This window comes from Eurosta solidaginis, chromosome 4 (assembly GCF_040869045.1).
Source record: "Eurosta solidaginis isolate ZX-2024a chromosome 4, ASM4086904v1, whole genome shotgun sequence".
Taxonomy (NCBI): Eukaryota; Metazoa; Arthropoda; class Insecta; order Diptera; family Tephritidae; genus Eurosta; species Eurosta solidaginis.
The window spans coordinates 120,179,155-120,323,333 of NC_090322.1; the positions used below are offsets into that span (position 1 = coordinate 120,179,155).

At 40.5% G+C, this 144,179-nt stretch overlaps 2 protein-coding genes and 2 pseudogenes across 4 annotated transcripts; 2 read left to right on the forward strand and 2 right to left on the reverse strand.

Moving 5' to 3' along the window:
* The first annotated feature begins 32,540 nt into the window (after nt 1-32,540).
* Marf (Mitochondrial assembly regulatory factor) lies at nt 32,541-108,464 on the forward strand. 2 transcript variants are annotated; one of them, XM_067782673.1, is made up of 11 exons: nt 32,541-32,700; nt 40,441-41,039; nt 41,104-41,393; nt 41,458-41,796; nt 41,925-41,936; nt 42,078-42,194; nt 62,815-63,376; nt 100,160-100,404; nt 100,492-100,650; nt 100,726-100,922; nt 107,549-108,464. In XM_067782673.1, the coding sequence occupies exons 2-11, from the start codon at nt 40,796-40,798 to the stop codon at nt 107,748-107,750; spliced, it is 2,367 nt and encodes a 788-aa protein (XP_067638774.1). In that variant the 5' UTR covers nt 32,541-32,700; nt 40,441-40,795; the 3' UTR covers nt 107,751-108,464. The 2 variants fall into 2 exon arrangements, with proteins under 2 accessions (XP_067638774.1, XP_067638775.1); XM_067782674.1 differs by lacking the exon at nt 41,925-41,936.
* Nucleotides 77,471-78,189, reverse strand: LOC137250231 (uncharacterized; annotated as a pseudogene).
* On the forward strand, nt 79,372-81,636 carry LOC137250229 (piggyBac transposable element-derived protein 4-like). 2 transcript variants are annotated; one of them, XM_067782675.1, is made up of 2 exons: nt 79,372-79,729; nt 79,793-81,636. In XM_067782675.1, exon 2 carries the CDS (start codon nt 80,198-80,200, stop codon nt 81,500-81,502), a length of 1,305 nt encoding a protein of 434 aa, XP_067638776.1. In that variant the 5' UTR covers nt 79,372-79,729; nt 79,793-80,197; the 3' UTR covers nt 81,503-81,636. Both variants share the same exon structure in this region, with proteins under 2 accessions (XP_067638776.1, XP_067638777.1).
* LOC137250232 (uncharacterized) lies at nt 83,141-83,804 on the reverse strand (annotated as a pseudogene).
* Nucleotides 108,465-144,179: the final 35,715 nt, after the last annotated feature.

The window sequence follows — 144,179 nt, forward strand, 5'->3', positions numbered from 1 at the left end:
TAACATTAATAAACGAAACAAAGTCATTTCGTTTCGTTTATTAACGTTAAGAACGTCAAATTAACGAAATGATTTTGTTTCGTTTTCTGCCATATCAAAACGAAATCAAATCGTTTATGTTGATTATTAATTTCAAACTATGCTGGCAAAGCTGATTGATGCCGGAGTCATTAAAGGTGAAAGCATTAGCCAAGCTGATTGCAACTTTTCTCATGAGTTTTGACAGTACGAACACTTCTCAGAGTATTTTTGACATTACCACCAACGAATTACACAAACAAATTACATGGAGTTTGTGTGTGTATGTCCGCTCGCTGTTACCACTTTACGGCTTCACCATGGCTATAGCATTGCCAGCACAATTCAAACATAAAGTATCACGTTTTTGTTAACGTTTTTAACGTTAACGAAAGCTTTTCGTTTCGGTTAAAAACGAAATACAATTTATCTTGATAATTTCTTTATCGATAATATTTCGAAGTGTTTCAACAGAAACGGTGGAAATTTTTTGATAAACGATTAGCTTAACGTTAAGGTGCATCCCTGCTTAATCTAATTATACATGACCTGCACGTAATTGTTAAATGTTTTTTTTTAAGGAGAACCTTTTTTCGTCTTCGCCATTTAAATTTACATCTAAAAGAAATTAAAATTTATTATTAAAATAAAAAAATGAGAAAAATCACAACTTGATTGTATCTTTGTCAAGTATTTAATTTATTGAATAAAAAGGTCATAAAGACGCACATACGAGTACATACATTTTTTTTTTTTTTCAAATTACTGTCAGGCTGCCATGAAAGTAAGTATACAAAACGTATTTATGAGTCATTATCCATTTTTTTTTTCTAAGTAAAATTACATGTTTCACAGCATTTTCAATATATATATATCCAAAAAGCATATTATTATTGTCTCAAATTAACATTGCGTTTTCATACTGAAGGAAATCCTCATCCCGAAAATCCACAATTTCGCCTTAAATAGTAACGGTATGGCAACGCTTCTAGCAAAACAACAAACATTATGAAACTTCAAAAGTCTCCAAATACGTCAAAAATTTTTGAGTGGAACTACCTTCTTTTTTGTATCATGGTATTACCTTTGTGTACTAGTGGAGCCAAAGTTACACATACACATTGGAAAGTTAATCCAGTAATTAATCATTACATACCTTGGACAATAACCTGGAACTGGGGCTTTCAAATATAAGAAGGTCCTCATCCATGCAACCAAATCTCGAAAAAAAAAGAAAAATATCTTGTGCTTTTAGCAGGGATGCACCTTAACGTTAAGCTAATGCGTTTATCAAAAAATTTCCACCGTTTCTGTTGAAACACTTCGAAATATTATCGATAAAGAAATTATCAAGATAAATTGTATTTCGTTTTTAACCGAAACGAAAAGCTTTCGTTAACGTTAAAAACGTTAACAAAAACGTGATACTTTATGTTTGAATTGTGCTGGCAATGCTATAGCCATGGTGAAGCCGTAAAGTGGTAACAGCGAGCGGACATACACACACAAACTCCATGTAATTTGTTTGTGTAATTCGTTGGTGGTAATGTCAAAAATACTCTGAGAAATGTTCGTACTGTCAAAACTCATGAGAAAAGTTGCAATCAGCTTGGCTAATGCTTTCACCTTTAATGACTCCGGCATCAATCAGCTTTGCCAGCATAGTTTGAAATTAATAATCAACATAAACGATTTGATTTCGTTTTGATATGGCAGAAAACGAAACAAAATCATTTCGTTAATTTGACGTTCTTAACGTTAATAAACGAAACGAAATGACTTTGTTTCGTTTATTAATGTTAATTATCGTAACGAAATGACATCGGTTCGTTGGTTAAGCATGCCTGGCTTTTAGTTATGACATGTGACGGAAATTAAAAATTTTGTTGCAGAGACCATATTTTTGCGTTGCGGCCTTCCCCCAAAATAATATTAAGGGTAACGTTTTACAAGACGGTGCACCACCTAATTTAAAAATATCAAATAATAATAAAAACGGAGCTCGAGGCGCGTCTTTTGATTCCTCGTTTGATAATTTTTGATAAAAATTAGGTGGTGCATCGTCTTTTAAATCGTTACCATATTAAGTTGTATAGAATCGACGGGATGGCCTACAAGGTTTCATGTCATACTAAATCGCTCCCGATATGGTCGGGCTAGTACCTTAATTGTTCCCGGAACGTACCCGATCTGCATCCGGCAAAGGACCAACAAATTCGGGTAATAGTCTAGTTGAGGGGTCAACTGCTAATACGCTACCAAAAATATCGAGTGAGGTGTCAAAAGACGCGTATTAATCTCGAAAACAATAATCCGAAGGCGGAAAAGAAAAATTTTATCTCTGTCCGGAGATATTTGCAGTTGAAGTTGGCGATTTCCATGTGGTTGTTGTTGTGTTTGTACCCACACAAAAAATTGAGCATCACCGTGGCGGTAGCCACGGTTATACCACACACCCGGACTTGGCATGGCGTAGCCCAGGGTTATTTTTTATAAGCGCGGCCGAAGGCCGCCAACTCAGAAAAGTGTTCTGCGCAAAAATACTATGGATCCGGCCCCCGGTTTCGGAGGTACCCGCGGGTATTTTTTCGTTAATTTTGAACGAGTTAATATTCGGATTATTAATACTGATGACAATACCCGTCGTTTGACACCTCTCTCGATATTTTTGGTAGCGTATTAGCAGTCGACCCCTCAACTAAACTATTACCCAAAGTCGATAACGGGGAGTGTCCTTATAGCTACAATAACAACAACATTATTTACTTTGGTAATAGTGCAGTTTACGGTACCCACCGTATGCCAAAATTTTCGAGTGAGGTATCAAAAGACGGGTATTCACGTCTAGATCAAGAATCCTAAAGCGGAAGTTAACTTTTTTTACCCGTTCAAAAGATATTAATGACAAACCAAAAAAAGACCCGCGGGTCCCTCCGAAACCGGGGGTGGGATCCATAGTATTTTTGCGCAGAACACCTTTCTGCGTTGGCGGCCTTCGGCCGCGCTTATAAAAACTAACCCTGGGCTACGCCATGCCAAGTCCGGGTGTGTAGTATAACCGTGGCTACCGCCACGGTGATGCACAATTTTTTTGGTGGGTACCAACATAACAACAACCACATTAAAATCGCCAAATTCAACTGCAAATATCTCCGGACAGAGATAAAATTTTTCTTTTACGCCTTCGGATTATTGTTCTCGAGATTAATATGCGACTTTTGATACCTCACTCGAAAATCTTGGCCCAACTTTAGGGTGGGTACCGTAAACTGCACTACTACCTTTACTTTCTGATTTTCATTCATACGTATGTGCATTTTTAAATAATAAAAAAAATGTTATATTATTCTAATAGATAGCATCTCCGCCGGGTTGCGATGCAGCTCAGAATATGCCAAAATCAGAGGAAATCTACAATTAAATGCAGATTCACGTGTCATTTGCCAAGGATACAAGGTACTTTACAACCAACATGTTTTGTGATATGTATCTAAACAAATTAACATGTATTTTAATACTTTACAACACTAACAGTAAGAACTGTCAATGACAGCTAAAAAAGCGGACAACCTCTTTTGTTTCTTCTCGATTTGACCGCCGAAAGAAAAAGATACGTATAACACTTTACCCTCCACGTTTTGTATATAAATTATATTTAATAAAGTTATGTTATAGAAATCAACTCGTGTATTTAAAATTGGCAAACATAACATTACTGGCGACGAGGGAAAAAAAAAGAAAAGTTTCCATAAAGTAAAATGGCAAACGAGCAAGCTATTGAGGAAATAATCCAGCAGCAGCAAAGATTTGCAACATCATTGCTCGAACAGCAAAAGCAGTGGATGCAGGCCATGCAGCAATCGTTTTTTAATGCGAATGAGTCAAGTCGCACTGGAGAAGCGACAGTGGTCCCACCATTTCACTCGTTTAATAAAGACCAACAAAATTGGGAGTCGTACTTGGAGCAGCTTTCGCAACATTTCGTGGCATATTCGGTAAGCAGTCCAGATAAGCAAAAATCATTTTTTCTATCGTGGATTGGTACGGAATTGTTTGAGTTATTGAAGAATTTGTTTGGTGTAACAAATCTCCAATCGCTGACCTTCAAGGAATTAACATCCAAATTAACAGAACACTTCCACTCAAAAAGACATGTAGTGGCAGCTCGCTACGAGTTCTTCAAGCGGGAAATGAAAAACACTCAAAAGCACAGAGAGTGGGTTGCCGACCTACCTGGTATCGCAAGAGAATGCAAATTCATTTGTACCGCAACCAATTGTACAGCAAATTTTGTTGATGAACTGATACGTGACCAAATCATAGTTCGTACCCCTTTTGATCAAGTGCGTACCGCCGCTCTACAAAAGCTTCAGCCGTCATTAGAAGATGTGCTTTTAATTGCCGAAACATTTGAGGCAAGAACTAAAACGGTAGCGACACTCAAAGAGAATAATAAATCATCCCTAGCGCAAGTAAACGCTATGCAAACACACAAAGTCGGGAGGAATGAAGCTAATAAGCAAAGTAATAAGAATGAACAACAGGTACATAAGCACTCAACAAAGCAAGTGAAATTTCAATCGTGCTCAGGCTGTGTCCATTCTCACTCAAGAGAACAATGTAAATTTCGAAATGTCATTTGTAACAAGTGCAGCAAAAAGGGACATATTGCAGCAGTCTGCATGTCAAAGCAAACAAAACAAATGAGTAAGAAAAGAAACACCGATAAAGGCAAAAAAGAAAATGAACATCGTATTGACACATTAGATGCAGTGAATGCAGTTACAGGTATAATAAAATCTGAACAAAGTAAGAAAATGATCGAATTGGAAATTAAAAACAAAACAATAAAGTTTCAATTAGATTCAGGGGCTACTGTGTCAATAATAAATAGAAAAACATACGATTTATTGAACCAACCAAAATTGGTAGAGTGCACCAAGAGTTTGTACGCATTTGGGCAGAAGCCAATTCCAATTTTGGGTGAATTAGACACTGAAGCTAGGTGTGGAAACAAGCAGAAAAGTATTGTGATAATAGTAGCAAATGTAGAAAATTCTTACAATCTTTTTGGTTTAGACCTTTTCAGAGAATTTGGTTTTGAGATTACCGAAATAGCCAACGTTTCCGAAATGGAAGCTTATTCACAACAAATAAACGAATTGTGTAAGAAATACCACGATATTTTTGACAATACTACCTCAGGTTCGATACAAAACTTTAAAGCAACGATTCAAATGAAAGCTACGGCTACGCCCAAATTTTTTAAAAGCAGGCCAGTACCATTCGCACAGGTAACAAAGTTTCGTGAAGAAGCTGATAGACTTATCAAAGCAGGTATTTGGAAACCCATCAAATTTAGCAATTGGGCGTCACCAATTGTATTAGCACCAAAGCCTGATGGCTCAGTGAGAATCTGTGGTGATTTTAAAATTGCGGTTAATTCGCAATTAGAAATTGAACAATACCCCTTGCCAAAACGCGAAGAGTTGTTACACACCATTCGTCGGGGCACTCATTTTTCCAAAATAGATCTGAAAGATGCCTATTTACAAATGGAAATAGATGAAGAGTCAAAGCAAATGATGGTAGTGAACACTCCTTTAGGCCTCTTTCAGTACCAACGACTGCCATATGGCATCGCCAGTGCGCCCGCAATTTTTCAGCGCTATCTGGAACAACTCCTCCATGGCATTGAAGGATGTGGTAATTATTTAGACGATATAATTATAACCGCACCGTCAATTGAAGAACACATAGGTCGCCTAGAGCAAGTAATGAAGGTATTAAAAGACAATGGCATAAAATGCAAAAAGCAGAAATGTTTCTTTTTGAAGGAAGAAATAGAGTATTTGGGTAGAAAAATTAGCGCAAAGGGAATACTCCCAGATGACTCAGGGGTACAAGCTATTAAATTGCTGAAACCGCCTAGTAACTTGGCGCAATTAGAAGCTTTTGTAGGTAAAATAAACTACTATTGCAACTTCATACCGAATTTTTCCCAGCTAACAGCACCACTCAACATGCTACGTCGTAAAAATGTGAAATTTGTGTGGGGTACTACACAGCAAGAGTCTTTTACTGCCTTGAAGGCACATATTATCAATGCTACACAGTTAGCACATTTTAATGAGAAGTTACCACTAAGCCTTGCCGCGGATGCATCGTCTTTTGGAATTGGCGTTGTCTTATCGCACATCAACCCGGATGGAAGCGAACGTCCGATTGCTTTCGCGTCGAAAACGTTGGATAAGCACCAACTTAAATACAGTGAAATTGAGAAGGAGGGTCTCGCCATTGTTTATGGTATTCAAAAGTTTCACCAATACTTGTATGGTCGGAAGTTTGTCCTCATTACTGACCATAAGCCACTTGTACATATTTTCAATCCAAGTAAAATTCTGCCACAAATGACGTCGCACCGTTTACAACGTTGGGCTTTAATTTTAATGGCGTACAATTTCAGCATCAAATACCGCAACACACATGCACATGGTAATGCCGACGCACTTTCTCGGTTACCCGTGAGTACCGATGAACAATTCGACTTAAGTGAAGCTTGCCATAATATTTCAGAAATTAAAACACCAATCGATGCAGATGTTATTGGAAAGCATACAATTCAAGATGGCACCCTTACAAAAGTCCGTAACTTTGTCGAAAAGGGCTGGCCTGAAAAGTTATCTCCGAGGGATACGGACATCCAACCATACTTTCAGCGTAGGTTTTCGTTAACCATCTACAAAAATTTGTTGTGCTTAAACAGTGAGGTAAATCGAATTATCATTCCAAAAACTTTAAAATCAAGAATTTTGCAATTGTTACACGAGGGACACTGGGGAATCGTCAGAATGAAACAGCTGGCTCGACATCACGTCTGGTGGCCAAAAATAGACGATGACATTGCAAAGGTAGCACGGGAATGCGACATCTGCAAAATGGCTAATCCGGCGCCTGCACGCGAATATCTCAGCTGGCCAGAAGCAAAAGGTCCTTGGGAAAGAGTCCACATTGATTTCGCCGGCCCAATATTTAATTCAATGTGGCTTATCTGTGTAGATGCTTATTCGCAATTTCCATATGTAACACAATTACCGTCGACTACAACGGATAATACCATACTTGCACTAACAGCTATTTTTGCTATTGAAGGTTTCCCGGTGACTATTGTTAGCGACAATGGACCACAGCTGACGTCCGACAGCTTTGAACAATTTTGCAAAGAACATGGTGTCACTCACATAACGACAGCGCCATTTCACCCTGCGTCAAATGGGCTTGCTGAACGTTTTGTGCAAAGCTTTAAAGCAGCTGTCCGAAAAAATATAAATGCCGGCCTAACAATCAAAACCGCCGTAGTAAAATATCTGGCAACTTATCGTTTTACCCCAAATGCTAAAGGGAAAACGCCTGCAGAACTCCTGCATGGCAGATCGGTTAGAACAATGTTAACTCAATTATTTGAGACATCAGCTCAGAAAAAACGTGCAAGCACCAACGTACACAGATTTGAGCCAAATCAACTAGTATATGCCAGAAATTATGCAAAAGGGGGCAAATGGATCAAAGGCACCATAATTCATCCGATAGGTAGAATGATGTTTATGGTAAACACCAAAACAGGCAAAATCAAGCGTCATATTAACCAACTCAAACCAAGATCGAAAACGGATTCTGATCAGGCACCCGGTTCCAACTTACCTCCGCCGTTGGTAAATACACCTGAATTAGGGTTATCCGACAACCAACACCAAGCTAGCTCAGAAAGGAATTTGGAAGACACCGAAAATAGTTCAGCCAGTAAAGAACAGCCAGTTTCTCAGTCAAGCAATTCGCAGAACTTATCACCGCAAACTATTCCTAGCTCATTAGTCGAGCAGCCAACAACGCCAACCGCAGGTATGCCAATTCGCAAAAGCAGCCGTTCCCGAAAACAGGTGAACCGTTTCACGGCTCCAGATTTTAGATCCACATAAAACTTTTAATATTGTAAATTAAAGGGGGAGGTGTGATATGTATCTAAACAAATTAACATGTATTTTAATACTTTACAACACTAACAGTAAGAACTGTCAATGACAGCTAAAAAAGCGGACAACCTCTTTTGTTTCTTCTCGATTTGACCGCCGAAAGAAAAAGATACGTATAACACTTTACCCTCCACGTTTTGTATATAAATTATATTTAATAAAGTTATGTTATAGAAATCAACTCGTGTATTTAAAATTGGCAAACATAACATTTTGGAATATGTTACGGTCTGCTGCTACGGTCTACGGCTACGACCCACTTGGGAGCGTGTCACGCGAACACACCTAGCGATGTGGCGAAAGTGGCGATAAAAAAATATCGAAAACAAGAAAAAAGACAGACCGGCCATCACTACGAAAAAAATCTTCCTTTTTAGATTGAGTTTCGGGCCGGATAGACACCAAGAAGAAAAAAGACAAAAATTTGTCAAGAAATAAGAAGAAAAAAATTTGCACGAGTTTCCGGTCGTGGCGACACCAAAAAGGAAGAAGGATAAAAAAGGAAAAGGCCACGAGTTGTCCGGCCGGGAAAAAAAACGCAAGAATTTGTCCTGCTTGATGAATACTATTGCTTGCATCCACGGCTATATTTAACTCAACGCAAAGCATCCTCGCCGTGCTGTGCACATATTAGAGAGAGCATTGTTGAAGAACAAAAATTTTTATTCGCTCGTTCCGGCCGCAGACCCACCAAGAAAAACGAAAAATTTTGACAGCAGAGGACTTTTCGCAATAAATATGTCCATTAACTTGTATTTACGCTGATGAATAAAACGAGAAGACGCAGCAACAGCAAGGGAAGCGGTCTTTCAAAGATCCTCCTAGGTTCCTTCAAACGAAAGGGGGTGAGAAGGGAATACGCCCAAATCAACAGTAGCAACAAGAACAGCCACCACCGGTACACCTCGGATCAGAGCGCAACAACCATCAACAGTACCAGCACATCGCGCCCAAGACCGCGCACCACAACCAACATCAGAGTCAACTTCACCGGCAAGGTCAACTCCACCAGCGACAACACGCCGGCAGAGACCCATGGTACGTACTCTGTCGGCCATGTAAGTACCAGCACGGTATAAATTTAGACTTAATTACCCTACAAAAAAATTCTGGTCACGAAACTTACCCACGCCCATGCAAATGTGACTAAGAACATAACCTATGACTGTGTAGTAAATAGTCAAACGGCGTGGAATGACGAGAGCATTTTTGCAGGGTGGTTAAAAGAACTTCCAAGTGGTACTTAGAGGGTTTTATATAGCCCCGGGTAAACCATTCGACAAGGATCGATTTTTTTTTGTCAAAATTACGACATTTTTCAAGAATTATCAACATAAAAGATGCAAGGATAGTTTAATGTATTATAGAAGAAAAGTTACACATAACTGATTGCCACTATTTAAGCTTAGCTGTATTGATTATCTAACCAAAAGAATTACTATATGAACACTTATGTTCTGCAACTTGACAAGATATTAAAGAATGCAACCACAGTTTAATATGCCAAAATTATTTACACGTTTTAAAGGTTTGTTCACAAATAAACAGGCAGTTTTGTCTCAGTCAGGTCAAGCAGCACTTACCTGTTAGAACGCTTAACACTAATTTCAACATACGCCGTTTATTTGAGAATGCATCTTACATATAATATATCAAACAAAACTCTTTAACTATGACTAAAATTGTATTCAGCAATTCACTAGTATGATTCCATTTACCTAATACCTACCTAAGCATTAGCTTTACATAAAAAAGAAAAAGCATATATTTTTTTCGATCATTTTAAGAATATATATTTTGTCACCTTAAGATGTTTAAAGTTAGCTCTATACATTGAAACGTTTTAGCGATTCACTTTGGAAGCTTAACCATAGATTTAACGGATTTTTTTTGCGACAGCAGCCATTCGTCGATTGTCAAGTATACACGAATTGGCAAAAGGATTTTGAATTCAAAATTTTTTTTTCTTTCAAATGCAATATATAGGTATATATATATATGCATATGAATCCCTATTGCGGGCATTATCTTTCGAACAACAAGACGAAAGTGACTTACGTGCTCGTAATACATATTGCTATCGCAGTTTTATCTTTATTGCTTTTGGTAACTACTTTTTTTTGTACATATTAGATATTATTAGCATTATACTATGCGCATTAGCATTATACCGATTCGATATTAGGTTACACTCAAAACTGAGTTCTACGATAACATTGTAATAATTTTTGTAATGAATTTAATAATGTATTTATAATTTAATAATGAATTATAAATAAATTGTAATTTAAAATGGGAATGCTGGCGTCGCCACTTACTTAGAAGGCACTTAGGTAAAACAGGTAAGGGGCCACCGAAATTTTAGGTGCGTCGGTGGCCATGGATTTTGAGGGTGGGATAAGCACCGGGCGTCGCAACACCACCCGCGGCGCCCCCTAGGTATATTCGGCCCTTTTTGTTTATTTTCCCTTTTCAGCTTTTTTTTTTCTTATTTGATTTCAGAGCAGTAACCGGCCATGTCCGGTTCGGTAAATTTTCTTGCGTCAGTCTTTTTTTTGAATTTGAATTTTTAGATGTTGGAATGTTAACGGGTTGTCCGTGGCATCCGGTTCGACCGGATGTCGTTTTGATTTGAATTATAAGCGTTTTGAGTCGGTCTCTGCGCTTCTGTCAGTTTGTTTTGAATTTGACAGCTGCTCGTTTTGATAGGCATGATAGGAATTTTTTTCTGTTTATGGCGCAGGAACAGTAAGGTTGGCAAGGACCCGCCCCAGCCGACAATGACTAGCCACTGTGCATCAACACATCATGCCGACCGCCTTCCTTACTGCTTCCCTTGTAAATGCGTTTCCATAACAAATACGGTACCAAACTGGTTGGATGTATTTCCCTAAAAAAGGGGGGAACTACGCATCTTGGTTTGCCAGTATTTGCTTCGGTAATTTATATTGATTTGTATTGATTAAAAATTGCAATAGTAAATAATGTATTGTGAATTAAAATTGAATAGGTAGCCAGAGCAAAAAAGGCAAGTGATCGGCATGCAACTGTTATTTATGTGGTGCCACCGGGAGCTGCTGCTGCTCTCCTAGAAGCATTAGAAGCAGAAATGTCTGAATGTTTGCATCATCAAAGGTGTGCCATAACATGATATGGTTCGCGTTAAGCACGCTCTCTTAAGGCAGAAAAAATCGCGTCTAGTCAGGCCCGAATGTCCAGGAATCATCGCACCAGTAATGGTAAGTAAATTAAATAATTTGTCATGCTTTTGTTGATAATCAATTGAAGAATGCAAATACGACAGAGTTCGAAGTTCATGTGAAAACCAATTAATTTTTTTAATTAGCGTTTGGGGAGAAAAATACATATGTATGTATGCATAGAACTGCATAGAAGGGGGGGAATTAATTAATTATTATCAGTAGATTTACAAGATTTTTGTCATTTTCCCTGCGTCGCAGTTGTCATTATATTGCGTTAACAGAGGACATCAACAGCTTACTACCCACAGCCAGTTAAAATTTTAGTAAATTTTGCTCTTTTCATCACTGTTTCAAAACGTGGAAAGTTATATATCGAGCATTCCATGGAGAATGGTACATTTTAGCAGACTTTCGCATTGCGGTCATTATTAATATTCAATCCCTAGAAGGTTTAATGTAGTCATGTCAATAGTTCCCGAGATGGTGGGGCTAGTATCACAATGGTGCTTGTTACCGGAACGTGGATAGATAGATAATTTATACAGTGAGTTGCACATCTCCTTCACAGCACCTCATCCTAGCCGACTTCCTTGATGAACCCCAGCAGTGTTCTTGGCTTGAGGGATTAAATGTGGGAATGCTCTGGCCATGATGAGCCCATAAGCCGTACGTCTTGAAATTGCGCCGCAATCTAGAAGGATATGGTCCGCCGTCTACTGATCCATCACAAAATCGGTATGTGTTGTTCGATATTATACCCAGCTTTTGCATGTGACTGTTCAGTCTACAGTGTCTTGTAATAATAGCCGTTAGGATTCTTAGGTTATCTTTTTGAGACGCCTATGAATGCCCTATATCGAGTTGTGCTGTAACCCCCTAACAGTAACTTAGATTGACTCAGCCCTGGCATATTGCGCCAGTGTTCTCTCTTTTACCTCCCTTCTACTATTAGGGGCATTTATTGAGTGAGCCAACTGCCAGGAACGGCTCGGGATCGATGGGTCATGCAGTTGCTGCCTCTCTTTCCGGGTTGTCCGCCTGCTGTTGTTGTTATAGCAGTGCTTCGTCCCATCCAATAGGTGCGACCGATCACAAATTGTCATCACTGTCTTCTAACGGGAGTCCAAGGAAACTTTCTGTTTCAACAGGGGTGGACCATAATGAGAGGAGTGTTAGAGGCGTTGGTTCCACAATACAGTTAAAGAGATGGTTTGTGTCATGTGGGGACACATTACAAGCAGGACAATGTTTTGTATGTCGGGGTTGATTCTGGATAGGTAAGAGTTTAACCTGTTACGGTATCCAGATCGAAGTTGAGAGTGACTACTCGCGTTTCCCTAGGGAGAGTGCGTTCCTCCTCTGCTAGTTTTGTTCTTTGAGTACAGGAATCACCGGCATAGAGGTCCGACGCCTGTTTGTGGAATTCACTGAAGACATGCTTGTGTTTTTTAGCTTCATACGGCTGTATTCTCAGTTGCCGTATTTCCTAATAATGTAATGCGAGTGATTCCGATCAGCAACAGTAAATATCGGCTGAAAATACCGAATTCCAGTGAAATTAGTTTTTGGAACTGTTTGGAGTTACAGGTGGCGACCGATTTTCTTTTCCATAGGGCCGGATGCATTGTATTTTGCTGCTTCCAATATTACCATTCCCTTTTCGCGCTCCAGTATCGAATATATCATGTAAAAAATAAGAGGCGAAAAACTTTATCTTATTGGAAGGATTTTACAATGCTCCAATAAACTTTTTTTAAAAGTATTGAAGTTATTACTACTTTTTATGTAATTAGGAAGTTCATTGAAATATTTCAGGCCCTTATATATATGACCGTCCTAAAAAGATTCTTTTCCGGCAAACGCAGCAAACCCATTTCTCAGTACCGGGGTCAGGAGAAGGACCCGGATTTTGGTCGATACCTTCCCGGAAGAGGAGAGTATGGCGCAGACCCGCTGCAATGATCTGCTGGGAGGTTGGCAATTTGGGGGAGAGACGCAAAAAATTAAACACTGAGTCCGCCTGCTCATTACCCTCCACTCCCCTGTGGCCTAGGACCCAGGGCAACAGTACTACGTTGTGTGCTCCTAATTGATTCAACTTTTCTACGCACTGAAGGACCAGGGCTGACTTTATTTCGAACGCCGCAAATGCCTTTAGTGTGGACTGACTGTCTGACTGAGTATGGCAATTGTTTCATTGGGGTATCAGCGCTGAAGGTTCAGCTTCGCGCACTAACTTATGGCAAATACTTCCGCTTGGAAAATGCTCGGATATGCTTTTAGAGGTACTGATAATTTGGCTCTGGGTCCGAAAACTCTGGCTCCAATCCCCTCTGGCGTCTTCGAGCCATCTATGTACCATACGATCTTGAGCAGACTAGTAATACATTGCACCCGCCTATACTTATACAGCCGTACCAAGAGACGGAGCAGCCCATTACATATTGGCACAACCGGAGCACTGCTGGACATCCATCCTATATGAAAGCTATGCATTCAAAAGTGTTTGTACCAGTGGCTGGTGCACACCGAACTGGACCAATGTATGCTATATTGATGCTGCACAAATACCAAGCTATGTTTATGTGAATAATGTTACTGCTTATGTCCATTTGCACGGTTGAGCACATACAGTACCTACGTTTATACAAGGTGGAACACCACACTATCTACATGGCGATGTAGCCACCAATCACGCTGTTGTAAGGATTAATTAAAATATGTTATTCATAAACACCGATTCTTATATTTTCATTATCATTAAACTGTAGACTCATGACGGGTATTCTTACTGGACACTGCCTTCCGGCGTCGCATGCCTTTAAATTAGGCTTGGTCAGTGATAGCAGATGTAGGAAGTGCGGGTTGGAGGAGGAAACGATCGATTACGTTCTGTGCTCGTGCCCTGCGCTTGCCAGCCTAAGACTCCAGCTGACAGCTGTCAGATCTAGAAGCAAGCAAGTGGCTTAAGTTCTAGGAAGCTTCTGGTATTTGTCAAGAGGACGGAGTTATTTTATAACATGTCCTGGTTGTTGATAGGTTGAACCAATTTGGTATTTTAATCGCCTCTTACGCAGGCATGCCTACCGCGGGTATACTCTAAGCCCCCTAACCCGCTGGAGCCATGAGAAGCGTTAGTGACTGACCTTGGGTGTCCCAAGGAAAGTTCCGTCGTGTCTTGTGTTGTTGGATAAGCGGGTAGGCAGCAGCGTGCAACAAATGCACCGTTCAGGAGGATACCCTTGCTGAGCCCAGAAAATCTGGGAAAGTTGGATGTACTGGTCGGATGCAGCAAACGAGTATATTCTGTAATAGCATATGAGATAACTTGGAGATAACCAAAGGTTTATTTTCCTGTCCAACAGGGAACTGGTTCTAGACCCTGCTGCTAAAGAAGGATAGGCGTAGTCACATCAAATCGTTCCCGGGTTACTCGGGGAAAACAGTTTTAGCAGTACTTTGCACTTTTCATACTGCTCGTCCATACAAGAACTTCGGGTAATGAATTAAACAGTTGTTGTTGTTGTTGTTGTCATTCATCAACATTTGTTTGTTTTTGTAGCACGTCTAATTTCCTTCGTAACATCAATCAATTATCCCTTGTTATAATGTTGTGTTCTCTATGAATGCAGCAGCGAAGTATCTTCGGGTACCCCTGATTCTAGTTATCTGAAATCTCCTTGAGTCCCTTGTGCCTTTGACCTCCGAGAAAAGAGCTAATTGTGGAGCCCTATTTATAGAACACTTTTCGGGTTAAATATATTAAAAACTTTAATCTATCCTTACTGATATTAGTTTCTTTCTCATTCTAGGTAATTTGATTTTGACGATGTACGCATAGCAATATTCCAAATATTTCAGCTGTAGCTCAAATTATAAGAAAACTGCGACAATTATCCCCCCGCCTTTTTAGTACCACAGATAAGGCGCTAACAAGCATACTATGGGAAAGGGTCAAGACCAAAGGATCAATTTCACCTGTAAATCGACTTTGATAGCACGAATTGGGGCTTCCGGTATTATCCCTACAAAACTCATATGGCTCTGCAAACTGATGTTGAACAACACCACCAGCGCAGGAAAAATTGGGCATCATCACTGAGCTTCCAAACTTTCAGAAAGGGCACAGCTATTAATAGACGTTATTGTACTTAATTAGCTTGTACATATCAATATACACATATGTAAAGTTAACTAGAGTAATAAGGGAATAATTTAAATTGTAAAAAAAACATTGTATATATGAATTATTTATAATTAAATATTATCTGATTATAAAGGACGCGTTTCATTCATGAAAAAGCGATTTGACAGAAGGTAACCGATACGGGTAACCGATAGGCCAGTTACCCGTGTTGTTGTTGTTGCATATGTTTTGGTTAGCGATAACGAAAACATAACTGATGAAGTAACTTAAAAATGTAAATAACATCGAGCAAGAAGGAATGTCGAAAACACAATAGGTAAGAGCGAGAAAGCGAATCACACGTACACTATTTTGAGAGAGCGCATGCGTTACCTTTTTCACGACAGCAATGTAAAGATACGCGCACATTACGCTGCGCGACACGTAGCGGCAGCGGCGCCTCACAAAGCGACATATTTTGGCAATTCACATTAAGCGGCAATCGAGCGACACATTGCGGCAAAAGTTTGTGTTTATTTTTGTTTGCAAAATGGACGACACAGTTTTTGAAGCTGTAATTATTTCATTTTTGTGCGAAGAAGAGGAAAGGAAAAGAAAAAGGTCGTGGCTATGGGTCCAAGAGATCTCATCCTCAATATATGAGGAAGGAAAGTTCCACACTCTTTTGCCCAGATTGAAAAAAGATGGTGCAAAATTCTTTGCATGTATTCTTATGAGGCAATTCACACCTAGCGGCAGCAGCACTGCGCGACACTTCCCAACGCGGCTTTTTTGCCTAGATGATCAAATTTGCCGCGTTGTGCCGGGTCGCGCAGTGCTGCTGACGCTAGGTGTAAATTGCCTCATAAGAATACATGCAAAGAATATTTTGTAGTGCAGTGCAGTGCTGCGTAGTGCAGCCTAATGTGGCCTTCCCTTAAAAGTCATTAAGACGATAATTGGTGAACAAGTTATTGGTGACGATTAAGTAATCGATTAGGTAACGGGTACCTGTCTTGTAGGGTTGTTGTAAACAATAGCTATCATTCGGTGGCAAAATCCTGAGCCAGATAAATAATTTTGCATGTAAATGCAACAACAACGATTTGAGCCAAATAAATCCAGATAGAAGTCTGGTGCAATTTGTGAGCCAGATAATTTGTAAATTACTTCTTTTTAGGTTGGCAACGCGGCCTTGAATATACCTACTTTTTCAAAAATAGATGTCGCTGCTTAGCCTTTTGCCGTATGAGTTAAATGAAAAACAGCGGCGACATCTGCCTATCACATTTCACGTGTGCGAAAATTTCACGACATCTGCTTCTCAAGTCTCTCAATGATCCAGAGCATTCCCGTGAGAATTGAGCATGAGCCGGAGCTGTAAAACTCACTGAAAGACGGCAAATAATAATGTTTACACTGACATTTATCATTATGTATTTTAAGATCTTGAAAATCACGCCACTCACGATGATTAAGCAAGAACAAAAAAAGTTGCGGTAAGCTAAGCTTGAGGACACGGTGGTTCGGCCTTTTTTAGTTTGATCTTTCAAAGAGTGAGGATCTCATTTTCTTGTTCGAGCTTCGATTCCTTGCGAAATTTCTGAGTCTAAAGTGTGACTCCCATGGCTTTTTCAAAATCGAAAGCTAAACTTAAAAGTCGCTTCGAAATGTTCGCGATAATCGAAATAAAATAATTCATAAAATACGCGATATTTTGATCAACGAAATTAATTATAATATACTAAAATTTCAAAAACTGAAAGGTTCCCGAAATCCGGCATGCAGTTTCATCATCCTCTGAGAACGAGTTCCTGTGGATATTTTCCCTCATTTCATCTCTTCACTTTCGATGCGGCATATTCCCTAGTGCATAAAACAGTGAAGTTCACCGCCGAGTTTTTACTTAGCTTTGAAAAAAAAAAAACAAATTTTTTCGAATATGAAATATTGTTTTATTTCCAAAACTTTTAATTAAAATTTAAATCTAATGAAAAAAGAAAAGAAAATTCCATAATTCTTAGTTTTTGCTAAAAATGTGGAAAAATTAATATATATATGTAAGGTGTACATACATTTAATCATTACACATATTGGTGTCTATACCTCTTCTCTCATAAAGAAGCAGAAGAAGCAGTAATGATGTATTAATTATTTTGTTGAGGAAAAAATTAATAAAACTAAATTTTGATTTCCTCTTGAAAAAAAGAGGGTTAGAAAATACATATTAAATCATTAGCTTCCAAAATTTGTGCAAAAAATCATTAAAAACTAAAAATACATAAAATAATGTGAAATAAAATATATTTACCTAAATATTCACAAAGTATACAAATATAAGTATGTATACTAGCGCATACCTATATCAGTGAGAGAATTTTTAGTGTGTAACTAGATTTTGGTTAGAGAGAAAATATTTAGAAATTATTTTAATAAATTTTCAAAAAAGTAAATGAAAATGTAATTTAGAGTTAAAGTGTAATAAATATTAGTCAAATAATCATGGATTTGCTTAAATAGTTTGTTTGTGTTCCATACATTAACTTTGCATTATTAAATGCGCGATGAAGTGTGATTCAAAAGAAAATCGCAAGCGAATTTTCGGATGCGATATAATTCTCATAGAATGGGTACAGTTTCACCTCAAAGTGATTTTTAATAAACAATGTAGTTCGAAGACTACACAAGAAAGGGAAATAAATATTTTTTTGTTTAACATATCAAACGAAAACAACAAGTTTAAATGGTAATAATTTTCGATTTCCAGCATACATTTTAATCCAGGTCCTCTGCTGAAAGATCTTTCAACGTTAGAGCCGTAAGTGGTGAGTTAACTTTGTTTTTGTTATTTCTCTCACATATTTTTTGGTTATGCTGAGTTTGTGAGCGCATGATATAAACATTATTCATTTCTCTTTTCGCATAATTTTTCTAACTTAGATAAAGTTGACATTGCCAGATTCGTACAAAAGAGTACCTAAATATGTTATTTTTTTTTTGCTCGCCATTTTAATCATGCAGAGTGATAATAAAACCACCACATTAGACAGAAATTCGCTTAAATACGTAGGTTTGTAAATTATGTTAGTTTTTTTTATTTTTCTTAGAAGATTATATTAAAATTTCAAAAGAAAAAAATATGAAGATGTTTAAATAATATTAGTTTGAAAAAAAGACATTCATAGGTTTATGCAACCGAATTAGCCCGTAAAATATATATATTCTTTTTTTGATCAGAATTCTAACTCTGTGAACAAAAGTCAAAAGGCAATTTTTTTCGATAACTTTAAAATGCTTCCTTTTAAAGAATTTTTGAATATTAGTTGCAACATAAGCTTTTATTTCAAAATAGTGAAGCCTTTCACTTATGATTAATTATGGTTAAATTTAAGTTTTTGGTTTATTTAATAAATATTGTTAATTTCAAAATGATTTACTAAACTTTTATTATCTGATTCCTTGGCCTGATATTAGATAAGTATGGGAAGTGTTAGGGATTTCAAGGTTAGTTTTGTTTTAGTTGGAGACTACGGAAATCATGGTAGGGAATGCGATTGTTGCATCAACACCATGCAACATGCCCCATACTGAAACCAATGCGACATCAAAACTTGTAAGTCAACGTAGGTATCCGTTTTCCTTTAGGTATCTTTTTTTTATTCCTTGGCACGTTAAATAAAATAATTGTACTGTAATGTGAGCTTACAGCGAAAGGTAAGAGCAAGAACTCCACCCCGGTAGCCGACGAGCCATAGCCGGATTTAAAGACGTGCATCCGCTCCTTACTTTTTGCATACATTGTGCTTACTACAAAACGTTGCATGCTACAGATAATAAATTATTTTTGGCGCCCAACGTGGGGCCTAATATTTACAGATCCCACCGTGGTGTGATGGTAGCGTGCTCCGCCTATCACACCGTATGCCCTGGGTTCAACTCCCGGGTAAAGCAATATCAAAATTTTAGAAATAAGATTTTTCAATTAGAACAAAATTTTTCTAAGCGGGGTCGCCCCTCGGCAGTGTCTGGCAAGCGCTCCGATTGTATTTCTGCCATGAAAAGCTCTCAGTGAAAACTCATCTGCCTTGCAGATGCCGTTCGGAGTCGGCATAAAACATGTAGGTCCCGTCCGGCCAATTTGTAGGGAAAAATCAAGAGGAGCACGACGCAAATTGGAAGAGAAGCTCGGCCTTAGATCTCTTCGGAGGTTATCGCGCCTTACATTTATTTTTTTTTATTTATATATATTTTATTTTCATTTCGATTTTATTTTACCTCTTACCGTAGTGAATCTATCATACATTTCGGTTATAAACATTCTTATCATTACATTTTTCGAATTATACCAAGATGACGTTGTGATGTTCGCTGGAATCGCAACAGCTTCGACATTCGCTCAGCTGTTAACCAGAACATTTTGTTGACCATACTCAATGCAGTGCTTTAGGTATTTATTTTTTTGTTTATTTGTGCGTTAATTGGAATTGCCATTTTTGGAAAATTTTCAATATCAGACCATGTTGTCTGCCATGACTTGAAATAATTTAAAGATTAATTTTTAACTTTTATTTGATTTTTCGTATGCTTTTTTTTCTTTTAATTTTTGGAATTAATTTGAAAATGTAGATTATTATATTGACGTAATATCTAACCAATGCATACCAAAAGATTATCTTTCACATGTTCGGAATAGTAGATTTTAGTTTTGGAAAATCTAACCGACGGAATTACCATTGTTAGTTCCCCCATTATTTTTGGGCGAGTTTTGGCAGTTATGAGCTAAAGTAAAGAATTACAGAAATGACGAAACTGTGCCAGAGAACTCAGTTTCAATTCGCTTTGAATTCGAAAAGTGTTTGGTAAAAGTCTAGAACAGAGGTAGAGGTGTCAAAAGACACGCATTGGCCTCGACAACAATAATCCGAAGGCGGAAAAGAAACTTTATCTCTGTCCGCAGATATTTGCTGTTGAAGTGGGCAATTTTGTTGGGTATGTTGTAATGTTGTTGTGCACTGTAAAAAAAAGCGATTTTGCATCATTTAGTTTTTATCTCACCCCATTGGTGGACCAGAGTAATTTTTTATAAGGTGTTCTGCGCAAAAATTCTGTGGATCCCACTCCCGGTTTCGGAGGGACCCGGGGTAATCTCCTGAACCGGTAAATGGAATAATACACCCTTTTATATTATCTCAGTGTCATACCGAAGAAGTACGTTTAGCAATTGGTAGTCTTAACCCAAAGTCGGCCAACGGACCTGACGGAATCTCTGCGGGACTGGTACAGAAATATAAAGACGAACTGTCTGGTCCATTAGCAAAATTTACTAATGAATGTTTTATAAGTGGTCAGTATCCAGGGGAGTTAAAAATTGGATCAGTAGTTCCAATTCACAAAAGTGGAAGCAAGGAAGTCTGTTCAAATTATAGACCTATAACGAAGTTAAGTACAATTGATAAAGTATTTGAAAGTATTTTATTAAACAGATTGAAAGAATTCATTAAAAGTAATGACATAATTAGCGATAATCAGTTTGGATTTACAGAAAACTCAAGTACTTTGTCCGCATGCATCACTGGTAGAGAATTTCTATATGAAAATTTAGATAGAAAAAAAAATACGTTGCTATGCTGGCGATTGATCTTAGCAAAGCGTTTGACTTAGTAAATCTTTACATAATGATACAAAATCTTAGAGAGTTGGGAGTTAATGGCACTGCTATTAAACTCTTCGAAAGTTTTTTAATTGATAGGAAGCAATTTGTCCAAATAAAAGATACAAAAAGTCTAACTAAAACTATTAAAACTGGTGTTCCACAAGGATCTAAATTAGCTGCAACTCTATTTGTAATATACATCAACAATATATTTAAACTCGAGTTAAATGGAAAACCGCAATTTTATGCCGATGACGGGGCATTCTTGTATGCTATTGATACTCTAGACGAACTATTAGTCAATATCCAAACGGATATAAAGAAACTTTCGAAATGGTTTGAACGTAATTAGCTGAAAATGAATATCTCGAAAACATATTTTATAATATTTAACAACTATAAAAATATTCCCGGTATGAACGATCTGAAGGGAATTCATCTAGATGGTAGTTTTATTACGAGGGTCGAGAGTCTAAAATACCTTGGCATTTGGTTTGATGCTAAATTGGTGAGAACACATAAACAAGCTGAAAATGAAATTAATATCACTGAATTTCTCGATATATAGAAATCGGAAACTAATTCCAAAAATACAACTATGGCTTCTATACAACTCTTTGTTCAGGTCATATATTAACTATTTGAATCCAATATGGAATGTTTGCTCAGAGCAACTTATAAATGAATTACAAAGAACACAAAATAAAGTAATTAAAAACATTTTAAATTTACCGCGGAGAACATCAAGTGAGCTGCTATATTGTAATAGGCTAGATATTCGCAAACTTTGCATCTCTAAGACGCTAATAGCGTTCTACAAAATAAAAAATAATGTAATTAAACATAATTTGAACATACAAGAAGAACAAACCCCAGAATATGCCCTTAGAACTCGAACAAATATCAAGCTACGTCTTTTTCGAACAGAAAGATGTGCAAATCAATAAAACATGTTGCAATTATTAAATGATGGTATGTTATCCACAGTGAGAGGAGACTGCAGCACGTACTGGTTCGGATCTAGCTCGTCGGAATGGGATGGAATCCTTGTCACATCACTTGGATTAATATCGCCAACAACAAAAATCTACGTGCTTTTGTAGACATTCTAACTAAAATTCAAAACCACTATTACATCCCTAATGTAGATATCGGACACTATGAATACTCGCGTACGTATGATTTTCCTCCGGACGAGATGGTAAACTCCGGGTATGCCCTCCCTACCTTGTGTTTCCGGCACCAAAAACTATGTATTGAAAACACCCTAATGCTAGGTTCGGTTACTCAAACCCTACTTTACTAGTTTAGCACTTCATAATAATAACCCGTGATTAAGTTCACATTACAATCGAATATAAATTTATTTACTTCAAATTATATATGTATATATACCTAGAATTACAATTAATATTTACCCGAAGATTTGGTAACAATGTGTTGGCATAATGAACATAATGGTTGGTTGGGCTGCGCTTATATGTCGCTTGATTTTTTTTTTTTTCAATGAGAAGTTGTATGTAGATGCTCTATTACTAAATGAGCACGGTATGCAAAACTACGGTAAACTCTTATGATACGTAAGTGTGAGGCGAGTTAAAATTTCTCGTGAGCACTGTACCGTATTTGCTTGTATACATGGGTACAGTGGGGCACTTATCTCACCATAGATATCAAAATTTATGTTCTAACTTCTTTTGGAATTTACGACTTTGCAAGGATATAATCATGTGACATGAAAAGTATGTAATTATGAAAATGATATAATTAAGTATTAACGCTTAATATGTATATTTTCTGAATATTTATGCATTCTAATTGTAATTCAGTTTAAAATGAAAATTCTCAAAATAATTTCTCCTCTTCTTACAGCTAATTCAAACTGATATTTTTATATATAGGTTAAGTTAAATTTGCAAATTCTATCTAGCATATACACACTATAGTACCTAGTTTGGTGTAGAAAACGAAAATATGAAATTTTGCACTTACATGATTTTGACGTGGTATCCCTCGGCTGGCCAGGCGATAAGATGCACGAAGTACGCTGCATGAATTTATGACACGCTATATATGTATGTATATGGCAACAGAACTTAAAAATTTATACCTTTACAAAATATAATTATTTATGTAGGTATATACTTTTCTTCACCTATATATTTAAGTATTTAATAAACTCCTTTTTTGTTTTTTTTTTTTTTTTTTTTTTTTATTTTATGTTACTTTTTTTGTTTTATACATCTTTAATATTCGCCAAATTCTCAGTTTCGTTTACGGAAATTCATAGTATTACGATTTCTTCGTTCAAAAGCAGCCTTTAAATTTAAATATTACGTTTAAATATTTAGCCACTTTCCTTTAAGGACTATATGTATGTATACCAGAAATATGGTTTTTTTTTCTCTAAGTTTCAACAGATTTAAATATTAAGTCACTTCCAATTAATAACTAGGTATACAATGCCTATATACCATCGATATGGTTCCATTATAATTTAATTTCTTATAATTATTAACACGTTTCCAAAATGGTCACCGCTTCACACTTCTAGGAGGGATGGCTCAGATCGGGAACATTTCGGATGTTTCTGATTTCCTTCTGATAGCCGGAAAGAATTTTCGTTGGGAAGACCCAAAACTAGATCCTTTTGAAGGTTTATCCTAATGGTACATATGGACCTTATGTCTTCCACGTGTAACAATTATTTTTATGCACAATGATTTAACCTTTTTCTCATGACGAGAACAACTTTACACCAGTAGCATCCAAATCGGAAAAGAAGGCAGAAAATTTTCTGATGCTTCACCTCAACCATCCAGCTCTCCGTTTTTGTTTTTGTTTTTTTTTTTTTTTTCTCTCTTATGAAAATGTAATTGTCATTGTACATTCATTACTAGTATTAGTATTGGATATCACAACCTTTCACGGTGTCTTGTACGGTGTCTAAGTGAGCAGGTATAAAAAATGGGTGACTCCACGGACGCGGACTTTTAAAGCCAACTAAAATCATAACAAAACAGGGAATTCTGGAAGGGCCTGCCAATTCCAAATTTACTGGAGAATGATATTTCGATTTGTTTTTTTTTTTTTTTTTTGTTTTTTTTTGCTTGGTGGATTTTAACGTGTTCTTAGGATGTCTTTCCCATGAAAAATTCCTTTACTCTTCCCATTGACATCTTCTAACTCAAAATAACAATTTCCTACTTTCCTCACCACTTTAGCCTTTATAAATTTCGGAGCTAACTTTGAGCTGAAATTGGCTCCTTTATTACTTTGCGCGAAATTTCGGCGATATACTTCTTGACCTGGAAGTAGGTGTATAGGTGCGGATCGCAAGTTGTATCTAATCTTGCTGGACTCGTAGGACCTGCGCATATTTTCTTGCACTTCTAATCTAACCATTTGTAACATGTCGTCTCTAGCTATATCTTCACCAACTTCGATGGAGGATAGCTTAGTTAACAGCGCATATGTCTCCGCATGAGTAATCATATGTTGACCAAATAGCACATAATATGGTGAATAACCTATAGTGCTGTGAACCGAACATCTAAGTGCCGCTGCAATTTTTGGTAAATGTAAATCCCAACTTCGTTGATCTTTGCCTATATATGAACGTACAGCGGATATTACGGATCTGTTTACTCTCTCGGAGGCGTTGGATTGAGGAGAATATATGGCAGTATATGAGTAAACGATTCCATATTTAGATAGAAAGTTGTTAAATTGATTTGATTTGAACTGAGAACCGTTGTCGGTTACTGCCACTTCGGGTACTCCAAAAACCATAAATACGTTGTCTTCTAGGAATTTGCATATAGTACCGGTAGAAAATTTCTTCAGGGTCTTTAATAAAGGAAATTTCGATAAGTGATCTAACACAATGAACATCCCTATATTTCCTCCTTTTGACCGAGGATAAGGACCTAAGAAATCAAGGTAAATTCTTTGAAACGGTCTAGCAGATTTTGGTTGATCACCCATCGGGGGTCTCAAGATTGAGTTAGGGGCTTTCGACTGTAAGCAAACATCACATTTAGAAACAATATTTCGTACATCTGCTGCCATTTTTGGCCAATAAAATGTTCTCTTTAACCTCTCCAGAGTTTTTGCAATGCCTCCATGCGCGGCCGTACTAGGGCAATGTGCACGATTTATAACATCTGTTCTCAATTCCTCGGGAATCCACAATTTCCAGCTTAAAGCTTCCACTACAGCATCGCCATTAGCAAAATCGGTACGTTTATAGATAAATTGGTCTATTACTCGTATATCCGGAAGTTTATTCTGATTTTCTAGAATACTGTTTCGGAGTTTTTCATAGCTGCCTGTCAGAAAATAAGGAGAATTCAAGTCAACTAATGGAACGGGATGTGTTTCATCATCTGTAACTTCTCTCGAAATCTCTTCTAATCGCGAAAGTGCATCCGGTACGACATTAAGACTACCCTTTCGATGTTGTATTTCAAAATCAAATCCCTGTAACTTCAATGACCATCGCGCTAATCGCCCATTCAAGTCGGGTTGTCGCATTAACCACTGCAAACTGGCGTGGTCTGTTATAACTTTAAAGGGATGTCCTTCAACGTATTCCCGAAATTTGTAGATACTTAGTACCGCTGCCAAGCACTCTAATTCGGTGATGGAATAATTCCGTTGCGCGCGATTTAACTTGTGAGAGAAATATGCTATGGGCCGTTCGACTCCTTCGACTTCTTGAGCAAGCACTCCTCCGACACCAGTTCCGGAAGCGTCGCACTGTATGATGAAAGGAAGTGAAAAATCAGGAGTTATCAGGAGAGGCGCTGATGACAGCTTTTCCTTAAGGGTTTGGAAGGCGGCTTGGGCCTCGTCTGTCCACTTGAAAGAATGAGATTTGGATGTCAAATCCGTTAAAGGCGCTGTCAGACTAGCGTAGTTGTCGATGAAACGCCTGTACCAGCCGACTAGGCCTAGAAATCGTCGCATCTCTCGAACACTTTTCGGAGGGTTGATATCCTTTATGGCAGACACCTTTTTTGGGTCAGTTTTAATGACACCATCTCCAACTATAAAGCCAAGATATCGTACCTCACTCACACAAAATTTACATTTTTTGATATTCACTGTTAAATTGGCTTTCCTTAACAGTTGCGCTATTTCAGCTAGTAGTAAAAGATGAGAATCAAAGTCTTCTGAGAACAAAAGAAGGTCGTCCAAATAAACGAATGCACAATGTTTTAAATGAGGTGGTATCATCATGTCCATTAAGCGACTCATGGTCATAGGTGCATTACAAAGCCCGAATGGCATTACACAAAATCGGTATAAGGGTCTATTTGGTACGGTGAATGCTGTGTAGTCACGGGAACAAGGGCTTAATTCTATTTGCCAGAAGGCATGCTTGAGATCAAGAGAAGACATATACCTGGCTTTCGGCAAACGGCTGAATATACCATTGATTTTTGGCAAGGGAAAAGCATCTTTGACCGTGACGCTGTTCAACTTGCGTGCATCCAAGCATAGTCTGGTCTTGTTTTCCTTCTGCACAATAGCCACGGGACTACTCCAGGAGCAATTTGGGGGAGCTAACTCGATAACACCCAATTCTAACATTTTGTCAACTTCCGCATGTAGCTTCTTTTCTACAGCAGGTGACACTGAAAAATACCGTTGCTTTATCGGCTTAACATCTTTAATAATCTCAATTGTGTGTTTCAACAAAGGGGTTTTACCCAATCCTTCCTTTTCGAAGGATGGAAAAAGAGAGACAACCTTTGACAACTGACTGCGTTCAGTACTACTCAAGGTATGCATTTCAGGACTTTCCAGAATCTCATTTTCTTCCTTTGAAAATGTCTCCAAGATTTTATTCATTAAATTAAACTCGTGAAAGAAATCTGCTCCTAAATACATGTCTTGCTTTAGGTCGGGTATTATAAAAATTTCTAATTCCTTACTCGCTCCGTTGAAGGTTATTTTAGATAGGACACTACCGATTATCCTATATTTCTTTCCTCCAGCTGTTTCTATGTGTTCATGCAAAACTTTGAATGGATAATTTTTATCTAGAAAATCTTTTGCGGCTTTTCCACTTATACAGGAAATGTTTGCCCCTGAATCCAAAAGTGCGTAAATGTCCATATTAAAGAATGAAATCTTGACATAGGGACGGTTATCGTTTTGACTCAAAGTAATGGAAGACAAAAACTTCCCGTAATTTTTCCGGTTTCTTTTAACTCTAGCCCAAAATAATTTTAATCGCATTGTTGACCGTTTTATTGGTACTCTTGCGGTTTTGTTAGGTGATTTGATAAGAGCTTCAGTAAACAATCGTGCACGTATGGTTTCATAGTTTGAAAGTCTTCTATGATACGGCAAAATGTGATGAAATCGTGGTGTCGTCGTACCAATATTGGTACGTGTAGAATTTAATAACAAATGAAGTGGTTGGTCTTTGGTTTTAGTAACTATATCTTGCGAGGGTTGAACTAATTCTGAGGCGAGCGTAGACGAGAATTCTCCACGCTCCTTTGCACGTTTCCCGAACCCTTACATTTTACACATTTGGGTTTCATGACATTGGCTTCTCCACATCCGTAACAAAATATAGTACGCTCCTCTAAACAGTCTACGTACCGATGGCCATCCTTTCTACAATTCCAACAACGTAGCTGGGTATTCCCTATCTCCGCGATATCTAGTACATCTTTCTCTATTAGATCGTTAGTATTCGATTGGAGTTCATTTACTTGTCGTCTTACAGGTCGACTTGGTACGCTTTCACCATTTTCTAGAAGAGATTCTCTACGAAGGAGTAGGTAACGTAAATGAGCTACTGAAGTTATAGTTTTATAGAAAAGTTCATTTCTTATTTTTGGGCGCAAATTCCTTCTCAACACTTCTAAGAGTTCTTGATCTGGCATGGGATAGCGAAGTCTGTCACACAAATGTAAAATTGAAGAGTAAAATTCATCGAAACTTTCATGTTCTTTTTGCTTGCGTTCTCGCACTAGCTCACGAACATCACTGTCGGTGAGATGATCCCGGAAATGTGAACGAAGCGCGTCACACAATGCTACCCAATCTACGTGAGAAACAGATCGGCGATACCTCCAGTACCAATCCCGTCCCTTTCCTACGAACAGAATATGTGAATGTTCACACAGGATCCTAAAATCTCCGTTTAAACTATCGTTTGTCAGTGACGTAATCATGTAAATGAATTTATCAACCGGCATTTTTTCTGCACTACCATTAAATGTAACATTCCAACTTAGAATAAGCTGGGCGATTCTACCACTATTGTTCACACTATGCGGAACAATAGAAATTCTTTCTCGATTGTTAATAAGGTGGTTTTGTCCATCCATTCGTGATTGGCTATTACTATTCGCTTCCGCGGCAAAAGCGGTATCATTTATCGGTTCATTTTGAGGCGATTCAGGTTGTGGTATAACCCTAACATTTATCTGACTAACCTGTCGGGTCAAGTTCTGAATTGTCTGCGTAAGCATTTCAAACCTATTTTGTAAATCTACTTCAATGTTGGATATACGCTTTTCGAGGATACTACCATGTGGCAATTGTCCTTGCACAGGGTTAACGGCGGTATCGTGCGACATCATCGGAAAAGATAAGTTAAGATTTGGGGAATTCGTATGTGGAACTAACTGAGGGAGTCCTAAATGGGGTTGATCTCTGCTGAGATTGCCTCTTCCTCGTCGGGAAGGAATAATTCTTGGAACAGTTCCCGTTGATGACTGTTGTGATGTCTGGGTCGGTAAGCTTTTCTCTGACATATGCGTTATATCAAGTAAGCTGTTCTTTGTACATGCTTTTCTGCACTGAGGACACGTTTTAGAGTTAGATAACCATTGGACTAGACAATCCCTATGAAAATCGTGCTGGCATCGTGTTCGGACTATTGGTGATTGTCGATCCATCCCTTGAACACATACAGCACAAGTTTCACCTGCCATACTAGCTGTATCTAACAAATTCTCATTGCTATGCACTACAGACATGGTACGACTTTTTTTTATCAAAAATGGTAAAAATAAGAAAACAATAATGAAATCTACTAAACAGATAGATATATGTATAAAGCGGGCTAATCTGAGTATCAATACCGAACCTAAAACTCTAATTAAGAAAATCATAGCATACGTAAGTTGTAACAAGTGGGTTGGATAGATGCTAATATTTCAAATTTTGATACGAAAGGTGTATTGCCGGTGATTGAACTTTTCCCTGGTCGAAAATCAAAACAACTTCCAATCTTCGCAATTCCGAAAGATAAAACTCAATTCCACAACCTTCTGTTAGCAACCATCCAAGAGGACATTAAATAAAACCGGTAAGAAGTTGTAGGCCTTCAATTGCGAATTAAGCTAGCTATCGGTCTATGCAATATGGTTGACCAATTGCAATAGCAATTCCAATATAGTTCACCTAAAAGCAATAAAAGTTCTACGAATTTATCGAGGGCTTAAACAATTCGACTGTTTTTTTTTTCTCTCACAGGCTGCTGAAGTAATGAGTACCTTCTTTACCTTTAACAGCTGCGGTAGTCACACGTTGTTTTGGGGCCCCACACCGTTGGGCGCCATTTATTGTTGCAATTATAAAATGATGGTATGTTATCCACAGTGAGAGGAGACTGCAGCACGTACTGGTTCGGATCTAGCTCGTCGGAATGGGATGGAATCCTTGTCACATCACTTGGATTAATATCGCCAACAACAAAAATCTACGTGCTTTTGTAGACATTCTAACTAAAATTCAAAACCACTATTACATCCCTAATGTAGATATCGGACACTATGAATACTCGCGTACGTATGATTTTCCTCCGGACGAGATGGTAAACTCCGGGTATGCCCTCCCTACCTTGTGTTTCCGGCACCAAAAACTATGTATTGAAAACACCCTAATGCTAGGTTCGGTTACTCAAACCCTACTTTACTAGTTTAGCACTTCATAATAATAACCCGTGATTAAGTTCACATTACAATCGAATATAAATTTATTTACTTCAAATTATATATGTATATATACCTAGAATTACAATTAATATTTACCCGAAGATTTGGTAACAATGTGTTGGCATAATGAACATAATGGTTGGTTGGGCTGCGCTTATATGTCGCTTGATTTTTTTTTTTTTTCAATGAGAAGTTGTATGTAGATGCTCTATTACTAAATGAGCACGGTATGCAAAACTACGGTAAACTCTTATGATACGTAAGTGTGAGGCGAGTTAAAATTTCTCGTGAGCACTGTACCGTATTTGCTTGTATACATGGGTACAGTGGGGCACTTATCTCACCATAGATATCAAAATTTATGTTCTAACTTCTTTTGGAATTTACGACTTTGCAAGGATATAATCATGTGACATGAAAAGTATGTAATTATGAAAATGATATAATTAAGTATTAACGCTTAATATGTATATTTTCTGAATATTTATGCATTCTAATTGTAATTCAGTTTAAAATGAAAATTCTCAAAATAATTTCTCCTCTTCTTACAGCTAATTCAAACTGATATTTTTATATATAGGTTAAGTTAAATTTGCAAATTCTATCTAGCATATACACACTATAGTACCTAGTTTGGTGTAGAAAACGAAAATATGAAATTTTGCACTTACATGATTTTGACGTGGTATCCCTCGGCTGGCCAGGCGATAAGATGCACGAAGTACGCTGCATGAATTTATGACACGCTATATATGTATGTATATGGCAACAGAACTTAAAAATTTATACCTTTACAAAATATAATTATTTATGTAGGTATATACTTTTCTTCACCTATATATTTAAGTATTTAATAAACTCCTTTTTTGTTTTTTTTTTTTTTTTTTTTTTATTTTATGTTACTTTTTTTGTTTTATACATCTTTAATATTCGCCAAATTCTCAGTTTCGTTTACGGAAATTCATAGTATTACGATTTCTTCGTTCAAAAGCAGCCTTTAAATTTAAATATTACGTTTAAATATTTAGCCACTTTCCTTTAAGGACTATATGTATGTATACCAGAAATATGGTTTTTTTTTCTCTAAATTTCAACAGATTTAAATATTAAGTCACTTCCAATTAATAACTAGGTATACAATGCCTATATACCATCGATATGGTTCCATTATAATTTAATTTCTTATAATTATTAACACGTTTCCAAAATGGTCACCGCTTCACACTTCTAGGAGGGTTGGCTCAGATCGGGAACATTTCGGATGTTTCTGATTTCCTTCTGATAGCCGGAAAGAATTTTCGTTGGGAAGACCCAAAACTAGATCCTTTTGAAGGTTTATCCTAATGGTACATATGGACCTTATGTCTTCCACGTGTAACAATTATTTTTATGCACAATGATTTAACCTTTTTCTCATGACGAGAACAACTTTACACCAGTAGCATCCAAATCGGAAAAGAAGGCAGAAAATTTTCTGATGCTTCACCTCAACCATCCAGCTCTCCGTTTTTGTTTTTGTTTTTTTTTTTTTTTTCTCTCTTATGAAAATGTAATTGTCATTGTACATTCATTACTAGTATTAGTATTGGATATCACAACCTTTCACGGTGTCTTGTACGGTGTCTAAGTGAGCAGGTATAAAAAATGGGTGACTCCACGGACGCGGACTTTTAAAGCCAACTAAAATCATAACAAACACTATGGTGTAAAATTATTCAACAAACTTCCAGATGAAGTTAAGAATGCAAGAAATCTGCAAAGTTTTAAAACTGAAATCAAACGCCTACTTCTTGCAAACTATAATTTTAATATTCAGCTGTAAAATGTAATTGTTAATTTTTCTCTTACTTTTACTGATATACGGAAATGGTATTTAAATCATACTTGTAATAAGTTATTTATTTATTTAAATCATACAAATTTAAATCAAACATTACTTATAATACGTTATTTCACAGCTAAACTAATTTCTTTTCTTTTAATTTATTTTTCTTACTGCTGCACTCTCTATGTATCCCCATTAATATTGATGGCAAATAGTATTACATAAGAGATAAGCTATCTTCTCGCACAAAAACATTGTTTTTTTTTTAGAAAATTGTTGTAAAGCAAATCAAATTTTGTTGTCAATAAAGAAAAAAAAAATTTTGTTTGCGTCTTTTGACACCTCTCTCAATATTTTTGGACGCGTATTAGCAGCGGCCCCTGTTCTAGACTATTACCATGTGTTTATACAGTCGTTCTAACCATCTGGGGATATGAATTACCGATTTGAAAACGAAGCCAAGTCGCATCAGTTCATATTTTCAAAGCGATATGTAAAATTGTTTATGCATGTGTATTGACATTTAACGATTTGTATCATTGCGAACAAAAATAAACATAAACTTTTGCAGCAATGTGACGCTCGAATGCCGCTTAGTGTGCTTTACCAAACAGTGTCGTACTGTGAAGCGCCGCTGCCGCTACATCTTCGCGCAGCGTAATAAAAATGTGATCTGGCAACCGTTTGAAGGAGGCTTTTGGTCATTGTGAATGCTTTTGGTTACATCATTTGGATATTGTGAAAATCGTAGTTTTTACAAGTCGTCGAAAATATAATAAAAAATTGAAAAACGGAACTAAACTTAGAGGCGGTCTAGCTAGTATATACAGCAGTGAATGAGTGAAGGACGCGCCTAAAATGACTGAAAACAATCAGGTTAGTTAAGTTCAACATTACCATATACTTTGTTGTGGTATGACAAATGTGACGTTGACTATCTGACGACTTTCTCGATGTACATGCGTTTTTGCTTTTCCAAGGACGTATTATTTGGGGGCATATTTAGAATGAGGTGCAACGATTTTCCAACTTTTCTTTTTTTCGAGGGGGGCGGGGGTCCTAAAAATCACAAAATTATCATCCACAACTCTAGGAAACTCTTAGTTTATGAAATATAAGCCTTTTAATTTCCAAATTTAGTAAAATTTCAACTTAAGTCTTGCACTTAAAATTCGGGTCGCACATGTCGATAGCGGTATCAAAAGACGCGCATTTGCGTCAAGATTCAGAATCCGAAAGCAGAAACTACATTTTTTTTTGTGATTGTTTTTAGTGATTTGTGCGATAACTGCATAACTAGTTAACAGTCGAGATTTTGCTGTTGTTGTTGTAGCAGTGCTTCGCCCCACCCAATAGGTGCGACCGATCACAAATTGTCATCAATATCATCTAATGGGAGTCCAAGGAAACTTGCAGTTTCAACAGGGGTGGACCATAGTGAGGGGGCTGTTAGAGGCGTTGGTTCCATATTACAATTGGTGTCATGTAGGGACACATTGCAAGCAGGACATACATTACGCTTCGCAAGGTAGCCGGTTCTATGTAGCGGAGCGACTCGGAATTTTTCCCGATCTGTCATTTCAGTGTATCAAGTGAAATAACTTTGGATACATTTCAATGGTTCATTACATTATGCACATTTGAAACCACGGGCCATGTGCGAAAACTAGTGAACCACTTTGTCGTTGGCCAGTTGTAAGAAGCTACTAAAGCCCAATACTGAAGGCAGGTTTGCAGTTATTGTCGTTGTAGCGAAAAAGACACTACCCGATGGTGTTGGGGAGTGTTGTCGATGTTGATGGTCCTTTGACAGAAATAGATGTACGTTCAGGTAACAAGCACCATAAAGGCGCAAGGGCGACCCCCAGCGGAGTAGGGGACTTAGAATATACCCGCGGTAGGTATGCCTGTCGTAAGAGGGGACTAAAATACAAAATAGAAATAGCGCAATATATAGCTTATCCAACCAAATTGACAACCTCATCTATCCTTGGCGAATCCTGTTTCATTAACGACCGAGGCTGTGGCGAGCCGAACTCCCAATTGATCTAGGGGGTGGTAGGGCGGTATGGCCTAGAAGGTTGTTGTTGTAGCGATAAGGTTGCTCCCCGAAGGCTTTGGGGAGTGTTATCGATGTGATGGTCCTTTGCCGGATACAGATCCGGTACGCTCCGGTAACACAGCACCATTAAGGTGCTAGCCCGACCATCTTGGGAACGATTTATATGACCACGTTAAACCTTCAGGCAATCCCTCCCTCCACACCCCCAACTTCCATGCGGAGCTTGGGGTCGCCAGAGCCTCGTCTGTTAGTGAAACAGGATTCGCCGCAGATAGGTGAGGCTGACAATGGGGTTTGGAGAAGCTATATATTGCGCTGGCAACCTGAAAGCTTGCACTACACAACCCCTTGAATCTGGTATTTTAGTCGCCTCTTACGACAGGCATACATACCGCGGGTATATTCCGACCCCCTAACTCGCTGGGGAAGGCATAGAAGGTCGCATGTGGTCATACCAAATCGTTCCCGAGATGGTTGTTGTTGTTGTTGTAGAAATGCTTCGCCCCACCTAATAGCTACGACCCATCACAAATTGTTATCAATATCCTCTAACGAGAGTTCAATGAAACTTGCTGTTTCAACAGGGGTGGACCATAATGCAAGGGGTGTTAGAGGCGTTGGTTCCACATTACAATTAAAGAGATGGTTGGTGTCATGTGCGGACACATTGCAAGCGCGGCATACATTTTGTATGTCGGGGTTGATTCTGGATAGGTAAGAGTTTAACCTGTTACAGTATCCAGAACGAAATTCAGCTAGAGTGACTCGCGTTTCCCTGGGGAGCATGCGCTCCTCTTCCGCAAGTTTTGGGTACTGTTCTTTGAGTACTGGATTCACCGGGCAATTCCCGGCATAAAGGTCCGACACCTGTTTGTAGAGTTCACCAAGGACCTGTTTGTGTTTTATTGCTTCATACGGCTGAGTTATCAGGTGCGTATTTCCTCAAAATGCTTACGGAGATGACTCCTTAAGCCCCTAGGCGGTGTTGGCTCGTCAATCAGATGTCTGTTGCGATGCCCAGGTTTCTGGGTATTCAACAGGAACTGTTTGATTAGCATCTCATTTCTCTCCCTGATGGGGAGTATTCTCGCCTCATTATGTAGATGGTGTTCTGGGGACATAAGAAGAAAGCCCGTGGCGGTTCTGAGCGCAGTATTTTGGTAGGCCTGTAGCTTATTCCAGTGGGTATTTTTAGGCTTGGCGACCATGGGGACGCGTAGCATGCAATCGGCTGGCCAATTGCTTTGTAAGTTGTAACGAGAGTTTCTTTGTCTTTTCTCCAAGTACTGACAGCAAGGGATTTGAGGATTTTATCACGGCTCTGGATTTCCGGTACAATTGCGGCTGCGTGCAAACGTCCTACCCAAGATTATAGGGTGTAGCACAGTCGGTAGCGTAGTGCCATCGACGTGGATGTTCAAAATAGTCGACATTTGGAGAGATCAGGGAGGTAGCCGTTTATTCTGTTGCAAAGTTCATCGATCTTGGGTCCACCTTTTAAGACGTGGGGGAAGGGTAGACTCTCCCAGGTCTTGCAGTTACGTGCCATGGTTGACCGTATCAAAAGCTTTTGATAGGTCTAGCGCTACGAGTACTGTTCTATGGTGGGGGTTTTGATTTAAACCGCAATTTATCTGGGTGCTGATGGCATTTAGCGCGGTGGTGGTGCTATGGAGTTTTCTGAAGCCAGGCTGATGGCAGGCTAGCTGCAAATTTGCTTTGAAGTAGTATGACTCCTATGTTAGCTGGTTTCCCAGCCTTAGTAGCGGGACTACCTTGGCCATTTTCCATTTTTCGGGTATGACTAAAGGTGGAAAGAGACAGGTTGAAGACATGTGCTAAATATTTGAAACCCTCTTTCCCTAGGCTTTTAAGCATCGGCATGGCTATGCCGTCTGGGCCCACTGCTTTGGATGGTTTAGCATGACCGATGGCATCCTCAACCTCTTTGGAGGTGATGGTAATTGGTGACGCGATGATTTTATGTTTTTGTTTGCGTCTGTTGGCCCTCCCTCTATCTTTGTCGACCGTGGATTATATATTGTCGACAGAAAGCGCTCGCGCATTTTTTCGCAACCGACAGCACTTTATCGCCAAAGGCTATGGAAACTTTGTCATTGTGCCTAGACGGACTCGATAGGGACTTTACGGTGGACCAAAGTTTACCTACACCGGCAGAGAGGTTACAACCGCTTAGGTGTAGCGATAAGGCTGCTCCCCGAAGGCTTTGGGGAGTGTTATCGATGTAATGGTCCTTTGCCGGATACAGATCCGGTACGCTCCGGTACCACAGCACCATTAAGGTGCTAGCCCGACCATCTCGGGAACGATTTATGTGGCCAAATTAAACCTTCAGGCCATCCCCTCCCTCCCCACCCCAAGTTCCATGAGGAGCTTGGGGTCGCCAGAGCCTCGTCTGTTAGTGAAACAGGATTCGTCGCGGATAGGTGTGGTTGACAATTGGGTTTGGAGAAGCTATATATTGCACTGGCAACCTGAAGGGTTGCGCTACACAGCCCCTTGAATCTGGTATTTTAGTCGCCTCTTACGACAGGCTTACATACCGCGGGATGGGTTCGAGCTGTCTTATAAGGTCACGTCCTCTCGCTAAATTTGTAGTTTCCGCCTGGAAGTGAAGCCGAATTTCGGGAATTCTACCGTCGGGAATAAAACGAGCCGAGGCGGATTCAATGACCTTGCGGAAAGCACGCTCCCCTTGGCGGGCATCAGTTGGGATAGGGAGGGCAGAAAAGCTGTTGTCTGTAAAGGAAAGGGAAGGGCGTGAACAGCAAGGAGCCACAAAAGATTTATAGAAATTACGTGGACGTCTGGTTTTGAGATCTAGCCCAGAACAACCTGTCCGATGCAACCATTCCTTACACGAGACACACTGGCAAGAGTATGACCGTCCTAAAAAGATTCTTTTCCGGCAGATGCAGCAAAACCATTTCTCAGGACCGGGGTCAGGAGACGGACCCGGATTGGGTTCGATACCTTCCCGGAGCAAGAGAATATGGAGCAGTCCCGCTGCAAGGAGCTGCTGGGAGGATGACAATTTGTGGGAGGGACGCAACAAATTAAATGGGGTTACACTGAAATGGCAGTCCTTGGTCGGGAAAAATCCCGAGTCGCTCGGGTACATAGAACCGACGGCCTTGGGAAGCATTCCCGAGATGGTCGGGCTTGATACCGGAACGTACCGGATCTGCATCCCGCAAAGGACCATCAACATTTATAACACTCCCCAAGGCCTTCGGGGAATGTCCTATATAACAACAACACAGCGACCATCGCGGGTAGATGAGGTTGAAAATTTGGTTGGAAATTACATTGACAACCCCTTGAATCGATTTGGTATTTAAGTCGCCTCATACGACAGGCATACTTGCCGCTGGTATATTCTAAGCCCCTAACCCGCTGGGGGGAATAACGAACATTTTCGGGTTTTTCGTAAGTCGACATAATAAACTTTGATATTTGGCGGAGTTTGACTTAAGTTATTTTAATAAATGCCAAAGCTATGTGGCTCTTTGTTGTATGCCTATGTCCAATATCTCAATTATGTTGTTAAAAATTTTATCTCCGTCCGGAGATATTTGCAGTTGAAGTTGGCGATTTCCATGTGGTTGTTGCTGTGTTGTGTACCCACAAAAAAAATTGTGATCATAAGTGTTTTGCGCGGATATCGTTTTGCTCTACAAACCGGTGTTGAGCCCACCCAGGGTAATTTTTATAAGCGCGGCCGAAGGCCGCCAACGTAGAAAGGTGTTCTGGGCAAATAAAGTTGCAATTTGATTCAAATCAATAATTTATTTTATACTATTTCGAGGTTGCTTGATCTTGTGTTTGTCGATGAGAATTTAATATTTGATCTCTCTGAGAGTACTCTTCCTGTGTGTCCATCCGATAGATATCACTTACCGCTTGTCATTCAATTAAATATCTTTGCTGCTATACCTACGCTAACGCCATTGGATAACTCACCTTTTAACTTTCGACTTACTGATTTCAGTGAATTGAACAATGTCTTACTTGCACTTAACTGGGCAAATATATTTCTTTCTAATGACGTCAGCATGTGTTATGATCTTTTCTTATCAAAGTTGTCTGAGATATTTCATAGTACAGTGCCTCGTTTTAGGCCTAGGTTGCATAAATTACCTTGGTATAACATAACTCTTAAGAGGTTGAAAAACAAGCGTAACAAATTCAATAAATTATATAAGGCAATTAAGGAAAACATTTCTCTTAGGGAACAGTACTTTAATAGTGTGCGGCAGTTTAATGTTCTCGACAAATTTCTGTATAATCGCTACATGCGTAGGCTCGAAGATGAGCTTAAAGAAAATCCAATAACCTTTTGGAACTTTATCCGGTCCAAACGTGGTTCAACGAATATTCCGATCTGCATGACCTTTAATGGGGTAAGCTCCCAGTCGCTAACTGAAACAGTTGAGCTTTTTGCGGAATTCTTTAAATCTAACTTTGATGATGCCAATGTAGGTTTGGTTGGCTCTCATTCGCGCTCGGGACTTTGTGATCAGGCTCCCTCATTATCTCCGAGGATGATGTTCGCAATGCTATGCTTTCCCTTAAACCCTCGCTAAGTTGTGACACTGATGGCCTTTGCGCCTTTGTACTGAAGCATTGTAGTTTAACTCTCTGCGCCCCCATCTGCCATATTTTCAATTTATCTCTGTCCTCTGGAACTTTTATCGATAGATGGAAAAGGAGCTCAATTTGTCCTATTTTCAAATCCGGTAATAAAAATGACATCTCTAACTATAGGCATATTGCCAAACTCACAGTATGCTCAAAGCTTTTCGAAAAAATCATAAAGGAGAAGTTGTCTTTTATCATTAAAAGGTTGATTGACCCGCGTCAACATGGGTTTGTTGCTGGTCGCTCTACTGTTACTAATCTAGGGTCGTTTTCTGATTTCTGTATCTCTGCATTTAAGGATGACTGCCAGGTTTATACCATATATACTGACTTCTCAAGGGCTTTTGATAAAGTTTCACATCAAATCTTACTATCTAAACTTGAGTGTATTGGATTTCATTCTGTATTCTTATCTTGGTTAAAATCGTATCTGTCGAACCGGTCTCTATGTGTTGAAATCGAGGGCTGCAAGTCCCTCCCTTTTTATGCAGCGTGTGGAGTTCCTCAGGGTAGAATTCTCGGGCCTTTGTTGTTTGTGCTTTTTATAAATGATATTGGTTCCTGTGTTTTTTCGTCCTCTTTCCTTCTATATGCAGATGATTTAAAGTTATTTCATAGAATTAATGGCGAGTCGGATTCCCTACTCCTACAAAATGACCTAAATAATATTATCGAATGGTGTAAGGCCAATAATCTCTTCCGCAATGTGAATAAATGTTTTCACATGTCCTTTACTAAATCATCTAACTTACATTCTACCCTCTACGATATCTCAGGTGCTCGACTGGTTTCGGTTAATGAATTTATTGACTTAGGTGTTGTTTTTGATTCCTCTTTCTCTTTTGTCAATCATATCTCTTATATGCTTACCAAGGCTTACAGAAACCTTGCCTTTCTTCGTAGATATGCAAAAGACTTTAAGGATCCTTATACAAGGAAGGCTCTTTTTTATACCTCTCGCGTTCGTTCAAAACTAGAATACGCCTCAATTGTTTGGAATCCTATCTATAGCTGCTATGCTGCCAGAATTGAAAGGGTTCAAAGAAAATTTATTCGTTTTTGTCTATTTTCACTCAACTTTGATGACCCAATTCCATCCTATTACTCGCGCTGCTTACTCATAAATCTCCAACCTCTCGAATCCAGAAGGGTAGAACATCTGACAATGTTCGTCTGTGATCTAATAGTTGGCTCTCTTGATTGCCCAGCTCTCTTAGCGAAGGTGTAATTTAATGTACCTAATCGGAGTCTTCGAACATTTTTTCCATTTTACACGCGTGCTTGCAGGGCTAATTATGGTAGTTTTGACCCAATTTTTCGGGCACTAACTGAATTTAATAGACTCTCAGGGAGGTTTTTTATTGATTTGTCTTTGTCGAGAAACATCTTCAAGTCAACTCTGCAAGAGTACCTCTAATCTTAACTTGCGATAGCTTTTTGTTTTTTGTTTTCGCTAGTCATGTTACTTACGTTTTTCGTTGTGGTTTTCAGTTAATTATTTGTTTTAAGTTTTTAATTTACTTTTGTATTCTAGTCTGTAAGAATATTTCTAATCATAGACTGAATAAATTAAACATAAACATAAAAATACTATGGATCCCACCCCCGGTTTCGGAGGTAGCCGCGGGTCTTTTTTCGGTTTTTCCTTAATATCTTTTGAACGAGTTAAAATTTTTATGTTCCCCTTTCGGATTATTAATACTGATGTCGCGTCGTTTGGACACTTCTCTCGATATTTTTTGACGCGTGTTAGCAGTCGACCCCTCAACTAGACTATTACCAAAATTAGTTAGGTGTTTTTTGTATTTGCTTTATTTATTGCACAATTTTGTTTTGTTAATTTAGTTATAATAATTTTGATACCTTTTTTGTATTATTTGTTTGATTTTCAGCATCTTATCGATTGAGTTTTTGCAACATTTTAGATTTGTTATCGCTCAGCATCTACTTTACCTGCAGGATCGAAGATACATATATATATACATATTAAAAAAGACGTACTTTGCATTACGTAGCTTTGAAAAACTGTTCAGCTTTGACAATTTGATAATCATTGATTGTTACTGTTTTATCAGATATCATTTTATTTGGGATATAGATTTTCTTTGCCTAATTTGCTACATAATTTTTTTTGCACCTTGTTATACATGTGTACATACATAAATATATTCACTTGGTGGTTTGAACGTTGATAAAACAGAACCGTATTTGCACTGATTATATAAAGGAAATTTTATTTTCGTAATAATGGCGGCCTATTTGAATCGCACTATTTCGATGGTAACTGGAAATGGCGCCAACGCTAATGCAAATGCGGGCGCAACCACATCCAACTATAACCCAAATGCTCTGATGGTGGAAAATCGCACTATGCAAAACGCAATTGCTGACAAATCACCCTTGCAGGTATTTGTTAGAGCTAAAAAGAAAATCAATGACATCTATGGGGAAATCGAAGAATATGTTGTCGAAACTACACAGTTTATTAATGGTAAGTCTACTCGTAACTTTTATTGTGAAATTTTAATTTATAATTCATATTCATATTTAATTAGTTTTGCATGCGGAAGCGGAAATCGTGGATAAAGCTGAACGAGAGCTTTTTGAAAGTTTTGTTCATAAAGTGGCGGCTATACGTGAGGTTCTCACCAGGGATCACATGAAGGTTGCGTTTTTTGGGCGTACATCCAACGGCAAAAGCTCAGTAATAAATGCTATGTTGCGTGAAAAAATTTTACCGAGTGGTATAGGACATACAACAAACTGTTTTTGTCAGGTAGAGGGCTGTGATGGACAAGAAGCATATTTGATGAAAGAAGCTTCGGATGAGAAACTTAACGTAGTGGTAGGTTTACATTATTTCAAATAATTAGGTATATTCATATCTTAATAACGTTTTTTTTTTTAAGAATATCAAACAATTGGCGAACGCGCTGTGCCAAGAAAAGCTCAGCGAAAGCTCACTGGTACGAATTTTTTGGCCTAGGGAACGTTGCAGTTTATTGCGTGATGATGTTGTTTTCGTAGATTCACCCGGTGTAGATGTGTCAGCCAATTTGGATGATTGGATTGATAATCACTGCATTAATGCCGATGTATTTGTGTTGGTATTGAATGCTGAATCAACTATGACACGAGCGGAAAAACAATTCTTTCATACAGTTTCACAAAAACTATCTAAACCCAACGTTTTTATTCTAAATAATCGTTGGGATGCATCAGCCAATGAGCCTGAATTCCAAGATTCGGTATGTTATATTAATGAAAACTTAAATAACTAAATGTTTACTTGCTAGTTGTTTGCAATTAAGTTTGTAACTATTTACTTTTTATTTCGTTGATTTGTATAATCTTTTAATGAACACTGCGAAAGCAGGAGCTCGAAAAGGTAAACACGATAGCATACCTTTACAAGCTTTTATATTAATATTAGTACATATGCATGCCATAACGCCATAAACTTTTTCATTACTACTTTTTGAATGTATAACTTTGGTTACAAATTTACTGAATTATTTTATATTTTAAGGTAAAATCTCAACATACGGAGCGCTGCATTGATTTTTTGACGAAAGAGCTTAAAGTAAGCAACGAAAAAGAGGCATCTGAACGTGTCTTCTTTGTATCAGCAAGGGAAACGCTCCAGGTAAGCGTGCAGGAAAAGGAGAAGGGAAAATGAAAATGTATTAATTTATATATTTACGAGTAATACTATGTTTTCACCTTAAAAAAAAATAATTACTGCAAATGGAAATGTTCTTTAAATCGAGGTTCAACTGTAGGACGGAGAACTCAATTAAAATACGCTCTTCTAAATGGAAAATTGATTCGGTTTGTAATTTAAACCCATATTCTTACTCGCAGTTTCTGAGAATTGTGATTGCAATAATTGTTTCCAATCGAGACCAAAATTTATATACGATATTGTGCCGAATGTTAGCAATATCGATGCGACACTGTGCTGCTAGTAAATAAATGCACAACAACAGCAAAGTAAGCAACCACACATATGTGCAGGTAAACATCAAGGCAAGCAGCCACACATGCAAACAGCGATGAAATGATTTCACATACACACATGTAGTCTTCACCTAAGAGCAGAATTTATTACTCACACATACACACGCATATAATTAGGAGCCAAATGTAATACGCAAAAGAGAAATAAAGAAGCAGTAGTTCTAGAAGGCTGTTCGTGAAAAGTCTAGACCCTAGGAGAAATATGCGAACGAGGCAACATAGAGTATAAAAGCTGCCCAAGCTGAGGAATAATTAATTAGTTCGATTTAAACGCTATAAGCGAACTACGTGATAATTGTAATTGTGAAGTACTACTCTCAAAGTAGTCTAAATAAAGAACGTTTTGCTAAACTCAATATTTAAGTTATTTATTCGACAATTGAGAGATTCGTTAACAAAAGCTGCAAAATAATCAGAAATTTCACAGAATTCGTTACAATTGGTGTCAGAAGAGGAATTGTTGAATAAATTCCAGAGGACAACAAGGACATGGCCAAGTTGAGTGAATTGAAGATTCAGCAACTAAAAAAGGAGTTCAAAGCCCGTGGATTGAATACTACTGGCAATAAATCCGAGCTACAATCACGACTAACGGAAGCTATGGAATCGGAAGGAATTGACGTTGAAGACCACACTTTTTATCCTGAGGTGCAGTAGTCAGCGACTAAAATGGAGGGGAAGATAGACACTCCGAATCCATTGGCAAATGTTGAGACTGACGCAATACTGGCAATGCTGATGCAATGTCTTGAATGCAAGCACTGTTCGAAAACCCGGCTTATGACCATAACGTCTACGGATGAATGGGACATGGAACAACTATGGAAGTCACAGCTAGAAGATACACATCTGTCACATGTTATGCAAGGGCTGAACATAACGAAAGACCAAATAGAGAGATGTCAGCAGATAATCCTATTGCGAAGTCATACAGGCCACAGTGGAACAGTTTACAATTGATATCTGGTTGTCTGCATCGAATATGAGAGAGTGAGGATGATCAATGTAAGAGAAAACTCATAGTTCCAAGGAAAACGGTTGCTAACGTTCTCAGTGACCTATATAACGGTTCAAGTAGAGGTCATCTTGGGATCACGAAGACTCGAGAAAATTAACTGAGTGGATTGCCCCCTGCGAGGTTTGCAGCAGAGAAAAAGGCCCCAAAACCCTAAGTTATGGCCAGATGAAGCAATAATTTCAGGTGCACCATTCGAAAGGATCACCAGAGGTATACGGCAATGACCTTCGACTGACAGCTAATTTTAAATTTGGCATAAATGCCGATGCGGAAAGATATGCCAAGAAATCCACTGGTCTTAGAGCAATAGATGAGGGATATAACCGATGTTGTAAGACAATGAACCAGGATTATGAGTGACAAGCGAAAACGAGATATGATAAGCAAGTAATTTGGAAGATTTTCTGGAAGGAGATTTAGTGCTGTTATAGAACCCACAACGAAAGAAAGGTTTGTCCCCAAAGTTCAGTGTAACTGGCAAGGCCCATACAAGGTTTTAAAACGGATCAGCGATGTTGTTTACCGCATACAAACCATTAACATACCACGAAACAAAATGAAAGTTGTTCATATGTAAATGCTGGCAACGTTTATATCGGGAAATTTGTCTGTTCGTGACGATCCGACTTAGTTGGAGGGCAGTGTGGCGAATGGTAGCAATTTTGTTGCGACTTGTGCTGCTAGTAAATAAATGCACAAGAACAGCAAAGTAAACAACCACACATATGCGCATGTAAACATCAAAGAAAGCAGCCACACATACATGCAAACAGCGAAGAGATTATTTCACATTATTATTATTATTAATAGATCTGGAAGCACTGCGACCTTTGTGCATATCTATTGTGCAAGGCCTTACAGCCTAATTTTGTATCTGGAGGCTCTTGATGTATCTAAGCACCTCTTCAGGCTTTTTACTCCATATCACATAGGGATCAAGAGTCCCACCACCTAGATGGGATAGTCTCTGCCTAGATAGAGCGACGCATTCGCAGATAATGTGAACCGGCGTTTCATCATCCAGCTCACAGCAACGTCAAATTTGGGTATCAGATAGATTTAATTTACTTAGGTGATATCGTAGACCGCAGTGTCCCGTGTAGTACCCAGTAAGAGTTCTTAGGTCCTCCCTGCTTAGGTTAATGAGTTTGGCTGATACTTTCGTTGCCGGAAGTATAAACAGTTTGGCTTGCCTTTGCCCTGGGCAATCAATCCAGTGACGTCTGAATTGTTTAGTTTCCCAGATACTCATAGTTTCCCTGGTGTGTGCATTTGTAAGTCCACAAAAGGGCTCTGGACCATAGAATGCTGATGTAGCACCCTGCTTTGCTAGGTAATCTGCATGTTCATTACCTTCATGTCCCTGATGTCCGGGAACCCATCCCAACAAAACCTTGTTTTTGGCTCCCAGGGCATTAAGGATTTCAGTGCATTCATCCATTAGCTTAGATGTAACTGTGTAGGATTGCAAGGCACGCAGTGCCGCCTGGCTGTCCGACATAATGTAGATGCTCTTCGATGTTGAGCCTCTCCGCAGACATTCTCTACTACAGACCTCTATTGCATGAATTTCTGCCTGAAATTGATATCGATTTTTTGAAGTGTGGCCCATAGATGCCAGCTCCCGTTCTTCCGTCATCGAATTTCGATCCATCCGTGTACCAGACCTCTGAGTCAGGGTCGTTATAAGGATTCCCTATTTCCTAGTGGGTCATGTCCTGGACACATCAAAGTTCCATGAGATTCTGAGCTTAGGGGACATTACGTCACGCAGTTGTAATGAGGGATTTCCTATGAATTTTCTTATTACTTTCGTATGCCCTATCATATTTCCTTCGTTCAACTCAGAAATATTTGGAAGTCTTAGTGCACCTAGTGTTGCTTCTTTCTATATCAGAATAGGGAAGGGAGATATTCCCACTAAAGCACTAAGTGCGTCAGCAGGGGCGGTTCTCATCGCACCCGTTATGCCAACGCAAACTAATCGATGCAGTTTGCTTAGTTTAGCCGTTGCCTTTCTTTGCGTGGCCTTCTGCCACCAACCTAGAGAAGCATAGGTGACTATTGGCCTTACGGCAGTATTAAATGTTCAATATACCATTTTTGGACAAATCCCCCATGTTTGCCGTAGAGACGAGTACAGGCGAAGAAAGCTCTTGTTGCCTTGTTTAGGATAGCCATCCAAATGAGCATTCCACGTCAGGATTCTATCCAGTGTGACCCCTAGATATTTAGCCTCCATTGAGAATTGTATTTTTGTACCACCCAGGGATGGTTCTGGGATGGATACTTTCCTTCTCCGGGTGAAAGGCACTATAACAGTTTTGTTAGGATTTATAGACAATCCTTTGGTATCGCACCACGTCTCTATGATGCAAAGGGTTTGTTGCATGCGATCTGATATCGTATCTTCGTACATCCCTGTGATGCAAATAACTAGGTCATCTGCATATCCTTGTGTGTCAAATCCCTTGGTTTTCATTAACTGAAGGAGGTCATCAATGACCAGGGTCCACAGGAGAGGGGAGAGCACACCTTGTGGGCAGCCTCTTGTGGCCGCAATTGATTCAGTTGTCCCTCCCAGTTCCAAATGGATATTTCTAGTCTTTAACATAGACAGCACTCATCGTATTATTATAGGGCTTATGTCCTTGTCAATCATAGCTTGTTCGATAGCTTGATGTGTTGTGTTATCGAAAGCCCCTGATATATCAATAAAAGCGCAGAGGGCAATTTTTTTCGACTCTAGAGCTTTTTCTATATTTACCGTGAGACTATGAATAGCCGTCTCCCTGGATTTCCCTGACTGGTAGGCGAATTGATTCCTACAGAGGGAGTTTATTTAGATTGACCTCCCTGATATGCTGATCTAAGATTTTCTCCATACCTTTTAGGAGAAACGAGCTCAGGCTTATTGGTCGATACGACGAGGGCAGTTGCTCGGGTTTCCCTGGCTTTGGTAAGAATACTACCTTAACCTCTGCCCACCTGCTCGGGATATGTCCGAGCAGTAGTGATTCCTTATATAAAGTGGAAAGGACTGGGGCTATATGCTTTATCCCTTGCTGTAACAGACAAGGGTAGACCCCATCCGGTCCTGGTGACTTGAATGGGCTGAAATTATACAGAGCCCATTGCACTCGTTTCACAGTGGTGAGCTTTGTTGCTAGGCTTTTTTCATTACCACTGATGGTTGGCAAATCTGCCATTATAGGTGGTGATTGATAGTTTCGAGTAATAGTTTGCTCGTCTCTTCCGGCCGCGTGGTGTAGCTCCCATCTGTTTTTTTTAACGTGCCAATTACATTTCTGTAATCTCTAGAAAGGGCTTTTTGTAGTCGAACCGCTGCTGGAAGATCATTAATATTTTCACAGTGTTCTCTCCAGGTAGCCTTTTAGATTTCCTAAGTTCTTTATTGTAAGATGTTAGAGCGACTTTGTATGAATCTCAGTCGCCCGTAGCTCTCGCTTTATTGAACAGCTTCCTAGCCTGGCATCTTAGCTGCCCAAGCTTTTTGTTCCACCAAGGCACATCACGTTGTGTACGTATCTTTCCTTGGGGGCAACTCTCATTGAAAGCTGTTTTAATGTCTGAGTGGAGCTGTTCAGCTTCCTTCTCAAGCTCCTGCACGGTGGTTATAGGTCGCTTTAAGCTGTTACCAGCTTCCTCAATAATAAAACGGAAAAGCTCCCAGTTAATTTTCCTGGGATTTCTAAAAGCTGGCATGCGTTCCGGAAAGTGACCAATGTCGAATACAATGTGTTTGTGGTCCGACATTGATTCCTCTCCCGAAACATGCCAGTTAGTGACGGTGCTGGCCCTATTATGGCTGCACAGAGTAAGATCTAAAACTTTCCCTCTAATAGCATTTACAAAGGTGGGTTCATTGCCCCGATTGATAATGCTTATATTATTACTACTGATAAACTCAAGGAGATACTCACCCCTGTTGTTGATGTTCGTACTACCCCATGTTGTATGATGGGAATTTGCGTCACAGCAGAGGATCCATGGTGTGCCACTCTGCTGACAGTATTTGATGAGGGCTATTGTTTCGGTTGTTGGGGCCGTTTATTCCTCCCCCGGAAAGTAGGCAGAGGCCAAGATTGCCTCTTGTTCGCCTCTTTGGGTTGGAATTTTAGCCCAAACTGCTACGAGATCAGCCGTCATAAACTGTAAAAGGGGAAGAAACATTAGTTTGTTGCTTAAAAGCATCGCCGCTCTTGGGCGAGAACTGGTGGCATAAATTATCTTACCATCAGAACTGTTCAGGCCTTTTACGGCACCGTGTTGAATCTAGGGCTCCTGGATGAAGGCTATTCCCAGACCTTCTGCAAATTTTTTAATTAGGACGTCTGAGGCTGCTTTGGTATGATGAAGATACACCTGAAGGCATTTCAGTCGTCTTTGCTTTTGGGCTTTGATAGGGAGGGGAGACACTATTTATGGTCTTTGCGGCCACGTGTAGCCACCTTCCTTGCCCTATTGTTAAGCGACATTACGGCTTCTTCAGCCGTTCGGCCTCATCCTTTTTTGTTCCCTTTCCTGACATTGGGGCTCCCACGAGGTGGTTGCCTTGTTGCCGGGTTTTGGGGGACAGGCTGGCGGACTGTCGCTGCCTCGTTTGGCCTCTTTGGGCCAACACTAGACCCAGAAGGCCTGGGCTCTTGAGAAGGTTTTTGGGGGGTGTCCGATTGACTCGGCAAATCCTGCTGTTCAGTAGGTAAATGCCTACTAGATACCTTCTGGTTCTTCAAACAGCACGGTTTCATAGTCAACCATATGATCCCCCTCACCCTTATTGTCACTGCCGCTGGTATTTATATTTACCAGGGCCAGGGATGGCTTGTTTTTGGGCCTTAACTTGACCCTGTCAAACCCACAGAAAATCAAGTAGTTGCGTTGCTTTAATAGCCCTGCAGACAACGGATCGAAGGCTATAGTAACTTCCGCCACCGTGGACTTTCGAATCCGGTTGAGGATTCTCCAGTTCCTGGTACTCAAGCCGACATTTTGGGCCTCAGATAACCTCAAGATGTCGTCGTTTGAGTGGCATTCCTCTTCCTTAAAGTACCCCACGAGAATGATGCGACGTGGTATATCCGCATCAGATACCACCCTCAGCTTGGCAGCTTGCAAGCTTGCCATGGAGTGAACTTTGGGGCGATAGCCCATAGTCGGGAGGTATAATGCCCAGCCTTACCCCACTCAGGACATCCCGGAAAGTTGCCGACTGCTTGGCTGTTGCATCACGATGGGGAGGCATGGTTGCATCGACATTTGATGCACAACTTTCCACAGGTTTTGACAACATTTTTGTATTGCCAGCTGTGGGCAGCGACATCTTTTTGGGCTCTCTCTCTGGCCTCTCTTGGCTGACCCCTCACCACGGACCGATTCCAAGGGTTCTTTGGCAAGTCCCCTGGCTTCGTTGTAGCTAATCCCCCTGGCCAGTAATCGCTTGAGACGTTTTCGAGCGGCACCACTTAGCCGATCTCGCTCTGCATTCCGGCCAGGCTGATCGCTTTTCGCCGGAGAGGCAAGGAGCCTCTCTTCATCCTCCGGCGAGACTGTGGATTGTGACTCTACCCGATTTGCATCCTGCAGAGTCCCACATCTGCCATCTCCACGTCATGCAGGGGACTATACGGCCCCGGCATGTCTGTGGCGACAGCTGATTCGGCTTGCACCGAAAGGTCGTAATCGACCTGATCTATTGGGAGCTGTTCAGCTCCATTTTGGGTTTTATATTTTTTTGATCATAAATATACCCACGATTATGGGAAGGTAGGTCAGCTGGACATAGCCCCCAATATCCCAGCAATACTAATTACAACCAGAGGGCGTCAGGTATCTGGAGGCCAGCGTCATAAGACACACTAACGTAGTGCCATTCATCCCATGAGCTCGGTTCGGATGACACTCGGAATTACGGGTTTTATCGAGTTGTCCTCTCTAGATCCGCCATATTTGTTAGTAAAGCTTGGGCACCTTATTCAGGGTGTGACTCTTCGCCACGTATGGCCGGTCTTGAACTAAAAAAATAGCACCCGTTTACAGGAAAACTTGGCCCAGGGGAAACGGAGTGCGGATGGGAGATGGGATAAGAAGGGAAATCTGGTTGAAGGGAGGAGAAACGGGTCGCCGCTCGCATTCGCCGCCGAAGCATTACCAGGTGTCACCGCGAGGAGGCTCCACCCCAATGTGGGGGGAGGGTGCAAGCACCTACGACGAGTCGACGTTTTGGGATGACGCCGGTGTGTGCAAGGCGAGACATCCCCATCAAAGACACCCTCACCCATTATTTCACATACACAAAAGTTATTACTTACACATACACACGTATATAATTAGAGGACAAATGTAAATACCAGATACATAAAAGAGAAGAAATAAGCAGTAGTTGTAGAAGGGTGTTCGTGAAAAGTCTAGAACCTTGGAGAGATATGCGAACGAGGCAACAGAGAGTATAAAAGCAGCGCAAGCTGAGGAATTATTAATCAGCTCGATTTAAACACGCTATTAGTGAAGTACGCGATAATTGTAATTGTGAAGTACTACTTCCAAAGTAGTCTAAATAAAGAAAGTTTTTATGATTTAATAATCGGGGATTGCCCGTATTGGTTTTTTTAAATGTATGAAAACATTTATTTGAAGCAATTTTTTAATTTTATAATTTATTTAATAACCGAGAGAAAAGGCTTTGAAGAGATTTACAAGGTATAATCGAAACAGCTGTCGCCTTGTCCGTCCTGATGTCACGTTGTTTAAATTTTTCCCAAATTATTAAATAAATTATAAAATTAAAAAATTGCTTCAAATAAATGTTTTCATACATTTAAAAAAAGAATCCGGGCAATCCCCGATTATTAAATCATACAAACAGACAAAATTGGTTAATTCGTTATAGTTCTATAAATAGAACAAAAACAGCAACAAAACCAAAGTTTCTTTGAAAACCGCCGTACCAAGCATAGCTTTAACACATAACTGCATACGAGGTATGCAATGTGTAAAAGATTAAAATATGCAAAAAGAAGGCAATTGGGAAAAACTTTACAACAACTAAGGCATGACGTAGCTGAATGCGTTTATAACCATTTCAACTATCGTAGGAGTGCGGGTTCGACTCCCACTCCCGGGAGAAAAGGCTTTGAAGAGATTTACAAGGTATAATCGAAACAGCTGTCGCCTTTTCCGTCCTGATGTCACTTTGTTTAAATTTTTCCCAAATTATTAAATAAAGAAAGTTTTGTTAAACTGAATATTTAAGTTATTTATTCGACAGTTCAGAGATTCGAACGTTAACAGAAGCTGTAAAATATTCAGAAATTTCACAGAATTCGTTAAAATATGACCTACTATAGTGCTGCCTTAATAAAGAACGTGGGTATCTGCATTTCGATTTAAATAAGTAATTTACATAGGCGATAGTTTCGCGTTAAAGGATATAAAATTTAAAGTTTTGTTTGCATGAATAGAAGATTACATCCAAATTAATCTAAAATACTTACTTTTAAGAAACAAACAGCATATTGTAACGAATTTACTGCAATTCCGCTTATTTCAAATCTTCTACTAAGGTTCGAATCACTAAACTGTTGAATAAATAACACCACTATTCAGTAATGCAAAATGGTATTTATTAAACTACCTTCAAAATAACACTTATATTGCTCGACAGATAGCGTGCTTAATCAAAAATGATTGTAGCGCCTCTACTGTTGCTGCCTTTTATACTCTCTGATTTCCTCATTGCATCTTATAGGCGCTTCCAGAATTTACTTAATTACTGCTATATAATTATAACTACAGATGTACGTGTATAGCTCTCACATGCGCGTGTATTTGTGAGCGGCACTTCCACAATTATAATTGCATATCTCAGATAAGATATCTGCATGTGTTTGTGCGTTGCTTCTCCGCTGCATGTACGTACATATGTGTACACATAATGATTGAATTATAGATGTGCATACAGTCACTGCTTAGCATCGGCTTAGAGATGACAGTACCCTTAGTGTTGCTAATATTCGTTACACTGCCCTCCACCTAAGTCTGATCGTCCCGATCAGACAAATCTCCATCTAACCGCTGCTAGCCTCTCCAAATGAACCATCCTTCTATTTCGTGGTTTCCCAATTGTTTGTATGTGGTAGATGACATCACTGATCCTTTTCACAACTCTGTACGGGCCTTCCCAACTGCACCGATATTTGGATGGAACACCTTTCCGCCGGTGAGGGTTGTATAGCAGTACCAAATCTCCCTCCAAAAAACCTTCCGAATTAAAGTTCTTGCCATGCCAGTGTTTCACCTTACTACTCATTACCCTGGGCCGTTCCCTCACACTCTGTTGTTTGGTCAATGAACTACTTCGTAGGGCTTGATCTTGACGAATTGGCTTTGCATAATCAGTATCGTGTTGACGTTTCACAGCATTAGTGCGCGCTGACTTGAAACCACCCTTGCATTCTTTCTGGAAGATTCTTTCAGTCGTTTTAGTGCGTCCATTAGGGTTTGTCAATGCCAGTGCTTTTCTCGCAGGTACCTTCGGTTTTTATTTGTTTGGCCCATTCGTTCCAACAACCCTTGTCCGATCTGCTGCCTGTGACTTTTGTGGTTTTTGTCGAATCTCTTTCACCAGCACTCGCTTACTGCTGAACCCTTGCTCAAAACTGAAGTTAAGTGGCACATCCTGATGTCATACTCAACTAAGAAATCCACTCCCAACATGACTTCATCAACGATCTCTGCCACAACGAATTTGTGTAGAACCATGACCTCCCCAATTAAGACTTCACATACCACTTCTCCCTGGACTTGGTTATACTTACCAGTAATCGTACGCAATATTGCTCCAGATGATGGCTTTACTCTCCTGTTGACCAAATCAGATCGGATCAAGGAATGAGATGCGCCCGTATCCTTGGCCGTAGCCAGGATTTTGTTTCGGGGGGTCATAAATTTTTTTTTTACAAAATAGTACTTTTTGTTGCTCTTGTTCAAAAAGAGGGGTATGTCCTCAAACTACATATTGAACAACTTTGCTCAAGTTACTATTGCGCCGGCTGAGTGGAAGGTAACTATATCTGGGTTATCTTTTCAAAAACGTCGGATCTCAGAATTTTTGTTTAAAAACGGTTACCTGAGATTTTTGTTGAAGGCTGCCTATCTCACAATTTCTATTCCTGCAAAAATTGTTACACAATATTAAAATAACACGCTGCTTTGCTTAGTTTTTCGTTAGTATTTATTACAATTAAGGTAACAAAAATTCATAGGTATACATGTAGCCATGCATTTAAAATAAAAATAAAACTTGAAAATAACACCCCAGTAAGAAAGTTTTAAAATAAAATATTTGGCGATATTGAACCAAGTGAATAAATAAAACAATCAAATTGTTTTCCCTAGCTTTTACTTAAATTTAAAAGCTTTTTCCATACAAAAATTATGTCGGATTTCCGATAACTTATGTAAAACCGTTTGCTAATTTTTTTATTCACATGGCCCATTAATTGTATATTCATACTTATCTAGAAAAAATTTAATTTTAATTTAATATTAAATTAAGACGTCTTGACTTTTTAGCGGCGAAGTCATTTATCACCTCGTCTGTTTCAATTTGAAACCGACGATGTGTACTCATTATGGCTAAGCCATTTAGTCTTACCTCTCCAGTGGAATTTCTCAAAAAAGTTTTCAACCTCTTCAGTGTTGAAAAAGATCTTTCCGATGTGCATGTAGTGACGGGAATTGTAGCAAATACTTTCAGCAAAGAATATATTGCTGGAAAAAATTTTTTATTGCACTCGTCTAAAGCTTCAATAGCAGATGATGGACGTGTACAACTTTCTTCTTGACTCCATTTTGCTTTCCATAAAGTGAACTCAGAAGCAATTCCTGCGGTGTCAATTATATCTTTATATATTTCAAGTTCTTTTGCGTCAGACTCGCTGAAGTTAACTTCTTTTAAACAGCAAATCGATGGAACAAAGAAAGAAAATTTCTGAATAATTGATTTATGTTGAACAAATTTGTCATTCAATTGTACAGAAATATCGTCTAAAAAAGGAATAGCAATAGTCACCCTAAAATATGTTTCAGGATCTCTTGTACTACTTCCCGTTCGCTCTAGTTGGATATAGGCGATACGTGGAAGCTTTACCTCCTCATTAATGGACGTTAAAAGCTGGCGTACTTCTCCGAATACTTCGCTAAACCTTTTATCTATATTGCAGCGAAAATCGTTAATGACTTGCAACACGACTTCGATATGCTCAATTGCTTTTGGTAAATCTAATGAAACTGATTGCAAAGTCTTACATAATGGCAGAGTCAACGAGAACATAAATAAGCTCACATCAAATTCGCAGCTTGTTACAGATTTCAAAAACGAACTGGCCTTAGATGAAGCATCAGTATCTGGGTCAAGAAGTAACTCTTCAAGAGCTATAACTGTTGCAGGAAGCATTTCTTTAAACCTGAGTAAGCTATCATGATTTTCCACCCAACGAGTTGCGCAGAACGAAATTAGCTTATTAGATTTAGCTTGCGGAAATATTGTTTTGATTTTTTCAGTTAAATTTAGTGATCTTTTAGCAGACTTTTTGAAAAAGGACGTAATTGTCTTGGCAATACCTAAGCAATGTCGAATGTAATGCACCTCACAAGCACGTCCCAATGCCAGGTTTAAGGAGTGAGAGCAACAATGTACATATAATGCTGCAGGAAAACGTTTTCTTATAATTGCTTGTACTCCATTGAAACTCCCCTTCATTGCTGCTGCGCCGTCATATCCCTGCCCTATCATATATTTTTCGTCTATACCTACTGCCCTTATGGTATTTTGTAAAGCTACAAATTGTAAAAAGTCCTCACGCATAATGCATTTTTCAGAATCGCCAACGTCAATATAACGAACACAGAGACATTTGTTCAATTTGTCCAATATCTGTTGTCTCATCTACTACAATCGAGAAAGATTTTGCCATATTTATCCTTTCCACTATTTTACGCTGAATTATTTGTCCGCAAGTTGCGATTATTTCATTCCGAATGGTTCGCATTTTTAGCAGCATTTTTAAAATGATGTTTCGCAATTTCATCGCCAAAAGTGCACGTAATTACCATCATTGTGCACCTGCTCTTTAGCAAGCATTCCACAGTCATCAGTTCCCCTTAAAGCTAGTTCTTGCCGACCACATAACTTGATCACCTCAATAATTGGAACAAGCTTACTTCTGTTCGATTTTATTTGCTCCACACGTGTTATATCAATATGCGATCGTATATCAGGTACCGCCCTTGTCCAAACTTTTATAAAATTATTAGCATAAATAATGCTAGAAGCGTGATATTGGCACTTTGAGTGCGCTTCAAAGTTTTCAATGGCATCTTTCCATTTTTGGAATGGTTTAGTCACAAATGAGTTCAACTGTTGGTGTTTCCCTTTTCCGGCTTATTCATGGGGGAAAAGAGCACAATATTTGCACAATGCACCTGCTCCTTTGGCTTGCGTATAAACAAGCCATTCATATCTATAGAATTGTCACAACTATATAAACATAAAATAGTATTAATTGCAGATAATACCTTCTCAACCAATGATGTTGAAATTTTAGATTCCTTTTTCCCACTCCCGAAAATGTACAAGATTCTTCAGGTATCCACGGCGAAGTAAGAAGGTCATATTTTTTGCTATCTTCTACTGCTATTCCTAAATAGCCACCAATGTCCATGATGTTCATATCTGAATGCCATACAGTTTCTGAACTACTACTGTCTTGACGACTTCCTGCTGTCCAGGAGTACTTTCGTTTTCAACTTTTTTGCTTTTAAAACCATAATCGAGCAGCGATTTTCGTTTTACACTCATTTTAGACTCAGAATTCAATTCACTTTATTATTTTTTTGTAATGCAATTGTAAACAAAAATCAGCTGACCATCAGGATTCACTCGCTGCTATCATGCATGGTTGTAATGAAAAGTATGTACGTTCAATTAAAGGTATAAACACAATGACTTTCGTTGAGTATTGTCATTGCTCAAACTACGTTCAAATATTTCGCCTAAATCAAACACATTGAGAGCGGAAGCGAAATTTTCGTCGTGCTTTACATTTAGAGTGGCCATTTGAAAGAAAAGAAGCAAAGAGAATAAGAAAATGAAAAAACTACACAGATAGACTAATAAACGACTTTAGTAACTACTTGATTTTAAACCAAGGCTTGGAAAAATATTTGTATATGAATTTTAAAGAACAAAAAACTTTATCGCAATATTTTAACGAAAAATAAAATGCGGACACATTTTGTGTGTTTTGTCCGGCGGCGACGATAGCATTAAATCTACCGTCACGAAATGCCGTGGGACAAAGTTTGCTTCTAAATTTCATGCAATTCAAGTGTTTCTGTTTTTGTTAAGGCTCTCAAGAAATTATCTTATTTTTGCAGTGCAAGCCAAATTTGTCGTTATTTTTCTTTTAAGGTACGTATGTTGCTTTATTTTTATAATTTCCTTCCAGCTGCATCTGGCATGAAAAAGGAAGGTTTTCTATAGCATTTTTTGAAGGTGCCAAAAAGAAGCCTCATACAAACTTTCAAATAAAAGTAGCGTCAAATTTGGCTGGCAGAGCAAAAATAAAACAATTTCTTGAGCGTTTTCTTTTGTTCTGCGTACCCAACATTAACTTTTAATTTTTATTTTAGGTGTGGTCAATGGTAAAACATATTAACACAATATGCATTTGGTTGTCTTTGCTTTGGAAGACATTTAAACTATGGTTTTCAACATGGTAGAAATAAAAATTAGCATACTTGTTTCAACATTTCGGGGGGGGGGGGGGGGGGGGGGGGTGTTCAATTTTAACCCTCTCGGTGTATTCCACGGTTGCGTCTGCATTTGTGAGATGAGCCAATCTTTCAACATCCGACGCAAACTCCTGCAAAGCCTTATTCGCCTTTTGGTAACGATTTTTCAACTCAATTTGATATATCTGTTTCCTATGCTCGCTTCCGTAACGTCTCTCTAGAGCGCTCATCAATGTTTCATAGTTGTTCCGTTCGTACTCTGGAATTGTCTGTAAGATTTCAGCTGCAGACCCTTTCAATGCCACGAACAGTGCAGCAACTTTATCTTCAGCATTCCAGTTGTTCACTGCTGACGTCTTCTCAAACTGAAGCTTGAATACCTCGAAAGGAACAGAGCCGCCAAAGATGGAGTTTTTACCTTCGAATTGCTCGCTGCATAAGACCTTTCAACGCTTCTATCTCGGCATCAATTTTGTCCTCGAGTTGTAAAATTTTTGCATCCTGCTCTACCAGTTTCGCAAAGAGCTGCGATGATAGCTGTTCCGAAATTTTTGTCGACATTCCAGATATACGTGCCATTTCTGAAATGCGTGCCTCCTGTGACTCCAGCTGAGATGCCATTGTCGATGTTTGTGCAGATATTGTGCTCGTCACTGTCTGCAGTGTTTCGTTTTTTTTTTTTTTCATTTTTGTTGATGTTTTGTCGCTATCATAATGAATGACATACTCCTCAGCATTGATTCCTTCAAATACCATAGCTACACTTAGTCGTCTTTGTAGCTGGGATTTATCGCCAAAAGTAGCCAATCCACGGACTTCCAACTCCTTCAGTTGCTGAATCGTCAATTCACTCAACTTTGCCACGTTTAAGTTATATTGGAAGTCTTCGGAATTTATTCAACAATTACTCTTCTGACACCAATTGTAACGAATTTACTGCAATTCCGCTTATTTCAAATCTTCTACTAAGGTTCGAATCACTAAACTGTTGAATAAGTAATACCGCTATTCAGTAATGCAAAATGGTCTTTATTAGACTACTTTCAAAATAACACTTCTATTGCTGTTGTTGTTGTTGTTGTAGCAGTGCTTCGCCCCACCTAACAGCCGCGGCCGATCACAGATTGTCATCAATATCCTCTAACGGGAGTCCAAGGAAACTTGCTGTTTCAACAGGGGTGGACCATAAGGAAAGGGGTGTTAGAGGCGTTGGTTCCACATTACAATTAAAGAGATGGTTGGTGTCATGGGGGGACACATTGCAAGCGGGGCATACATTTTGTATGTCGGGGTAGATTCTGGATAGGTAAGAGTTTAACCTGTTACAGTATCCAGAACGAAGTTGAGCCAGAGTGACTCGCGTTTCCCTGGGGAGTATGCGTTCCTCTTCCGCGAGTTTTGGATACTTTTCTTTGAGTACTGGATTCACCGCGCAATTCCCGCCATAAAGGTCCGACGCCTGTTTGTGGAGTTCACCAAGGACCTGCTTGTGTTTTTTCGCTTCATACGGCTGTGTTCTCAGGTGCCGTATTTCCTCAAAATGCTTACGGAGATTACTCCTTAAGCCCCTAGGCGGTGTTGGCTCATCAATCAGATGTCTGTTGGGATGCCCAGGTTTCTGGGTATTTAACAGGAACTGTTTGGTCAGCATCTCGTCTCTCTCCCTGATGGGTAGTATTCTCGCCTCATTATGCAGATGGTGTTCTGGGGACATAAGAAGACAGCCTGTGGTAATTCTGAGAGCAGTATTTTGGCAGGCCCGTAGCTTCTTCCAGTGGGTAATTTTTAGGCTTGGCGACCATATGGGTGACGCGTAGCACGTAATCGGCTGGCTAATTGCATTGTATGTAGCCATGAGCGTTTCTTTATCTTTTCCCCAGGTACGTTCAGCAAGGGATTTGAGGATTTTGTTACGGCTCTGAATTCTCGGAACAATTGCGGCTGCGTGCTCACCAAAATGTAGATCCTGATCAAACGTCACACCCAAGATTTTGGGGTGTAGGACAGTCGGTAGCGTAGTGCCATCGACGTGGATGTTCAAAATGGTCGACATTTAGGACGTCCATGTTGTAAATAAGATCGCGGAAGATTTAGTCGGTGATAATGCCAGGTTTCGCGAGGCGAAAAAACTGGAGAGATCAGGGAGGTAGCCGTTTATTTTATTGCATAGCTCATCGATATGTGGGCCTGGGCCTGTGGCCATTACTGTGCAGTCATCGGCGTAGGAAACGATTGTGACTCCTTCCGGTGGTGAAGGTAACTTAGATATGTAGAAATTAAACAAAAGCGGGGATAGGACACCACCCTGTGGCACCCCTTGTTTAATTCTCCTTGGTTTTGATGTTTCGTTTCTAAATTGCACCGATGCCTGCCGACCACCCAGATAATTTGCGGTCCACCTTTTAAGACATGGGGGGAAGGGTAGACCCTTCCAGGTCTTGCAGTAACGAGCCATGGTTGACCGTATCAAAAGCTTTTGATAGGTCTAGCGCTACGAGTACTATGGTGGGGGTTTTGATTTAAACCGCAATTTATCTGGGTGCTAATGGCATTTAGCGCGGAGGTAGTGCTATGGAGTTTTCTGATGCCATGCTGATGAGAGGCTAGCTGCAAATTTGCTTGGAAATAAGGGAGCAAAATGGCTTCGAGCGTCTTTGCCACTGGCGATAGGAGAGATATCGGACGATACGACTCTCCTATGTTAGCTGGTTTACCAGGCTTTAGTAGCGGGACCACCTTGGCCATCTTCCATTTCTCGGGTATGACAAAGGTGGAAAGAGACAGGTTGAAGACCTGCGCTAAATATTTGAAACCCTCTTTCCCTAGGCTTTTAAGCATCGGCATGGCTATGCCGTCTGGGCCCACTGCTTTGGATGGTTTAGCGCGACAAATGGCGTCCTCAACCTCTTTAGCGGTGATGGTGATTGGGGACGCGTTGAATTTGTGTTTATGTGCGTGTCTGTTGGCCCTCCGTCTATCTTTGTCGACCGTAGAATGCATTATATATTGTCGGCAGAAAGCGCTCGCGAATTTTTACGCATCCGACAGCACTTTGTCGCCAAAGGCGATGGAAACTTTGTCTTTGTGCTTAGTCGGATTCGATAGGGACTTTACGGTGGACCAAAGTTTACCCACACCGGTAGAGAGGTTGCAACCTCTGAGGTGCTCCTCCCATTTCGCCCGCTTGTGTTCATCCACAAGCAATCTGATGCGTTGGTTTATATCCCTTATTTGGGGGTCGCCTGGATCAAGCTGCCTTATAAGGTCACGTTCTCTCGCTAAGTTTGCGGCCTCCGCCGGGAAGTGGGGCCGGATTTCGGGAATTCTCCCGGCGGGAATGAAACGTGCCGAGGCGGATTCAATGACCTTGCGGAAGGCACGCTCCCCTTGGCGGGCATCAGTCGGGATAGGGAGGGCAGGAAAGAGGTTGTCTGTAAAAGATTTATATTCTACCCACTTTCCTTTTTTAAAGTTTATGAAAGTGCGTTTTTCGGTGACGATGAAGTCGGCGGTACGCTCGAGCGAAATAAGTATAGGCAGGTGGTCGGATGCCAATGTTACCATCGGCTGCCAGTTGACGCAGTTTACGAGTTCTGCGCTCACGATTGAGATATCTGGCGAACTGTAACAGCTTCCTACCATACGTGTGGGGGCGTCTCCGTTTATTGTGCAGAACGTCGTTTCTTCTATTTGATCCGCCAATATCTCACCTCTACTGTCCGCCCGCAAGTTTGAATGCCATAGGTCGTGATGGGCATTGAAATCGCCTAAGATAATGCGATTGTTGCCAGTGAGTAAGGCTCTGATATTAGGGCGGTATCCACTGGGGCAACAGGTGGCAGGAGGTATGTAGATGTTGATGATTTCTAAGTTTGCATCGCCTGACCGGACAGACGTTCTAAGACATTGTCCCTGCGGTCGAATCCAGGATCAAATATATAATATTGCACAGAGTGGTGTATTATAAACGCGAGGCCGCCCCCATTTCCGCTCTCGCGATCTTTTCTGTGGACATTATACCCAGAGCAGGTCTGCAATGCAGATCGTGCTGTGAGTTTAGTCTCTTGAATCGCAGCAATGCGGATGTTGTGCCGCTTCATGAAATCGACTATCTCCGTAATCTTCCCAGTTAGTCCATTACAGTTTAACTGCAGAATTCTGAAGTGCATGGGGGGAGACGTCGCCACTCTGGGGGTAAGCGACGGGTGACTACGCCTGGGTTGAGGAAGGCCAGGACGCAATTGCTGTTGTGGCCCTGGGACTGGGCGTCCTTGCGCAAGCATTGGGGTACCCGGATGATTTGGGTTTGCGACCTGGCAACATGGCGCGATGAAACCCGCCGGGGGTTGCCGTCGCGGAGACCAGAACATCTAGGAAAGTGGCACCACCCAAGGCAGGAGCTGCATTGGGCGGATGTCGCAAACATATATATTCTGTGCTGGCAAACGGTGCAAACGGAGGTAGGGACTAAGAGTCTGTTTCCCTGACCTACACGATTGCTGCCGGAAAAGAGGGGGGGAGAAGACGGGGGCAGGGGCTGTTGCTCAGCATTGCTTCCGAATCTACTACGGAGATTGTAGTTATGAGTGGTAGCAGCTGTTTGAGTTGTTGGCGCCGTGGGGCGCGAGCAGCAGCGGGTACTTGTTGTGGCTTGCTAAGCAGCGGGGCTGCTGGAAGGTAGTGGGGGCGCTTAGGCGTAGACTACGGGACCACCTTGGGCGTGAACAGCAAGGAGCCACAAAAGATTTATAAAAGTTACGTGGACGTCGGGTTTTGGGATCAAGCCCAGAACAACCTGTCCGATGCAACCATCCCTTACACGAGACACACTGAACAGAGTATGACCGTCCTAAAAAGATTCTTTTCCGGCAGATGCAGCAAAACCATTTCTCAGGACCGGGGTCAGGAGACGCACCCGGATTGGATTCGATACCTTCCCTGAGCAAGAGAATATGGAGCAGTCCTGCTGCAAGGAGCTGCTGGGAGGATGGCAATTTGTGGGAGGGACGCAACAAATTAAATGGGGTTACACTGAGATGACAGTCCTTGTTCAAGAAAAATCCCGAGTCGCTCCGGTATATAGAACCGACTGCCTTGGGAAGCGACTTCTATTGCTCGACAGATAGCGTGCTTAATCAAAACTGATTGCAGCGCCTCTACTGTTGCTGCCTTTTATATTCTCTGATTTCCTCATTGCATCTTCTAGGCGCTTCCAGAATTTACTTAGTTACTGCTATATAATTATAACTACAGATGTACGTGTATAGCTCTCATATGCGCGTTTATTTGTGAGCGACCCTTCCACAATTATAATTGCATATCTCAGATAAGATATCTGCATGTGTTTGTGCGTTGCTTCTCCGCTGCGTGTACGTACATATGTGTAGACATAATGATTGAATTATTGATGTGCATACAGTCGTGGTTTAGCATCGGCTTAGAGATGACAGTACCCCTTAGTGTTGCTAATATTCGTAACAATGTGTTGAAAAAATATAAACCAGGGATCCAAACTGTTATTCTTTTAATTTTTTAGTCCGAAAGAAATTATTAAATCCGGACTTTTATTTTATATGTCCGAAAATATGAGTTAAATACGGACTTTTTAACACGCTTATATTAGCTTCATTTGTATTTTTGTAACTCTCTAGGCTAGGCACGCAAAGAGACCCATCTAGGGGCAATTATTGAAGAAGGCAGTGGTTAAATAACTCGCTACAAAACGAGTTGTGCTTAATAGCGGAGACACGAACCTCTGTGCTACGGCGTGTTGTTATAGTTTATTTTAAACTATATTTATACTTTTTAAGGAGAAAATAAAAGTCCGGTGCTATACTTATGGAATGGCTCATCCAAATGAGTCCAATTCTTTTTCATACAGAATCCTTGTTTCAACACAAAGCGGTGTATTGAATTTCAAAGCAATATCTCAAAAGTCCGGATTTAATTAGTTGTTTGTGAATTTTTTTGAAAAAGGATGAAAAATTAAAAAGGATTCACAGTTCGTTATGAAAATGGTATGGATATTCCTGGGACAGTTTTTTGACCCCGACATTTTCACCTCAAAAAGCGAAAATAACTATTAAAATGGGTCCTGTTGTTGCTAAAAATGGGTCCCTGATATAACCACGTTATATTCAATACCTCGGTTTAGTGAGAATGTAGATACCACATTCCTTATTAGAACGGCATTATGCCATTATGAGTTCAGGGTTCTAGATTAAAAAAAAAGTAAACAATTTTAATTTTTGGAGACTTAATTATTAAATCTTGTATGCTTTTGCTCATTTTGCTGCAGCATTTTCAACCCTGAATATTGGTTTAGGTCTTTTGGACCCAGATAATAACCGTTAAACTGTTTTGCAGTGTAGTTTTCGCCAAAAAATATGAATAATTTTTATTTTCATTAAAGGCACGTCTTGAAGAAGCAAAAGGGAATCCTCCACATATGGGCGCAATAGCAGAAGGTTTCCAGGTGCGCTATTTCGAGTTCCAAGATTTTGAACGCAAATTTGAGGAATGCATATCTCAAAGCGCTGTTAAAACTAAATTTGAGCAACATAGTTCACGAGGCAAAAGTTTGGCGGGAGATATGTGCTCAATGTTGGACAATATATTTGAACGTACTACAATATTCCGCAATTTAAAGATTGACCAAAAAACATTACTAACAGAACGTATACAAGGCATAGAAACACAAATGATGCAAGTGACAAGAGACATGAAACTTAAAATACACAATATGGTTGAGGAAGTGGAACAAAAAGTATCAAAAGCGCTTAATGAAGAAATTTGGCGTTTAGGTGTCTTGATCGATGAATTCAATATGCCTTTTCACCCGGAACCTTTAGTGTTGAATATCTACAAAAAGGAATTAAACTCGCACGTAGAATCGGGTTTGGGATCAAATTTGCGTGCTAGACTTTCAATGGCCTTAGCGATGAATGTGGAAGCTGCACAAAGGGAAATGACAGGTAAGACATGACGTGAATGAAATAACCGAACACTTTTATTATCGAATTGTAAATGATCAAGTAAATAGGAGAGTATAGTAGAAAGAGGTTGGAGTCTGTTCAGAGAGTTTTTGTGCGCTTTGCATTGTGGTCGATGAACTTTGTAAACCCTGTACCATCATATCACTCTCGCTGTTTATTGATAAATCTTATGTCACTAGACTCCATGCGAACTCTGTTGTCAATGTGCGTTGTCTTTGATATCGTTTCGGGCTCAATTGACCCTATGTTGTTGTTGTTGTTGTAGCGATAAGGTTGCTCCCCGAAGGCTTTGGGGAGTGTTATCGATGTGATGGTCCTTTGCCGGATACAGATCCGGTACGCTCCGGTACCACAGCACCATTAAGGTGCTAGCCCGACCATCTCGGGAACGATTTATGTGGCCACATTAAACCTTCAGGCCATCCCCTCCCTCGCCACCCACAAGTTCCATGGGGAGCTTGGGGTCGCCAGAGCCTCGTCTGTTAGTGAAACAGGATTTGCCGCGGATAGGTGAGGTTGACAATTAGGTTTGGAGAAGCTATATATTGCGCTGGCAACCTGAAGGGTTGCGCTACACACCCCTTGAATCTGGTATTTTAGTCGCCTCTTCCGACAGGCATACCTACCGCGGGCATATTCTTACCCCCTTACCCGATGGGTAACAATTGACCCTATCGTATCCTTCGTTGTAACGATTTGTTTTATATAGGTGTTGCTAGAACGGTTTATGCAAAGAATGATCCCCTTGGGAGGACAATCAATTTAATGCTTATTCCTATTCCTTGCCGTTTGATTTTAGTTGTAGTAAATTTACATTTAAGAACCTGGTAATCAGATACTTGTCATAAAGTTAACTATACTTTTTATATAAGCTATGTAAACTTGAAGTTTTGTATATTAACAGTCTATAAACACCTTGTTTGTTGATTAAATAAATAAATATAAATATAAATAATGCGGGTTTGATTTCAAGGGTAGAAGTTTTAGAAAAATAAATTGCTTTCTTCTGTTAGTCATAAAAGAAATAGTACCCTCACGTCGTAGAAAATTGGATATTAGGTCCCTGTTTTCAGCACCAGTTTAAACTAATACTAAACAAGCAGCTTATACTGAAAACATTTTTCCAAGGTGAGATGTGATCATTTAATTCCTCTTCACAGTTTGTAGGGGACCTAAACCGGTAAACTAAATTATGGAAGAGATATAAAAAATTAGATAAAGTCAACAGACTTTTTAAACACAGCAATGGTTGGACTACATTTTTCGGGACCCGTCGATCCTTCCAATTTTTAAACAAAAAAGTTTGGGAGCCACCCTGCAATAAGTGCTTTACGTATTGTGAAAAGGAATTAAATTATCATATTTCTCCATTCAAAAATCTTATTTTTTCAGTTACAATTAGACAGTTCACAAGCAGCCCAATTCTAAATATTCCCTCAGAATTTTGTTCCCGCGGATTTTTTTATTTCGGCGGAAAAATTCCTTAACTTCTTTTCTCCTAGGGAGAACAATAATTGGGGAATAGGAATTTCGAATTTGAGAATTCAGCTGTTTTGTCAATTGAAATTTCGTTGCGCACTTCTTATTTTGTTTAAAGAATTGAAAAGTTTAATTATTGTTGTGAATTTGTTTGAAATTAAGAAATAAAGTATAAACAATGCACATTATTGCATTTCTTATGGTATTCACTGAAATGAGTAGTGAATTGGTGGCACAGCAACATCAACAGGGGAGCATAAGAAGAAGAAGACGGCGGGATAACACAAATCCGCAAAGCAATTTTCTGGCGGCTAAGTCGAGTTGAATTCGTCTTTCGTCATATGCCAAAACCTTCTTAAAAAATCCTTGCGTAATTTCTGGATGGCTGCATCAAATATACCAAGAGCCGTTGCTTATGATATAATCTTCGACTTAAAATAAAGAATATTGTGGTAGAATGTACATATTTTAGCACAAATTTGTACAAATAAGTGTTCTTTCTTAAAAGAACCAATTTCCTTTTTAAGCGACAAACCAATAAAACACGATATTATGATCTTTACTCTCTCACGTTTATTCACCAACTGCCTTATATTTAAAAATGGCTTCACCTAGTGTTGCCACAATACCTTGAAATGTGTAATACTATGGATGCCAATCGTTTATTGTTATAAAAGTATTCATAATGCTGCCACAGTTCGACCATCCTGACCTGTAATCGTCCCGATTATGCCTTCATTAGAGAGATTATGGTTCAACCAAGGCTTCACGTTCGCTACTTCCCATATTCCTTCATAAGGGATTTGACTAAGCTGAAAACCCTCGACATATTTAATTAAATACCTATCATTTGGGAGGACTTTGCAAACTCTGTAAGGACCTTTGAACTTAGGTGCAATCTTTTTACACACACCTGGAGTACTTATATAATTTTTAACCATAACGTAATCGTCTTCTTTATACGTTCTTTGAATTCGATTTTTATCTTTTAATAATAATCTAATATAGTATAAATGGGAAAGTTTGGATGATTGGATGTTTAGATGTTTGGATGTTTGGATGGTTGTCCAGACGTTTGTCTTTGTGACTCAATCACGCAAGAACGGCTGGACGGATTTGGATGAAATTTGGCACACATATAGCCAATAGTCTAGAAGCATCTACTAGCTATATATTTTTCAAAAGGGGGGAGGTCCCCGGCCCCTAGGAACAGTTATAATTTAATTATTATATTTTTTCGTCTTTGCGACTGAATCACGCCAGAATGGCTACACGGATTTTGATGAAATTTCAGACTGTAGTCTACTAGCGAAATTTTTTTCGAACATGGAAAGAGAGGTGGGGGTCCCATGACCCCTTCGAGAAATTATTTTTCATAATTTTTACACATTATAACTTTACGTATACTGGCCTTCACCAATATCACAGACTCAAGGGGTCAAATAAGTCGAGGGCTTATAAAGTAAGCAGTGACACCCTCCGCCCGCCCCCCTTTATCACCCCCCCCCCCCCCCTCTGGTGTAAAATCCATAAATTGTTATAACTCAATCTAAATTTTCTCCTAAATCAATAGTTTTTGGTATCTGGTACATACAGAACGAGATCTAGACAATTTTGGAGGAACGATCAGTGGTCCTCTCCTCTACTCCCGCCATCCGCCCTCCATCAATTGTTTTTATTAGCACGCTTTTATTAGCTTTACCTGTATGTTTCTATCTAACTTTTTATTCGCTCCAATGCGCCTGCTGCCTTATTAACATGGTTTTATAATTAGCTTCACCTTATTTGCAATCCCGTAAGGGTCATATCGAGACCCTTCCGGGTTCATTTCTGGATGGTTTTCGGAATCGGTCCGGGATTACGCCGGGGTAATTTCGGGACTTTTTCGGGACTATTTCGGGATCATTTTGGGACCCTTCCGGGATCATTTCTGTATAGTTTACGGGATCCGTCCGGGATCCCGTCGGGGTTATTTGGAACATTTTCGGGACTAATACGGGATCATTTGGGAACCCTTTCGGCATCATTTCTGGATGGTTTTCGGGATCCGTCCGGGATCCCATTAGGGTAATTTCGGGACTATTAGGGGATCATTTGGGAACCTTTCCGGCATCATTTCTGGATAATTTTCGGGATCCGTCCGGGATGCCGACGAGGTCATTTCGGGACTATTTCGGGATCATTTGGGATACCTACCGGCATCATTTCTGGATGGTTTTTGGGATTCGTCCGGGATCCCGTCGTGGTCCTTTCGGGACTTTTTTCGACTAATACGGGATCTTTTGCGGACCCTTTCGGCATCATTTCTGGATAGTTGTCGGGATCCCGTCACAGTCATTTCGGGACTATTAGGGGATCATTTGAGGACCTTTCCGGCATCATTTCTGTATTATTTTCGGAATCCTTTAGGGATCCCGTCAGAGTCATTTTGGGACTTTCGGGGCTAATACGGGATCATTTGGGGATCCTCTAGGGGTCGTTTCGTGACTTTTTCTGTTTTATTTCGGGATCATTTGGGGACCCTTCCGGCATAATTTCTTGATGGTTTGCCGGATCCATCAGGGTCATTTCGGGACCATTTTGGGATCATTTGGGGACCCTTCCGAGATCATTTCTGGATCCGTCCGGGATGCCGTAGGAGCCATTTCGGGATTTTTTGTTACTTTTCCGGGATAGTTTTTGGACCCTTCCGGGATCATTTCTGGATCTGTGCGGGATCCCGTCTGGGTCACTTCCGGACTATTTCGGGATCATTTTGGGATCCTTCCGGAATCATTTCTGTATGGTTTTCGCGATCCGTCGTTGATTCCTTCGGAGCCATTTCGGAACCTTTTCTGGAGTATGTCGGGGTCATTTGGGGACTTTTTCGGGATCATTTGGGGCTCTTCCGGCATCATTTCTGGATGGTTTTCGGGATCCGTGCGGGATCTCGTCGGGGTCATTTGGGGACTTTTTCGGGATCATTTGCGGGCTCTTCCGGCATCATTTCTGGATGGTTTTCGGGATCCGTCCGGGATATCGTCGGGGTCATTTGGGGACTTTTTCGGGATCATTTGGGGGCTCTTCCGGCATCATTTCTGGATGGTTTTCGGGATCCGTCCGGGATCCCATCAGGGTAATTTCGGGACTATTAGGGGATCATTTGTGGACCTTTCCGGCATCATTTCTGGATAATTTTCGGTATCCGTCCGGGATGCCGACGAGGTCATTTCGGGATTATTTCGGGATCATTTGGGATACCTACCGGCATCATTTGTGGATGTTTTTTGGGATTCGTCCGGGATCCCGTCGGGGTCATTTCGGGACTTTCTCTCGACTAATACGGGATCATTTGCGGACCCTTTCGGCATAATTTCTGGATAGTTGTCGGGATCCGTTCGGGATCCCGTCACGGTCATTTCGGAACTATTAGGGGATCATTTGAGGACCTTTCCGGCATCATTTCTGGATAGTTTTTGGAAACCTTTCGGGATCCCGTCAGGGTCATTTCGGGGCTTTTTCGGGATCATTTAAGGATGGCTTTCAGGATTCGTCCGGGAACCCGTCAGGGTAATTTCTGGACTTTTCCGAGACTATTTCGGGATCATTTTGGGACCTTCCCAAGATCATTTCTGGATGGATTTCGGGATTTGTCCGGGATGCCCTCAGGGTCATTTTGGGACCATTAGGTGAGCATTTGAGGACCGTTCCGGCATCACTTCTGGATGGTTTTCGGTATCCGTTCAGATTCCCGTCGGAATAATTGCGGGACTTTTTCGGGATCATTGGGGTCCCTTCCGACATCATTTCTGGATGGTTTTTGGGATTCGTCCGGCATCCCGTCGGGGTCATTTCGGGACTTTTCCTCGACTAATACGGGATCATTTGCGGGCCCTTTCGGTATCATTTCTGGATAGTTGTCGGGATTCGTTCAGGATCCCATCAGGGTCTTTTCGGAACTATTGGGAGATCATTTGAGGACCTTTCCGGCATCATTTCTGGTTAGTTTTCGGGATCCCTTCCGGGTCCCATCAGGGTCATTTCGGGACTTTTTCGGCATCATTTGAGATTGGTTTTCAGGATTCGTCCGGGTTCCGTCAGGGTAATTTCTGGACTTTTCCCAGACTATTTCGGGATAATTTTGGGACCCTCCCAAGATCATTTCTGGATGGATTTCGGGATCTGTCCGGGATGCCGTCAGGGTCATTTTGGGACTATTAGGTGATCATTTGAGGACCTTTTCGGCATCACTTTCATCACTTTTCTCGACTAATACGGGTTCATTTGAGGTACCTTCCGGCATCATTTCTAGATGGATTTCGGGATCCATCAGGGTTCCCGTCGTGGTCATTTCTGGACTTTTTCTCGACTAATACGGGATTATTTGGGGTAGCTTCCGGCATCATTGCTAGATGGTTTTCGGGATCCGTCCGGGATCCAATCAGGGTCATTTCGGGACTATTTCGGGATCATTTGGGGTACCTTCCAGTTCATTTCTAGATGGTTTTCTGGTCCGTCCGGGATCCCGTCGGGGTAATTTCGGGACTTTTTCTCGACTAATACGGGATCATTTGGGGACGCTTTCGGCATCATTTCTGGATGGTTTTCGGGATCCGTCCGGTATCCCGTCGGGGTCATTTCGGTACTATTTCGGGATCATTTGAGGTACCTTCCGGCACCATTTCTAGATGGTTTAGGGATCCGTCCGGGATCCCGTCAGGGTAATTTCGGGACTATTTCGGGATACCTTCCGGCATCATTTCTGGATAGTTTTCGGGATCCATCCGGGATCCCTACGGGGTCAATTCAGGACTTTTTCTCGACTAATACGGGATGATTTGGGGACCCTTTCGGCATTATTTCTGGATGCTTTTCGGGATCCGTCAGGAATTCCGTCGGGGTCATTTCGGGACTTTTTCGGGACTAATACGGGATAATTAGGGGAGCCTTTCGGAATAATTTCTGTATGGTTTTCGCGATCCGTCGTGGATCCCCTAGGGACCCTTCCTGGATATTTTCTGGGTGGTTTTTGAGAACCGTCCGGGAGCCCGTCAGGGTCATTTCGGAACTTTTGCGGGACTATTTCGGGGTCATTTTGGTACCCTTCAGGCATCATTTCTTTGTGGTTCTTTGGATAAGTCCAGAATCGCGTCGTTGTCATTTCGGGATTTTTGGAACTATTCCGGGAACTTTTGGAGACCCTTCTGTGGCATTTCTAGATGGTTTTCAGGATCCGTCCGCGATAGTGTCGGTGTAATTTCGTGGATTTTTCTGGATAATTTTGGGATCATTTGGGGATCCTATCAGGTTATCAACTCATTTAGTTCTTTTTTTACTCAAATTCCAAAAATAAAATGCATTAGACAGAACAAATTTTTTCAACAGATAGCTTGATAAGCAGGCTAACTTGAATAGCACATATATTTTATTTTCTCCTTGCGGACAGGGCCGCGGGTAAAGGCTAGTATATTATAAATGGGAAAGTTTGGATGATTGGATGTTTAGATGTTTGGATGTTTGGATGTTTGTCCAGACGTTTGTCTTTGTGACTCAATCACGCAAGAACGGCTGGACGGATTTGGATGAAATTTGGCACACATATAGCCAATAGTCTAGAAGCATCTACTAGCTATATATTTTTCAAAAGGGGGGAGGTCCCCGGCCCCTAGGAACAGTTATAATTTAATTATTATATTTTTTAGTCTTTGCGACTAAATCACGCCAGAACGGCTACACGGATTTTGATGAAATTTGGGACACAGACAGTAGTGTACTAACTAGTTTTTTGGTATCTGGCACATACAGATCGAGATCTAAACAATTTTGGAAAAACGATCAGTGGTCCTCTCCTTCTCCTCCCGCCATCCGCCCTCCTTCAATTGTTTTTATTAGCACGCTTTTATTAGCTTTACCTGTATGTTTGTATGTAACTCTTCGTTCGCTCCAACGCGCCTGCTGCCTTATCAACATGGTTAGGGTCATATCGAACCCTTCCGGGATCATTTGTGGATGGGTTTCGGGATCCGTCCGGGATCCCGCCGGGGTCATTTCGGGACTTTTTGGGGACTATTTCGGAATCGTTTTGGGACCCTTCCGGGATCATTTCTGTATAGTTTTCGGGATCCGTCCGGGATCCCGTCGGGTTATTTTGGGACATTTTCGGGACTGTTCCGGGATAATTACGGGACCAATTCGCGATCATTTGGGGACCCTTCCGGCATCATTTCTGAATGGGTTTCGGGATCCGTCGGGCATCCCGTTGGGGTATTTTCGGGATCATTTGCGTGCCTTTGAGAGATAAATTCTTGATGGTTTCCAGGATCACTACGGGACCTTTCGGGGTCATTTTGGGTCCCTTCCGGTATCGTTTCTGATTGGTTTTCGGGATTCGTCCGGGATCCCGTCGGGGTCATTTCAGGACTTTTTCGGGATCATTTGAGGTCCCTTCCGCCATCATTTCTAGATGGTTTTCGGGATCCGTCCGGAATCCCGTCGGGGTTATTTCGGGACTTTTTCTCGACAAATACGGTATCATTTGGGGACCCTTTCGGCATCATTTCTGAATGGTTTTCGGGATCCGTCCGGGATCCCCTCAGGGTTATTTCGGGACTATTAGGTGATCATTTGAGGACCTTTCCGGCATCATTTCTGAATGGTTTTCGGGATCCGTCCGATCCGACCCTTTCGGCATCATTTCTGGATGGTTCTCGGGGTCCGTCCGGGATCCCGTCAGGGTCATTTCGGGACTATTAGGGGATCATTTGAGGACCTTTCCGGCATCATTTCTGAATGGTTTTCGGGATCCGTCCGAGATTGCGACGGGGTCATTTCGGGATCATTTGGGGTACCTAGCGGCATCATTTCTGGATGGTTTTCGGTATCCGTCCGGGATCCCGTCGGGGTCATTTCGGGACTTTTTCGTGATCATTTGGGGTCCCTTCGCCATCATTTCTGGATGGTTTTCGTGATCCGTCCGGGATCCTGTCGGGGTCATTTCGGGACTTTTTCGGGATCATGTGGGGTCCCTTTTGACATCCTTTCTGGATGATTTTCGGGATCCGTCCGGGATCCCGTAGGGGTCATTTCGGAACTAATTCGGGATCATTTGGGGTACCTTCCGACATCATTTCTAGATGGTTTTCGGGATCCGTCCGGAATCCCGTCGGGGTTATTTCGGGACTTTTTCTCGACAAATACGGTATCATTTGGGGACCATTTCGGCATCATTTCTGAATGGTTTTCGGGATCCTTCCGGGATCCCGTCAGGGTTATTTCGGGACTATTAGGTGATCATTTGAGGACCTTTCCGGCATCATTTCTGGATGGTTATCGGTATCCGTTCGGGATCCCGTCGGGGTCATTTCGGGACTTTTTCGGGTTCATTTGGGTTCCCTTCCGGCATCGTTTCTGATTGGTTTTCGGGATTCGTCCGGGATCCCGTCGGGGTCATTTCGGCACTATTTGGGGATCTTTTGGGAACCTTTCCGGCATCGTTTCTGGATAGTTTCCGGGATCCCTCGGGGATCCCTTCAGGGCCATTTCGGGACTATTAAGGGATCATTTAAGGACCTTTCCGGCATCATTTCTCGATAGTTTTTGGGATCAGTACGGGATCCCGTCGGAGTCATTTCGGAACTTTTTCGGGATCATTTGGGGTCGCTTCCGCCATCATTTCTGGATGGTTTTCGAGATTCCGTCAGGGACATTTCGGGACTATTTCGGGACCAATTTCTGGATGGGTTTCGGGATCCGTCCGGGTAATTTCGGGACTTTTTCGGGGCTAATACGGGATCATTTGGGGACCCTTCTGGCATCACTTCTGGATGGATTTTGGGATCTGTACGGGAACCCATCAGGGTAATTTGGGACTTTTTCGGGATCATTTGGGGACCCTTTAGGGGTCATTCCATGACTTTTTCTGTATTATCTCTGGATAAGTCTAGAGTCGTGTCGTTGGCATTTCGGTTTTTTTTTGGGACTATTCCGGGAACTTTTGGAGACCCTTCCGGGGCATTTCTGGACGGTTTTCGGTATCCGTCCGCGATAGCGTCTGGGTCACTATGTGGCTTTTTCTGTATCATTTGGGGATCCTATCAGGTTATCAGCTCATTTAGTTCTTTTTTTACTCAATTACAAAAATAAAATGCATTAGACAGAAAAAAATTTTTAACTTGATAAGCAGGCTAACGTGAATAGTCCATATATTTCATTTTCTTCTTGCGGACGGGGCCGCGGGTATAGGCTAGTTTATTATAATTTTTGAGACTTTAATATATTTGCTACTGTTTTTTCTCTTATTTCTGTCACATTGCAATCATTTTCGTGCAACATGTTTTCTTCCAATTTTTCTTTTAGGAAATCTATTACATGACCTCTTTGTGGAACTCCGAAAAGTATTTCACTTGGAGTTGTACCTGAACTACGATGCATCGTATTATTTAATGCAAACTCTATTTCCGGCAAGACCCTATCTTAACTAAAATTAGAACCACCACTAGTTAACTTTGCTATCATTGGTGCGAGACTACGGTTTACGCGCTCTACTTGGCCATTGGCTTGTTGTTATTTTCCAAAAAACTTTCAAAATCTTAAGATGTAAATGCACTGCCTCTATCAGATATCAATACTTTCGGGCGACTAAAGCTACTAAAATAAGATTTTAAACAGCTGAGGACCTCTCTCGCGCCTGCTGAACACACCGCATATAATTTAACAAATTTACTAAACCCATCTATAACCAAAAATACATACTTCTTTTTTGAGTGTTTAAGTGACACTGGACCAAAGTGATCTATATGCAAAGTTTCGAATGGTACTTTTCCCTTTGGTATACTATGTAAGAGCCCCTCATGTTTCCCGCTTTTTGGTCAGAATGCAATACACTTCAAACAGTTTGAAATATATTGTTTAATTTTTTCCTTCATGTTAGGAAACCAATATGCTTTTATTATGGCATTGAAAACTTTATCACACCCCATATGACCCATTTCATCATCATACGTTTTCATTAAATTTCCTTCCATTTCCAATGGCACATAAAATAATATCTTTTGTCCGTATTTCCTGTATATTAAGCCATTACGCATTTCAAAACATTGCTCCCTATTTTCTAACTCCCCGCGAATTTCAGTAATTCTCTTGTCTCTATTTTGGCAAATTGACAGATTTTGTTCAAATGTGTTTTCTTCAAGTACTAAGATATTTGAAATGGGGCTCAGGGCATCTACATGCAACATTTTACTTCCATTACGGTGTTCAAGTGTGTGTTCAAAATTTAGTAATTCAAGTACCCATCTAGCTATTCTAGGATTAACTTCTCTCTTATTCAAGGTTAGCATAAGAGAATTACAGTCAGTGACTATTTTAAATTTTAATCCTTGTAAATATACACGAAATCTCCGAAGAGCATAAATAATAGCTAAAGCTTCCAACTCAAAGCTGTGATACTTGGATTCAGATTCACTCGTACTTTTGGAGAAAAAAAACTGGATGAAATTTTCCGTCACGTTTCTTTTGTAATAATATTGCCCCAAATCCTAAAGAACTTGCATCACAATGCAGCTCTGTATCATCTCTTGGGTCGTAAATTGCTAAGATGGGTGCCTTAATTTGTTTTTCAGACTTTCAAAACAATCTAATTCTTCTTCACCAAATGTAAATTTAACATTCTTTTTAATGAGTTTGTACAAGGGCTGAGCTTCCCGTGAAAAATCTTTAACGAATCTTCTAAAACAAGAACACAAGCCCAAAAAACTGTGCACAGCCTTTGTATTGTTAGGGATTGGAGAATTAACTATAATTAACTATATAAAATTAACTATCTGGTCGTATACCGTTACTCGATATATTATACCCTAAATAACGTATATCTGATTCCATGAAATGGCATTTGTCCAATCTCAATTACAATTTATTTTGTACTAATCTATCAAACACTTCCTGCAAAATGTCTAGATGTTCACCAACGGTACTTGTAGCTATCATGATATCATCTAAATAAATTGCAATTTTCTCTGCTCGAATAAGTTCATCGAAAACATGGTTGTCAAAACGCTGGAATGTTGGAGGCGCATTTTTCAGGCCAAAAGGCATTTTTAAAAATTCATATTGGCCCAAAGGTGTTACAAAAGAAGTGTACTTGACCGATTCTTCTGCCATGTGTACGTGATAAAATGCACTCTTTAAATCTAGTAACGAAAATATACTCTTATTTGATAGCCGATCAAGCAAATCACCAATTAAAGGCAATGGAAAGTTATCTTTTAAAGTAACTTTATTTAAATTACGGAAATCAACACATAATCTGATATCACCCGTCTTCTTTCTTACCAACACAATGGGAGAAGAATACTTTGAATTACTAGGTCGAATTATTTGGTTCTGTAATAAATCATCTAAAATAACTCTAACCTGCTCTTTTTGCTATAAGATAATCTTCTTGGCGGACAATGGAAAGGTTTTTCACCACTCAGTAATAGTTTCATCTCACATCTAATCTTTGGCGTATCGGCGCGTTTACAGTTTACATAACAATCTTGAAATATCTTATTAAATCTTTCGTTTGCACAAATATTTATATCGACATATTTTAAACAGAAATCAAACTTCTTAGCTTCAATTTCCATTACCGCATTACACTCCCTAAAAACCTGTGTAGTATCGGATTCAATTTCCATTAACCTATGACACTCTTTATCGTATGTATCACTTTCAATTTCGCATTTTGGAATTTTATTTTTACATTCTAATTTTAGATTAGATTCAGCTAAAAAATCCCCACCTAAAATTATTGGATAACTGATTGTTACATTTGTTACAACAAAAAATTTTAATTCAATTTTTTCATTTTCAAAAAACACAAAACTGTTTACATTTCCAATAATAGATAAAGGGCTCTTATTTATGCCACTGTATTTCAAAAACACGTTATTATTTTTATTTAATAATACATCTGGTACGAACTTCTGGCGAATAATGCTAATTGGGCTTCCTGTATCGATTACTTACTTACTTACTTAATTGGCGCTTAACCGTCTAAACGGTTATGGCCGTCCAACAAGGCGCGCCAGTCGCTCCTTCGCTCCGCCAACCGGCGCCAATTGGTCACACCAAGGGAGTTTAAATCGTTTTCCACCTGGTCCTTCCAACGGAGTGGGGGCCGCCCTCTACCTCTGCTTCCGTAGGCGGGTTCCGATAGGAACAATTTCTTGGCCGGAGCATCATATTTCATTCGCATAACTTGGCCTAGCCAGCGCAGCCGCTGCGTTTTAATTCGCTGGACTATGTTGATGTCTGCGTATAGCTCGTACAGCTCATCATTAAATCTTCTTCGGTACTCGCCATCGCCAACGCGTAGAGGTCCATAAATCTTTCGAAGAACTTTTCTCTCGAACACTCCCAAAGCCGCTTCATCTGCTGTTGCCATGGTCCATGCTTCTGCCCCATATAGCAGGACGGGTACGATAAGTGACTTGTAGAGTATGATTTTCGTTCGCCGAGAGAGGACTTTACTTTTCAATTGCCTACCTAGTCCAAAGTAGCATTTATTGGCAAGATTGATTCTTCGCTGGATTTCTGTGCTGATGTTGTTGCTAGTGTTGATGCTGGTTCCCAAATAAACGAAGTCTTTTACTATTTCGAAATTATGGCTGCCAACAGTAGCATGGTTGCCAAGGCGCATATGCGCTGACTCTTTGCTCGATGACAGCAGGTACTTCGTTTTGCTCTCATTCGCCATCAAACCCATCTTTACCGCTTCTTTTTCCAGCTTGGAGTAAGCAGAACTAACAGCGCGGGTGTTTAGGCCGATGATATCAATGTCATCAGCATATGCCAGTAATTGCACACTTTTATAGTATATTGTTCCAGTGCGGTTAAGTTCTGCAGCTAGTAAAATTTTCTCCAGCATCAAATTAAAGAAATCGCACGATTGGGGGTCACCCTGTCTGAAACCTCGTTTAGTTTCGAACGGCACGGAGAGGTCCTTCCCAATTCTGACTGAGCTGATGGTGTTGCTCAACGTCATTTTGCACAGCTGTATAAGTTTTGCGGGGAAACCAAATTCAGACATAGCGGCATATAGGCAGCTCCTTTTCGTGCTGTCGAAGGCGGCTTTAAAGTCGACGAAGAGGTGATGTGTGTCGATTCTCTTTTCAGGGGTTTTTTCCAAGATTTGGCGCATTGTGAAAATCTGGTCGATGGTAGATTTACCAGGTCTGAAGCCGCACTGATAAGGTCCAATCAGCCGGTTCACGGTGGGCTTCAATCTTTCGCACAATACACTTGAAAGGACCTTATATGCGATATTAAGAAGGCTGATTCCACGATAGTTGGTGCATTTTGCAGTATCCCCCTTCTTGTGGACTGGGCAAAAAACACTTAGATTCCAACCGTCGGGCATGCTTTCGTCCGCCCATATTTTGCTAAGAAGCTGCTGCATGCGCCTTACCAACTCCTCGCCGCCGAACTTGAATAGCTCCGCAGGCAATCCATCAGCGCCCACGGCCTTGTTGTTTTTCAATCTGGTTATTGCTATTCTAACTTCGTCATAATTGGGCGGGGGGACATATATTCCATCATCATCGATTGCGGGATCGGGTTCTTCATCTCTGCGCGGTGAATTGCTGCCTCCATTTAGGAGAGCAGAGAAGTGTTCCCTCCATAATCTAAGCTAATAGTCTAAAGAAGTTTTATAATAAAGTTTAGAATTTACAAATTAATAATGAATAGATCTTACAAAATCATCATCTTCCATCGAATTAGTGACATACTGAACTGGCGCGATCTTTCTCTGTTGACAATTTGATGCATAATGGCCAACTACTCCACATACATGGCAAGCACCCCACTCACGTTTGGATTTGCGACATTCATTTGCTAAATGTCCAACTGAGTTGCAGTTGTAGCACCTTTTAGCTGTGACTACTTGTTACTCGCCATTTGGTTGCTCATGTTGGATATTTGGTGTAATTTTTCTTAATGGGAACTTTGGTAATTGAATTGCTCTAAATGCGTCTAACAATTCATATTTGTTGCGAAACCTTTGCATTTTGGCTTGTGAACGCAATGCTTCATTTGGTATTGCTTCTACTAAATACTCAACCAACTCATCTTCTTCAATTAGAATTCTGTTTGCTAAAATCAATTTCGCATTTAAATATTCTTCGAACGATTCAGAAATCAACCACCGTCTGGCTTCAAGTTTTCTCTTCAACATCAACTTACTTGCTTTTTCTTCGAATAAAGAGCTCATTTCCAATAAGAATTTATCGAAAGGCATTGTGATTAAATCAGCACGAGAGTGTAACCACTTCAACGCGTTACCTTTTAGTCGATTTGCAATTAGTGCTCTCATGTTGTTGTCATCCACATTATAGACACTCCGAATATTTTGCAGTTGAGTTTGCCACATTTTAAAGCAATCTCAGTTACCAGAAAATTCAGAAATAAGTTCTTTAACGTCAGATAATTTTTGCTTGTTGGAAATATTCTTTCGTTCACAACCATTGTTCAACAGTTCTTTTTCTTTCTTTTGTATTTCGTTTTCTCTCTTTTGTATTTCACACTCGTGTTTTAGTAACTCCAACTCATATTTTAATAGAAGCCATTCATTTGAATCACATTCTTTTTTATCACTCTTTTTCTCTTCAGCTGCAACACTCGTTTGTTCAATTGCTTTTTCGTTACTTTGAGTTTTTGTGCTTGTTTCGTTAACGATTTCCACACTGCTCGTTTCTTCGTCGATTTTGTTGGCTTGTGCGTTGTTGCTGCTGTCTCCGCTGTTGTCTCGCGTAGCGTCGACTGTAAAATCTTCGAAATTTCGACGAATTTCGTCAGGAACGTTTTGCAAACGGATAATTTCCACACTGCTCGTTTCTTCGTCGATTTCGATGGCTTGTGCGTTGTTGCTGCTGTCTCCGCTGTTGTCTCGCGTAGCGTCGACGTCGACTGCAAAATCTTCGAAATTTCGACGAATTTCGTCAGGAACGTTTTGCAAACGGATAATTAATTCTGTTTTATTGCCTGATGTCTTTATTCCGAGTGCACGCAACCATGACTTTAGTTGCTCAACAGTATACGCATTTAGATTTTCACAAGGCATTTTTGGTAAGAAAAGCACTTCTGATATTTTAAGCGACAAACCAATAAAACACGATATTATGATCTTTACTCTCTCACGTTTATTCATCAACTACCTTATATTAAAAATAGGCTTCACCTAGTGTTGCCACAATACCTTGAAATGTGTAATACTATGGATGCCAATCGTTTATTATTATAAAAGTATTCATAATGTTGCCACTCCTTTAACCCTAGGACTTATACCCAACTTTTACTACGACTTCTTATACCCGGGTACAGGTGTGGCCAGTAGCCTGTTTTACCCGTTTTTTCTCATTTTTTCTGAGAAACAAGTTATTTTTTTTTAATGCAATGTTGTAGCTGACTGTCTTACGAACATTTTAAGTAGTTATAAACATATATTTGTAGCCTGCTTCTAAGAATTGCGCGCATTCTAAGTTATTTCTAAGAAGTCAATAATATCTATTGTTGTTAGAATTTTTAGAATACAACCTTTTTCGCGCACTCTTAATTATTTAGAAGAAGACATTATATTGTACCCTTGCTAGAATTTGCTGACAAACAACATTTGATATAATCCAACTACCTGGCAGGTAAGAAATGCTTCCAGAAACTTAAGGGTTGCAGCTATATAAAGGGCAGTTTTGCGAGTTTATATTCATTGTAAAGCGTTCTTTTGAAGTGTGAAGTTGATTTATATTTGTGAAAACAACAAGTCAGAAAAAATTTTAAATATTACAACATGGATAGCAGAAGGAACATGGAATATTTGTCTTCGAATCAATATATGAGGTAAATACAAATAACTCAAATATAATTTCATAAATGGAATAAAAATTAATTATTTTTATATAGATTATCTGACGCTGAAAAAGAGCAGCACATACAAAACCTGTTTGACGAAATCTCAGATGATGAATTATTTTCCGACCCTGAAGGGGATGAAAGCGAACAAGTAGCAGTAGCAGATGACGTGGTTGAATCGGATGTAGAAGACCCTGATTACACAATTGACAATGCCCAGGTAGATGAGGCTGATTACGAAGAATCTGACAATGAATCCGATGCTGCAGATGATTCTGAGGAGATTAATTTGCGTGCAGCTGAATTCGTAGCACGTGATAGTATCATATGGAGATCACAGCCACGACTTGCACGCCAAACTAGGCAACAAAATATTTTGCGACAGCGAAGTGGGCCGCAAGATCAACTACTATGATGTCAATAGTCAATACATATAAATGTTTTATGACTCCGTAAATGGTGGATATTATAGTACTCTACACCAACAAAAAAGCAGAAGCTACATATGCGGAATTAAACGCAAAACATCCAGAGGCGGAACCAAAAACATGGAAAAAGGTTACTTTGAGCGAAATGTATGCGTTCATTGGAGTGCTTATTATGACTGGCGCTAACCGCAGCAATGCCGAATGTGCGCCGGACTTGTGGTCGGTGGAAAATTGTGCATTATATCGTGCGTCAATGGGCATTAACTGCTTTCAGGCCATACTGCGGTTTATAAGGTTTGACGATGGCAACACACGGGCACAACGTTTGGTAACTGACAAAGCTGTACCAATATCCGAGCTGTGGACCATGATGAACTACAACTTTGAGCAGTCATATAAGCCAAGTGAATATCTAACGGTAGACGAGCAGCTCTTTCCATATCGTGGCCGCACCCGTTTCACGCAATACATCCCATCGAAACCGGCAAAATATGGCATCAAAGTGTGGTGGGTATGTGATGCCAAAAACGCATATCCACTGCATGGACAAATATATACTGGCCAAAAACCTGCGGAACGGGAAACTAACCAGGGTGAACGCGTGGTCAAGGATTTAGTAAGCCGCTTTCATGGAACCGGCCGAAATATAACGATGGACAATTTTTTTACATCCCTAAATCTACTGGGAAGCGTGCCATCCATGAATTTGACGGCAGTTGGAACTCTGCGGAAAAATAAGCCCTACATACCAAAGAAGATGTTGGCACACAAAGATCGTGCAGAGAGGTCAAGCACATTCGATTTTAGGCTCAACATATCCATTTGCTCCCTATGTGCCGAAAAAAACAAGGAAGTTATATTACTATCATCAATGCATGACGATGATCACATTGGCGAAAGCGGCAAACCAGAAATGATCGAGTTTTATAACAAGACAAAAGGAGTGGACGTGATGGACCAATTGCTTGGAGAATATACTTGCCAAAGGATGACAAAGCGTTGGCCGTTGTCCCTATTCTTCAATATGATTGATTTGACGGCATTGGCAGCGTACATCATATATTATGAGAATAATCCCAACATCAGATGCACCAATGCGAAGCGTAAGAGATTTCTTCGCCAGCTCGCCAAGGAACTGTCTATGCCCATAATTGAAGAGCGTTCGGTGAATCAGCAAGTGATGCGGAGTTTCAACACAAAAATTGCAGTCGCGAGTTTCATAAGTACGGCCTTGCAAAGAAGTGCTGACAATAGGCCATCAACGTCTGCAGCTGCTGGTGCAAAACCAAAAAAAACAGCAGGTTGGAAGCTGTTTTCTCTGCTACATCCATGACCAATACAATATACCCAATATGCATACAGCATTCTTCAAATACATTTACATGTAATATTTGTGAAAATAATGAAGACAATTGAATAATTTAAATTTGTTTGCATATTTAGTTATAAGAAATAATCAATAAAATAATATTTTATAAAGAAAATAATAAATAAAAAATTGTTTCTTTCAAAAAATTAGAAAAAAAGCTACTGGCCACATCTGTACCCGGGTATAAGTCGTAGGTGTCAACTTTGAAAGCTTATATCTCATCAATGCATGGACCTAGCATGACAAATATGACACCAATCGACGTAGATTTACTTCGTTTTCCTAGATCAAAAATTTCAAGTCAATATCTTTAGCGATTTAGGAGCTACATCACTCCAAAGTAGCTACTGGCCACACCTGTACTTGGGTATAAGTCCTAGGGTTAACTATTTCGATGCATTCCCTTTATTTTAACAAGTGAAAAAACTCCTAAGTAATGGCAGAGAAATCTCCCTCTCACTCACATTGATAAACACGGCTGCCACTTTTTGTCCATTTGGACCAAAAATGGTCCCATCCAACCCCATTTGGTCCGCTGGTCCCTTTTATTCAATGTTGGTCCTTTTTAGGCAGTAGCCACGATTTTGGTACTTTTCTTCCTTTTTCACTGAGGTTAAAATTCACAACTCTGCCCACAACATTTGGCACACTTTCATTAACCCACATATAATTTTTAATTTACTTATGTATATGGAAATCTTACACACAAAAATTGCTCTGTAAATAAAATGTAGCAGACCAATGATATTTCATAGGAGATATTTTAGGCGAGGCATTAATAAGAAAAGTGATGGTTCTAAGGGCAAACACATTACACGGAATTATCAGAAAAATTCTTGTTTTAGTATCCAGATATTTCGATCGGTTATCAAACACTTTTCGTGATAAATTTTTTTCACTAGTTGAGCTAACAAAATTTTTCGCAAATGCACGTGTGCCTCTAAGAAATTTGGAAGGGCTTTCCACTGATAAAGCCATTACGATGGCCGTCGAGTTAAGATTTGAATTGAAAACTAAGTAAAATAATGAAACTAATTGGTTTTATGTTTGGTAACACTTTCAAAATTTTTTACAAAGACATCCTATGTAAAAATTGCAGGAGTATTGTGGTGTTATACTAATATGTAATTGAAAACTTAATACTTGAAAACTAAGTAGCTTGGCATAAGAAATATTTTAACTGGAAGTAAGGCTGGAATCTTGAAATGTAAATTTATAAATAAACAACGAATCGCGATTGAACAAATTTACTTTTATATTCAGATTTTGAAGCAAATGTAAAAAAGATTTGATTTCGAAAGAAGTGTTTTGTGTTTTATTCTCATAGGTACAGAACCCCATAAACTTCAATAACAACGCTGCTAACTTATTTCCAACCGTCGGGCATGCTTTCGTCCGCCCATATTTTGCTAAGAAGCTGCTGCATGCGCCTTACCAACTCCTCGCCGCCGAACTTGAATAGCTCCGCAGGCAATCCATCAGCGCCCACGGCCTTGTTGTTTTTCAATCTGGTTATTGCTATTCTAACTTCGTCATAATCGGGCGGGGGGACATATATTCCATCATCATCGATTGCGGGATCGGGTTCTTCATCTCTGCGCGGTGAATTGCTGCCTCCATTTAGGAGAGCAGAGAAGTGTTCCCTCCATAATCTAAGCTAATAGTCTAAAGAAGTTTTATAATAAAGTTTAGAATTTACAAATTAATAATGAATAGATCTTACAAAATCATCATCTTCCATCGAATTAGTGACATACTGAACTGGCGCGATCTTTCTCTGTTGACAATTTGATGCATAATGGCCAACTACTCCACATACATGGCAAGCACCCCACTCACGTTTGGATTTGCGACATTCATTTGCTAAATGTCCAACTGAGTTGCAGTTGTAGCACCTTTTAGCTGTGACTACTTGTTACTCGCCATTTGGTTGCTCATGTTGGATATTTGGTGTAATTTTTCTTAATGGGAACTTTGGTAATTGAATTGCTCTAAATGCGTCTAACAATTCATATTTGTTGCGAAACCTTTGCATTTTGGCTTGTGAACGCAATGCTTCATTTGGTATTCCTTCTACTAAATACTCAACCAACTCATCTTCTTCAATTAGAATTCTGTTTGCTAAAATCAATTTCGCATTTAAATATTCTTCGAACGATTCAGAAATCAACCACCGTCTGGCCTCAAGTTTTCTCTTCAACATCAACTTACTTGCTTTTTCTTCGAATAAAGAGCTCATTTCCAATAAGAATTTATCGAAAGGCATTGTGATTAAATCAGCACGAGAGTGTAACCACTTCAACGCGTTACCTTTTAGTCGATTTGCAATTAGTGCTCTCATGTTGTTGTCATCCACATTATAGACACTCCGAATATTTTGCAGTTGAGTTTGCCACATTTTAAAGCAATCTCAGTTACCAGAAAATTCAGAAATAAGTTCTTTAACGTCAGATAATTTTTGCTTGTTGGAAATATTCTTTCGTTCACAACCATTGTTCAACAGTTCTTTTTCTTTCTTTTGTATTTCGTTTTCTCTCTTTTGTATTTCACACTCGTGTTTTAGTAACTCCAACTCATATTTTAATAGAAGCCATTCATTTGAATCACATTCTTTTTTATCACTCTTTTTCTCTTCAGCTGCAACACTCGTTTGTTCAATTGCTTTTTCGTTACTTTGAGTTTTTGTGCTTGTTTCGTTAACGATTTCCACACTGCTCGTTTCTTCGTCGATTTTGTTGGCTTGTGCGTTGTTGCTGCTGTCTCCGCTGTTGTCTCGCGTAGCGTCGACTGCAAAATCTTCGAAATTTCGACGAATTTCGTCAGGAACGTTTTGCAAACGGATAATTTCCACACTGCTCGTTTCTTCGTCGATTTCGATGGCTTGTGCGTTGTTGCTGCTGTCTCCGCTGTTGTCTCGCGTAGCGTCGACGTCGACTGCAAAATCTTCGAAATTTCGACGAATTTCGTCAGGAACGTTTTGCAAACGGATAATTAATTCTGTTTTATTGCCTGATGTCTTTATTCCGAGTGCACGCAACCATGACTTTAGTTGCTCAACAGTATACGCATTTAGATTTTCACAAGGCATTTTTGGTAAGAAAAGCACTTCTGATATTTTAAGCGACAAACCAATAAAACACGATATTATGATCTTTACTCTCTCACGTTTATTCATCAACTACCTTATATTAAAAATAGGCTTCACCTAGTGTTGCCACAATACCTTGAAATGTGTAATACTATGGATGCCAATCGTTTATTATTATAAAAGTATTCATAATGTTGCCACTCCTTTAACCCTAGGACTTATACCCAACTTTTACTACGACTTCTTATACCCGGGTACAGGTGTGGCCAGTAGCCTGTTTTACCCGTTTTTTCTCATTTTTTCTGAGAAACAAGTTATTTTTTTTTAATGCAATGTTGTAGCTGACTGTCTTACGAACATTTTAAGTAGTTATAAACATATATTTGTAGCCTGCTTCTAAGAATTGCGCGCATTCTAAGTTATTTCTAAGAAGTCAATAATATCTATTGTTGTTAGAATTTTTAGAATACAACCTTTTTCGCGCACTCTTAATTATTTAGAAGAAGACATTATATTGTACCCTTGCTAGAATTTGCTGACAAACAACATTTGATATAATCCAACTACCTGGCAGGTAAGAAATGCTTCCAGAAACTTAAGGGTTGCAGCTATATAAAGGGCAGTTTTGCGAGTTTATATTCATTGTAAAGCGTTCTTTTGAAGTGTGAAGTTGATTTATATTTGTGAAAACAACAAGTCAGAAAAAATTTTAAATATTACAACATGGATAGCAGAAGGAACATGGAATATTTGTCTTCGAATCAATGTATGAGGTAAATACAAATAACTCAAATATAATTTCATAAATGGAATAAAAATTAATTATTTTTATATAGATTATCTGACGCTGAAAAAGAGCAGCACATACAAAACCTGTTTGACGAAATCTCAGATGATGAATTATTTTCCGACCCTGAAGGGGATGAAAGCGAACAAGTAGCAGTAGCAGATGACGTGGTTGAATCGGATGTAGAAGACCCTGATTACACAATTGACAATGCCCAGGTAGATGAGGCTGATTACGAAGAATCTGACAATGAATCCGATGCTGCAGATGATTCTGAGGAGATTAATTTGCGTGCAGCTGAATTCGTAGCACGTGATAGTATCATATGGAGATCACAGCCACGACTTGCACGCCAAACTAGGCAACAAAATATTTTGCGACAGCGAAGTGGGCCGCAAGATCAACTACTATGATGTCAATAGTCAATACATATAAATGTTTTATGACTCCGTAAATGGTGGATATTATAGTACTCTACACCAACAAAAAAGCAGAAGCTACATATGCGGAATTAAACGCAAAACATCCAGAGGCGGAACCAAAAACATGGAAAAAGGTTACTTTGAGCGAAATGTATGCGTTCATTGGAGTGCTTATTATGACTGGCGCTAACCGCAGCAATGCCGAATGTGCGCCGGACTTGTGGTCGGTGGAAAATTGTGCATTATATCGTGCGTCAATGGGCATTAACTGCTTTCAGGCCATACTGCGGTTTATAAGGTTTGACGATGGCAACACACGGGCACAACGTTTGGTAACTGACAAAGCTGTACCAATATCCGAGCTGTGGACCATGATGAACTACAACTTTGAGCAGTCATATAAGCCAAGTGAATATCTAACGGTAGACGAGCAGCTCTTTCCATATCGTGGCCGCACCCGTTTCACGCAATACATCCCATCGAAACCGGCAAAATATGGCATCAAAGTGTGGTGGGTATGTGATGCCAAAAACGCATATCCACTGCATGGACAAATATATACTGGCCAAAAACCTGCGGAACGGGAAACTAACCAGGGTGAACGCGTGGTCAAGGATTTAGTAAGCCGCTTTCATGGAACCGGCCGAAATATAACGATGGACAATTTTTTTACATCCCTAAATCTACTGGGAAGCGTGCCATCCATGAATTTGACGGCAGTTGGAACTCTGCGGAAAAATAAGCCCTACATACCAAAGAAGATGTTGGCACACAAAGATCGTGCAGAGAGGTCAAGCACATTCGATTTTAGGCTCAACATATCCATTTGCTCCCTATGTGCCGAAAAAAACAAGGAAGTTATATTACTATCATCAATGCATGACGATGATCACATTGGCGAAAGCGGCAAACCAGAAATGATCGAGTTTTATAACAAGACAAAAGGAGTGGACGTGATGGACCAATTGCTTGGAGAATATACTTGCCAAAGGATGACAAAGCGTTGGCCGTTGTCCCTATTCTTCAATATGATTGATTTGACGGCATTGGCAGCGTACATCATATATTATGAGAATAATCCCAACATCAGATGCACCAATGCGAAGCGTAAGAGATTTCTTCGCCAGCTCGCCAAGGAACTGTCTATGCCCATAATTGAAGAGCGTTCGGTGAATCAGCAAGTGATGCGGAGTTTCAACACAAAAATTGCAGTCGCGAGTTTCATAAGTACGGCCTTGCAAAGAAGTGCTGACAATAGGCCATCAACGTCTGCAGCTGCTGGTGCAAAACCAAAAAAAACAGCAGGTTGGAAGCTGTTTTCTCTGCTACATCCATGACCAATACAATATACCCAATATGCATACAGCATTCTTCAAATACATTTACATGTAATATTTGTGAAAATAATGAAGACAATTGAATAATTTAAATTTGTTTGCATATTTAGTTATAAGAAATAATAAAATAATATTTTATAAAGAAAATAATAAATAAAAAATTGTTTCTTTCAAAAAATGAGAAAAAAAGCTACTGGCCACATCTGTACCCGGGTATAAGTCGTAGGTGTCAACTTTGAAAGCTTATATCTCATCAATGCATGGACCTAGCATGACAAATATGACACCAATCGACGTAGATTTACTTCGTTTTCCTAGATCAAAAATTTCAAGTCAATATCTTTAGCGATTTAGGAGCTACATCACTCCAAAGTAGCTACTGGCCACACCTGTACTTGGGTATAAGTCCTAGAGTTAACTATTTCGATGCATTCCCTTTATTTTAACAAGTGAAAAAACTCCTAAGTAATGGCAGAGAAATCTCCCTCTCACTCACATTGATAAACACGGCTGCCACTTTTTGTCCATTTGGACCAAAAATGGTCCCATCCAACCCCATTTGGTCCGCTGGTCCCTTTTATTCAATGTTGGTCCTTTTTAGGCAGTAGCCACGATTTTGGTACTTTTCTTCCTTTTTCACTGAGGTTAAAATTCACAACTCTGCCCACAACATTTGGCACACTTTCATTAACCCACATATAATTTTTAATTTACTTATGTATATGGAAATCTTACACACAAAAATTGCTCTGTAAATAAAATGTAGCAGACCAATGATATTTCATAGGAGATATTTTAGGCGAGGCATTAATAAGAAAAGTGATGGTTCTAAGGGCAAACACATTACACGGAATTATCAGAAAAATTCTTGTTTTAGTATCCAGATATTTCGATCGGTTATCAAACACTTTTCGTGATAAATTTTTTTCACTAGTTGAGCTAACAAAATTTTTCGCAAATGCACGTGTGCCTCTAAGAAATTTGGAAGGGCTTTCCACTGATAAAGCCATTACGATGGCCGTCGAGTTAAGATTTGAATTGAAAACTAAGTAAAATAATGAAACTAATTGGTTTTATGTTTGGTAACACTTTCAAAATTTTTTACAAAGACATCCTATGTAAAAATTGCAGGAGTATTGTGGTGTTATACTAATATGTAATTGAAAACTTAATACTTGAAAACTAAGTAGCTTGGCATAAGAAATATTTTAACTGGAAGTAAGGCTGGAATCTTGAAATGTAAATTTATAAATAAACAACGAATCGCGATTGAACAAATTTACTTTTATATTCAGATTTTGAAGCAAATGTAAAAAAGATTTGATTTCGAAAGAAGTGTTTTGTGTTTTATTCTCATAGGTACAGAACCCCATAAACTTCAATAACAACGCTGCTAACTTATTTCTAGTTCCTACTTAAATTTAATCAGGTTCCGTTATTGCACAGTTGAAACTTTTATGACGTTTGATTTTTAATCTGAAGCCTGTGGCTAGATTCAGTAAATGTGAGCTTTTCAAAAATCACACTTAATAAATCTAGGCTTTGGCATGAAATTTCAACGTTCAGGGGAAAAATAAGCATCATTTATTATTTACTGAGTTTTCTCATAGCTCGGCTACACCAAAACGCAAATTTTTGAGCCTCTTCTTACTTAAACCTAACTGCGCTATACATTTCATTTCTTTCCAATTAACAACATAATGCTGGAACTAAGAGCTTTGTCAGCAAAACTACATTCAAAACGTATAGTTAGTGAAGGCATAGACTTATCCTAGAGATTTGAAAATAATACCTCCTATTCGCTAAGTTTATTAAAATTTTGTATAGGAAACCATGGAAACATCCTGAAATTTTATATTTAACAACGACTACAACAGTTTTGTGAATTGCTTGTATCACAATCAAATAAAACAAATGCCCCTATTACGGTATACAACTCAACTTAGTTGGGTTGTAATTAAAACAACTCAACATTCAGACAACTCAACTCCTGTTTGGTATTACGAATTACAACTTATTTCAGTTGAGTTGAGTTGCCAACTTCAGAAAGGGATGATTTGCCAGATGATGATGATATGCCAGATATGAACAGCTGATCATTTTGTAGAGGAAATTTAAGCATTTACAAAATAAAAGCAAAACGGACATTATATGAAAATCTATTTTATAATGGCGAAAATGTTGGTGATTGACATGTCGCGACTACGGAAAAGATTCGCGTGATCATTCCAATCCCTTGGAACTACCAAGCACCAAGTAAGAAAATGTCTAAGTCACAAATGATGAGCTTCTCATGAAGTTATTTTGCAGATTTGAAAGGAAAGCATTTTGCTTATTACTAAACAAAATTAAGACCATTTCTGCAAACGCGTTCGAGGGAGGGCTTTACCCCTATTTTAAATTTATGCGCCTCACTCCGATTCCTTGCTGACGGCATCTATCAAATATGCTGTGGAAATGATTTTGGTGTTGGACTGGTTTTAGATATTATTGAGGAGCATATTTGTGCGAAGTGGATTAAAACCCAAACAGCAACAATTGTATTTTACTCTAAAACAGGATTCCCAGGAGTAGTGATTAGTATCAATGGGACTCACGTTCGCATAATTTCACCTATTTTGGCTGCATCCGAAGTGCGGCCAGCCTCGTCCAACTTCGGAATGTCGCTCCATAAAGTCAAAAAGTTATTCAATGAAATCCTTCGTTTAAACGTTGTTTTTTCTATAAATGTGTAAATGTTGATTATTGTTTGATTAAAAAAGGTTAAACTACCGGCTTTAAATTTTTTGTTTTTTTCGGTAACGTTTTATGAGGCCGTGCACTATCTAACTCTTATCAAAGGTGGTATCAAAAGACGTGTTTCGATCTCCGTTTTTAGGATTCGAAAGCAGAAATAAAAAATTTTATTTCTGTCGAAAAATTATTACAAAAACCCACAAAATGGCCCCAAGAGTGTTCGAAATATGAGGCGGCCTTTGGCCGTGGTTTGTAAAAATAACCCTGGGTGGGTCCAACGCCTTTCTGCATTAGTGTGTACAAAAAATCTAGCAAAATACAACACCCACATGAAAATTTGAACCGAAATGATATGACAGAAATTAAATTTTTAATTTTTGTTTTCGGATTCTTAAATCGGAGGTCGAAACGTGTCTTTTGATAGCAACTTTGAAAATTTTTGTTAAAAATTAGGTGGTGAGTCGTCTTGTAAAACATTACATTTTTTCAAAACAACTGCAAAATTGTATGAGACAACTGCTAGTAATCAGTTGTAAGATTTTGACGTCTTTGACAACTACACCAACACAACGTTGAAAACGGTAATGCCACAAAAAGTTGTTAGACTAGACAACTCAACCGACATTTTTTTTTTTGTAATCTGTAATGCCAAATTGCGAAATTTCAACCCAACCAGAGTTCGAGTTGTAAACGGTAATAGGGGCAAAAAATGTTGTCCTTTTTTCTGAGATTTGGTCCTTTTTGCGATGAATTTTGGTCCCAAATGAAAACATGGTGTGGCAACCGTGTCCATAATACTTAATTTTCTCCCATAACCGGTTTCCGCTTTTTCGAACATTGTTCAGAATAGGAGGAAAGGGAGAAGTGAAAAAACTCACAAGGAATTTTTGTTTAGAATTGGGTTGTATATTTCAGTTAATCGAAATCAATGAAAACTTTCTTTTGACTTGACATTCTTCTGCACGGCGAATTGGTTGAATTCGCTTTTCCACCACCTTGTATGGATTCGCCTTGGTAAATATCTTATTAATATTATAAATGCATATATGTAATACTCCTATATTGCTACAAAACTCTAGGTACATTCCCAAACACCAGAGTGCCGATTAACTTTAAGTATATTGACATTCACCAATACTACAAAATCAAAGTGAGCAGTGCCCACCCCTCCCCTCTCTGTCTCCAGCACTGGGACAAAATCTATAAATTGTTATAACTCTAAATAAATTTTCTCCTAAATCAATATTTTTTGGTATCTGGCTCATACAGATCGAGTTCTAAACAATTTTGGAAAAATGATCAGTGGTGCTTTCCTTCTCCCGCCATCCTCCCTCCTTCAAATTATTTTTATTAACACGATTTAATTAGCTTTACCTGTATGTTTGTTTTCCCCGCCTGCTTTTATTATTAGGTTCACCTTATTTGTCGGAGTCATTTAATTTTCGGGATCTTTTTCTAGATTATTTAATTTCTGGATGGCTTTCGGTATTCGTGCGGAATCCCGTCAGGATTATTTGAGGACCCTTTGGGGACCCTTGAGGGATTATTTCGGGATGGTTTCCGGGATCCGTCTGGGATCCCGTCGGAGTAATTTCGTGACTTTTATGGATTATTTCTGGATCATTTGGGGACCCTTCCGGGATCATTTCTGGATGGTTTTCGGGATCCGCCCGGAATTCCGTTGGGGTAGTTTCGGGACTATGTCGGGACCCTTCCGGGATATTTTCTGGATGGTGTTCGGAACTTTTTCGGAACTATTTCGATATCATTTGGGGACAATTCAGGGTTCATTTCTTATATTTATCCGAGATCATTTGGATACATTCCGGGAGCATTTCTGGATGTTTTTCGGGATCCCATCGGGGTCATTTCTTCGCTTTTGCTGGATAGTTTCGGGATCATTTGGGGACCCTATCAGGTTATCAGCTCATTTAGTTCTTTTTTTACTCTATTACAAAAATTAAATATATTAGACAGAAATTATTTTGAAACAGATAACTTAATAAGCAGGCTAACATGAATAGACCATATGTTCGCCTTGCGGGACCGCGGGTAAAGGCTAGTACAAAATAAAATAAATTTTTGAAAAAAATTTTCAATTGGGAAATTATTTAACATAAAAGTATCATTCGAAAATGTATTCAAAAGTAATTTTTTCATGAATAAATTAACTTTGAATAATTTTCTTAAAATTTTCATTCGTATAACTATCTTAATAAAAATGTATTCAAATAATGCCCAACTCTGTTTCCAACTACAAAAATAATAAATAAATGAGCAGTTTTAGCGGCTAAGAATAATCATGTAGAAGACCTAGACTATAAAGTAATTCGGAATGAGATCATTGGAACAATGTATTCATATAAATCCTTCAAAGGCCAACCAAAACTGTTTCACGCGACGAAGGATATTAAAAGGGGCGCAAGTTCTCATTCCGACGATCCCAACCGATGTGCCGTTTGAGTTTAAAAATTCAATTTCCGATACTTTTTGCATTTGTCATGACCATTAACAAATCACAAGACCAATCCTTGAAAACGGCCAAGGTGGTCCCGCTACTAAAGCCTTGGAGATCAGCTAACATAGGAGATTCATATCGCCCGATATCTCTCCTATCGCCAGTAGCCAAGACGCTTGAAGCCATTTTCCTTCCCTACTTCAAAGCAAATTTGCAGCTAGCCTGTCATCAGCATGGCTTCAAAAAACTCCATAGCACCACCACCGCGCTAAATGCCATCAGCGATTTAAATCAAAACACCCACCATAGAACAGTACTCGTTGCGCTAGACCTATCAAAGCTTTTGATACGGTCAACCATGGCACGTTACTGCAAGACCTGGAAAGGTCTACCCTTCCCCCATGTCTTAAAAGGTTGACCGCAAATTATGTGGGTGGTCGGCAGACATCGGTGCAATTTAGAAATGAAACATCAAAACCAAGAAGAATTCAACAAGGGGTGCCACAGGGTGGTGTCCTATCCCCACTTTTGTTTAATTTCTACATATCTAAGCTACCTTCGCTACCAGAAGGAGTAACTATCGTTTCCTACGCCGATGACTGCACAATAATGGCCACAGGCCCAGGTCCACAGATCGATGAGCTTTGCAACAGAATAAACCTCCTGATCTCTCCAGTTTTTTCGCCTCGCGAAACCTGGCATTATCACCGACTAAATTTTCCGCGACCTTATTTTTTTTTTTCGTGTTGTGATGCTGTTTCGCTACCAGCCGATTATGGCAGTGTATATAAGTTACTCCACACGCCAGGTTATGATACTTTTAATTCTAAATTTCAGCTCTCCAATTCGTGGACAACTAGTGACAGTTGGGTACACTGTCGTGTGTTTACTAGCCTCCACAGTGATGATTATTAAGCTCCGTGTATTTTCATTTGTATCGATTATTTTTAGTTGCGGTGGTAGGTTCACATGTTTATTACAGGTTTGGAATTCTTACTACTTCAATAAGTTGTTTACAAATTTACTTATGAAGTGCCCTAAGATTTGCTGAGTGTTGATTTACTTGCTGTAATTGACTTCCTCTTAGTTCAGGTATATATGACTATATAAGTCTATATTTTATTTAACAAGTAACTATATATTTTTTTTTAATAGCTATTTCTAAGTAGCAGTGGATGTACGTTACATATTTATCAGGTATATTTTTTCCGTTTTTTGACTTTATATGCATATCTCTATAGATATGTATATGTTGTACTTTTAATTCTTATTACATTTTTATTTTCGTTTTTTTTTTTTTTAATTTTTGGCTCAAACTGCGAATGCAGCTTGATATCAACTATCTTACACTTACATACTAGAGCATTTTTGCTAGATTTGCATTATGCAGAAAGGTTACCAATTCTTCATAGTTTTTGAAATCATTCGATAAGAAAAGGTCTTTTACGTTATTAAATTTACTAAAAATAATACTGTTTCTGAAGGCACTATATCTGTTGCATTCGAAGATTAAATGGTGGGCGGTCTCGGCAGTCTGCCAGTCAGTACAGTGACCTGAGACGTTGGACCTGAATTTCTGTAGATACGTTCTACTATATGTGTACCCTAGAATGAGTCTGTTTATTAGTTTTGTATCGTATGGACTTAGCATGTTTTTTTTGCTTTTGTACCACGGATTTTTTTCCTTCTTCGCTATCAACTCAATTAATTCTGCATCAACCTTGGGACAGTTGGCCTTGCATTCCTCCACCGTTTTCGCCCACAATTCCCTGCTGACTTGTATTAGAACTTCCCTTGGTGTCAAATCTATTGTTATGCGTTGGCCTACCTCGGTGGCCATTTTTCCTGCCTCATCTGCTTTTAAATTAAAGCTGATACCTATATGACTGGGCACCCATACCACTACTATTTTTTCAATTTCAGATTTACTTCTTTTATTGTGTATTTCCGCCACTACATGGTTACTTGTTTCACCTTTGTCGAGATTGTTGATAGCGCCTAAACTGTCCGTGAAGATTACCACTTTTCTTTGCTTGTTTTTTATTGCTAGCTGGATGGCTTCATTTATCGCAATTAAGCTCTCCGAAAGTTGATGATACTACCTCACTTATGTTGAACAAATATGACACCCTACTCTCAATACTATACACCGCACATCCTGTTCTGCTCACATTAACAGAGGCATCTGTAGCTAACCCATAGAAGCCTTCACTTCTGAGGTACTCGTACTTCTCATAAAATATTGCTTTTAATTGATCTGGATTATAATTGCTTTTTGCTCCACTTAGCTCCGATTTTATTAATTCTAACTTGCCGTGCCTCTGAAACCCTATGTTTGTGTTGATCCTATCAAATATGTGCTTAAATTGGGAGTATACGTGATTGTAGCTAGATTTAACCGTGCTTCCTTTCATCAACGACTCTTTTAACCCTGGGTTAAGAAGCAATTGTTTTGTTAGTTCCTTGGTTGTGAGCCACACCGCTCTTGATAGCGGTGGTAGCTCACACGCAAGTGCGTATCTCGCATACGTGGGTGTGTTAGGAGGAACCCCTAGGCAGCGTCTTAGGGTATCGTTCATTGTAGTAATAATTGTCTTCTCGTATCCTTTTGGGGCATTTGCAAAAGTAGTGTTAGCATAATCCGCTTTCGACCTACCATATGTCTTGAACAGGTTGGCCGCAATTTTTGGGGCCAGACCAGCTTTTATGGTAGTCAATTTTCCTATTAAATTTTTCGCTTTTACTGTGTTTTTTTAATGGATTGAACATGTTCGTTTATCGTAGAATTGGTGCTAACCATGCGCCCCAACCATTTAATTTTGTCTACTTGTTGGATAGTGTCCCCATTTATGCACAGATCAAAACTTTTTTTTGTGGTACTCATATACATGAATTGCGTTTTATCCGAGTTAAAGTCTAGGTTAATTGCATTGCATATCCGTTTCAGCTCCGTTACTTTCATCTTAAGCATCCATAGTGCTTCTTCGTCCGAGTTGGCATGACATATCATTGCTATATCATCGGCATATTGGAAGATTTGTGTATTTTGATCACTGACTTTATGCAGTTTGGCAGTACAGATATTAAACAGCACCGGTGAGAGACAGCCCCCTTGGTGGAGCCCATTTGTAATCAGTCTACTTTCTCTTCCTAGATGAAGAGTTCTATTCGAAAATAAATTGTGGATCCAGTTTGCCATGCTGTCATGAACCTTGTGCAGTCTTAGAGTCTCATGAAGAATGCCTAAGTCTACACAGTTATACGCATTCGATATATCTAAAACACAAACAAACACCTTTTCCTTGCCATTTTTTAGCTCCGCGATACTATGTAGAGCGTCATTCAAACACATATTCGTAGACCGTTTTTTTCTGTACGCAAAGCTCCTTGGTGGGATGATTTTGTTTAATTCAACAAATTTCGTTAACGCTTCTTTTACTAAGACGGCCCATACATGACACAAAAGCCATGCGCAAATATAAAACGACGGAATTTGTGCAAATAAAATTTTTGACATACACGGCTCAAAAACACTGCGCAATATTCATTTTTAATGTAGCGCAACAAATGAAACATGTGTTTTAATTGTATAAAAAAGGCACTAATTGTATAAAAAAAACACTATTTATTTTCCACAGTGCTGGTAATTCACAGTATAAGTCGAAAAACTCGCACCAGAAGCGTTTATTTTCCATTGTATTTATAATATATATATTTTAGTTGCAAGACCAGCTCAACTCATTGCAGCACTGCGCAATATTCATTTTTCAACTAGCGCAACAAATGAAACATTGTTATAATTGTATAAAAAATTATTATGTATTATTGAATTTGTGTGAATTCCTGTTACAAGCTAGAGATGGTCCTTAAGCCTTCGATATTAACATTTTTAAGCAACAATTACTGATGTTATATTATCAGAAACCACAGGTAAACTGTGTCACATTCACCACACACGAAGAAAAAAGCATGTGCAATATTTGCAGACATGCGTAAATATCAAAATCGTTTTGATTTTAGCACAGTTCTCTGCGCAGATAGCGCAACCTGTGCACACACCGGGCAAATCCTTGCGCAAATTGGTAATTGGCACAAGGATACTTGAGCCGTGTAATTGGCGTATAACATGTTAAGGCTCTTGACGATAACCGACAACAGCGAAATTGGCCTATAATTCTGGAAATCCTCTAGGTCTTTGCCCGCTTTGGGAATGGGTACTATTTTAATCTGCCACCATTCTGTTTCAACCATATTTTTATTGAAATGCTCCACCAGAGTGTTAAACAGTCCCTCCTTTGTTTCTATTGTAAGGTTTTTCAGCATGTCAAACGTAACACCATCAACGCCACCGGCAGTTGATTTCTTTTTATTCAATAACAATAGGAAGGTTGAGAAACTGAACTAAACTTCGTTACTTGATGTAGACATATATTCTACACTAGCCACCCTGCTATTGTTGATTACCTGTGTAACTTGCTTCTCTAACATTTCTAAGTATCCCTGATTGTCCTCAGGGGGGTTGCCGTCGCGGAGACCAGAACATCTAGGAAAGTGGCACCACCCAAAGCAGGAGCTGCATTGGGCGGATGGCGCAAACCTATATATTCTGTGCTGGCAAACGGAGGTAGGGACTAAGAGTCTGTTTCCCTGACCTACACGATTGCTGCCGGAAAAGAGGGGGGGGGGGGGGGGAGAAGACGGGGCAGGGGCTGATGCTCAGCATTGCTACCGACTCTGCTACGAAGGTAGTAGTTATGAGTGGTAGCAGCTGTTTGAGTTGTTGGTGCCATGGGGCACGAGCAGCAGCGGGTACTTGTTGTGGCTTGTTGAGCAGTGGGGCTGCTGGGAGGCAGTGGGAGCGCTTAGGCGTTGACTACGGGACGCCCTTGAGCGTGAACAGCAAGGAGCCACAAAAGATTTATAAAAGTTACGTGGACATCGGGTTTTGGGATCAAGCCCAGAACAACCTGTCCGATGCAACCATCCCTTACACGAGACACACTGAACAGAGTATGACCGTCCTAAAAAGATTCTTTTCCGGTAGATGCAGCAAAACCATTTCTCAGGACCGGGGTCAGGAGACGGACCCGGATTGGATTCGATGCCTTCCCGGAGTAAGAGAATATGGAGCAGTCTTGCTGCAAGGAGCTGCTGGGAGGATGACAATTTGTGGGGGGGGGGGCGCAACAAATTAAATGGGGTCACACTGAAATGACAGTCCTTGGTCGGGAAAAATCCCAAGTCGTTCCGGTACATAGAACTGACTGCCTTGGGAAGCGACGCCTCCAGGTAGAAACAAGCCTTGTAGCGGAATTGTTGCACCGTTATGTTTGTCGGTTTTCACCTTTTGTTTTTGCTTCTTTGAACCTTGTCCAACTCTTTCCTGATTTTTTCATCTGCTGCCTCTTCAATTTCAGCTTTATCCTTCTTACTAGATCTTTTTCGATACCTAGTATTCCTATTTCTATAATCCAGAAATTCTAAGTCCAAGTCCGTGTCCCTGTCCGTATCCATGTCCGAATCCTCTTTTTCCACTGCCGGCGTCACCGCCGACGGCCCCGCATCCGCCATCTTTCTACCCCAGCAACAGTGTTAAGCCTTACCAAACTTACCACGAAAAACCAAGTTTGATGTTAATTTCGTTTTTCATTAAAATCCTCTAACACCAGCAATGTTAAGGCACTTTAACACAGTATAAAAATACAACTTTTACACTTTTGCACACCAAATTAACAAACATTTTTTTTTTTTAACGCAAATCACCTACCACCTTGGTCGCAGAAGAAAGACACGTCTATTCAATTCAAGAATCAGCAAACGAATGCACTTTTTGGTTTACAAAAGAATCGAAAATCGCGACCTTATTTACAACATGGACGTCCCAAATGTCGACCATTTTGAACATCCACGTCGATGGCACTACGCTACCAACTGTCCTACACCCCAAAATCTTGGGTATGACGTTTTATCAGGATCTATATTTTGGTGAGCACGCAGCCGCAATTGTACGGAAAATCCAGAGCCGTAATAAAATCCTCAAATCTCTTGCTGGCAGTACTTGGGGAAAAGATAAAGAAACGCTCATTACCACTTACAAAGCAATTGGCCAGCCGATTGCATGCTACGCGTCCCCGATATGGTCGCTCAGCCTAAAGACCACTCACTGGAAGAAGCTACAGGCCTGCCAAAATACTGCCCTCAGAACCGCCACGGATTGTCTTCTTATGTCCCCAGAACACCATCTACATAATGAGGCGAGAATACTCCCCATCAGGAAGAGAAATGAGATACTAACCAAACAGTTCCTGTTGAATACCCAGAAACCTGGGCATCCCAACAGACATCTGATTGATGAGCCAACACCGCCTAGGGGCTTAAGGAGTAATCTCCGTAAGCATTTTGAGGAAATACGGCACCTGACAACTCAGCCGTATGAAGCAAAAAAACATAAGCAGGTCCTTGGTGAACTCCACAAACAGGCGTCGGACCTTTACGACAGGAATTGCCCGCGGAATCCAGTACTCAAAGAATAGTACCCAAAACTTGCGGAAGAGGAACGCATACTCCCCAGGGAAACGCGAGTCACTCTAGCTCAACTTCGTTCTGGATACTGTAACTGGTTAAACTCGTACCTATGCAGAATCAACCCCGACATACAAAATGTATGTCCCGCTTGCAGTGTGTCCCCACATGACACCAACCATCTCTTTAATTGTAATGTGGAACCAACGCCTCTAACACCCCTTTCATTATGGTCCACCCCTGTTGAAACAGCAAGCGATTTCAAACCAATTCGCCATGCAGACGAATGTCAAATCAAGAGAAAATTTGCTTTTTTAATTTTATTAACTCGCATATGTTTGTACCAAGGCGAATCTAAACAAGATGATGGCAAAGCCAATTCAGCCAATTCGCCGTGCAGAAGAATTTCAATTCAAAAGAAAATTTTCATTGATTTCGGTTAACGACATATTAATCATCATCCAGTGAGTTTTCTAGATCCGTATCACACTCAACTCTCACAGAGGTCGTGATATTTTTGTACATATGCATTGTGATAGGCAGATGTCGCCATTGCATTTCATTTAACAATTTATCTGGCTCAAATCATTTTTGTTGCATTTACATGCGAAATTATTTACATATCTGGCTCAGGATCTCTTGCGAAGGGATGGCTATTGCTGTATAAGGCGTTGTATGGAAAATAATCAACAAGAAGCAACCAGCTGTTGGGATAACAACACCTGGTACTGAATTCGCCTTGGTTTGTACCAAGGCGTTGCTTGAAAATTACCACGAAGCTGCAATCATCTGATGGGAATAAAGGATACAGATGGTCCAATGAGTCCCAATCAGCGGCTTGTAGGAATTCCAGTGGGACATATTAACGCAAAATCTATTTTCCAAGGACTTTCGATTTTTTCCATAGTGGTTTTTACCAAGTTGGGTACTATAGCTATTTGTTCTAATGTGTGTTAGACCGCTCACTGTAGTACCGTAGTGAAAGGGTTAAAGGGAATGTTGTTTGTTTTGATTGCAGAGCTAGGGTAGGAGGATTACGATTAAATTTGCATTACTTATGATTGTAATTGTAATCCTAAAATTCAATGATTACGATTACTGTAATTGTAATCATATTTTTTTTTTGTACAATTGCAGTAATTGTAATTTGGATGCCGATTTACCCGTCGGACTCTAGATTTAAATTATAAAGTATATAGCATATGGTTCTTGTATTTTGCTCTATCCTGAGATCTTAACGTGTATATTAAATTTCTATTACTTATTCATAGATCGCATGTACGCATTGGTGCCAAATGAAAAGGTTGTTGTTCAAACTAAAATCGCTACACGCACTCAACCTTTTGAAATGTTGTATTCGCTCAATTGTCAGAATTTGTGTGCTGATTTTCAGGAAGATCTTGAATTTAAATTTTCTTGGGGCATTGCGGCAATGATACAGCGCTTTACTGGCAAAGTAAGAGAGCGCAATAAGAAGTGTCCGCCTGCTATATTAAATCGGCCAAGCAGTGTTGGAGTAAGTATATGCCTATGCATCAAAATAATAAGATGAAAAATATAAAAAAAAACACCTTATATTAATTTTTATTTAAAACTTTTACAGACCATATCACCTTCTACACCGGGAACAGACACACCTTTGTGTCTATTACCCAGACCTGTAGGCGGTATTACACAAGAGCAGTTGTCAGTTATCTCTCGTTTTGCTTTGGCATCAGTTGGCTCTCAGGGTACAGTGGGCGGACTCGTTGTAGCTGGAATTGTGAGTTTTATGTTGACTTTATTTCTAGTTTTACCATTTTCTATAATAAATCTTAAATTTCTTGATATATGACAGATGCTGAAAACAATAGGTTGGCGGGTTTTACTTGGAGTAGGTGCTTTGTACGGTTGTATATATTTATATGAACGTCTGTCTTGGACAAATTCAGCCAAAGAGCGTGCCTTCAAATCCCAATATGTACGACATGCCACAAAAAAGTTAAAAATGATTGTAGATTTAACGTCGGCAAATTGCAGTCATCAAGTTCAGCAGTAAGTTCGACAGATTGCATTATTGATTTTACCCCAGCGGGTTAGGGGTTAGAAGGCAGTGGGGGCGGTATGACTGTCTTAAGAGGCGACTAAAATATCAAATAGATTCAAGGGGTTGTGTAACGCAACCCTTTCAAGGGGTTGCCAGCGCAATATATAGCTTCTGTTGTTGTTGTTGTAGCAGTGCCTCGATTATAAATTGTGCGCTTCCCAAGGCAGTCGGTTCTATGTAACGGAGCGACTCGGGATTTTTCCCGACCAAGGACTGTCATTTCAGTGTGACCCCATTTAATTTGTTGCGTCCCTCCCAAAAATTGTCATCCTCCCAGCAGCTCCTTCAGCAGGACTGCTCCATATTCTCTTACTCCGGGAAGGCATCGAATCCAACCCGGGTCCGTCTCCTGACCCCGGTCCTGAGAAATGGTTTTGCTGCATCTGCCGGAAAAGAATCTTTTTAGGACGGTCATACTCTGTTCAGTGTGTCTCGTGTAAGGGATGGTTGCATCGGACAGGTTGTTCTGGGCCTGATCCCAAAACCCGACGTCCACGTAACTTTTATAAATCTTTTGTGGCTCCTTGCTGTTCACGCCCAAGGGCGTCCCGTAGTCTACGCCTAAGCGCCCCCCCCCCCCCCCCCACTGCCTTCCAGCAGCCTCACTGCTCAACAAGCCACAACAAGTACCCGCTGCTGCTCGCGCCCCACGGCGCCAACAACTCAAACAGCTGCTACCACTCATAACTACTACCTTCGTAGCAGAGTCGGTAGCAATGCTGAGCATCAGCCCCTGCCCCCGTCTTCTCCCCCCCCCCCCCCCCTCTCTTTTCCGGCAGCAATCGTGTAGGTCAGAGAAACAGACTCTTAGTCCCTACCTCCGTTTGCACCGTTTGCCAGCACAGAATATATAGGTTTGCGCCATCCGCCCAATGCAGCTCCTGCCTTGGGTGATGCCACTTTCCTAGATGTTCTGGTCTCCGCGACGGCAACCCCCGACGGGTTTCATCGCGCCATGTTGCCAGGTCGCAAACCCAAATCATCCGGGTACCCCAATGCTTGCCCAAGGACGCCCAGTCCAAGGGCCACAACAGCAATTGCGTCCTGGCCTTCCACATACCCAGGCGTAGTCACCCGTCACTTACCCCCAGAGTGGCGGCGTCTCCCCTTATGCACTTCAGAATTCTGCAGTTAAACTGTAATGGACTAACTGGGAAGATTACGGAGATAGTCGATTTCATGAAGCGGCACAAGATCCGCATTGCTGCGATTCAAGAGACTAAACTCACAGCAAGATCTGCATTGCAGACCTGCTCTGGGTATAATTTCCACAGGAAAGACAACGGAAGCGGAAATGGAGGCGGCCTCGCGTTTATCATACACCACTCTGTGCAATATTATATATTTGATCCTGGCATCGACCGCAGGGACAATGTCTTAGAACGTCAAGGCCTATCTTTCCGGTCAGGCGATGCAAACCTAGAAATCATCAACATCTACATCCCTCCTGCCACCTGTTGCCCCAGTGGATACCGCCCTAATATCAGAGCCTTACTCACAGGCAACAATCGCATTATCTTAGGCGACTTCAATGCCCATCACGATCTATGGCACTCAAACTGGCGGGCGGACAGTAGGGGTGAGATGTTGGCGGATCAAATAAGAGGAACGACGTTCTGCACAATAAACGGAGACGCCCCCACACATATGGTAGGAAGCTGTCACAGTTCGCCAGATATCTCAGTCGTGAGCGCAGAACACGTAAACTGCGTCAACTGGCATTCGATGGTAACATTGGCATCCGACCACCTGCCTATACTTATTTCGCTCGAGCGTACCACCGACTTCATCGTCACCGAAAAACGCACTTTCATAAACTTCAAAAAAGGAAAGTGGGAAGAATATAAATCTTTTACAGACAACCGCTTTGCTGCCCTCCCTATCCCGACTGATGCTCGCCAAGGGGAGCGTGCCTTCCGTAAGGTCATTGAATCCGCCTCGGCACGTTTCATTCCCGCCGGGAAAATTCCCGAAATCCGGCGTCACTTCCCGGAGGATGCCGAGAGAACGTGACCTTATAAGACAGCTTGATCCAGGCGACCCCAAATAAGGGATATAAATCAACGCATCAGATTGCTTGTGGACGAACACAAGCGTGCGAAATGGGAGGAGCACCTAAGAGGTTGTAACCTCTCTACCGGTGTGGATAAACTTTGGTCCACCGTAAAGTCCCTATCGAATCCGACTAAGCACAAAGACAAAGTTTCCATCGCCTTTGCCGACAAAGTGCTGTCGGATGCGAAAAAATGCGCGAGCGCTTTCTGTCGACAATATATAATGCATTCTACGGTCGACAAAGATAGACGGAGAGCCAATAGACACGCACATAAACACAAATTCAGCGCGTCACCAATCACCATCACCGCTAAAGAGGTTGAGGATGCCATTGGTCGCGCTAAACCATCCAAAGCAGTGAGCCCAGACGGCATAACCATGCCTATGCTTAAAAGCCTAGGAAAAGGGGTTTCAAATATTTAGCGCATGTCTTCAATCTGTCGCTTTCCACCTTTGTCATACCCGAGAAATGGAAAATGGCCAAGGTGGTCCCGCTACTAAAGTCTGGGAAACCAGCTAACAGAGGAGAGTCGTATCGTCCGATATCTCTCCTATCGCCAGTAGCAAAGACGCTTGAAGCCATTTTGCTCCCTTATTTCCAAGCAAATTTGCAGCTAGCCTCTCATCAGCATGGCTTCAGAAAACTCCATAGCACTACCACCGCGCTAAATGCCATTAGCACCCAGATAAATTGCGGTTTAAATCAATACCCCCACCATAGAACAGTACTCGTAGCGCTAGACCTTCAAAAGCTTTTGATACGGTCAACCATGGCTCGTTACTGCAAGACCTGGAAGGGTCTACCCTTCCCCCATGTCTTAAAAAAAGGTGGACCGCAAATTATCTGGGTGGTCGGCAGGCATCGGTGCAATTTAGAAACGAAACACCAAAACCAAGGAGAATTAAACAAGGGGTGCCACAGGGTGGTGTCATATCCCCACTTTTGTTTAATTTCTACATATCTATGCTACCTTCACCACCGGAAGGAGTCGCAATCGTTTCCTACGCCGATGACTGCACAATAATGGCCACAGGCCCAGGCCCAAAGATCGATGAGCTATGCAATAAAATAAACGGCTACCTCCCTGATCTCTCCAGTTTTTCGCCTCGCGAAACCTGGCATTATCACCGACTAAATCTTCCGCGACCTTATTTACAACATGGACGTCCCAAATGTCGACCATTTTGAACATCCACGTCGATGGCACTACGCTACCGACTGTCCTACACCCCGAAATCTTGGGTGTGACGTTTGATCAGGATCTACATTTTGGTGAGCATGCAGCCGCAATTGTTCCAAGAATTCAGAGCCGTAACAAAATCCTAAAAATCCCTCGCGGGCAGTACCTGGGGAAAAGATAAAGAAACGCTCATGACTACATACAAAGCAATTAGCCAGCCGATTACGTGCAACGCGTCACCCATGTGGTCGCCAAGCTTAAAAATTACCCACTGGAAGAAGCTACAGGCCTGCCAAAATACTGCTCTCAGAATTGCCACGGGCTGTCTTCTTATGTCCCCAGAACACCATCTGCATAATGAGGCGAGAATACTCCCCACCAGGGAGAGAAATGAGATGCTGACCAAACAGTTCCTGTTGAATACCCAGAAACCTGACCATCCCAACAGACATCTGATTGATGAACCAGCACCGACTAGGGGCTTAAGGAGTCATCTCCGTAAGCATTTTGAGGAAATACGGCACCTGAGAACCCAGCCGTATGAAGCGAAAAAACGCAAGCAGGTCCTTGGTGAACTCCATATACAGGCGTCGGACCTTTATGCCGAGAATTGCCCGGTGAATCCAGTACTTAAAGAAAAGTATCCACAACTCGCGGAAGAGGAACGCATACTCCCCAGGCGTGTCACTCTTGCTCAACTTCGTTCTGGATACTGTAACAGGTTAAACTCTTACCTATCCAGAATCAACCCCGACATACAAAATGTATGCCCCGCTTGCAATGTGTCCCCACATGACACCAACCATCTCTTTAATTGTAATGTGGAACCAACGCCTCTAACATCCCTTTACTTATGGTCCACCCCTGTTGAAACGGCAAGTTTCCTTGGACTCCCGTTAGAGGATATTGATGACAATTTGTGATCGGTTGCGGCTGTTAGTTGGGGCGAAGCATTGCTACAACAACAACAACAACATCATAAATTGTCATCAATATCCTCTAACGGGAGTCCAATGAAACTTGCTGTTTCAACAGGGATGGAACATAATGAGAGGGGTGTTAGAGGCGTTGGTTCCACAATACAGTTGAAGAGATGGTTGGTGTCATGTGGGGACACATTGCAAGCGGGGCATACATTTTGTATGTCGGGGGTTGATTCTGGATAGGTAAGAGTTTAACCTATTACACTATCCAGATCGAAGTTGAGCTAGAGTGACTCGCGTTTCCCTAGGGATTGTGCGTTCCTCTTCTGCAAGTTTCGGGTATTGTTCTTTGAGTACAGGATTTACCGGGCAATTCCCGACATAGAGGGCCGACGCCTGTTTGTGGAGTTCACTGAGGACCTGCTTGTGTTTTTTTGCTTCATACGGCTGAGTTCTCAGATGAGATGACTCCCTTAAGTTCCTGGGCGGTGTTGGCTCATCAATCAGATGTCTGGGATGCCCAGGTTTCTAGGTATTTAACAGGAACTGTTTGGTTAGCATTGCATTTCTCTCCTTGATGGGGAGTATTCTCGCCTCATTATGTAGATGGTGTTCTCGGGACATAAGAAGACAACCCGTGGCGGTTCTGAGGGCAGTATTTTGGCAGGCCTGCGGCTTCTTCCTGTGAGTAGTCTTTAGGCTTGGCGACCATATCGGGGACGCGTAGCATGCAATCGGCTGGTCAATTGCTTTGTAAGTGGTAATGAGCGTTTCTTTATCTTTCCCCCAAGTACTGCCGGCAAGAGATTTGAGGATTTTATTACGGCTCTGGAGTTTAGGTACAATTGCGGCTGCATGCTCACCAAAATGTAGATCCTGGTCGAACGTCACACCCAAAATTTTGTGGTGTAAGACAGTCGGTAGCGTAGTGCAATTGACGTGGATGTTCAAAATGGTCGACATTTGGGACGTCCATGTAGTAAATAAGGTCGCCGATGATTTAGTCGGTATTGTCAGGTTTCGCAAGGTGAAAAAAATGGAGAGATCAGGGAGGTAGCCGTTTATTTTGTTGCAAAGCTCATCGATCTGTGGGCTTGGGCCTGTGGCCATTATTGTGCAGTCATCGGCGGAGGAAACGATAGTAACTCCTTCTGGTGGCTAAGGTGGCTTTGATATGTAGAAGTTAAACAAAAGTGGGGATAGGACACCGCCCTGTGGCACTCCTTGTTTAATTCTTCTTGGTTTTTGATGTTGCGTTTCTAAATTGCACCGATGCCTGCCGGCCACCCAGATAATTTGCGGTCCACCTTTTAATACATTGGGGTAGGGTAGACCGTGGGGCGCGAGCAGCAGCGGGTACTTGTTGTGGCTTGCTGAGCAGCAGAATTGCTGGAAGGCAGTGGGGGCGCTGAGGCATAGACTACGGGACGCCCTTGGGTGTGAACAGCAAGGAGCCACAAAAGATTAATGAAAGTTACGTGGACATCGGGTTTTGGGATCTAGCCCAGAACAACCTGTCTGATGCCACCATCCCTTGCACGTGACACACTGACAAGAGTATGACTGCCCTAAAAAGATTTTTTTCCGGCAAAGGCAGCAAAAACATTCCTCAGGACCGCTGTCAGGAGACGGACCCGGATTGGGTTCCATACCTTCCCAGAGTAGAAGAGGATGGCTTAGTCCCGCTGCAAGGAGCTGCTGGGAGGATAACAATTTTTGGGAGGAACGCAACTAATTAAATGGGGTTACACTCAAAAGACAGCCCTTGGTCACAGAACCGGCTGCCTTGGGAAGCGAGGCTAGAAGGTCGCATGTGGTCATAGCAAATCGTTCCGGAGATGGTCGGGGTTCCTGAATGTACCGGATCTGCATCCGGCAAAGGACCATCAGCATCGATAACACTACACAAGGCCTTCGGGGAGTGTCCTTATCACTACAACAACAACAACAGATTGTATTACCCCAGCTGGTTAGGGGGCTTAGAATGTAACAAGTATGCCTGTCGTAAGAGGCGACTAAAATACTAAATTGATTCAAGGGGTTGCCAGCGCAATATATAGCTTCTCCAACCCAATTGGCGACCTCACCTACCTGTGACGAATCCTGTTTCTTTAACAGTCGAGGGTCTGGCGACCCCAAGTTCCTCATGTATCTAGGGGGTGGGAGGGCGGTATGGCCTAGAAGGTTTCATGTGGTCATACCAAATCGTTCCCGAAATGGTCGGGCTAGTACCTTAATGGTTCTCGTTACTGGACCGTAACGGATCTGTATCCGGCAAAGGACCATCAACATCGATAACACTCCCCAGGGCCTTCGGGGAGTGTCCTTATCGCTACAACAAAAACAACAACAGATTGTATTTTTGATTTAAATTTTTTTGTAACACATATCCTATTAAATGTATTTAAATTTCAGGGAATTATCAAGCACTTTTGCCCGTCTGTGTCGTTTGGTAGACAATGCCACAACAGATATGAACGAAGAACTAAAAAGCCTGGATTCACAACTCACTGTTCTTGAGGCTAATCAAAAACAACTAAAATTATTTCGAAACAAGGCGAATTATATACAAAATGAATTAGATATTTTTGAAAATAATTACATTAGGTTAAATTAGAGATAAATAACAACAACAACATGATGCGTGCTTTTTGCGCGTTGGTATAAGTTGTGCATGTGGCTTTTGGCTGAAAGGATCTAATATGTTTGAGTGAAGGTGTTACATTGCAATATAAAAATTGAGTTTAAAGATTATAATTTTTAAAGAAACATCATTGTCTATATTTTCCATAAAAGCTCTTGTTTTACAGCAAAGAATTTTTAATATGCTTAAAAATAATCCATAAATGCATAACACTTTACTCCATGCATGGTTCAATTTCATTTCTTACGATAATTTATATAATTGTATCAACTTGGATCAGTTTAACACTTTCAACTGAAATATTATGCTTTCTTTCGGCTGACTCATATTTTCATTATTTTGTTGACTTTGCATCTCCATAAATTATATGTTACTTTTTTCTTCTACATAGTAATGTATGTATTGATTATGTTGGTCATATTTACGAACTTTATACTAACAATTACTTTTTCTACTGCAGCGGCGTCGATTAGCGGCAATTTAGAGTTTTGGCTTTGATCAATATTTATATAAAAATGTATTTTGTTTTTGTTAATAGTAAACTCTTAATTCAGAACTATTTTTAGTTAATAAACGTTTATGTACATATATATTTGATAACAATACATATTTATATAGCCAAATGCTATGCAGATGAATCGATTTAATTTAATAAAACAGTATAATAAAAATCATAATTAAAATTAATGTCAGAACGATACATTTAAATTGCACTTTTTGTCAGATTCGTGATTGGGTTTGTTTGAATAATTCTTCTATAAGCTCAATAGGCTCGATTACTTCAAGAATTCTCATCAAGGTCCTCTAATGGAAGTACAAGGAAACGTATCAGTTTCAACAGGGATGGACAATACAGAAGTAGCAGCTAGAAATGTCGGTTTGTGTCATGTGGATACATACCACATGCAGAACGGAAATTACGTATAAGAGTTTAGTTGAAATCAGTGTGGCGTGCGACCCACTGGGAAATGTGCGATTTTCTCCAATGTCTGAAAATGCCGTTTTAATAACAGGGTTCTACGGCCATGACTTTTTAAAGGAATCCACCGACTCTATATAGGTTCGTTACGGGCCGAATCTTGTCATAGTGTTTTCGGAGATGTAGCATCCACAAATTGTACGCTGAGATGTCCTGATTTGGAAAAAATTAGCAGGGCTCATTCCTCGCTATGTAGGTGGTGTTCATACGTCATAAACATCCAGTAGAAGTGCTGAGTGAAGAGTTTTAGCAGGCCTGCCACTTTCTTCAGTAGGTGTTGTGCAAATACGACGCGGAGTACAAGATCGGCCGGTCAATTGCTTTACACGTCATCAGCAGTGTTTCTTTGTTGTTGTTGTGTTAACATTGCTTCGCCACATTCAATCAGTGCGACAACTCACCAATTGTCTTCAAGGGGAGTCCAGGGGCAACAGGGGTGTTGAGGCGTTGGTTCCACATTGCAATTGAAAAGAGGGTTTGTGTCATGTGGGGACACGTCACAAGCAGGACATAAATTATTTATGTCGGGGTTGATTTTGCAGAGGTAAGAGTTCAACCTGTTACAGTATCTAGCTCTAAGTTGAGCTACAGTGACGCGCGTCTCCCTGGGGAGGTTGCTTTCCTCTACTGCGAGCTTAGGGGATTTGACTTTGCCGGGCAATTCCTGGAATAGAGGCCGGATCGGCTTCGATGGATTTCTTTGACGACCTTGTTGTGCTCTTTCTTCATACGGCTGAGTCCTCAGGTGCCGTATTTCCTCAATGACTTCTTAAATCGCTGGGAGGCGGGACCTCTTCAGCAAAAACTGTTCGTTCAGCATTTCATTCATCTCCCTTATGGGGAGTACCCTCGCGTCGCTGTGTAAATGGTGTTCGGGAACATATGAAGACAATCCATAGCAGTTCTGAGAGCAGAGTTTTGACAGGCCTGTAGCTTCTCCCAATGATAAACCTTTACGCTCGGCGACCATATCAGGGACGCGTAGCATGCAAGAGGTCTGCCAATTGCCTTTTAAGTGGTAATTATCATATCTTTATCTTTCTCTGTATCCGGGGTTTTGTCTCAAAGTCTCGCGGATCGTTTAACAAATTTCAGGAGCAGCTCCTTGCGGAGGGGCTGTCCTTCATTCACTTACTCCAGTTAGGCTTCGAACCTAACCTCGGTCTAAGGGACTGGTACTGCGGGGCCGTTCAAGTATTACGTAAGCACTATTCGGGGGCGGGGGTCTTTGTTTTGCTTACTTTCGAGGACTTGGGCAGTGGGGAGTCTAAATGATGATCACGTCATCAGCAGCTATTTACTTTTTTACACGAATGGAAACCCTCACATTGTCTTTGCTTGAAAACGAAACGCATTTTCGGGGCTTCCCCCAAATAATGCATATGTTAGGGGAATTACCGCGCGCAATTCACTTGCCTAAATTTCCTCTGTCAGTGTATTGTTTCTTTTTGATGGAGTAGACGTATTGTAAGCATAGTGTGGTTGTTAACCACTTAGCCAATTTAATTTTGTATCAAATGAACGTATATTTATTATGTAGATAATTTATATTAAGTTACAAAATGTGAAATTGTTAAATATTGAATTCTTATTAATTTCGTATAGAAGCTTCAGCTTAGTTCAGTTGGTAGCGATTCAATGAATTGTCTCCGGTTGCAATTCGAACTTGCAACCGCCAGCGAATGACAAGAGGAAACAGAAACGAAGAAGAACTGCCACATAGAATGGTATTGCCAGATGCTGTGTGCTATGTGTGTTCCCACATTACTCCCCCCTAAGTGATGGTATTACTGTAAAATTTTGTTGTAGTGGTAAACTTGTTGAAAGCGACGGTTGTTGAGGCATGTTTGAATTGATGAGAACACGTCGGTGAGGTAGTTCTCCAAAAAATTCGTCACTTGCTACATGAGCTGGCTTGAGACGTTCGATGCTAATGTTGGAGTGCTTGCCATTCACGTCGACAGTGTAGACTCGCTCGTCTACTCTTTTGATTATTTTATGTGGGCCTGTATAGGGTTGATCCAGGGGACGCTTGGTTGCATCGACTCTTATAAAAACGTGGGTGCATGTAGATAAGTCCTCAAAGCAGAACGTTTTCTGTCGGCAATGGTGTGTGGTGGGAGCTGGCCGAATAGTTCTCATATGTTTGCGGAAATCGTTGATGAAATTCTGTGAGTCTACTGGGGCTTCTGCGTTCGTGAATAATTCACCAGGAACCTTGAGTGTCGTTCCGTATAAATATTCGGCTGGTGATGCTTTTAAATCGTTCTTGTAGCACGTTCTCAATCCCAGCAAACTGTTGGCAACGCTCGGGTCCACTGGGGAATTTGGTGGCACATAATGGACGCCTTGAGGGTACGATGCCATCTTTCAACCAATCCATTAGAGGCTGGATGATACGCCGTGGTTCGAATTCGTTTGCCTCCGACTAATCTCGACAGGGCCGTGAATAATGCACTTTCGAACTGCGTACCCTGGTCGGTTGTCATAAGCTTAGGGCATCCAAAGCGTGCGATCCAATTAGAATAGAAAGCACTTGCGACTGTATCTGCTGTTATGTCCTTTATGGGGACGGCTTCCGGCCATTTAGTAAATCGGTCAATCATCGTGAGACAGTACCTATATCCTTGTGACTCTGGCAAAGGCCCGACTAAATCCAAATGTACATGTTCAAATCTTTCATCGGGACTGTCGAAAAAGGTTGGTGAAGCGTGTACGTGGCGATTGACTTTTGAACGTTGGCAAGGGAGGCAGAGGCGAGCCCATCGGGTGATGTCTTTGTTCATGGACGGCCATACGTATCGCTGCGCGACTATTTTGACTGTGGCTCTCCCACTGGGGTGTGCTAGATTATGCAGTGCGTCTAAAACCTTACGACGAAGTTCTGATGGCACGAATGGTCTTACGTTATTGGTAGAAATATCGCAATGTACTACTTGTTGACTATGGCCGAATGTCAGTGGGTGAAACTTGAGCGATGTGTCGTTGTGAACCAACAGTCTTTGTAGCTCCTCATCTGTTGTTTGGGCTCGAGATAGTTCGTCATGGTCAATTGCCAATGGGAGGTGCATAGTGTCAATCCGTGAGAACGTATCCGCTACATATATGTTATTAGGAAATATATTGAAAATTGGTGGTGAATTGGCTGATAAAACTGAGCTGCCTGATTTGTCGAGGCGATGATTTGTCAGATTGTTGTTTAAAAGCATAAATAAGGGGCTTGTGGTCGGTCCTGACAACAAATTCGCGACCTTCTACCCAATAGCGAAAATTCTTTATTGCCTCGTATACCGCAGTCAATTCCCTGTCGTACGTACTATAATTCTTTTGTGCCGGTGACAGTTTCTTTGAAAAGAATCCTAAAGGTTGCCAAGTGCTGTTGCTGTTTTGCTCGAGTACTGCTCCGAGCGCTGTGCTGGAGGCGTCACATGTGATCCGAATTTCGGCTTGTGGACAGGGGTGTGCAAGTAAAGTGGCCTTCGCGAGATGGTCCTTTATGGAAACGAAAGCAGACTCTGCTTCTGCTGTCCATGGCACTGGCCTTCGATCGTTTTTCTTTGAATCTTTTAGAAATTCGTTGAGTGGAGCTTGAACCGTGGCGGCATTTTTCATGTGGCGTCTATAAAAATACACAGCTCCAATAAACCTTCGTAACTCCAAAATGGTATATGGCTTCGGGAAATTAAGCAGGTCTCTAACTCTATCCGGTAGTGGTGTTGACCCGGCCGCTGATAAACGATACCCCAAAAAATTCACCGTGGCTGCACCCAATACGCATTTGTCGGCGTTAACACATAGGCCGTATTTGCTCAGCCGGTGGAATACTGCTCGAAGGTGTCTTTCGTGTTGCTGCTCTCCTGTTGATGCCACTAGCAGATCGTCTATGTATGCGTATACGAAGTCGAAACCTGCTAGTGCCTCATTAATGAAGCGTTGGAACGTTTGGGCTGCGTTGCGGAGTCCGAACGGCATGCTTACGAACTCGTACAGTCCAAACGGGGTGATTATGGCTGTTTTTGGGATGTCCTCCTCTGCTACCGGAATATGGTGGAATGCGCGCTTGAGGTCGATTGTGGAAAAAATATTTTTGTTTGCTAAAATTGTGGAGTAGTCATGAAGTAGTGAAATCGGATACCGATCGGGAACCGTTTGCTCATTCAGTCTGCGGTAGTCCCCGCACGGTCTCCAATCCCCTGATTTCTTCCTGGCCATGTGTAAAGGGCTGGCCCATGGGCTGTTAGACGGTCTGGCATGACCGAGTTCGACCAGTAACCGGAATTCGTCCTTAGCAACTTTAAGTCTTTCAGGGCATAATTGCCGTACGCGTTGTACGCATGGAGGGCCAGTGGTTGTAATGTAGTGTTTGACTGAATGTTTGGTTGCCGTGAGGTTGGACGGGTTACCTAACAGTTCAGGAAAGCTTTTGAGGATGCTTGTAAACCTGCTCGTACCGCTGAGCGCCGTAATGTTTGTGATAGGTGCTGTAGCGAACGACCCTGTGCTACGTGAACCGGAGCCTCGATCGATGATACACGCGCGCTTCAGATCCACCATTAGCCCATGTTCATGGATCAAATCTGCGCCGATGATTGGGTATGGGACATTGGCAATGCAGAATACCCACCGTATCGGATGTTGAAAGCCAAAGTCGAGCAAAATTGGTTTTTCGCCAAACGTTTCGATTTGGGTGCCGTTCGCAGCTTTAAGTCGAAGTGCTTTTGGTGAAAGGTTGTCTTTGTTAGTGGGTGGAGTTACAGAAATATCTGCGCCAGTATCGACGAGGTACTTCGTTCCCGAGTTGCGGTCGTATATAAATAAACGGCGGGGTAGATTTTTACCACCAGACGTCGCCGAATCTACTGGTGGCTGCTTGCGTTTCCCTGTTCCTTTTCATATGTTCATGGTTGCGTGCACCTGTTTGCGCGCACTCCAAACCTACGATGATAGAAGCACAATGTTGGTTGCCTGCTTGGTTCTGAGCCGAGCCGTGTACTTGTGGTATTGTTTAGGTTTTGCCGACGCCGAAAACCATCCTCCGGTACTAATTGTGTAACCTTTGTTGTCAGGTCTTTAACTTGCTTCGTCAGCTTGTCGATTTGTTCCGTTAAATTGCCATTGTTTGAAACAGCAGCTTTGGAAATAGGCATAACGCATCGGCTAGCAGCGTCGCGTTGTACTTCCATCATTTGGTTTGCTATTTGAGCTAATTTGGCGTTGTCTGTCTCGTGTATTCCAGCAAGCGCAAGCTGTACTTGTGTGGGAAGTCGTTCAAGCCAAATAGTGCGTACGAAAATGGGGTTGAGTTTGTTTCCGCCTAATCTATGTATTTCGGCCAGAAGTTCGGAAGGACGTCGATCACCTAGTGCCAAACCAGACAATAACATTTTGAACCGTCGTTCCTGTGAAATACCGTAATGGCTTATCAGAATTTCTTTGAGTGTTAAATACTTATCAGTTGCTGGAGGGTCTGTAATAACACCCTCGATGACAATAAGTGCGTCTTGATCGAGACGGGCGATAACAGCGTAATACTTCGTTGCGTCAGACGTAATCCTCCTCAGCTGGAAGTGAGCCTCCACCGTAATAAACCATAGTTCGACTTTTTGGTTCCAAAAAGGTGGAAGTTCCAGTCGTTCGTATTTATCGATGTGTGCACCCAGTTGATGCAAAGTTTGAGCACCCGTTGCTTCGAAGAATTCGTCTTGTTGGTTTCCATTCACCGGTTCAGTGCTATCACCGACGTTAGTTGCAGAATTTCCTGCTTCTGCCATGGCTTTGTCTTTTTGTGATGTAGTGCCGCTTGTACAAATCACGTCGGGGTCACCAATTGTGGTTGTTAACCACTTAGCCAATTTAATTTTGTATCAAATGAACGTATATTTATTATGTAGATAATTTATATTAAGTTACAAAATGTGAAATTGTTAAATATTGAATTCTTATTAATTTCGTATAGAAGCGTCAGCTTAGTTCAGTTGGTAGCGATTCAATGAATTGTCTCCGGTTGCAATTCGAACTTGCAACCGCCAGCGAATGACAAGAGGAAACAGAAACGAAGAAGAACTGCCACATAGAATGGTATTGCCAGATGCTGTGTGCTATGTGTGTCCCCACAATAGCAAAGCAAGTTAAAATTTGTATTACCGCTGATTCCATTACCCAAAGTTTATTGTTTAAATAAGATGTCGTTTCAAATAGACAAATCCAAGTTATACCAAAAATTGTTTGAAAGTTTTAAAAAATCGCATACAAGTACGAAAGTACAAAATGTAAAAAAGTTAGCGAACGAAGTGTAGCGAAATTATAAATTACAAGCAAAGTCCGACAAGGAACTAGATATTATTGTATCTAAGAGAATTGCAGAAGAATTACAAGGGGCGACTAAGAATAAATCCGATGTTCTAAATTTTTTTTCCATGGTAAGTGACGAAATCATTTTAGGGTGTTAGTTTTCTGTATATGGGTTCGATTCCCGGCTTTACAGATTAGTACCCATAGGGCCTCAAGTCCTATGTAGTTTTTTATTGCATACTTTGTATTTATGTATTTTAATAAGAGAATCTTTAGCAGAACCCATAGAAAGTTTTTATTTTAAGGCAACGACTACCTGTAAACGTGCAGAAAAATCACAAATTATACAGCCACCTTCGAATATTAAAAAACAGGAAGAAGATAAAATAAAACCCGGTAAGGAATCACAGCAGCAAAGCGAAAATAATGAAAATGCAGATAAACCTCTCTGTTTAAAACCTTCTCAGGAAGCTATGAAAAATAAGATTGCTCTACTCAAAAAAAATCTATATGCTTTGTATTCTGCGAGAGATACTATGCCAAGCCGTGCTAAAGCTGATAAACAGATCATTAACTTGTGAGAGGAAATAAAAACAGCAAAACAGGCTTTAAATAAGAAGGTTCAAAACGCAGTTGCCCAGAAGAAACACAGGGATGGTATGAAAAGAAAGTTTGAAGATATTTGTAATGAAAATCCAGAAATAAAAAAAGACTATCTCTGAGGGATTCAGTGGGGCGTCCTAATCTTGAAAGCAATCAACCATTACTATTGAAACCAATTGCGGATATAGCTTTATTTGAAAGTGCAGCAGATGATAGAAGACGAACGGAATCTATTCGCAGCGTAAAAACTCTTGATGAACTCACACAAGAATTACGTAAAATGGGATTTGACATTAGTCGCAGTGGGACATATCTTCGTTAAATTCCCAGAAAATCTAATTCTGCAGAGGGACGAAAACATGTATCGACAGTCCCTGTTAAGCTCATTCGAGCTCAAACTGATCACCATAAGAGCCACTTAGAGAGCAAGTTCGCTGAAACACAACCAATTATTTAGAGATCATAGCATCCATACTTGGACCAGATCAAGTATTTTTCATATCACAAGATGATAAAGCTCGAGTCCCTATTGGCGTAACTGCGGCAAATAAACAAGCACCTCTTCTAATGCACATGGAATATAGAATGAAATTGCCTGATCACGATTGGGTAATCGCGGAGCGTCATAAATTAATACCATCTGTTTATGCTGGTATCAAAATCACTTCCAGTATGCTAGGACAACCGCAAGCCGTTGGGTATTCTGGGCCAACATACATCGCTATTCGAAGTGGAAAGCATAGTTCATCTACTGCTAATACTCATGCTCAGGATTTCGAGACGCTTCTCGAATTTGAAGAGCTTCGACCATTAGCTAAAACTGACCATGGACTAGTAAAACCAGTGGTAATCATGACGGTTGATGGAGGCCCAGATGAAAATCCGCGTTATCAAAAAGTAATAGGGTTTGCTATACAACACTTTAAGCGACAGTCGGGAACTGTCTGGTTTAATATTGCCTCATGACAATTTTGGGTCTCATTTGGATGAACGTGACGTTACAATTGATGAACATCTAGAGAAATCTAATTTCGAAATCGCATGAAATGTATTAGCTGAAGTATGGACTTCGATGGTAATTGATGGCTATAACGTGTGTTGTGCTAGGAAATAAAAACAGCAAAACAGGCTTTAAACAGAAAGGTTCAAAACGCAGTTGCCCAGAAGAAACACAGGGATGGTATGAAAAGAAAGTTGGAAGATATTTCTAATGAAAATCCAGAAATAAAGAAAATACTATCTCTGAGGCATTCAGCGGTGCGTCCTAATCTTGAAAGCAATGAACCATTACTATTGAAACTAATTGCGGATATAGCTTTATATATATAGCAGACGAACGGAATCTATTCGCAGCGTAAAAACTCTTGATGAACTCACACAAGAATCACGTAAAATGGGATTTCACATTAGTCGCAGCGGGGTATATGTTCGTTTAATTCCCAGAAAATCTAATTCTGCAGAGGGACGAAGACATGTATCGACAGTCCCTGTTCAGCTCATTCGAGCTCAAACTGATCACCACAAGAGCAAGTTAGAGAGCAAGTTCGCTGAAACATCAACCCAGTATTTAGAGAGCATAGCATCCATACTTGGACCAGATCAAGTATTTTTTATATCACAAGATGATAAAGCTCGAGTCCCTATTGGCGTAACTGCGGCAAATGAGCAAAAGCACTTATTCTAATGCACATGGTATATAGAATCAAATTGCCGGATCACGATTGGGTAATCGCTGAGCGTCATAAATTAATACCATCGCTTTATGCTGATATCAAAATCACTTCCTGTATGTTAGGAAAACCACAAGCCGTTGGATATTCTGGGCCAACATACATCGCTATTCGAAGTGGAAAGCATAGTTCATCTACTGCCTTCGACCATTAGCTAAACCTGACCATGGACTAGTAAAACCAGTGGTAATCATGACGGTTGATGGAGGCCCAGATGAAAATCCGTGTTATCAAAAAGTAATAGGGTTTGCTATACAACACTTTAAGCGACATGATGTCGATGCATTGTTTTTAGCTACCAATGCTCCTGGAAGAACACAACAGAGTGAATGGCTCCAGTGAGTTGAGAACTGTCTGGTTTAATATTGCCTCATGACAATTTTGGGTCCCATTTGGATGAACGTGGCGTTACAATTGATGAACATCTAGAGAAATCTAACTTCGAATTTGAAGGAAATGTATTAGCTTAAGTATGGACTTCAATGGTAATTGATGGCTATAACGTTACCGCAAAATATTTTGGGGCAGATGAACAAGATATTTCTGATTTTCCAGACATTAAGTGGTATTCAGAACATGTACCTGAAAGCCAATACTTATGTGCATTATTCAAAACTTAGAGCACCATAATGTTGAATGGCTTGATGAGAGTGACGTAGACATTCCAAAATCTCATGAAAGAGAGCAGATTCATAACACTGAGCAGCAATCCAATGCCATTGAAAACTTAGAATCATGTATTCGGGTTTCATGGACTGAATACTGTTAATTTGAATTCAATATGTTTACCAAAATTTAAAATAAATTTGTTATGCTCGTAAGATTATAAAATTTTTCTTCCTTACTCTATATTGAATCAGTAAATCTAATATCTATCCTAAATTTGTTATTTTAAAATTATAATTATAATATCACAAAAAAAAAAAACAACACATTAATTGAAATATATTTACGTAAGCATGGGAGAGGGGGTAAGCGCTTATTTTCGATGACAAGGGGGATGGGAGTGGGGGGGTAAATAATTGTAATAAATCTGCTTACGAAATACTTGAACGGCGCCTGCTGCGTATGCCGACAAAAATTTAAGTACTTAAGATGGTTACACTTTCGTCTGTATGTCTCGTACAAAGCGTAGTTTCACCGAAGGAGATGTTCTGGTCTAACTCCTAATACCCGTTGTCGACACGACTTCTTTAAATTAGTTGTGTCCCTTGCTGGCCACGTACAAAGGCGACTTACGGTTGCTACTAATGGTATTTTAATACTCATGGCTCTCGTGGCACAGTTTTAACGATGAGCGCCAATGCTGGCCTAGAGTTGATCGCGGCAAAGGGCGCCTGTTGTTGTTGTAGCAGTGCTTCGCCCCACCTAAAAGCTGCGACCGATCACAAATTGTCATCAATATCCTCTAACGGGAGTCCAAGGAAACTTGCTGTTTCAACAGGGGTGGACCATAATGAGAGGGGTGTTAGAGGTGTTGGTTCCACATTACAATTAAAGAGATGGTTGGTGTCATGTGGGGACACATTGCAAGCGGGGCATACATTTTGTATGTCAGGGTTGATTCTGGATAGGTAAGAGTTTAACCTGTTACAGTATCCAGAACGAAGTTAAGTTAGAGTGACTCGCGTTTCCCTGTGGAGTATGCGTTCCTCTTCCGCAAATTTTGGGTACTGTTCTTTCAGTACTGGATTCACCGGGCAATTCCTGGCATAAAGGTCCGACGCCTGTTTGTGGAGTTCACCAAAGACCTGCTTGTGTTTTATTGCTTCATACGGCTGAGTTATCAGGTGCGTATTTCCTCAAAATGCTTACGGAGATGACTCCTTAAGCCCCTAGGCGGTGTTGGCTCATCAATCAGATGTATGTTGGGATGCCCAGATTTCTGAGTTTTCAACAGGAACTGTTTGGTTAGCATCTCATTTCTCTCCGTGATGGGGAGTATTCTCGCCTCATTATGTAGATGGTGTTCTGGGGACATAAGAAGACAGCCCGTGGCGATTCTGAGAGCAGTACTTTGGCAGGCCTGTAGCATCTTCCAGTGGGTAATTTTTAGGCTTGGCGACCATATAGGGGACGCGTAGCACGCAATCGGCTGGCCAATTGCTTTGTATGTGGTAATGGGCGTTTCTTTGTCTTTTCCCCAAGTACTGTCAGCAAGGGATTTGAGGATTTTATTACGGCTCTGGATTTTCGGAACAATTGCGGCTGCGTGCTCACCAAAATGTAGATCCTGATCAAACGTCACACCCAAGATTTTGGGGTGTAGGGCAGTCGGTAGCGTAGTGCCATCGACGTGGATGTTCAAAATGGTCGACATTTGGGACGTCCATGTTGTAAATAAGGTCGTGGAGGATTGAGTCGATGATAATGCAGGTTTCGCGAGGCGAAAAAACTGGAGAGATCAGGGAGGTAGCCGTTTATTCTGTTGCAAAGTTCATCAATCTGTGGGCCTGGGCCTGTGCCCATTATTGTGCAGTCATCGGCGTAGGAAACGATAGCAACTCCTTCTGGTGGCGGAGGTAGCTTAGATATGTAGAAATTAAACAAAAGTGGGGATAGGACACCACCCTGTGGCAACCCTTGTTTAATTCTTCTTGGTTTTGATGTTTCATTTCTAAATTGCACCGATGCATGCCGACCACCCATATTATTTGCGGTCCACCTTTTAAGACATGGGGGAAGGGTAGACCCTTCTAGGTCTTGCAGTAACGTGCCATGGTTGACCGTATCAAAATCTTTTGATAGGTCTAGCGCAACGAGTACTGTTCTATGGTGGGGGTTTTGATTTAAATTTGTTGTTAGTTAGCAATTTATCTGGGTGCTGATGGCATTTAGCGGGGTGGTGGTGCTATGGAGTTTTCTGAAGCCATGCTGATGACAGGCTACCTGCAAATTTGCTTTGAAGTAGGGAAGGAAAATGGTTTCAAGCGTCTTGGCTACTGGCGATGGGAGAGATATCGGGCGATACGATTCTCCTATGTTAGCTGGTTTCCCAGGCTTTAGTAGCGGGACCACTTTAGCCATTTTCCATTTTTCGGGTATGACAAAGGTGGAAAGAGACAGGTTGAAGACATGTGCTAAATATTTGAAGCCCCCTTTCCCTAGGCTTTGAATGGTTTAGCATGACAGATGACATCCTCAACCTCTTTGGTGGTGATGGTAATTGGTGACGCGCTGAATTTATGTTTATGTGCGTGTCTGTTGGCCCTCCGTCAATCTTTGTCGATGCATTGCATATTGTCGGCAGAAAGCGCTCGGGCATTTTTTCGCATCCGACAGCACTTTATCGCCAAAGGCGATGGAAAATTTGTCATTGTGCCTACACGGATTCGATAGGGACTTTACGGTGGACCAAAGTTTACCTACACCGGCAGAGAGGTTACAACCGCTTAAGTGCTCCTCCCTTTTCGCCCGCTTGTGTTCATCCACAAGTATTCTGATGCGTTGGTTTATACACCTTATTTGGGGGTCGCCGGGGTCGAGCTGTCTAATAAGGTCACGCTCTCTCGCTAAATTTACGGCCTTCGCCGGGAAGTGGGCCCGAATTTCGGGAATTCTAGCGGGAATGAAACGTGCCGAGGCGGATCCAATGACCGTGCGGAAAGCACGCTTCCCTTGGCGGGCATCAGTCGGGATAGGGAGGGCAGCAAAGCGGTTGTCTGTAAAGGATTTGTATTCGTCCCACTTTCCTTTTTTAAAGTTTATGAAAGTGCGTTTTTCTGTGAAGATGAAGTCGGCGGTACGCTCGAGCGAAATAAGTATAGGCAGGTGGTCGGATGCCAATGTTACCATCGGCTGCCAGTTGACGCAGTTTACGAGTTCTGCGCTCACGATTGAAATATCCGGCGAACTGTGACAGCTTCCTACCATACGCGTGGGGGCGTCTCCGTTTATTGTGCAGAACGTCGTTTCTTCTATTTGATCCGCCAACATCTCACCCCTACTGTCCGCCCGCAAGTTTGAATGCCATAGATCGTGATGGGCATTTAAATCGCATAAGATAATACGATTGTTGCCAGTGAGTAAGGCGCTGATATTAGAGCGTTATCCACTGGGGCAACAGGTGGCAGGAGGGATGTAGATGTTGATGATTTCTAGGTTTGCTTCGCCTGACCGGACAGATAAGCCTTGGCGTTCTAAGACACTGTCCCTGCGGTCGATGCCGGGATCAAATATATTGTGACGAGTATGAGTGACACTAAGTGATACTCACATCCCTAGTGTGATGCTAAGTAAATGAAGTCACAACAACAATAAAGCAGACAGTCACTTGTATCTACATAAACGAATCAATCATTATATCTACACATGTGTACGTATACGCAGCTGAGAAGCGACGCACAACCACATGCATATATCTGAGATACTCCCGAAAGTATGCAATGAGACAAGCTATAAAATCGTGCATCTGTAGTTACAGCTGAGAAATTTGATAGCTGATGGCCAACTAGTAGATTCTGGAAATGGAAGCGCCTAGAAGATGAGAACGAGGAAGTCAGATAGTATAAAAGGCGACCCCAGTAGAGGCGCCACCGTGGTGTGATGGTAGCGTGCTCCGCCTATCATACCGTATGCCCTGGGTTCAACTCCCGGGCAAAGCAACATCAAAATTTTAGAAATAAGATTTTTCAATTAGAAGAAAATTTGTCTAAGCGGGGTCGCCCCTCGGCAGTGTCTGGCAAGCGCTCCTATTGTATTTCTGCCATGAAAAGCTCTCAGTGAAAACTCATCTGCCTTGCAGATGCCGTTCGGAGTCGGCATAAAACATGTAGGTCCCGTCCGGCCAATTTGTAGGGAAAAATCAAGAGGAGCACAACGCAAATTGGAAGAGAAGCTCGGCCTTAGATCTCTTCGGAGGTTATCGCGCCTTACATTTATTTATTTATTTAGTAGAGGCGCAATAAGCAGTTTTGATTAAGACGCTATCTGGCGAGCAATAGCAGTATTATTTATTGTGAAGTACTTTAATAAAGGCCATTTTTCCATTATTCAATATTGGAGTTATTTATTCAACAGTTTAGTGATTCGAACGTTAGCATAAGATTGCAAATAAGGGGAATTGCAGTAAATTCGTTACAATTGGTGTCAGAAGAGGAATTGTTGAATAAATTCTGAGGATTGGGAATACAACTTGGACATGGCAAAGTTGAGTGAATTGACGATCCAGCAACTGAACGAGGAGTTGGAAGTCCGTGGATTGGCTACTTTTGGCGATAAATTCTAGCTACAAAAACGACTAAGTGTAGCTATGGTATTTGAAGGAATCATCAATGCTGAGGAGTATGTCTTTCATTATGATAGCGACAAAACAACAACAAAAATGGAAGAAAAAAACGAAACACTGCAGACAGTGACGAGCACAATATCTGTACAAACATCGACAATGGCATCTCAGCTGGAGTCACAGGAGGCACGCATTTCAAAAATGGCGTCGCAAATGTCATCTCAATTGCAAGAACAGAAGACATATATGTCATCTCAACTGGAAGCACAAGAGGCACGTATATCTGGAATGTCTACAAAAATTTGGGAACAGGTATCATCGCAGCTCTTTGCGAAACTGGAAGAGCAGGATGCAAAAATTTTACAACTCGAGGACAAAATTGATGCCGAGATAGAAGTGTTGAAAGGTCTTATGCAACAGTTACAACTAGATCGCCCAGCTGTTCCAGCGAGCAATCCGAAGGTAAAAACTCCATCTTTTGACGGCTCTGTTCCTTTCGAGGTATTCAAGCTTCAATTTGAGAAGACGTCAGCAGTGAACAACTGGAATGCTGAAGATAGGGCTGCTGCTCTATTCGTAGCATTGAAGGGGCCAGCAGCCGAAATCCTACAGACGATTCCCGAAGGAGAGCGGAACAACTATGAAGCATTGATGGCCGCTGTCGAGAGGCGTCATGGAAGCGAGTATAGAAAATAGATATACCAAATTGAGTTGCAATTACCAAAAAGCAAATGAGATATTACAGGTGTTTGCTTCGGATGTTGAAAGATTGGCTCATCTTGCAAATGCGGACGCAAACGTGGAATACACTGAAAGGGTAAATATTCACAGCTTTATTAACGGCATATGGGACGTCGAAACGAAGCGAGCCACATACGCGAACCCAAAGCCAACATTTGCTCAAATTGTATCCCATGTACTGACTCAGGAAACAGCGTCACTTTTGAGTAAGCCCGCATACAAAGCTTATCGCGTGGAAGTGGAAAGGCCAGATTGGGTAGACACAATTTTGGAAGCACTGAAGGGATTACAACAAAACAATGCCGGAGTTATGAAGTGTTTAAAGTGTGGTAACCCAAGTCACATTGCACGTCATTGCAGTACCGGTCATGGTAGTTCCAACTTGGCTGGTCGTAAACGCAAAGCTGGGGGAGATAAACAAGAGCGAGTCAAATGTAAAGATCGAGAACTTGCCCCAGCTATTGAATGTCGTGTGATACCTATCTCGCAAACTGGAAGGAAATCGAGCAGTCTTACCGTAAAAGGAAATGTGGATGGCAAGGAGCGTGTACTGACTGTAGATACGGGCGCATCTCATTCCTTGATCCGATCTGATTTGGTCAACAGGAGAATAAAGCCATCATCTGGAGCAAGATTGCGTACGATTACTGGCGAGTATAACCAAGTCCAGGGAGAAGTGGTATGTGAAGTCTTAATTGGGGAGGTCATGGTTTTACACAAATTCGTTGTGGCAGAGATCGTTCATGAAGTCATATTGGGAGTGGATTTCTTAGTTGACTATGACATCAGGATCGATATGCAGAGAAGGATTATGCAGTATAAGAACCAGGATGTGCCACTTAACTTCAGTTTGGAAAAATGGTTCAGCAGTAAGCGAGTGCTGGTGGAGGAGATTCGACAGAGACCACGAAAGTCAAGGAATGGAGATCGAGCAAAGGTTGATGGAACAAATGGGCTAAACAAATCAAAACCGAAGGTACCTCTGAGAGAAACACTGGCATTGAAAAGCCCTAACGGAGGCACTAAAACGAAGGAAAGTATTTCACAGAAAGAATGCAAGGGTGGTTTCAAGCCAGGACACACTACTGTCGGAACGATACTGATTATGCAAAGCCGTCAAGCGCAAGCTCTACGAAGGAGTTCATTGGCCAAACAACAGAGTAAATGGAAGCGCCTAGAAGATGCGAACGAGGAAATCAGAGAGTATAAAAGGCGACACCAGTAGAGCAATAAGCAGTTTTTTATTAAGACGCTATCTGGCGAGCAATAGCAGTATTATTTATTTTGAAGTACTTTAATAAAGGCCATTTTTCCATTATTCAATATTGGAGTTATTTATTCAACAGTTTAGTAACTCCAACGTTAGCATAAGATTGCAAATGAGGGGAATTGCAGTAAATTCGTTATAATATGATATTGCACAGAGTGGTGTATGATAAACCCGAGGGCGCCTCCATTTCCGCTCTCGCGATCTTTTCTCTGGACATTATACCCAGAACAGGGCTGCAGTGCAGATCTTGCTGTGAGTTTAGTCTCTTGAATCGCAGCAATGCGGATGTTGTGCCGCTTCATGAAATCGACTATCTCCGTGATCTTCCCAGTTAATCCATTACAGTTTAACTGTAGAATTCTGAAGTGCATAGGGGGAGACGTCGCCACTCTGGGAGTAAGTGACGGGTGACTACGCCTGGGTATTGGAAGGCTAGGACGCAACTGCTGTTGTGGCCCTGGGACTGGACGTCCTTGGGTAAGCATTGGGGTACCCAGTGTATTTGGGTATGCGGCCTGGCAACATGGCGCAATGAAACCCGTCAGGGGGTTGCCGTCGCGGAGACCAGAACATCTAGGAAAGTGGCACCGTCCATGGCAGGAGCTGCATTGAGCGGATGTCGCAAACATATATATTCTGTGCTGGCAAACGGTGCAAAGGGAGGTAGGGACTAAGAATCTGTTTCCCTGACCTACACAATTTCTGCCGGGGCTGATCTTCGGCATTGTTCCTGACTCGACTACGGAGGTTGTAGGTATGAGTGGGAGCAGCCGTATGAGTTGGTGGCGCCGTGGGCGCGAGCACCAGCGAGTACTTGTTGTGGGTTGCTGAGCAGCGGGGCTGCTGGAAGGTAGTGGGGGAGCGCTAGGGCGGGAATAGCAAGGAGCCAAAGAAGATTTATAGAAGTTACGTGGATGTCTGGTTTTGGGATCTAGCCCAGAAAAACCTGTCCGATGCAACCATCCCTTACACGAGACACACTGACAAGAGTATGACCGTCCTAAAAAGATTATTTTCCGGCAGACGCAGCAAAACCATTTCTCAGGACCGGGGTCAGGAGACGGACCCGGATTGCGTTCGATACCTTCCCGGAGCAAGAGAATATGGAGCAGTCCCGCTGCAAGGAGTTGCTGGGAGGATGACAATTTATGGGAGGGACGCAACAAATTAAATGGGGTTACACTGAAATGGCAGTCCTTGGTCGGGAAAAATCCCGAGTCGCTCCGGTATATAGAACCGACGGCCTTGGGAGCGCAAAGTTATTCGGTTGTTTTAAGAGCTATAATTCCCGATAAGCGATCTGTAGTAATCCTGTCCGCCACCAGTCACTACCACGCCTCCTCGCCCTCATACTAGAGATATACGCCGCCGATAAACGCCGCCGCCGCCGACGATTTGCGACGTTTTCTTTTAAGACTGTCTAGGCCATTTCTTGTTCATCTCGAAAATTAGTCCGATATGGTCGAAAGTAGTATCAAGGGATGCGCATCACTGCCAATTATAAAAATCCAATTGCTAAATTTAACACTTTCTAACCGTTCAAAAGTTATTTGGGAAAACAGGCGCTCTCAAGCCCAGCTTAACACGGATTTCGCATCACCGAATTCAACAAGTTATTAAAACAAAAAACTTAAAGAAAAGTTATATAATAAATTTGAATGCTCACTTCGCATAATTCTTTCAAAAAATTAATAAAGAACAATGAATTTAAATAAAATGTCCCAAAATGTCGAACAGAGTTTCAAATTGTCCTCAAGTTGTTAAAAAAGCAAGTTACCCGAAAAAGGTGCAGAATTCTATATCCCGACTGGCTGAAAGAATAAGCGAAATAATGCATGATGCAAAAATCCTTCTGGCTCCAGTGGTTTAAATTCTCCTTTGAAATGATTCTCAGCTCACACTTAAGTTACATATACATATTGTAACGAATTTTCTGCAAATCTTCTTATTTGCAATCCTCTGCTAAGTTCGAATCACTAAACTGTTGAATAAAAAACTCCAATATTGAATAATGGAAAAATGGCCTTTATTAAAATACTTCACAATAACACTTATACTTTGGTACTCGCTGGCTTAATAACCAAACTGATTGATAACTCAAATGAAACTCTACTATTGGCCGCCAGATCGCGTGCTTAATCAAACTGATTGATAGCTCAACTCAAACTGAATTACTTCTTAATCGCCTGCCCCGCTTTTATAGTTTACGCTGCATACTTCTAGGCTCTTCGATTTCCAGAACTTACTAGTTAGTTTCGGCTACAAAATCGCCAGCCACAACTACGTGCACAAATTATTGCTCTCTCTTGTGACAACTCAGATAAGATATATGCATGTGTTTGTGCATTGCCGCTCCACTGCTCGTATACGTACATATGTGTAGACGCAATTATTTATTCGTTTATGTAGATACATAATGATTGAATTATTGATGTGAATGTTTGTAGTTTACAGTCTCTCGAGTACACATAGGCGTATAAGTAAATGCATCTGTGTGTGACATCTCTCTGGGCTGCCTTATATATGTGTATACTTGATTTGATTATTGACGTAAATACTGCTTGGCATGGCCTTAGTGATGGTATAGCTTAGTGATGCTAATATCCGTGACACTGCCCTCCACCTAAGTCTGATCGTCCCGATCAGACAAATCTCTCGATCTAAACGCTGTTAGCATCGCCAAATGTACCACTCCTCTACTCCGTGGTTTCTCAATGCTTTGTATGCGGTAGATGGTATCACTGATCTTCTTCACAACCTTGTACGGTCCTTCCCAACTGCACCGAAATTTGGATGGAACACCTTTCCGCCAGTGAGGGTTGTATAACAGTACCAAATCTCCCGCCAAGAAACCTTTCGAATTATTGTTCTCATGGTACCTGTGTTTCATCGTACCACTCAATACCCTGGTTCGTTCCTTCACACTCTGTTGTTTGGCCAATGAACTACTTCGTAGAGCTTGCGCTTGACGGATTGGCTTCGCATAATCAGTATCGTTCCCACATTTCACAACAGTAGTGCGCTCTGGCTTGAAACTACCCTCGCATTCTTTCTCGGAAATTCGTTGCTTCGTTTTTCTGCGTCGTTTAGGTTTTTTCAATGCCAGTGTTTCTCTCGCAGGTACTTTTGATTTTGATTTATTTGGTCCATTCGATCTATGAACCTTTGCCTTTGACTTTCGTGGTCTTTGTCGAGTCTTTTCCACCAGTACCCGATTACTGCTGAACCCTTTTTCCAAACTAAAGTTAAGTGGTATGTCCTGGTTCTTATAGCGCATAATTTTCCTCCGCATATCGATCCTGACGTCATGGTCAACCAAGGAGTCCACTTCCAATATGACTTCATCAACGATCTCCGCCACAACGAATTTGTGTAGAACTATGACTTTTCCAATTAATACCTCACATACCACTTCGCCTTGGACTTCATTATACTCGCCTGTGACCGTACGCAACCTTGCTCCAGGTAATGACTTTACTCTCCTGTAGACCAAATCAGATTGAATCAAGGAATGAGATGCCCCCGTATCTACAGTAAGTACACGGTCTTTACCATCCACATTCCCTCTGATGGTAAGACTGCTTGATTTCCTTCCAATCTGCGACACAGATATCACAGGACATTCAATAGCTGGGGCAAGTTTTCGTTCTTTACATCCGACACGCTCTTGCTCATTTCCGCCAGCTTTGCGTTTACGGCCACCCACATTGTTGGAACTATTAGGACCAAGATCGCAATGACGTGCAATGTGACCTGGGTTGCCGCACTTGAAACATTTAATAACTCCGGCATTCTTCTGTTGAGATCCCTTCAGTGCTCCCAAAATTGTGTCTACCCACTCTGGCCTTTCTACTTCCACACGGCGTGCTTTGAAAACTGGCTTACACAGAAGCGACGCTGTTTCCTGAATCAGAGCATGCGATACCGTTTCAGTAAATGTTAGTTTTGGATTCGCATATGTAGCCCGCTTCGTGTCCACATCTCGTATGCCATTTATAAAGCTCTGAATCTTTACCCTTTCAGTGTATTCCACGGGTGCATCCGCATTCGCTAAATGTGCTAGCCTTTCAATATCCGACGCAAACTCTTGCAATGTTTCACCAGGCCTCTGGAAGCGGTTCAGCAACTCCATTTGGTATATCTGTCTCCTATGCTCAGTTCCGTATCGTCTCTCTAGAGCAGTCATCAATGCTTCATAATTGTTCCGCTCTCCTTCGGGAATCGTCTGTAGGATTTCCGCTGCTGGTCCCTTCAATGCCACGAACAGTGCAGCAACTTTATCTTCCGCATTCCAGTTGTTCACTGCTGCGGTCTTCTCAAATTGTAGCTTGAAGACCTGGAAAGGAACAGAACCGTCAAAGGATGGTGCTTTTACCTTTGGATTACTCGCTGAAACTGCTGGACGATTTAATTGTAACTGCTCCATACGACCCTTCAAATCATCGACTTCTGCCTGAAATTGAGCGATTTTTGCATCCTGCGCTTCCAGCTTTGATGTTACCCTTGCTTTGTGCCACCTGCAATGATAAGCGCTCCTCTTGTTCTTCCATCTTTGATGTTATGCGTGTCTCCTGCGATTCCAGTTGCCATATATGTCTTCTGTTCTTCTAATTGTGATGTTATACGGGTTTCCTGCGATTCCAGTTGGGATACCATATACGTCTTCTGTTCTTCTAGTTGAGATGACATATACGTTGCGGTCATCCATAATGAGCTCTTATATCATAAGGCCGGAAACTACGACTATTCAAGCCAATGTATCGATCATAAACATCTAATTTTGGTCCACATTTTAAAGCTTTTATGCACGGTCCTTGTAAAGTTTAAATTATGTAGATGCGCCAAGGATTATACGACTTTCACCCATGTGTTACGCAATGATATCAACTTAGACTGCTTATTATTTCGAGGGCGGCATCCTTGGGCGAATAGTTACTCCCTAACGTTTCAAGGTGTTTTTTTTTTTGGTGTAGCTCGGAAGCATAGCGCGAAAAAAAACATTCGTCAGAAAGTCTTCGGAGCTACACCTAGAGCTTCTAGGAAAGTGACATCGACGAAGGTATGAGTTCGAGGTCGCAGTCCTATAGCTTCTGTGCTGGCATATGGTATAAGGGCCAGGATGCGTGGTAGCGACTGGTAGTCGGGATTGCTACTGATTGCACATTGGGAATTGTAGCTCCTAGAAACAGCCGAAAATTTAAAGCGTCCTTAGGCGCGATCAACAATAAGCCAGCATTGACGCTAATCGTTAAAACTGTGCCACGAGAGTAATGACTATTAGTAGATAATTGATAGCAACTGCAAGAGTACGCTTACACAGCCACCGATTTTGATCGCCCCATGCCGGTCGCAATCGTCCGATAAAAATAAACACATGTATGTATTTAGATGAGCGTGTGTACATTTCAACCGATCACGGAATTGTTTTTTTTTTCCACCGAATTGTTTTTTTTTTTCACTGCCGATAAATTGCGTGCATTTACTATGAAACATTAATTATTTGTGCGATGGACTGAACAATTTATTAATTGTGTGTAAAACAGGCGCCATTTATGGGATAAGCACATAAAAGCATAAACGCAAGCGTATTTTTGCGAAAATGTAAAATGTAAGAAAAAAAGCTGCTGGCCGATAATCGGTTGCAATTTCAACATCAGGCTGTCCGATTTCATCAGCTGATTGCAATTTTTCGATTTATCGGTGGCTATGTAAGCGTACCCTAAGACGCCTTTGTGCGCGACCAGCATGTAGCCACAAATTATTTAAAGAAATCGTGCCGACGACGGGTATTAGAGTTAAGGCTCCATTACTGATACTTAGCATAGAATTGACTTGACTTGAGAACTGTCACTTACAGTTCTGTTAAATGAACATTGCATGTTACTGATTACTCAAACCTTAGCAACATTTAACTTGACTTAAGCCCCCATTACTGATACTTAGCATAGACTTTACTTGACTGTAAGTGACAGTTCTCAAGCCAAGTCAAGTCTATGCTAAGTATCAGTAATGGGCCCTTTAGAAGTCTGTTGAATTTTGATTTTCTATGTAAGTTCTAAGTGACGTTTATATTTTGAGATGCCATTTGTTTGTTTCCATTTCATTTTGACCTTTTAGTTACGTTCCATTGAGACTTGAGCGAGATACGGATAGAAATTTAACATGCAAATGCAACAACAACGTTGTGATCCTGATATTTATCTAGTTCAATTTCTGATCCGTATAGCAGTTCTGTTCGTTTCGTTTTCTGTAGTAGATTTTTTGACAGCTAACCACTTTTGAGTTGGTAGCACTCATGGCTCAACTATATGGTTGGTTCATCTCTACAGCAACAACATATTTTTGTTCACATTGCCAAAATCAGAGTGTTGCTGTTAGACGAATGGAATGGAATGAAAACATAAAACTTAGCTGCATTTGTATGTAGTAAGAAAATGTTGTAAATTCGTTGGTTTCATTTTAAGTTTGCCATCTCCTTCTGACAATCCCTACTACAGTGATATGAAAAAAATAAAATCAGCTGGTGAGATGAGCCACCATATAGTTGAGCCATTGTAGCACTGAACTAAATATGTGTACATTTGTGTATACATAAAAGAATTCGCCATATTTAAAAGCAAAAAGAGTAAACAACTTGAAGATGATGTAAGGAAAATAAATAGTTTGCTTACGTGCGAAACTATTTAAATGTTAATAATTCTATCAGTATCTTAAAATTTTGTGTACGTTTCTTCTTATTTTCAACAAAACAGATGTTTTATATTAGTGCTGCCAGTTCTCATAAAGTTGATCCAGATCGTTCCAATGAGATTTGAGCCAGAGCTCGACAAAACCAATGGAACGGCCCTTTTGTCATACAAATTGACATTTATTGATTATGTTACCAGATTGTATGCGCTAAGTGGAGTATAATCGTGGCTTTTACGCCAATTCAATTCAAGTCTATGCTAAGTATAAGTAATGGAGCCTTTAGCCTAGAACATCTGCTTAGGTGAAACTACGCTACAAAAGTTTGACGATTTTAAGTATTTCCCCCTCTCTACTCCCGAAATTTTTTGAACGATCCGCGAGATTTTGAAGCAAAAACCGCGGATCTTTCAGAAAAGAAGAAACGTCGATTTCCTTAAATACATATAAACCATGATGCAATTACAAGGTGACTGACGTTGGCAGCTTCTCTTTCTAATCCGCCATCTTGAACTCCCACTCTGAAGCTCAATTTGCCTCTTTGCTAAACTACTTTTTCATTCAGAAGATAAATTCTATTAAAAACCATACAAATCAATTTTTCTGGAGAAGTATGCAACGGCATCACTTTTTTTCTCCAATTCTATTTTGTGTTGACTATTCTATCATTCAAACTTGTGACAATTCTCAAAAAAATAATTCCAAAAAATAAAAAAATAATGCCAAATTTTCGGTGTTAAATGGTGGTAAGATGTTTTATAATTTTAATAATAGCGATATATATTGTTTTAAATATGTTTTCACAGCTTTATTTACAGGTCTTGGTGTGGATAATGCTTGAGACCAGACGTCGTGCAAACAGACGGACACATAAACACAAACACGACGTGCCACCCATTGCCATCACCTCCACAGAGATTGAAGAAGCCATTAAAAAGGCCAAGCCCTTTAAATCAATAGGCCCAAAGGTTATAGCCATGTCAATACTAAAACACCTTTTCGATGAGAGTGTAGGCTACCACCCTTTCGTTGAATTCCTTTGCCTTTCCCAACAGTTGAAAATGGCAAGAGTAATGCTATACGACAGCATGGCTCTCTTAATACACATCCAATGGGAATGGTGTCAAAAGACGTGTTTTGGTCCCAGGATCACTAATCCGAAATCGAAAAACAAACATTTTCAGTAGTTCAAAACATATTAACGAAAAACCGAAAAACGACCCCTGGTCTCTCCGAAACCGGGGGTGTTATTCATATTTTGCTTGTGCTGAGCACCTTTCTGCGTTCTGCGGTCCAGCAACGGGTTTGGATCAAAACTAAATCCGTGCAAATCCCTTTGTACACAAAATATTTTCCTGTATACAATATTACAACAGCCACATCAAAAGTTTCAATTTCTTTTGCAAATATATTCTCACAGAAGCTAAATTATAATATTCGCGAACCTATGTCTAAAACGCAATGATAATTCCCCTACTAAAGCCTGAGAAACCAGCTAATAAAGGTGAGTCATTTCGACCGATATCACCCCTTTCGCCAGTTGTGAAGACAGGGGAACCCGTCCTTCTCCCTCATTTCACTGCGAATCTTCGCTTAGCCTCCCATCAGCATGGCTTCCGAAAAATACATAGCACTACCGCTGCGCTAAATGCCATAAACACCCATATAAATAACGGACTGAACTAGAAATAACCCCATCAACAACGGCACGTCACTCCAAGACATAGAATGTTCACTCCTCCCCCTTTGTCTTAAAAGATGGACCGCAAATTATCTGAATGGTCAGCAAGCGGCGGTTCAATTACGGGATACACAACCGCAGCAAAATCCTCAAGTCGCTTGCCGGCGGCACTCGGGAAAGAGAGAAAGAAACGTTGCTAACCAGTAAAAAGCAATCGTGTGCTACGAGTTTGGTAGCCTTGTCCTAAAAACACACACTGGAAAAGGATGCAGACCTGTCAAAATGCTGTACTCATAACTGCCACAGCATAACGAAATGCGGACAGTTTATGCTTAGTGGTCACAAACCTGGACACCCTAGAAAACAACTGCTTGATCTAGCCCCACCTGAAAGAGGCCTAAGGGAACATCTCCATAGCACTATGATGAGATCCGGCAACTGCCGTTTGATCCAAACGAGCATTAGCAGGTAAAATCCACACAGAATTGGTAAACGCTTTTGCCAGGATGCGTCAGGCAGCAATATAGACTATCCTACCCTTTCAGAAGAAGAGAGCAGCAGAGAGAGGTGCCGCATCAGGCACCACCGGCACGAAGGCTTTGACAAATGAATTATGAAAAGTTCATCAGCTTATTAAAATCGGGACGAGACTTAGACGCACTGTCCCAACCTCGTGTCGTCTGTTGGCCTAACTATCGGATTGTAATTTAATACATACATGCGCTATATAAAGTAGCACGGATCATTATGCTCGTCAAATGCTATTCACCCGCAGGGCGATATCCCGGTCAATATAATGAGAAATTGAAGCAGCTAGTTTCATATCTTCATAATAAGCAAAAGGTTGGTTAGATATGTAGTATGATGCCCGATGCTATTTTGGACTTTGGACCCCTGCCCACAGTTGGCCTATACGCGTATTGATTGGAGGATAAGCATAATCAGTTTTTGCTAGCTGGCTTGAGGTCCGAATTGAAATAAAAACACAAGGGTTTTTTTTTATATATTACCAATATATTTCGATTACACACGGTAATCGTCTTCAATGTGAAAGTTTTTTTATACGTGTGTATCACTTGACGTTGAGTTTAAGTGTTAACAAAAAGGTCGCCAAAATAAAAAAAAAAGAGGATAAACATATTAATAACCCTTTTCAACACAGAATTTCGCATAATCATAAATTAGCGGGACCTGCATGCTGTATGCCAACTCCCAAATATCCTTAAAGCATTTATCAAACCATTGCGTCGTTAAGTAAACATTTGATTCTAAAGTACTTTGAACTGGCTGTAAAATAATTTCCTTATGGTTAACAAGCACATTACCTATATACAGTGTCGGTCACTTTAACCTTTATCCACTTCTTATTTTTGCAAACAAATTACAAAATATGATTTTCGCTACTATTTTGAATTAAGTGCTTTGTTAAAAAAAAGTGCTAGATTTAATACTATTTCAGAAAACGGCCTCTTCTGTTCTTCCCCTTTCTCTCATCATTCGCTTTGTATGGGAGTCTTCAAAATGAGCTGTCACTACATATACCACCTTGTCTTTATTAGATCATGCATATAAACAAAACCTTTCCAAATATTATTTTTTTTTAATTTTCGCTTTACAAGCCTCCCAGATACTATTCGCAAGTTAATGATATTGTTCCAGATCGTCAAACAGTATGTTTCTATATTCATTAGTTGTGGACAATGTGATACTTTGAAGTCCAGCCATTCAATTCAGAGGTTTACGCCGATCACTTTTTCGGCGCGCCGGCCACGCCGCTGCCGCCGATTAACTAACCGGCGTAAGCCTCTAACTCATACCACATGCCAGCATAGAAGATATGGGACTGCGACTTCGAACTCATACCTTCGTCGACGTCACATTCCTAGAAGTTCTAGGTGTAACTCCGAAGACTTTCTAACTGATTTTTTCTTTGTCGCGCTATGCTGTCGAGTTGGTGTGATGTTAGCGTGCTCCGCCTACCACACCGTATATCCTGGGTTCACGCCCCGGGCAAAGCAACATAAAAATTTTAACTAAATAGTTAGTTTAGAGCGTTAAACGACTCACACACACGACAATATAAAATTGATACACCTTAAAGTCGTTTAAACAATATATTTATTGTTTTTGTCTTTATTAAATTAAAAATACAAGAGCAAAACAATTGTTTCGACACATACGTAGTGTCTTCATCAGTTGCTACGATCAACTAACCAAAACAAAATAAAAATAAACAAAGTAAGCTTAACTAAATCAAACAAACGAATTAAGAAAAAGCTAATACAATGTAACAAGTTAAAGAGAGTTACAAGAACAAAAAACAAAGTAATTATATATGTCTGTATGTATAACAATAAACGGAACCATCAAACATTACTGAAGAGCTGCGAATATACTCGAATACAGTGGGCCTGTACTTTTGTTTACATATATATGTAAAGATTCTAGAATATTTAATCTGCTTTTATTTGTTTCTGCTTTTATTAATTGACAATCGTCTTCGCTTATTCGGTGCCTATTCGATAAAGCATGTTCAGCGATTCTACTTCTCGGGTCAATATTCTTTATATATTTTAAATGCTTATTTAACCGAATTCGTATAGTGCGGGACGACTGACCAATGTACTTAGCGCCGCATATATTCCCATCGTCGTTTTTCTGCGAGCACGTTATTGAATACACGCCCGGCTTTTCCATTCCAAATTTTCACATCTGTCCTTCGTTGTTTTCAATAGGGATTTTAACTTTGTTGTTGTTTTTGGGGCCAACATTACATTTACTTGCCTATAAAGTTTTTGTAAGTCATTAAAGCTGTTTGGATCATAAGTCATGCTACACCAAGTCTTCTTATCATCCACGCCCACTGTGTCAAAAAATGAACTACTCTCCCTCGTTCCTTTTTGTTGTGGTGCCTTTTAATTATTTGCAATATAATGCTGGAGCTATAACCATTTGTTTTCGCGATGCTCACGATTTTTTTTTTTTTCTTTTTTGTATGCCGAATCACTGAGCGGCATATTTACTAGCCGGTGAGCCATAGAATTGAAAGCGGCTAATTTGTGGGAAAGGTGGTGATTGGACTCAATCGGAATAAATCGATCAGTCGAGGTGGGCTTCCGATATATATCGAATTCGATATCTCCATCGATATCGCGTTTTATTTTTAGGTCCAAAAACGGTAGCTCATTGTTGGATTCATATTCACATGTGAACTGTATTGCATTATTTTTTGAATTGAATAGAGTCAGGGTTTCTTCGATTTTTTCACTCTCCATAATAATAAAGCAATCGTCAACGTATCTGCAATAGAAGCGTGGGAATAGAGAGCTTTGAACAAGTTGTTCTTCTAAACTGTTCATGAACAAATTGCATAGAAATGGACTTATGCTTAAACCCATTGGTACGCCCTCTGTTTGTTCGTAGAAAACTCCTCTAAACTGGAAAAATTATAGGTTTATACACGCAGAGGTCAAATGAAATAAAGCGTTCGCGATAAATATAATGTTTAAACGACTTTAAGGTGTATCAATTTTATATTGTCGTGTGTGTGAGTCGTTTAACGCTCTAAACTAACTATTTAGTTATGTCGGTCACCAAACCATCTGAGCTGTACCAATATCAAAAAACCAAGGAAAAAATGTGTTCTCTCAAGTCGGACATTTGGTTCTTGTCCAACTGTAAAAAACAAAAAGTAATGCCTAAGTTCATCGATTCTTCTTTTAAATGCAAAAGCAAGTTCGCCGTAGGAAAATTATCCATCCAAAAGGCGAAAGTGTATTGGCTGAGCCATTCGTTACAACAAAAGCACGCTCAGCTTTCTTCATGTGAATTGCTCGCGTATAAATTGCATAAATCGTTAGCCAACAATCTATCTTACGTCGTTTAAAAAAAAATAAATGTAAGGCGCGATAACCTCCGAAGAGATCTAAGGCCGAGCTTCTCTTCCAATTTGCGTCGTGCCTCTCTTGATTTTTCCCTACAAATTGGCCGGACGGGACCTACATGTTTTATGCCGACTCCGAACGGCATCTGCAAGACAGATGAGTTTTCACTGAGAGCTTTTCATGGCAGAAATACAATCGGAGCGCTTGCCAGACACTGCCGAGGGGCGACCCCGCTTAGAAAAATTGTCTTCTAATTGAAAAATCTTATTTCTAAAATTTTGATGTTGTTTTGCCCGGGAGTTGAACCCAGGGCATACGGTGTGATAGGCGGAGCACGCTATCACACCACGGTCGTTTGGGAACATTTTATGATTAAGCTAAACGCTAAAACCGACCGATTATCTCGACAACAAATGCTACAAAAACGAATAAAATTAAAAAAGCTGAGTCAAACGAAAAGCCCCAGAAAATCATCGAGTGAGTTCATCCCGAATTTAGTTATCAATAAATCTAATGTGACCTTAAATGAAAATGAAATCAGCCTACTGAACAAAGGCCTAAACTTCGCGTTACGACAGAAACTTAAACCTATTCAGGACATAATAGTGGATTCTGAATTAGCCCTCCGGAAAGTAGATACGGAAGCAGCAGAAAATGTGCGTTATTGTGTAAAAAAAGCTCTTATGTCGAAAACCAAATCCATACCCAACAACTCATCCCTTTTTCACAAAGCGGTCAAATCGTTAAACGATAAAAATATTTATGTAACAAAAGCCGATAAAGGCAATTGTGTAGTTGTGCTAAACGAAACTGATTACAACAAAGGTATGATCGAGCTTGTTGAGGGAAGGAAATTATGTCAAGGTGAAAAAATCCTCTCCCGAAGATGAAAAAAGCAGGTGATCGAGTGCAGAAAAAAGTATGCGGAAATATTCGGGTTCGTCGTTGGGACAAAAAATATGCATAATTCATACGTCCGTGTGCCTTGCTTATATGGTTTATATAAAGTTCATAAGCCTGGAAACAAAATTTCGACCCATTATCGCCGGGGTATACCTCACCTATAGCAAATATAGCATCATGGTTGAGTAGTTACTTTAAAGAACTCAAGAGTTTTCGATAACTTTTCTATAAAAAACTCTCTTGAACTAATCGAAAAGGTCAAAAATATGCAGATAAATCCGAACGAAATGCTTTACTTCCTTTGACATAACTTCGTATTTTTCTAAGGTACCGAAAAATGGTGCTTTGGATGCCTTGAAAGTGTGGCTGGATAAACAAAATATCAACCCGTTCATCGCCAACGCTTTATTTCATTTGACCTCTGCGTGGATAAACCTATAATTTTTCCAGTTAAGAGGAGTTTTCTACGAAACAAACAGAGGGCCTACCAATGGGTTTAAGCATAAGTCCGTTTCTATGAAATTTGTTCATGAACAGTTTAGGAAGAACAACTTGTTCAAAGCTCTCTATTCCCACGCTTCTATTGCAGATACGTTGACGATTGCTTTATTATTATGGAGAGTGAAAAAATCGAAGAAACCCTGACTCTATTCAATTCAAAAATAATGCAATACAGTTCACATGTGAAATATGAATCCAACAATGAGCTACCGTTTTTGGACCTAAAAAAAAAACGCGATATCGATGGAAATATCGAATTCGATATATATCGGAAGCCCACCTCGACTGATCGATTTATTCCGATTGAGTCCAATCACCACCTTTCCCACAAATTAGCCGCTTTCAATTCTATGGCTCACCGGCTAGTAAAATGTGCCGCTCAGTGATTCGGCATACAAAAAAAGAAAAGGAAAAAATCGTGAGCATCGCGAAAACAAATGTTTATAGCTCCAGCATTATATTGCAAATAATTAAAAAAGCACCACAAACAAAAAGGGAACGAAGGGAGAGGAGGTTCATTTTTTGACACAGTGGGCGTGGATGATAAGAAGACTTGGTGTAGCATGACTTATGATACAAACAGCTTTAATGACTTACAAAAAACTTTATAGGCAAGTAAATGTAATGTTGGCCCCAAAAACAACAACAAAGTTAAAATCCCTATTGAAAACAACGAAGGACAGATGTGAAAATTTGGAATGGAAAAGCCGGGCGTGTATTCAATAACGTGCTCGCAGAAAAACGACGATGGGAATATATGCGGCGCTAAGTACATTGGTCAGTCGTCCCGCACTGTACGAATTCGGTTAAATGAGCAATTAAAATATATAAAGAATATTGACCCGAGAAGTGGAATCGCTGAACATGCTTTATCGAATAGGCACCGAATAAGCGAAGACGATTGTCAATTAATAAAAGCAGAAACAAATAAAAGCAGATTAAATATTCTAGAATCTTTACATATATATGTAAACAAAAGTGACTCGGTAAATCGTGATACAGTCCCACTGTATTCGAGTCTATTCGCAGCTCTTCAGTAATGTTTGATGGTTCCGTTTATTGTTATACATACAGACATATATAATTACTTTGTTTTTTGTTCTTGTAAGTCTTTTTAACTTGTTACATTGTATTAGCTTTTTCTAAATTCGTTCGTTTGATTTAGTTAAGCTTACTTTGTTTATTTTTATTTTGTTTTGGTTAGTTGATCGTAGCAACTGATGAAGACACTACGAATGTGCCGAAACAATTGTTTTGCTCTTGTATTTTTAATTTAATAAAGACAAAAACAATAAATATATTGTTTAAACGACTTTAAGGTGTATCAATTTTATATTGTCGTGTATAAAAATTTTAGAAAAAGTTTTTCAATTAGAAGAAGCACTCCGAGTGTACTTCTGCCATGAAAAGCTCTCAGTGAAAACCATAGCGGAACGATACAAGGTGGCAGCATGGTGACATACCTACAAACATAAATAAAAATTTCATGTACTTTGTTTTTGTAAATTCGATGGACAAATGTCAAATTCGTACTGCGCCCGAAGTTGATGTATCAAATCAAATAAAACAGTTTATAATCAGCTGTTCCATGCTGCCACCTTGTATCGTTGCGCCATGGTGAAAACTCATCTTCCTTGCAGATTCCGTTCGTCGAGTCCCGCCAATTTGTAAGAAAAATTAAACGGAGCAAGACGCAAATTGCCATAAAATCTCTTTATCGCGCCTTACATTCATTTATTTATGCTGCCTAGCACTACCAGAGAAACACCTTAAAACATTAGGGAGTAACTGTTCGGCCAAGGATGCCGCCCTCGAAATCATAAGCAGTCCATGTCGATATTATTGCGTAGCTTATAGGTGGAAATAGTATAATCCTACATAATTTAAATTTTACAAAGACCCTGCGCAAAGATCCTGGAATCGTAACATACGATCACGGATCGAAAACGGTTTTCACACAAGCGATTAAAATAAGGCTATCCAACTATTTAAAAAATTATAATATATTATGGATTTAGTGAGTACGCGTTGTTCCTAGTTCACATTTAATTTGCAGACGCTTGTGTTCAAAGCATTGATTTCAATAGTCTTCGTTAAACCAAAAGGATATTTAAGAATGAAAGTCGACCGTTTTTAACCCATATAATCCCAACTTTTTGAAACTAAAATTTTGAAGTGAATTATGCAACATTCGTATGCTAAGGGACCCCAATATCTGAGTTCTTTAGGAATTTCATTCATATCTGTAGCCGATTTTGAGAAAATGAGCGCCCCAAAACTGGGGCGCTGGTCATGCCAGAGAGCAATAAAAATCTATTAAGTAGCTGAGTTTAAAAAAATGATTACTTTTGTTTTATTAAGGAAAATTAAAAATTCAGCACAGATTTCACTTATTAAAAAATGGAGTTAGTTAATATGAAAACAGTTAAGAATGAAAAGACTCAAAACAGTTGGTGTGACAGCCAACATCACATTTTCTACACCTTTTGGTGGTATTTTTATGGCATTCCGCACATCTTACTTAGGTTGCACTAGATATAATTATGTTGTTTTGGCCATCAAGTCGAACACCATCGGGAACTCTTCGTTTTCTATAAATGGGTTTCAAAGGACGGCCCAATGTGCGTGGATTGGAGTATTTTTCTAAACAAAGAAGAGTCTATCGAGAATACAAATATAAAATAAGTACATGAAAATAATTACCAAGATAGGTGGCAGTTATAACTCTTATGAATGCCAGGTAATCTAATGGACGATTCTGTTCACCATCCGGAGATAATTTATAAAGCTGAAAAGCGTTGTTCACGGACACGTTTAAAGGCCACATCAATAGCTGCCAGTACCACTTTTTACGATTTATACTAATTCGATAACATCCCACATTCTGATCTTATCGGTCAGTCCCGCTCACATATCTGTTGTACTGCTGAATACATAGTGGTTGTGAAATAACAATTTTTTTTGACTGCTTGACCATCGTTGTGCCGATCCAATAGGTTGTACTCCTTCGCAAGTGGAGGCTATAGTAACAACGTTGTTATCGTTATAACGGACCAGCGTTATACCTGACTTACTATCAGTAATTTGGTGATAGCTACCACTCGGTTTCGATTTCATGTTTTGAGGAGACTCCAGAGGAGCTTTTTCAATACGATTTTCTCGAATTGTTCCAGTCCCCTGATTCCCAGATTCCCTCAACGCCGTTAGCAAACGGAGAGACGTAAATAAGTTATCGATATAAACGTGAACTTTGAATCCGTCTGGTAGCTTGGAAATCAAATTTGTACCGACGGACCCACCAACTCCTAGGTCGGGATTAGTATTACCAGTGGAGGCTTCTTGATAAGGTTCAGCTTGAATCAGATATCCAAGTTGAGTTGCCATACACCAAATCTTGTAACCAAATCAAATCGGTTTTCCATCGATATGCTGTTTAGTACTATGGCCCGTAATATGGTATCATAGATTCATCAACACTTACATCCACATAACGCGGAAAGTAGTCATCCAAGTTGTATTTAGTTTATCCCACAATGGCCGAATCTTTGTAAACTTATCACTCGGATCTAACTTGCTCGAACCGTACTCTAGGCATAGAATTAGCAACGCCAGGATGATACGTATCAGCACCGGTATCCCAAAACATTCGATATCTTGAATAAGAACAATACCCACTCAATAAGAATATAGCCAGTACAAGGGGTATTTCCTCGCGAGTTGCATCAAACTTATCGTTTCCTTCGTAAACAGCAAAATCTTCTGAGTTCAGCACTATTAGATCTATCAGCTCATGGTTGTAAAATAGTTCAAACAAATCCACGGGGCTCATAGAATCGTTGAGAAAGTCAGGCTTTCTCCAAACTTACTTTTCATGCGTTGAAAGGTCTTTATTTTGCCATTTCCTCTCTAGAGGTGGTTTTTCTTTAAATTTTTTACTTGGTCTTGATAGCAAAGCTTTAGTTGTGATAGAGGAACGTCGTGATCACTGTCATTAGAATCTGATTCATCTTGCCGCCAAAAATATTCTCTTTTCAATTCACTACCGCTTTTTCTAATTATCTGTAGCTGTCCTTCAGCTCGCAACTGATTTCCTGACATATGATTCAAATCTCCTTCAACAGCGTCGTCTTCGTCACTATCTCCATCACTTAACAAGTGATTTTCGGGAGGGCAAATCTAGACAGCAGCATCCAAAATATCATCATCATTGTCTAATATGTCGATTATATCAGCAGCAGTTAGTCGGAATTATGGATTACGGAATTCCCATAAAATTATGAAAAATTCAAACGTGAGAAAGCGCAAATGAATGGATATATCCACTAAATCTTAACAAATTCTCTTAAAAAGTTTGTGCAAAATCGTGTGACCAGCTGTGCTCAGCGCCCCAAAAATGTGGCGTCGCAAAACATCGCTCACAAAACTTCACAGAAACAATATACACATTAGGGTAGTAGCACACCCAGTCATTTGTTCGATTGTCTTGGGAAAGCTTTTGCTTCACCACTTTGAGTGTTCTTGCGAAGGACAAAGCTTCACCTGGTAAATATATGTACCTACATATTCACATTTGTAAAAGGAGCCGTAACGTGTAGGTGATAAACTTGGTTGATAGGACATAATCAATATGATTCACTCCACGGGCGCTTCCCAAGGCCGTCGGTTCTATGTACCGAAGCGACTCGAGATTTTTCCCGACCAAGGACTGCCATTTCAGTGTGACCCCATTTAATTTGTTGCGTCCCTCTCACAAATTGTCATCCTCCAAACAGCTCCTTGCAGCGGGACTACTCCATATTCTCTTGCTCCGGGGAGGTATCGAACCCAATCCGGGTCCGTCTCCTGACCCCGGTCCTAAGAAATGGTTTTGCTGCATCTGCCGGAAAGGAATATTTTTAGGACGGTCATACTCTTGTCAGTGTGTCTCGTGTAAGGGATGGTTGCATCGGACAGGTTGTTCTGGGCTAGATCCCAAAACCAGACGTCCACGTAACTTCTATAAATCTTTTGTGGCTCCTCGCTGTTCATGCCTTAGGACGTCCCGTAGTCTGCGCCTTAGCGCTCCCCCACTACCTTCCAGCAGCCCTGTTGCTCAGCAAGCTACAACAAGTACCCGCTGCTGCTCGCGCCTCACGGCGCCACCAACTTATAAGGCTGCTCCCACTCATACCTACAACCTCCGTAGTAGAGTCGGGAACAATGCCAAGCATCAGCCCCTGCCCCCGTCTTCTCCCCCTCTTTTCCGGCACCAATTATGTAGGTCAGGGAAACAGACTATTAGTCCCTACCTCCCTTTGCACCGTTTGCCAGCACAGAATATATATGTTTGCGACATCCGCCCAATGCTGCTCCTGCCATGGACGGTGCCACTTTCCTAGATGTTTTGGTCTCCGCGACGGCAACACCCCGATGGGTTTCACTGCGCCATGTTGCCAGGCCGCATACCCAAATACACCGGGTACCCCAATGCTTACCCAAGGACGTCCAGTCCCAGGGCTACAACTGCAGTTGCGTCCTAGCCTTCCACAACCCAGGAGTAGTCACCCGTCACTTACTCGAAGTGTGGCGTCGTCTCCCCCTATGCACTTCAAAATTCTGCAGTTAAAATGTAATGGATTAACTGGGAAGATCACGGAGATAGTCGACTTCATGAAGCGGCAAACATCCGCATTGCTGCGATTCAAGAGACTAAACTCAAAGCAAAATCTGCACTGCAGACCTGTTCTGGGTATAATGTCCACAGAAAAGATCGCGAGAACGGAAATGGAGGCGGCCTCGCGTTTATCATACACCACTCTGTGCAATATCATATATTTGATCCCGGCATCGACCGCAGGGACAGTGTGTTAGAACGTCAAGGCTTATCTGTCCGGTCAGGCGATGCAAACCTAGAAATCATCAACAT

Bases quoted from the DNA above. Each gene is read 5' to 3' on its own strand.
- Marf (XM_067782673.1), top strand. From the start codon at position 40,796: ATGGCGGCCTATTTGAATCGCACTATTTCGATGGTAACTGGAAATGGC. The intron at 42,195-62,814 runs GTAAGCGTGCAG...TTTTCATTAAAG, and splicing joins CAGCAAGGGAAACGCTCCAG to GCACGTCTTGAAGAAGCAAA. The intron at 100,923-107,548 runs GTAAGTTCGACA...TTTAAATTTCAG, and splicing joins TGCAGTCATCAAGTTCAGCA to GGAATTATCAAGCACTTTTG.
- LOC137250229 (XM_067782675.1), top strand. From the start codon at position 80,198: ATGGTGGATATTATAGTACTCTACACCAACAAAAAAGCAGAAGCTACA.